The 117639-nt window shown below is 45.9% G+C and overlaps 1 protein-coding gene across 1 annotated transcript; it reads left to right on the forward strand.

Moving 5' to 3' along the window:
* Nucleotides 1–9912: 9912 nt before the first annotated feature.
* Nucleotides 9913–61117, forward strand: LOC8041224 (ATP-binding cassette sub-family G member 1). The gene is made up of 13 exons (XM_040503619.2): nucleotides 9913–10267; nucleotides 24414–24533; nucleotides 25407–25524; nucleotides 26228–26414; nucleotides 32715–32860; nucleotides 38362–38485; nucleotides 45660–45774; nucleotides 46932–47071; nucleotides 49817–49918; nucleotides 50727–50895; nucleotides 55473–55573; nucleotides 58412–58567; nucleotides 60762–61117. Exons 1-13 carry the CDS (start codon nucleotides 10156–10158, stop codon nucleotides 61101–61103), a joined length of 1932 nt encoding a protein of 643 aa, XP_040359553.2. The 5' UTR covers nucleotides 9913–10155; the 3' UTR covers nucleotides 61104–61117.
* Nucleotides 61118–117639: the final 56522 nt, after the last annotated feature.

Genomic DNA, 117639 nt, shown 5'->3' on the forward strand with positions numbered 1-117639 from the left:
GATGAATCGGAAGGTTTATCGATCAATGTCTTGGCCCTAGTACGAACTGAATGTGATCCCACATATAACTATTAGCACCTGCAGCCAAAGAAAAAACGTCCTAGCATAGAATAACCTTCTAAAAAAATAATAACTTACAATACACTATTGTTGATGACAGGTTAAGAGTGAGAGACAACTTTCTATACTTTCAACTCTCGCAGAGAAAACGCTGGGGAGGTGGCAAAGAACTCGCCTTCTCCCCATCATTGGCTCTGCAAAAGTGGAAAGGGTGAAGGGCTTTGAGGGAGAAGCTTCTCTTGTACTTTTATTAGGGATACCGCGAACCTCCCACAGTTCGATTTCGAAAGGTTCCAAAACTTTCGATCCTCGCTGAGGTTCGAATTTGAAAAGTTCGCAACTTTAGAACCATGCTGAGGTTCGAAATCTAATAATTAGAAGATGTCAAGGTTTCCAAAAGTTCGAGTTCGAATATATCAATTTTTCTCAACATCGTCCGATAAGTTGAAACATTTTGAATTTACTTATGATTCAAGTTCGAACAATTCGAATTTTCTTATGATTCAAGTTCGAACAATTCGATTTTTACTTATGATTCAAGTTCGAACAATTCGAAGAGCATGGATTTGTTGGTTGTACATTTTCGAAAAGGTCGAGAGTTTGAATTTCAAGTTTGAAGTCTTTTAATTGCACGAACAGAAATCAAATTCCGTAGTGTCAAACAAAATTTTTATAAATTCATCTAAACAAAAATCGCGAAATGGGCTACAAATTTTACTGCAAACGTTGCCCATTTCTCTTATGCCGTGAATATATACTATTTCCTTCTCAGTGCTGTGGTACTGACGGTACTACCTGTATTACTCGTTATTTTAGGTAACCTTTGAAACAAGCCTTGAACTGGTTGAATGGTTCATTGAAAAGCTCTGAGGCGGTCAGGTTAACGTACTTCCTACCTATTTTCAAACTAGTAGCAATCCGATCGCACCTAAGTGCAATGCTGGCATATGACAACTAAAGAAACAGGACAACACATCTACATTAAGCCATCCAGGCTTCCCGATGGTTTTTTGTTGCTCTATACGTGTTTTTTTTTTTTTTTTTTTTTTTTGCGGGATGACGCGTGGGACAGGGAAAACACAAAACACAGGCACAGCACCCGACAGAAGTCAAGGTTGAGAAGAATGCAACGAGACTAAATTAGGGGACCACCCCGCCTCCTAAAATACAGCTGATCAGGTCACGACCGGTTGTTATCGGGCTAACCACATTGCCGCTGCCTTGAACTTTTCTCCCTCGGTGAGTGGAGATATTGGCCGATCTAAAATGCAGCCGGTTACTAATGATAATGAAGTAAGCGCCAATTCAACATTAGCTGTATCGTATCGGCGTCGCTCTCCGCGCCCGCCTTTCCTTGACTCGAGGAAATCAGGGGACTTGCATTCAAAAACAACTAATGCTATGTATGGCATTCCCAGCGAAGCGCCTCGGTTGAACTTCAAGCCTACAAATAAGGGATGTGTTATCCCACAAAACACCTAAAAAAAAAAAAGCTACGGCGTTGTCCGCAAGAGAGTTTCTGCGCGGAAATCGAAAGAAAAGGCTGTGAGGTACGAGGTCGAGGCCACCCGAAACTGATCATTCAGCGCTTTACAAGCGAGTCGTATGTGGCACGATCACCCCCCCCCCCCCCCCCCCCCCCCCCCCCGAAGCAAAATCCTGGCTACGTGCCTGAATGAGCGTGACGTTTCACGTGCTCGAACTCACGAGGAAAATTGTTTTTTGGGATGGGAAACTTCATTGAGAATCATTAGTTACTCGCCACTATTTTTTGTTCAAAATGATTGGACGCGCAGCTTGTTTGAAAACAATCAGGCGTACATTCCTCGGTTTTCAAATATAAAAGTGGAATTTCAACCCCCCGCTTCCTTGAAAAAAGTAATGCGTTGAAGCGCCATTTTATCCGGGCAGCTAGCCAAGCAAGCTCGATTCTGGAGATTCCGGCCTGTACCAGCGCCACCGCCCCGCAGAAACAGCCTCGAGCCATTTATTTCTTTATCTCAGTCTCGACCACTGATCTCTATGACAATTGCTGGATCGCGCTTCCCCGCTTGTTCGCTGCAGCGCAAGTGAAGCCACCGGACTTCACTCGCTTGGGATACGATTTGCCGTTTTTGCTAGCCTTCGCTGCGGTTTTCCAGCGTGCTGTGGACACGTTTTCTACTCGTTCGTCGTCATTCGCCGAAGAAGTTTTTTGATGACTCTGTGTATTGTTGAGACTTGCCGTTGTGAACACGTGGAAAATTTTACGAAAGTGCAGTGTCGCAGGAAAAAGGTACAACGCGTCGAAAGGAAGGGCTGGCGGCGTGTTCAAAGCTTCCTTGGCACGCCGAAGTGCCGTGTCTCTGTGCCTTCGCACGCTTGGATACCGACCAAGAACCGACGCCGTGTGTGTGTCTAGCGAGTGCAATGTGCGTGAAGCTGTTCGTGCCTCTGAATCAGCGTCTTTTTCCCTCGCGGTTTAGGAACGAGCTCAATCCAGCGTCCACTAGCGACGGAAGATGGGGGGAAGGCACGTCTTTTTTTCGTCCTTAGACGATTTACACAATACCGTGCACAACAGCTCCTCATCACTGATCAGTGCTGGCTTATTATCAACCTACTTAATTGCACTTACGTTTGAGCGCGGCTCGCCTAATTGTAATTGGTCAGCAGATTGCACACGACCATATCGGCCGCGCTTCAAAGATTTTCATTCTCGCCGTCTTGTACTTTTGCTTTCGAAAACTCCCCTGGCTCCACAACGTTGCCCTATTCGTGCTCCCACGGAATCTATTAGAGTAGATTTGGGACATAGCCATGGATAATATATAGTACATAAGAACACGTACAGATCTCTCCCTTTTATTGATATCAACTCACCGGAACAGCTGGACGATCCAGAACTCCGTGGCCGATATATATAAATGATCTAAAGGCTTCTACGCGCGACACACGTTCAGAACTTTGGCGCGGCGTCAATTCTTGACCGGTATCCAAGCGAGCGAAGGTACAAAGATGCATCACTCGGCGTGCCAAGGAAGCTTTGATCACGCCGCGACACCGGCGACACTTGTTTTCGACGAGTTGTACCTTTTGATACGGCTTCACGCACATTGCACTCGCAAAACACATCCACACGGCGTGGATTCTTAGTCGGTATCCAAGCGTGCGAAGGCACAGACACGGCACTTCGGCGTGCCAAGGACGTTTTGAACACGCCGCCAGCCCTTCCTTTCGACGCGTTGTGCCTTTTTTCTGCGACACTGCACTTTCGTAAAATTTTCCACGTGTTCACGACGGTAAGTCTCAACAATACACAGAGTCTTCAAAAAACTTCTTCGGCGAATGACGACGAACGAGTAGAAAACGTGTCCACAGCACGCTGGAAAACCGCAGCAAAGGCTAGCAAAAACGGCAAATCGTATCCCAAGCGAGTGAAGTCCGGTGGCTTCACTTGCGGGAGCGGCAAGCGCGATCCAGCAATTGTCATTGAGATCAGTGGTCTCGACCGACGAATGGAATGGCAGGGGAGGAGAGCTTCGCTTTGCGCGCCAAGAATCTCGGAGGTACATATCGGAGGCTATGACGTGCCGCGAAGCGTTGAGAGCGATTATCAACAGATGGCAGCACGAGTGTGAGAGCTGGCAAATGTTCGCTTTCGGTACAGGGTTTTTCGCGTGAAGACGGACGGCGTTGTAGGCCGCGAGATGGAGATGTGGCTCTGCAGTCGACCTACAGTCGCGGAAGACATGAAAAAGCGCAGGCGAGCGTGTGGCTCCGAGGAGCTCCAGTGTTGTTGTCTCCGGAAGAAAACTGAGCTATCATTGAGGCTATTCTGTGATTGAGCGGCATTTCAGCAGCTGTTCGATTTTTGTCGTTACTCACCACTTGGTCGGCAAATGATCGTTGAGTTAATATCAAGAGTAGTGCTCGGTAAAACAAAATATAAACCGCTTATCGTCATTTATCTCGAGAACTTATCGAACGCGCGAAAACTGATCGCTCCATTTTCCGACGCGGTGGATTTGATCACACCTGATTTTGACCCTTGTTGCGGGACGCCTCTGAATTCGGAGAAGTGAGCATTAACTCAGCAGAAACTTCTCAAGTGGAAAGTAACGACAAAAATTAAACAGCTTCTGAACCTTCAATAATGGTTGATCTTTCTTCTGACAGACATCGCGGCCGGTCTTGTAAGCAATTAAAGAGCTCGCCTGGGCATTTTCATATCGTCCGCGACTTAGGAGACTTGATGGCGTACTCGCTTGGCGAAGCCGAGAGTTAAGACGAAAGGTTGTTCTGTTGCACGAAAGCATTAAGCCGGGGTCTCTCTGCTTACACATTATACAAAAGACAGTCTGCGTACAGATTCGAAAGCGGGTCACCGCGATATAGGTCAAAGAGGGCAATATGAAGTGAAAATACAAACACTCCACGGAAACATCAGCTGTGTACGCGAAGCATCTTGAACCTCATCTGATAATTTGGAACAAAGAATTACGTATCTCTTCGTTCGCACGATTTTGTTTTGTATATTCGGTAGACTCAAAATCTGCGGTTCTTTTGTACAGTCGGGAGCAAAAGTTTGCGGGGCACGGGAGCGCCAGCCGAAAAGACTGGCTGCGCCTTCTCACGGCGCGTTGCCGTTCTCAAGACTCACGCTTTGGGCATGCGCTTCCTTTCTTGTTCCGTGGTCATGCTTTTTTCGCTCTCTTCCGTTCGACACGCACGAGATAACAGGAACTGGCGCAAGGTGCCGCGAACTGTTATCTGTAGCATGCGCGAGCTCCGTCAAACATCACGGTGGCTGAGGCAGACCAACGGCAGACGCGCGGCGTGATGGCTGTCACAGTGGCACCATGCGCCGGTCCCGGCTATTTCGAGCATCTCGAGCACGTCGGGCGGAAGCGAGCAAAAAAGACATGCCTTCGAGCACGAAAGGAAGCACATTCTCGAAGCGTGAATCTTGAGAGCGGCCGCGCGCCGTCGGAAGGCGCAACCAGTCATTTCGGCTGACGCTCACGCGCCGCGCAAACTTTTGCTCCCGACTGTACGTATATAATCGGTGGACAAAAGCTGTAGTTGTTTCGGCGTGCGCATTTTGCCATCGTTAAAGGCCTTTCAAATGTGGGATCTTGCGGAATTTATTGTTCACGCGTCATATCAACGTAAATGTCTGAAGACACCTAAGCACTTCTTATCTGTTGTGAATGCGAAATCATGAATGTCGTTCTTCTGTTACCGTAGTTCGTCTGCGGCGTAGCGGCGTGGACGGCCACATTTCGGCGGCGGACGACGGAGCGCGCGCTTTCGTGAAGTGACCGCGCCGCGCTGAGCTCGGCCGTGCACCCTCTCAGGACCCTGCCCGGGCGGGCTCTGACTCTGCCGCCACCGCTCCCTCCTCTTCATAGAGATCGTACATACTAACTCTAGAGGAAAAGGTCCGCCATTTTGTCATGCATTCTGGCTGCCGCAAGCGGCGGAGCACGCAGGCAAACCCTCGGGGTCCCACACATTGTTAACAACTGCCTTTGATTTCACGAATATAATTATATCATCAGAGCAGTTTCATGAACTTCAACAATCCGCGAACTTACCGGTGGAAAGATATTCGCGTTCCTTTCGAAGCTTTCTTTTTGCATAATGCGCAGATGTACGGCCTCCCATCAACGCTAAACTACACCAGATAACCGTCCTCGCGGGCGGGGCGCCAGTGAGCGCGCCCCAGGAATACGAAACCGAGCAAACACCAGGTTTCCGAGTTTTCAACAGAAGGGGAGTTAATGCAGCGTAATGAGTATACTGCTTTTGGTAAGCGTTAGAATAGCACAGAATTCAGTTTACAACGTTAAATCATCACTGTTTATATTGCTGAGAGTTTTCAGTATTCGCGATTACCATTGCGACTGCCGTCCTTCAACTGGCGACATTGGTTTCTTTCTCTCGTGTTTTGTCGCTCTCTTTCGCGATCTTTCACTCGGGACCCAGGATGTCGGCGCACGAGATTCGCCACTCCTCCTCCCCCACCTTTACACCCCTGCTCCTCTTACCGGCGGCCGCGCCGCTTCGTGCGCTGCGCCGCCATGGAGAGGGCTCCCCTGGCGACTATTTTTGTGTTACGCTGCACGAGATCCAATGGGAACCTCGTTCCTTGATGACGCGCGCCAGCCAATGGGAGCATAATCCACGAGAAAATTGGCTTCCCTTGGGAAAGGGGATTTTAGGTGCGTATGGCCAACGTTTGGCGTGGTTTCAAAGCTGATGGCGTCAGTTCGCTCCATAGGTCAGTTAACGCTTTCGCATTGATATATAGCTCATTATTCGACAGGTCGGCGAAATTTTTGTTTTATATAAAGGCGCGAGAAAAGATCCGGAGTCGCCGCCGAAGCGAGCGAGGAATCGCTCGACGCTGACGTCGATCTTAGGCCGCGCTCACGCTGCCAACAAAATACATCGTGCAAGATACGCGGAGCGAAAGTTCCTATGTTTCTCTTGCAGGGGTTGAGGGTGACGTCAAAATTTCGAGCTCTGATTGGCTCTGATTGAAAAATAGGGAGTAGACATCAAAGCAAGCTGCCTCGAGCTCTACCTACTATCTTTCAGTCAGAGCCATTCAGAGCTCAACGTTCTGACGTCACCCTCCCCCCCCTCATCCCCCCCCTCCCACTCCTCCCCCCCCCCCCCTGCAAAAGAAGCGGACGAATTTGCACGCCGTGTAGTTTGCACACGCCGTTTTTCCGTTCACACTAATAATACAAAAACTGTCTGCCGACACGTGTTAAACATGCCTACGTATGAAGCCAACATGCTTCGAACATGGTTGAGGCGTGACATGGTTCTGTCGTCATGTCTTGAGTGGACACCGTCTCTTTTGCATCCTGCACGAGCAGTGTGACAATGGCTTCCCCATTGGAAGCTTTCCGTAGGCCTCTGCCAACGCTGTATTTTTTCTTTTTTCTTTTTTTGTGTGCCCGCATTTTTGTGTTTGATACCACGGCATTTACGTGAACACGTGGAACGGTTTCTGCTCCGGGTGTAAGTGGGTATGTGTTCGTTCATCCCTGCCACACACAAACACAGAGAGTTCCCTGCGTTCGTGTTCATATTTCCTTATTGCGTATATTGCGGCAAGTATATATAGCGGCACGTATATTGCGGCACGTACATTGTAGATGCGATTCGAAGGTAAAATAAATAAATTATTTACAGGTTTTCTCGGTCGTTCGGAACGCCAGTAGGGTGTTGCGCTCGATTGCTCGAATCTCGTTATGGAATGGAATATCGTTCTCAGTCGTTGTCCGTACTTAGTTGCGTCGACACTTGCAAACTTACGTGACAGCGTTCAAGGACGAGCTTATGTGAAAATAGTGCGGTAGTGTTTTTTCCACTATTAATTGTTTGAACTATTTAAACATCCGAAGGACGAGGACAGATAACCGTTCTTGCAAAACGACTGGATTGTTGTCTTTATTCTTCGTGTTTTACAAATATTGTTCTTATTACGCAACTTTTATGTTTCTTTTAGGTAAAAATAAGACAAATTTGCTCGAGAAGATGAGTTTTCTAGGCTATAAATGTTTTAAATTTAAGAACCGTTTTTTCTTTATCCCAAATTCTAATTATTTAGACATTTTTCTAAACCGGATGAATGACTTCTAACATGTGTCAATTTCTACTGATGACTGTTAGCCGGCGTTAATTTTTATTGAGAATATTTTACTGCCGTTCTTCCTTTTCCAATATAGCCCTTATTAGGTTAGTGTATTGCGATATAAATAATTAAATAAATAAATAGGCGTCTTTATTTTAAGGAAGCTCGAGCTCAAATGGAGCAATTAGAGCTTTAGTTGATTGTATTAGCATGTCGCTTGATGCAATAATTCAGTGACTAGATGCATGAACATGGCCTACGTGATTTCTTGTGCGACCAGTTTCGTCGTAATCTAGCTACGTACGTCCACCTGATTGTCACCGTGACGGCTTGATTCGTTTTGCCTTATCTTATCAATGCGTACCTCGCCATTTTGTGGAAATAATTGTGCTTAAAACAAGAATTCTCACCAGAAATATTTATACCATTCAAATGTTTTCTAGTTAAAACTGATCCCGTATTTCTCTAGTTGTTCTTATACGGATAACAATTATTGTCGCATTTTTTACCGGTAATTTTACGGTCTAATATTTTGCCCGCTTAAGAGAAGTCCAATTTAAATGTGTACAGCTTTCAGCGTAGATATTATTTCACACTTGTGCGAGTAAATGCTTGCTGTCGTCTGCTCACCAAAGGTCGTCTGCTGCGAAGCCAACTTCGAATGAACGTCCACCGTCGCAACAATGCCGTCCGCTAGAGTTGCGAGCTCTTATGGAACAGTTAATGAGACAACCATTTGATCAATTTATTCCCGAATGTGTGATGTGTGCTAATAACAGCGCCCAGTGCAATGTTCTGAGCGCAAGATTTCGATTACATGACTGCGATCGCCACCAGGCCACGGTACTACAAGGAGAAGGAAATCCGGAGCGGGCACCATAATGACGTCACTATTTTTTTTTATTTTTTATTTTTTTTTTTTGCTGAAAGAATTGCGGGAGTCTGATTGCCCGAAAAAAGAAGCCTGGACTAATTTTTGTCGCAGACTGTGCTGTTGCTGCCGTGGAGCCTCCGTGGCCTCGACCACCGAGTGTTATCACGTGCTTTGCTCCGACGCTCTTATGGGGTGGGGTGTCGCACCCTTCAAAGTTAACAAGTTATCGTAACACGAAGTATAGGGGTCGATACACAATGTCACGTGATGTCAGTGTCCCTCGACACTATTCAACGTGACGTCACAATTTCTCCGAAAAATTTATTATTTTCTTGCCAATGTTTTAATGGTCCTGAAAAAAGATTGCGTGTAGCCAGCTCAGAGCAGAGGGTGTTCCACGTCTCAGTTTATTTGCATGACACGACGAGTAACTCCCTGTTTTCTTTTTTTACTTCCTTAAAGTTTGAGCTGGTTGTACTTCTTTTCAGCTTAAGCCCAGACGCAGCCGACGGTGTACGAGCTAATAGGATCAATGAACCAGCGTGAAAAGCGCAAGTCACTTTGCTTTTTATGCTTATGATTGTTTCAACGAGCATAGATCTCGTACAAACACATGATGCGCTCTCGATGCTGTCGGATTGGTCCCATTAGCTCGTGACGTCGGCTGCGTCTGTACTTATGGTGAAACGAGGTAATAAGAAAAAAAAATTCAGGCTTAAAAAGAAACTTAGAACGTTACATTTCTGTTTTTATCTCATTTTTTTATAAACGACAAAAAAAAACTAACGCTACCGAAGCAGTTAGAAAGCCCCCGAGCATGAAATTTCTCCAAGTCTGAGAGGGGAGGCCGAAATCTCCCCAAGAGACATTAACTTAACCTATTGCTTTCACCAAGCATTAGCTTATAACTAATGCCGATAGTATACATTACTTATATGCTCATGTCTCCTATAAGTATTAGGAAACGTTGGCTAATATCCATATATAGCCGCGCCTTTGAGGAAGTACGCAATTCTTCGAGCAATCATTAAGTCGATCGTTTCCATACCAACACGGTAAAACTTCCACACATGCACGTAAGCGAGCATGAAAATTGGTCCGAGCTTCAGCTCGGGGATCCGTGCTAGAAACACATTCATCTCACGATTCCGCGCGATTGGAGGCACCGCTTGGAGCTGTTACGCACAACCCGGCGCCCGTTACCGTCGGCCCCCACGCTCCTTCTGTCCACAATCCAAGACAACACAAGAACCGGTTTCCAAGGCGCTTGATGCTGGCGCGGCCGCAATCGCGTGTTTACGTCTCTCTGCCGCCTAGACGTGCGCCGAAGCAAAGCGAGTCCGCACAGTCCTGATTTCCTAACGCATAAGGAATGGAACGGGTTTGAAGCTTCTAGGAAAACTTTTGCTTCCCGCTTTATGTAAGAGTGTTACACATTATGTTATGGGAGAGAAAGAAATAGAGAGATACGTGAAGGCACTCTGAAGGCATGCGCTGTGTTGCTTACACAATGCTGAGGAACTGAACGTCTCGTCGGTGACATTGCGGCGTTAACGGGATCGCTTCATTCGCGCGCCCTGGACGCGCCATGGATACCGGCGTCGTGGTCTGCACCGCGTTCGACTACAAGCAGGACGGGCTCCAAGATGCGGGGAGTAGCAGCGACGCTGTGAATGCCCTAGCTGTGGACAGTGCCAAGCGTGAGTTCGATTCGCCGTACTTCCTCTTTGTACGCCCTCCGCACCTTCAGAAAGCCCCTCGCGTATGTTGAAGCCCAGCGATGGTCTCGGAATAACATTGATCACTGTTACGCTAAAGATGGCTTTAAGTCAATTAGAAATGCGAGCGGTATTGACCCTCGGTGGTTAGTTTCAGTGTCGAAAGATGTCGCCCTTCTCACTGGTTGAGCTGATTTAAGCGAAGAAGAATCATTAGTGCTCCGTGTGCACCGTGGGGTATAATAAAGCTGAAGCGGGTGTCTCATTGCTCAAACGTCATACAAAAGACAGTCTGCAAACACGAGTCACCGTAATATCCGTGGTTCGAATGCCGCGTGCCAAGTTTTCCTCGAGCTCATAGTCATGCGGCCTTCGAAGCACGGATGTCGCGGTGACTCGCCTTCGAATCTGTATGCAGACTGTCTTTTGCATGGTGTATACGCAGTGTGACCCCGGCTTTAAGAGACGCGCGGCGTGGCTCATTGTGCACACGCTTCTCGCTTCGTGATTGGCTCTTCGGCGTTCTTCTCAACTGATGCCGCAATTTGATTGGCTGCGGAGCGAGAATGAGATGCTCGAGTTTCGTCACTCCCTGCGCTTCTCAAACTGTCCGTGACTCTAGTACATGTAGTAACAGGAACTATTCACTGGCGGCCATAGCTGTGTGCGCGACTGCTGAGCCCGTGCTGATGGCGAGCTTCCACAGTTCTTTTGTAACGTGCATTCCGCACCCTCAAGATTGCCAGTCTTAGCAGCCTATTGATGTGGGCTCGTTCTGAGCATGCGCTCTAGAGAGCACCCACAAATATGGCGCCCAGTGAATATTCCTTATAGACGCTTTACACACGCGCCAAATTACAGCCGCCATTGCTGATCTTTCTTGTCTTACTGAGATGCCGAGCAACTGAAACGGTAGTTGACGATCCTCTACAAAGGCCGATGCTTTAGAAAAGGACACAGTTGAATCTAATGTGGCAATAACCTGTACTGCTATGGTAATGATGAGGTGAAATAAACGAAATAAGAGGAAACAAAAACTGAAGGTCAGTTATGGCGGCGTCCATGCAGAGCTGCTGCAAAGCGTCTATAAGGAGGCTGTACACCGACAGTTTTGTTTGTTTCGACAAGCTTGTCTGTTAGATGGTGACTGCCTCGTGGTGGTTTTTAGTAAATTCAGATTTTCTCATTTCGGTCGGCCGTATAGTGAACGCGTATTGACCGAAAGCGTTTCAAGCAATTGAGATGACAGTACCACCACTGCCGCTGTCGGGATTGCTGATGCTGTCCCGTTGCTTCGTATTAGTGACGGAAGAGGTCTTCCCACAAAAACATTGAGCGCCGTGACGATGCACTTTTAGTGCTGCTTGATTGACTCTACCGTATCGTTGCGGTACTGTGGTCGGTCTTCAATCAATTAATCAATCGATGTTTGTTAAAGTGTCCAGGAACAACCAATCGGTCTTAGTGCTGGCACACTAAAAAAAAATGAGCAAAAACACACACATACAAACACGCATACACACGAGTGCAGAAGGAGAACGTAGTTCTCCAGTCTGAGAATAAAAATATTAACAAGTATGAAAGACACTCAAATCAACAAGGGAAATTAAAAGGACAAAACAGACATCACCAGGTGTGAGAGCAAAAAGCAAATACTACATCAACGCTTCAACTGATCAGCCCTTTTCCTGCAAAGAGGAAGATTCGAACAGCATTTCCGAACTTGCTTCCGCATGAGTTAAAAATATCAATTGTGTCAGAGTAGAGATTATAACACTCAGCCGATCTTTGGATCGGGTTTAATTGGCTAAAATGTCGAGCTATATAAAAAGATGATTGTAGCCGTGTAGGCACACGTGGAACTCTGAGGCTCACTTCGGACAGACGGCTGGGAGAGTTAATCGAGCCGTGCAGGGTCTTAAACAAAAACAACAAATCTGCCTTCACCCGACGCTGCTGCAGGCTCAACAAGGAGACAAGTTGCGAGTTACACACACCGTTCAGACAAGGATCACCTTTCTCAAGGTAACGATATTTAAAGATAGAAATAAATTTGTTTTGGACTCGCTCGACCGATAAACTGTTAGTTTTGGAAATGCCGTTCCAAACAACCGAGGCGTACTCTAGCTGGGATCTAACTATGGAGCAATAGAGCGTAAAAAAAACGGACGGGCTTTTCAATTCCCTCGTTATGCGAGACACGGCAGCTAACGTGCGCAAGGCCGATTGAACCACTCTGATAACGTGAGTGTCAAATTTCAGGGTTGAATCAAGGACAACTCCAAGGTCCCTCAGTTGACTTACACGTGACAGCAGTTCGCCATGATAACTATATGGAAAAAATATATCCTGGGTCTTGCAAGAATATGTCATTACTTTTGTTTTAGAATGATTCAAACGGAGGTCATGGTCTAAATACCAACGACTGAAGGAGTATGCGTCATTCTGAAGCGCGATGCAATCCTCTAAGGTCGATATTTTTTGTAAAGTTTTATATCATCAGCGTACTGCAGAAATGAAGAATTTAATATAACTCGAGAGACATCATTTACAAAAATATTAAAAAGGAGGGGGCCCAAGACAGTTCCCTGAGGCACTCCAGAGCTTGCCTTGTACAAGGACGAGGTAGTATTGTTGACGCGGACGTAGGCTTGCCTATCAGACAAATAGATTTTTAACAAATTGTGTACCGAACCACATACTCCGTAAGAGGAAAGCTTGTATAGGAGGATGTTGTGGTTGACTACGTCGAATGCCTTACTCAGGTCGAAATAAAAGACGTCAAGCTGACCTCTATTACAAACTAGTTCAGAGACAGCAGACGTAAAAGATACGAGATTGGTGGATGTCGATCTGCCGGACATGAAATCATGCTGATTAGGAATGACTATACTACCAAACTTGAAGGAGAGGAATAGATAGATATTTATAGAATAATAATAATAATGATAATAATATTTTCATTACTTGACAAGAAAAAAGGTACAGAATCAGGCCTGCCAAAACCACATCGGGCTTGTCTCGGAGTACCTGGCAGTCAGTGCAAAAAATGAAACATAAACAAAACATAACATTCATTAAACAATTTTAAAAACTAATACTTCTCAAGGCTTTTTTAAGCTTGTATTTTGTTTTTATACTATATGCATTTCAGAAGGAAGTTTGTTGAAGATTGCTGGCACGTAATACTTACGAATTTGTTTTCCAAATTTTGTTGAGCACCGAGATATACAGTAAGGGTATTTGGGTCTGAGATAACGCGATGGTATGTACGGGGTTTTAAATTGGCTAGCCCAATAGTGCCAGTGAACAATAGTTTCTATCAGAAGTGAGCTAAAGTTAGGAAAGCCCAATATATTAAATACATCGACATCATTCTCTAGACACAGGTCATGTGAAATATTTTTTAACGAAGAACGTAGAAGGCAGTTAATTCTATCTTGCCAGCGAAGAGCACAACGACCGTAAACAGTCACACCATACCGAAACACACTATATACAAGGGCATGAACAACAACTTTTCGTACCGAAAGAGGCCTAAAATATCGGATATTATGCATCATACAACATACTGCACGAAGTTTCTTACAAACATGCAAAAGATGAGAATTCCACGCTAGGTCGCTGTCAAAAAACACTCCAAGGTATTTCACAGAAGATGTATATTTTACAGGCACACAATCACAATGCAAACAATCTGTCGTATGCAACAATAAAGAATAAGTTAGAGAAACTTCCTTTAGAGGGCTGTGGAAACAAATAAGCTGAGTTTTAGAACCATTAATTAAAACTAAATTAGCTGCAAACCAGTCCATGGCTTTAGTAGCCGCAGATTGTAAAGCAGAGATAGCTTCTAAAGAGTTAGACGCTCTGACTAACAGGACAGTATCATCGGCATACTGAAATATAGAAATTGGCACAACTTTATGTAGGTCAATAACATAAATATTAAAGGGGCAGTGCAACGATTTTCAGACTTTGGCCAGTTAAGTGCGGAAGTTAATCTGCGTCACCTATGGAACGAAAAACCGAAAGCCGCATTTTCTTGCGAGCACTAGTTCTTATTTAAAAAAATGAAACAAATCGAAGGTCGAAGTGCCTCTCAACTCTCCACGCCGACTTTCGAGTGACGTCTCTGGGGGTTCACGTGGTTTCCCCTTGGGCCCTCTCTTCTGAGACCCCAGCCGCTCCCTCCGCGATTGTCGACTTTCAAAGGATTAGCCTCGTCGAAGGTCGCGGCGAGCGATGAACACAAAGGTCGGTTCGCCACGGGGCTGACGGCGAGTGTAGCAGCGGAGGGGGACAGGGTTTGTTGACTTCCGCGTATCCCCCAGAGACGCCGTCATTTTAGTTCCCGTAGCCGCCACCGGCGGCTGCAGATCGGCAAATAATTCGTATTTTGCCTTGCGATTACGCAGCAGAATAGCCGTTTTTTTGGGAAAGGTGACGCGTTTTTGGTCACTTGGGCTTGTATGAACAATATAAAAAATGCAAACTGGCAATTCTTTCAACATTAAAACCGTTGCACTGCCCCTTTAAATAAAAGCGGACTTAAAATTGAACCTTGTTGGACACCAGCTTTGATAAGAGAAAAGTCGCTTTGAAACCGTCCAACAGATACACACTGACGCCTATCTCGCAGAAAGTTCTCCAGCAGGCGTAGGAAAGAACCACGGAAACCTAGCATTGAAAGCTTTGTCAGTAAAATACGGTAACAAACCCCATCAAATGCTTTGCTAACGTACAACAAAAGTGCACAGGCCACCTGATTGTCCTCATTAGAAAACCTCATCAGAAAAACCTTCCAGCAGCATTTGGGTACCTCGGCCTTGTAAAAATCCGTACTGATAGGGTGAGAGAATATCATGTTTATCTAAAAAGCTTGTCATAACTCGCCACAGATGTTTCTCTAATATCTTAGCAAGACAAGGTAGGATCGAAATCGGACGGTAATTTTCTACATTATTTCGCGCTCCACCCTTGAACAACAGAATGACCAGCGCAGTTTTCATTTTTAATGGGATGATGCAATTAGAGATCACATCATTTAAGAGAGAGAGAGCAAAACCGTTTTAATTATTTTCTAATTTCTGCTCAAATCATTAACTGAGATGCCCTCGATCCCAGGGGATTTCTTGGGTTTCAGATTAAAAAGCAGCGATTGCAGGGGCAGAGCTATGGGTCAGGCTTGGGGGCGGCAGGTATTCGGCTGGCGGGGGCGAGTCTGCGGAGATATAATGTTATTTCTCGATATGTCACCCAAAACTTTTTTTTTTTTTTAAGTAAACATTTCGGCGGAACTCCACCTGGTTAGGTAAGTAATAAGAAAGTGTACTTCGGAGACTTTAACCAATTTTTTTAATGTGCCTGACGTTTCGAAGAAAGCGACGGCAGATGGCTACCTGTGAGCCCACATACAATCACACGTGAACAAGGAGCCGAGCCGGCTTCAAAACGGGTAGATTGAAGATATTGGTTAGAGTCTACAAAGTACCCTTTGAGATCTATTCTCTTGACCCGATATTTACTATGTCACCAAAACCTTAAGTTGTAGCTAATGTATATAATTATATTTTTCATTTTAAAAATATTATTTTAATAGGCTTGAAAAGGGGGGAGGGGCGCCCCCCCCCCCCCCCTCCGCTACGTTTGCCCCTGATTTGATGTGAAACGGAGTATATTCCATAATCAGCTTGAAAACTAAACCTGGAGGTATGCGCGTAATGCGTCTAATATTAATATACACGTTTATTTAGTCAGTCGCCTTAGAAATTTCAGCTTCCTGCGTAGTACAAAAAAGTTTGTACACCGCGTTTTTGTACATTACTTCGGGAAGGTAGTGGCGAGGTTAGTGACCCAAGTGATGTCTGTCCACCATGTTGTTAATTTTGATAAAATCCTTTAGGTTTCGAGACAGCTTTTAGATTATTTAAATTTTGATGCCAAACTCTTATTATTGCAAATATATTTGGCTAGAGTACCTAAAATAAGAGTCCCACGAGGCCCCCTGTTGAACGGGGCGTAAGAGTCGGGTTTAGTTTAAACATGTTAGACTTAATCTCAATAGCAACCCAGTTCTCTAAAAAAAAATCAAATGCTTGCGTGAGAATACTTTTAGCTTGAGAAACATTATCTGTAAGGCTTAATTTAAGAAAAAAGAAGTTGCATTTTACTTAAACGATTTATCCTATTAGAACCCGGGTCAATTGGACAAGCAGAGTTCGAAGAAAGTTAGAATTGTAAACAATAAACGTGCTTTCTTTTAACTTTTTAAAACAATGTTTTACAGATTATTGAATGTCCCATTGACTATATCATTTAGCAGCTAACTCAGTATACTTACCGAAAAGAAAATATAAAATGCAGACGCCAGAATCAATTTAATTTCAAAATCGAACGCAGTGGAAAACAAAAACGTAAGTAAAGCCATTCTCGAGCAGCAAAACGCGCTGCCCCACGACATTCCTCGGTCTGGTCAATGAATCACCTTCCCTGAATATATAATACACTCTAAGAAATCTTCGAATGCATACAATACGCCGCCAACTAATGATTCATACCTACATACAACGACGCAACTAATGATTCGTAGGCACCGCCTAACACACCCCCTGGAAGAGTCCAATACCTCTTCCTCCTCCCAGAACGTGCTACACAAAGTACACTCCCCTATGACATTATACCACCCCGGAGCCTCTCCCAGAAAATTATAGTACTTCCCCAGACAGAGAGTTCTACATAAAACCCTTCCCTCAACGCAATCCGAACTCCTACTAATGCTTTTCGCCTAATCAGCTTAGTTAAGGGAATGGGAAAACGGTACTGCGTTCAAAATGTAAGAACCTGTCCAAACAGGACTCTTCAGAAATCGTGACTTCACGATTTCTGAAGAGTCCTGTTTCTTCAACTTCAACTTCCACGACTTTGTTAAAAATCGTGGAAGTTGAAGTGTCGAGCAGTACGGCAGCCCGATATCTGTTTGAACACTACCAAGCAAACATCCATATTTTCCTACTCTGTTCCTTTACTTTTCGGTGGCCTCGGTACTCGTCAGCCTTGACGTCCCACGCCACCTGCCAATGCTGTCCATCTTCTCTGCCGGGCCCCCGTATCCTTGGCCTTGTTCCAAAATTTACTCGCTCTTACTCCAGGGTAATGGTTTTGTACCTTTGCGTTCATAAATCTACCCCCTCCTCCAGCGTCGCTCTATCTGTGTTATAACGTGACACGACCCGCTGGAGTAGCTCGGATCTTTTTGAGTAAGAAAGATTTCGAACACAGCCCTTCCTTTTCCCCTTTTCGGGACTTTAAGGGCAGCGGAAGACTTGAGGGATTGACCGACAGCCAACAGAGTTTGTGAGTGGCTGTCCGGACTCACGCGAGGAGCATGCTCAAGACCCCAGTGAGGGACACGGGTGATATTTGACAAAAAAAAAAAAAAAAGAGAGATTCTTCTTTGGTAAAATAAATAAATAAATAAAATAACGGCCAGAAGCGGTTTGCCGCACAACTTATGTCAAAGTCGAATCGCCTCATAATTTCTGAAGTCTCCTCTTTGGACGGCCCTTAATGCGGCCTGAGTGGCAAACACACGCCCACTCTTTGCGCCAAAAGAAAAAAAAAAAACATTACCATTGGAGGACGATGTGAATCGTCCTCCTCATTTGTTTAACTGATTAATAAGTAAAGGCTGGTTCCCACACTTGGGACCGCTTACGACTGAGTGCGTTAAAACATCTTGTGATCTCTTATGACGAAAAAACACCCTGGCACCACCTATCGGGTAGCCATGGAACATTTCTGATTGCCGTATATTTCATACTTTTTTTAGTCCCTCGTTATTTCCTTACTGGCTCGAAAACCGTTTGAAATAATATAAACGACCATTTCTCATATACAGTACATACATTTGATCTCGCAGATGCTGTTAAACTTCGGCTTTTGCAAAAAAACAAAAAAAAAATCAGTTCCTTGGCCACTTTATTGATTGGACCAGCGTGTTAGCGCTTTCTCTCGTCGTAAGAGGTCACAAGAACTCGGTCGTCACGTTAAAGCAGCGATTGGTGTTTCGAGTGTATCGTGGTGCAGCAGACATATCTGGGGACGGCTGAAGGTGTGTGTACAGCTTGAACGTTCTGCCAGCTAAACAGACAACAGTGTTTTAAAGTCGAAAGTTTCAATACATCCTTCCGATAACTTCGATAACGAATCCCGATACTCCGCCGACGCCTTTGCGCATTTATCGTATCGTTATCGAGCATATTTATCGGAGGTATCGGAACGATCTACTAAATAGAGAGTTTTAGGGAACCGTATTTTCACATCCCATAGGGGGATACGAACCGCGCATATCCGATTTTTGTGCGGTGGCGCATGCGCAGTGCGTACCGGAGGGCCGATCGTACGATATGGGGTGTGCAAAAAGGGTGCCCTAAAACTCTCTAATGACTTCCTAATGCTTATAGATTCGTGCTCGCGTATACGTGTCTGTCTTTCACTTCCCCGTATACACGAGGAAAGTTCTTATCATAGCATCTTTTTGCAATCCCCGTCTTTTTGGCGCGTCCACTACGGGCGTGATTACATTTCCTTTACATCGGCTTCGGGCGCTTCTTTTTAAACAATTACGTTGCTCAAGAAGGTACGCAAGCCTCACGCGACGTGCCCGGCAGAGCAACCGACCTTGTACGAGTTGTCCTTGGCTCAAGCTTGGCAGGCAAACGCGATATCATCAATACCTGCGTGCCAATTTTATTCGGCGCATTTCAGTGCCTTTGAGCTGGCTAAGATGTTGTGGTCTGTACTTCGTCACACCCTACGATGGACTAAAGGCAAAAGCTACGGACCGCCAGATCCAATCACGAGCCACTTAGAAATTGTGCGGTATTTCGTTTCGGTGCACGTATCGGTGTCCGCGTCTCGGATCACTGTTAAGAGGACGGGTGGACAGTGGTTCGAATTGTAGAGCACTGAGTGACTCAACAATTTTACATCGCAAAGAAAGCCACAATATACAGGCTCTTTGCAGCGTCGAAGCTATAGAACTGATGCGGCGCTTTTGGGTTCGAGCATTTTTCGTTCACCCCTAATCAATGTTAAGCGCGTCATAGTATAGAATGGAACGTGATTGGGACTTGGCAGCCCGTGACTTTGGCCTTTAGTCCATCGTAGGATGATACAAGGTATAGTGCCTCAGCAGCAAGAAAAAAAATCAGCAAAGACAGGGGCACCAGAACAACCGGGATTCATAACATTTCAAAGTAGTCGTGTTCTTTTTTATTTTTATCGATTGTTTTGTTGTTTAGGGCCAGCACTTATCCCGGTGGCTCCGTCGTTGCTGCCGTTTCAGCCGCCCTGAATGCAACCAAACCACTGTTTGGTCAGAAATTTTAATTACTTATTCACTGATAGACGGTTTGCCTCGCCGCGGGCATGGTACAAACACAAAAATTGCTATCACAGAAATACAAAACTCTGGGCAGCGCAGTGCTGTACCTCAACGAAAGTAAAATATTTTCAGTGAAGGCAGAATTTAGAGTCATCAACACCGCCGAAAAAAAAAAAAAAAAACAGTCCAGGAAACACCCGACATAAAGTCATGGGAGAAAAAAAAGTTGTACCAACGCTGGAATTCACGCCTGCATGTTTATACAACATGTGTCACGAAACAGATTTCAAAGTGTCTTGCTAAAAATTGCACATCGCAAAGAAAAAATAACCTTCAAGTGCATTGGTCATCACCAAAGTGCACTTATGGAAGTAGGTGCCCAGAGAGCGAGATAGAGCAAGCAGTGTGGTGGTTTAACAACGGACGGGATACCACAAATGTGCAATATTATATCTTAGTGGGTTCGCACGCGTTTCTAGAACTTATAAGTGATGTGCCAAAAAACGCCCCCCCCCCCCCAAACCTCCCCCAAAGGTTTCATTTTTTCATACATAAATGAAAACCTAATATTTTATTTGTTTCGGTTTTTATGTCCTGTAGGTATTGCCATGATTTACGAGTTAATTCTCTTATATAATCTAATCTCTAGCGTTTTTGTACTCTCATAAGTTCAGTTCCCTCAGATATGTGATTGCAAGCACATCCTAACATAGGTGCCCTGCTGGTCCGTACTATGTCCACGGTATGGTGAGTTAACAAATGCAAGCGCTGAAAGAGCAAAGAAGCATTCGAGTATTAAATCAAACATTGAAACACAATAACTTACTGGCCTTTTAGAGCGCAGCTCTTAGGGGCCCGTTTCCGGCTTGAGCGGCGTCGCCGTCGGCGTCGGCGTAACCGCGCTGTGCATCATGGGAAATGTCCCATAATGCACCGCGCGAGCCCCCCACCGGGGTCACGTGACCTCGTGGGGGGGCACGTGACCCCCCGAGGTCACGTGACCCCGGTGCATTATGGGAAATGTCCCATAATGCACCGCGCGAGCCCCCCACCGGGGTCACGTGACCTCGTGGGGGGCACGTGACCCCCCGAAGTCACGTGACTCCCCTGAGGTCACGTGACCCCCGCCGATGTCGCGTGACCCCCAATGACGTCATCGTCACTGATGACGTCACCGGCATCCACATCGTCATCGTCATCATCACTGATGACGTCACCGGCATCCACATCGTCATCGTCATCATCACTGATGACGTCACCGGCATCCACATCGTCATCGTCATCGTCACTGATGACGTCACCGGCATCCGCATCGTCATCGTCATCATCACTGATGACGTCACCGGCATCCGCATCGTCATCGTCATCATCACTGATGACGTTACCGACATCCGCATCGTCATCGTCATCATCACTGATGACGTCATCAGCGACGTCACTGATGACGTCACCGACATTCGTCATCGTCATCATCACTGGTGAAGTCATCAGTGACGTCACTAATGACGTCATCGGTACCCGCATCGTCATCGTCAATGATGACGTCATCAGTGACCTCAGTGATGACATCATCGGCATTGGGGGTCACGTGACCCCCAAGGTCACGTGACCCCCCAAGGTCACGTGACCCCCCCTGGTTAGTTTAACCCCGCCCCAGTGCCCTTCCCCCTCCTCCTCAAGAGCTGCGCTCTAATTCGGCGTTACAGGGAGTTGTAAGCAGCTTTGACTTTTTTTTCTAAAAAAACTTATATTATTGGCATTCAAGACTTCAGCTTTGAGCTTTAGTAGTGTCCATGAAAATATGAATATTCCTAGCGCTATTCTCTAATAAATCATTCAAACTCACTGAAATATCTTGCTGTAAATAAAGAAAAAAAATCAAAGACTAATTTTTTTAAGAAACTTTGTTACTTAATTTACAGAGTGTTTCAAAACATTCGTTTTTTTTTTATTCTCACACGCATGCGGCACTAGCTTTGGTTTAGTAAAATTATTAAATTTATGACCCCAAAAAATAACTGAGCTTTCTGGAGATAGCTTCTTATTAGGAAACCTTTAGAACCTCAACCGTATAGTTCGCCAACCTGCGTCAAATGTCGAGAAAGAGACTTTGACGATATCTGGCAAGGTTGGAAAAACTGACGATAAAACTTAGGTTAGAAATGTTACGAAAATTAATAAACCCTTTCATTCATTGAAAATGATGATTCCAATTACAAGAGTGTCACACAAACGCTCTAGTGCAGTACTTGTAAGAAAAAAAAAAGGAAAAATAGGTCAAACATTTGATCTCCGACAGACAGAGAATAAACCAGGTTTCCGCATTGGCAGCTTCAGTAGTTCATAACTTGAAAATAAAAATTCCGCCGGGCTTGCCGTTCGAGTTTTTTTTTTTTATTCATAACATTTTCTTTTTAAAATTTAAAAATTACACACTTTTACCCTCGCCATTTTCAGACGAAATCACTCCGCGGTATTTTTATATTCTGTTTGCTTTATTGTTGGTAGACACAACTCTTTTGAGACCATCAGTATTCATGCTTTGATAAGTAAATGCGTGGAATGTTCGAATTTGTTTCATATATGTTTTTGGTAATTTATGATTGCAATTAACGCAATTGTCCCGTTGCAGTACTTGGTCTTTCTAATCTAGCTCCAACTGATTACCATAGTAACTCTTAAAGTAACTTGAAATGTTTTATTTAGAAAAATTAGAACCCGGCGCTGCTCGAGACATTCATACACTAATACCCGTGCCACACGGGCAACTTGAATGCCATTTACAACGAATGACATTTGAACAATCGGCCAATCAGCGCGCGGCACTCCGAGCGTGGGGCGTTCCACGCGCAACAGATCGGGAGCCGATTCGTTGATCACACACACTGATCTCAATGACAATTGCTGGATTGCGTTTGCCCGCTCTGCAAATGCGGTCACTGGCGGCCATCTTTAGGTAGAGTTATATCACCTCTAGCCAAGGTATAGCTCCTGCAGCCACTGTAATCCATCCATGGCAGACAGCGTTTTGGCAGGTGTGGTGGCAGGCTGCCGTCAAAATATGGTGGATGATATTTCGTGCTTGATTGAAATTGTTTGACGAAACATGTTTTTGAAAACCAGCGTGAACGGTAGCGCGATCTTTGAGGACCCGGTGAAAGTTTCACGAAATCGCAGCACCAGGGGAAAAGCAGCACAGCTCGCATCGAAAGTCGCATCAAATTTAGCATTAAAAGCAGACTCCGGCATAGGACTCCGGTACGGAGTCTGCTTTCGATGCGAGCTGCGCTGCTTTGCCCCGGTGCTGCGCTTTCGTAGAACTTTCCCCGGGTCCTCAAAGATGAGGCTACCGTTCACGCCGGGTTTCAAGAATCTGCGTCGTCGAACAACTTGAATCAAGCACGAAATATCTCCCACGGTACAGTGTACTAGATACACGGCTATTTTATGGCACCCGGCCGCCATTGCGCTCTCCGCCATTTTACTATGGTGGCTAGAGATGATATAACTCTACCTAAAGATGGCCGCCAGTGACCGCATTTCGGTCCATAGGCGGAGCTGGTCAAACGCGATCCACGAAATAGACAGAGATCAGTGGATCACACAATTGTCATTCGTTCTAAATGGCATTCGAGTTGCCCGTGTGGCACGGGTATAACAAGTTACCTGGAAAAACAACGCATTTTGACTTAATTTAACTTTAATCTTGACCGTTTTCACTTAGCAAAATCTCCCGTGTCGACTGATGCACCCTTGAACAAAACCACTGCAATCTATACAAAGAAAAACTTAAACAAATAACGCGGTTTAAAAAAAATTCTAACAAAAAGTTGATGTTTTAATCCACGCAGTGAAGGTGGTTGGCCAGCGAAGCGGTGGTGCCACCTGCAACGATTGCCCACCGCACTATACCAAATGATTCACGAAAGCAAAGCCTTTTTTACAAACCTTTTTTATATATGGAAGACTTCGTACGGCTACCGTTACCGCGGCAGCTTGTGCAACCGCCAACTTTTCCGAGAAACGCATGCGGGGAGCGCTACGTTCTTTGTATTGTTCGCGCGCACCTTATCATCTATTATGTGGTTTTGGCATTTGTGTTGTGGTCTTCTTATTGAAACAAGCGTCAAAATCGCATGATAGACGATAATATGCGCACGTACGATGATAAGGCGCGCGCGAACGATGATAAGGCGCGGGCGATGGTATTCTGTCGACGGACACGAATAAATCCGACCAACGAGTCATATAGAGTTTGGCAATAAAAGTAACGTCCGCGATAAGACACCGCCGCAAATAACGTATGTAAGAATTTGATTATATTTTTTACCGAGCTTTTTTGTAGGTGTAGGAAGTGAGGAAGTGTAGGAAGTTCTGAGGGAATGTACACAAAGGAATTTTTGTTTATACCAAGTGGCAAGCGCCAGCTGTGAAAGATGTTAACATTCAATGGTTCCTTAAGCCGCGGTCAGACTGCTACTCTATAATACAAAAGACGGTCTGCGGACACTGTCTGAAATCTTCGTACAACGCTCCTGTCACGTTGGCCATACAAAAACTGTCTCAGTCTTGTTTTAAGCACACATATGTATGAAGCAACCATGCCTCGAATTGGCCTGCGGCGCGTCCACAAATATAATTCTGTCATCGCGCCTGCAGTGAACACCGTGCCCCTTGTTTGATGTACGTGAGCAGTGTGTCTGCGACTTGAGCGACTGCGCGTCGTGTTTCCTTTTCTAGCGCAAGATGGCGGCCAGCCGGTAAATGGGCGGCACATGACGGAACAAAGCGGAAGCAGAAACTACGAAAACATCATCCTCGAATGGAGGAACCTCAGCTTCCAAGTCAAGTGCGGCAAAGGTGGGTTCGCCGCCGAGGCGATAGCGCGCAACACTTCCCGAAGGTAGCCACCTTTTTTGGGTGTGTAGTTCAATGCAAGTAGGTGTGTATACACGCCCAGAAAAGGTCACTCTGAGCTTGCTGCACCGCAATGCACTCCAAACACCAATCACTGGCCTGCCTTTCGTCAGCTAAGCCAATGAGGAACGTGATCGGTAACGTGTTTCAACGGTAACGCAGTATCAGTTGCGAAGAAGGTGGACACCTTTTTTGCCACTGATCCTGCATGATAATGAAGGATGGGGAGGGGAGGGGGGGAGGGGATACCGCTTGATCTTTTGATTGGCCAAGCTGATTCAATCAATATCAATGATTGGGTTTACGAGTGCATCGTAGGACAGCATTCATGCAAAAGGTTCTGAGGAAGTAGGCCTTGCAAAGACTGACTAGCGTGAATATCAGGAGTGATGGTTAACTTCGTTGATTAAACTATTCGCGACGACAGCGACCTATAGGGGGTGCCACCTCCGACCAAACATGGCGGCTGGGAACGGATCGCGTCGGGGCTGCCGGGCCGGCTGAAAGGGAAGCGCATAAAATTTCGCTTTTTTTTTTTGTTTAATGCCATATCTTTTCAATGTTTAAACTGCCCCGGTTAAGTATAGCCGGAGCACTTGAACAGCAGAGCATAGTTTTCGAAAGCCGACAGAGGCGCGGACAGGCGCAAAGCAGCTTGTTCCAGCTAGTTTCCAGTTTTCCCGCTAGGTGACGTTTGTTTTGGTGGAGTCGCGAATAGCATCGAGCATCTTAGCAACAAATGCTTCAAAACATGTGTAAATGAAAGATTGTCTGCCTACCTTCACAACTTGATTGGTTTTACCGGCTTACTCCCAGCAAAGAACGCCATCGTCAGCAATCTGAGCGGAGCGGCTCGACCAGGCACTCTGATGGCCATCATGGGTCCCTCCGGTGCAGGAAAGACGACGCTACTCAACCTTCTCTCCGGATTCTAGTGAGTAACGGCACACTCTAATTCAACGGAACGAGATGCATACACCGGGAACAACTCATGAACGATTACTCTTTATTCAGTTTAACCACTGCTGCGGCGAGCGCTATCTGTCGAGCGGCAATGGCAACGAAGTAAAATGGCTGACTGGGCTAGTTGTGGTTAATTTTTCAAAAACAAAATTAAAACGAAGCACACGATAAAAACAGGGCACGGCCAGAGGCGTAGCCAGACGCGCAGCCAGAGGGTGGGGAGGAGTTTACAGGGCTTCAGTCCTCCCCCCCCCCCCCCCCCCCCCCCCGCCCCGCTGTACAAATCTAAAGGAGGCGGGTGTGGAATGTTGGCGCCATGCGTAGCACTAATTCCGCCCCTCCCCTTTTTTTTAATTTATGGAGGTCATAGCTAATCCAACTAATTACCAAAAGAATTATTTGTTACTACGCCTCTGCACGGACACAGCGTAGTTTTAAAATAAACTCTAAAACTTTCGTTGAAAGTTACGGCGTGTCTTGTATTCGTCTGCCTCGTGCTCGCTCTTTTGATTAGTTGAACTGATTTAAGGAACACAAAGAATTTTAGATCCGAGTGCATCGCGGAGAAATGTACACGCGGGAGCTTCCTAGATATACAGTTCTCGACATTTGCATTCCGATAGACGTTTTCTGCAGATAAGGTTGTCCAGGAGAGCCTCTGGTTTTACCTGCAGTGAAAATGGCTACGAAGGTGAGGTCCAGATCAACGGCTACGTGCGGGACCAAGTGCTGTTCAGCAAACAGAGCTGCTACGTCATGCAGCAGGATCGCCTGCTGCCTTCTCTCACGATCCAAGAGACCCTCACCATGAGCGTCGGGTTGCGCATGACTACAGCATCGGTTCTTGTCAAATCACAAATGGCGAGTATACGTTGCTTGCAGAACATTTTAGTTGGCTGCATTTCTAATTTGCCCTTGTGCCGAAGCCAGAAAAAAGTATTAGATTCAAGATTAGGAGGATGTCATTAAAGGTAACCGCCAGTGCCAAATCAATGAATTGATTCATTTAGGCAGAAATCGCAGTGGACGAAACCATCACGGCCCATTTTAAATGTGCTTAAGCTTGCAGTAAGTAAATGTAACTGCACTAGAGTAAATGTTGCATTAGGTTGCAAGTTTAGTTGGATTTGTACTTTATCTCTCCGTATGCAATGAACTATAGCCGAAGCTATGGCTTGCATGTCCAATCAAAAGCTACTCAGAGGCCGCGCGGTGTATTACTGAGGAGGGTTAATAATCAGAGTGATGCACTGAAGCGCGTCGCAGCAATGTACAGTCGGCACGGAATGAAACGCGAACAAGGAGCGCATGGTTTTCGACCCACGCTGAGTCACCTAGAGACGCAACACCGAAGGTTTGGATGCACTGAGCAAGAGTCTAACACATCGAAGGAGGAGCCATCTTCTTGCAGCTCCCATCTGGTTCAGGTGGTGCAGCATCTAGCGAAAACCATGCACCCACTGTTCGCGTTTCATTCCGTGCCGATTGTACTCTATGGTTTCTAAGTAGACCTTGATCGGACCTTTGTGGCTTCATCATAGACTCCCCAGAAGGGCTACGTGTTGTCACTAAACCGGTCCCTGCCATGTCCACTGCCAAATCAAAGACCTGAGCCTTTCGTTAACAATCGCCGTGCACCTTGACGCAATGCCATATTTTAAAAGTAACCTGAAAGGAACTCGGCATCTCCCTACGAAGAGCTGTAATTGTGACTGTAACTTCAAGACATTTCAGTTCACGGAAGTGAATTCGTGACAGAAATAATTTGTGAGACTAACTAACGCAGCTCTAATTTTTACAGGGGAGAACGAGGGAATTATTAAAAATTACAAGCAACGTTTTCTTTCTTTCTGTGTTGTGGTTATACGCGCACTTAAACGACAAACGCAATTAATCAGGAAATATCAGATGTGTAGCGAGCGAGCTCATTTTTAGTTATTAATTGTTAGAAAAGGCTAAGAAAATTAGTTCTTGCACGCATACTTACTTTTATTTAGCGTGAACACGAAATTTCACAGTGACCGACGGAGATTTCTCCGCAAAATTGGGCCAAATAAAACGTCTTAAATTAACAAAATTTGTTTTCTACGATTCTTGTAACTTTTAGCTCACAAGGGGTTGGTTCTCAATTGAAACAAGTAGTAACCAGAAACTAATTTATGAGTTGCTGCCACTCAGCCGCCCATTACATTGTACTAAAATAAAGGAAGCGTTATACGAATACTAAAAGTTCGCTAAAGTACTTGGTACGAGCGTGTTACAAAGAGGACCACAGTGACGCCATATTCCGCGCGCGTGCTTGCGAACAAGCTTTTCTTCGACAATTGAGCGGAACGCAGCAAACCGCGACGCATGCATAGAGGAAGTTTTGCCGCTGCCAATTCAGCATTTTTCACGCTCAACGAACATGCGGTGCATATTATTATTGAGTAAATCCTTTATTTCCCATATATCTGGTAACCAGGAAGCTTGCCGTCACAACATTAATGCAACGAATCCTACATAAACATAGACGACTTATTTAGATTTGACTTTCCAGAAGCGTAGCTTTCTTTGCACGACTCAAACGATGAACAGGCCTCAAGCTCCATTAGTTGACGTTCAATGACGCGAGATATATCGGAGCTTTCACACTTTAGGCAGGTCTCCCGCAGTCGACGGGCTTTCCCTTGTGGGGTAAGGTGGGGCAAAATACAAAAAAAATGTAACCTCAATAGTAATTTTAATTTTTTCTTTAATATATTAGAAAACACAGCATGGGGATATTTTTAGACGCCTTGACTTTACGCTCAGTAAATATTGCTTAACTGGAGCAAGCGAAACATTAAACAAAGCTACAATATCTGAAAGTCACACGATGTCTCATTTTGACCCTCCCTGTGTTGCAAAATGAGAAAATGTAGTGAAGTGCAATGAGTTTTCGCAATATAAACACTCGAAACGCACTGCGTGAGCTCACACGCTTTATGAGCCCTTTCCTTGCATTCCGTGCACTCGATCCATACTGAGTGTGGCAGTGCTTGGCTCCAAAGTTCATTGCACGCCAGTCACTGCCAGTCTCTCGTGGTGTGCATCGCGCGGTCTGCAGAACGCTCAAACACTGCATGCTTCTTCGAAGATCACTAATGATCGTTTTCTGCGGTTTTCCGTTTTAGAGCGCAGCTCTTAGGCGCCCGCATCCGGCTTGAACGTCGTCACCGCCGGCGTCGCCGTCGGGGTCGGCGTAACTGCGCGTTGCATTATGGGACGTTTCCCATAATGACGTCACACGGACGTCACGTGTGACGTCACGAGGGTCACGAGTGACGTCACGCGTGATGTCACCGCGCGTTGCATTATGGGTAAATTTTCCCGTTATATTTAGCGTAAAAATTTCCCCGCTAAGTTTAGCGGAAAAAATTCTACGGTAAATCTTGAGGAAAAATAGGGAGTTTTCGTAGACCGCGCTGCCCCCACCGCTAAGCGTTCCGCAACGAAGAAGTTGCTACTGCGCCTGCGCGCTGATAGCCTTGACTGTGGAGTTTCCGCTATCCTAGCGGGTTGCGGAGGGCTTTACGGGACGGCAAAAACGATCTACGAAAACTCCCTAATGTTTCAGCCAAATTTAGCGGACATATTCCCTTCTATATCTAGTGGGAAAAATTTCCCGCTAAATTTTGTAGAAAAATATTCCGCGCTAAATTGAGCGAAAAAAATTCCCCGCTAAATTTAGCGAAAACATTTCCCCGCTAAATTTAACGGTAAAGTTTTCCCGCTAAATTTAACGGAAAAAGTTCCCGGCTATATTTAGCTGGCAAAATTCCGCGCTAAATTTAGCAGGAAACATTCCCCGGTAAATTTAGTGAAAAATTACCCTTCTAAATTTAGCAGAGAAAATTTTCCGCTAAATTTAAAAAGACAGCTTCCACGCTAAATTTAGTAGAGAGTTTCTTTCGCAATATTTAGCGGAAATTTAGTGAAAATTTCCCGCTAAATGAGAGGGGAGCAAAAGAGGAGGAGGGGAGGGTACGAATGAGGAGGAGGGGCACACTCTCCTCTCCGTACCTTTCCCTCTTCCTCCTGAAGGGCTGCGCTCTAGTTTGGCGTTACAGGAGATTGTAAACGCCTATCATTTTTTGTTTTGTTTTGTTTCTTTGTTGTTGCTGCTTTTTGTCTGTTTCTTTTCTGGGGGGCGGAGGGGGGGGGGGGGGGGGGGCAGGCAGTGGAACGCCGGTCCTTGGTTGCTTTCGCCAACATCAGCTTTGCCTTGTAGGGAGATGACGTTCGAACAGTGCTGCTCTCCGATCTGCTTTTTCTCTTTTCCTATCCTACGTTAGGTACAGAATAAATATTCTTGATACCCAAAACGTCGGAAAGAACGCGCCTTCTGTAACGCAGCCGTTTTCTTTTTTTTGTTTTTGTTTTTTTTCTTGAACCGTTGCTTTTTACTTTCTCCGAGTAGTTTGGCTCGCCTTTGAAGCGCATCCTTTGGTACGTCGAAAAGCGCGGCAGCGGTGCGAAGGAAGTGACACTGTTGCTTGACACTTTCAAGAGCTTTGTTCATGTCACTTTCACGTTGTGATGCCCTTATTGTTTTACTTTCATGCGTTCGGACCATCCTAGACACCGTGAAAAAAAGAATGTGGTCCACGAGCTACCAGGAGACTCCTGCGATATTGACATGCGCGTCATAGAATGACAGATTGTCGCGTTTTTCCCTGGCGTGTACCCCGTTACGTAAATAAGTATTTCTTTAAAAAACAGAAAGGCTACTACAGATTGCTCAGTTGTGGTCCGAATGGAGCCGATAAACTGTACCAATAAAATTAAAGCTATATTTTTGCAGAATAGTTGTTGCCAGCCGGGGTGCACGTCTCCAAGCCAAACCTCGCACTGAATTTTGCACCTTTTTGGCGAGGTGTAAACGCGTCAACCTCAACTCCGCTTTTTGTTTTCTCCGGAACACTCCTGCCGACAGCTTTAATATTTTAAGCACGGAAATTGTATAGGTCACGGCAGCTCCCGGTGATGTTTGAACATACTCTGATGTACTCTGGTTGTGTGTATGTTTATACAGCCTAGAACTTGCATCAACGGGCGACGAGCCTCCCAGCTGTTTAGCGCAGTCCAGGAAATGGGCGGCGCTAAACACAAACTGTCGCATTTTGCCCCGCATCTCATTTTACTTGCCCCACCTTACTACTCTTCAGGGGGATCGGTGGCCGCGGGTGTGTTAACGCAAAGAAGCTTGGAGCACGTGGAGCGAAAGCTCGCGCTGCAAAACTCAGAGGTCCTGGACCGTCTCGATAGAACAGCGTCTTAGCTGAGACTACTTGGAGGAAAGCACTGCAAAGGCTGGAGCTCATGAGCGTCTTAATTACGTAATTAAGATGTCTAACCAACTAGCCCAACAGTTAATTTTAACTCATGAGCGTCTTGAGACGCGGTTTGAGTCCCACTCAGCTCGTTCGCTAACTTTGGCAGTGCTTTCTTGACCACGGTCTCAGCTGAGACGCTGTTTTTAGCAAGCCGGCCCTGGGCTCAATCTTCACTCCTTCCCGTTTCGATCTGAATGCGCGTCATGCCGGCGTCCGGTCGTTTATCTCTACTGCGTGATGCATACTAAAACCCCGAACTCTTACAAAGAAATCTAGTAAAAAGTTAATTTCTGCAGCAGTTACTATCTTTTCCCGACCGTTACTACGTTTTGACTAGCTATTTACAACCTCAAACGCGTGATGAGTAGTAAACTGTGAATAACTGCAGCAGTTGATATCTTTTTCTGGCCGTTTCTAGCTCTGTACTAGCTATTTACTCCCGCAAACGCGCGACAGGTAGTACGGTTGCAGCTGCTATGCAAGGAAGCGCGAACATGGCTGCGTGGAACCTATATGGCAACACTGTTTGATAGAAAATCGGTTTGTGTGTATGTTTATACACACTAGAACTTGCCTCAACGCGTGACGAGTCTCCCAGCTGTAGAGAAATTTAGTAAGTGCAAGCACAACCGCTAACATGGTGTCTTTAATGTGCATCAAGCAGTAGTGATACACGACCGCATGCCGGTACGATGCTCATCCAGATCGAAACGGGCAGGTGGGGGGATTGAGCCCTGCATCTCTGGATTCTGCAGCGCGAACATTCGCTCCACGTGCTCCGATCTGGTGTGCGCTAGCCCACTCGGCCACCGATTACCCCTCCCACTCCTTTTTATTTTAATGGTCTGTCGCAAGCGATTACTGTGTATTCCGTTACTTCTTTAGGAAGGGCGTTTTTTGGAATATTTTGCAACAAGCTTGGAGAACAATATTATTGCGAAAGCAGCACTGTACTTGTAACATTTTTTCACGGTCGAGGTGGTCACTGACCAACCGACTTCTTTCAAATGATCGGTAAAAGACGACCACTGGAGGCAGTGGTGTGTTAGGGTGTCGTCGTGCGTGTGTCATCTGTGTTTTAATTCATTGTCTGAATTGAATAACTGATATGTGTGCAAATGCATATGTAAGCAGCGTGGAAATAAACTCTATGCCAGCAATAATTTTTTTTTGCCAATTTGGAATTTGACGTTGACTAGCGCTACCTGGGTTCGAGTGTTTGAGAGCGAGTTTTGCTGTCGCACATCGTTAATAACTCCTTCGTTATTACGGTACCCATCAACAAAAAAGGAAACGCATTACCTCCTTCCAAGGAAAAAGGTTCCTCGCTTTCTGAACGTAAAACAGCTACTGCTTAGAGGTAGTAGCAGTTTACTAGGTCTTGTAAGAGTTAGTGCCAGTTACAAGCTGAAGATAGTGAAGGATACTAGGTTCTATCGATGAGGTTCGTAACCGTCACTAGCTTCTTTAGCTAGTAATGTTACTAATTTGGCTGTTCCATACTGGAGTTACTAAAAACTTAGTGAATATTGTAACAAGCACCTACTTACTTTTAGTTAGTAAGTGCTACGAACTTTTTTCTAAACCAGTGGTACCGCACTGGCTAAATTTCCCATCTACAGTGGGAACACCGGACGCCCAGCACTGCGCCTGCGCAAAAACCTAATTCGAAAAGAGGGAAACGTATGCGCATGCCCAGTACCGAGAGCAGCGCCACCAAAATGACTTGGCGTCAGTGAGTTGGATTGGTCTATAAGTTTCCGCTGCCTAAGCAAACACTCTTCTTATCGGTCTCTTGGACTAGGTGGACCAGCTGGTCGACGAGTGGGGCCTGAGTGAGTGTCGGCACACCAGGGCGGAGGCTCTCTCTGGCGGCGAGAGGAAGCGGCTGGCCATCGCCCAGGAGCTCGTCAACAACCCTCCCGTCCTGTTCCTCGACGAACCCACGACGTGAGGACAATGTAGACAGTGACAGCTTATGAAACGGAGAGTCGTGGCTCGGTGCGTTCACGCTCATTGATTTCTAATTACGTCTTGGCCGTTTTTATCGGCAAACGCCTCAATCTCAATGGTTGCGGAGAGATAATATAAGATATTCAAGACTCACCGCGTCCTACGTTTTTTTTTTTTTAAGTGTTTAGTGATTATGGTAGGAGTACTGAGTGCACTGCGGGGTTCGGTATGCTTTCAAGGATTTCCGAGTGTACTATGTATATTCGGGGAAGGTGATTCATTGACCAGGACGAGGAACGTCTTGACGCTCCGGGTTTCACTACTCGTGGACGGTTCCGCTGGCATTCTTTTCCCCTTCAATGATTTTTTTTAATGGAAAAGAATATGGCGTTTGCCTTACATTCTTTTACGTGAGCAAATATTTGCAGTTCTCTATTTTGTGAGCCGATACTCACTAATTTCTCCACGACTGTGTGAAGTGCAGCTTTATGTTACCAACCAAAATGTTAATATTTTTTTTTAACTTTTACCCATTTTGAACTTTCCTTGCCCAATAGACCCTTTCCGGACTTCAGAGCCATCTGGTGACTCAAATGGCAGTTTAACTTTTACCGTTCTAATGGCGGAAATGGACCCGTGGTCTGCAGTATTTTATGGGCACCGTCACCTTCGCAAGTTAACGGTAAACGAGAATGCGCGCTTCACTGTACAGTCCTTTTTCAATCTCTTTCAGTGCCGATGGCAAAAAAGATGCAACCAGTCAGAACGAACCACCAACCCACATAGACGCCTTTATAAAGTTTTATACACCAAGAGGCTTTGAATACGAGTATGTGCTATTAACAGATTGACTGGCCCCGAGTTAGAAATGAACGCTTACGCAGCTCTTGCATCCAATTCCTGCTTCACGTCGCATAAACGTCAAGAATGTATAGGCCTCGAATCATCTGCTTTGGAGCATCTTCAACTTCTTCCTTTATTAGTAAACACGAGGCCGCCATTATACATTGTTTCACCTGATGTTGTACCGCAGAAAAGGCTATAAGCGCGAGCTCCTTGCTCTGGGGCAGATCTCGGCGGTACAAGCTTTCGTGCAGTAAGGGCAGCTGTAAACGCTATGAGCTCGCCCTTCCAGTCTTTGCTGCGGTACAACATAAGGTGAAACGGAGTATAGTATAGCACATATGCCATTTTTCAGATGACGATGGCAGTGATCAAAGTGGCCAGACTGAATTCCGGAAAGGGTCTATTGATTTGGGTTCCAGTATATTACATCGTTTCAGTAAAAATTGAACTCAATCTTTTCTTGGCCAATATATTATTTTCACAGCAGAACTCTGCTGCTCATTCATTGTGAATCAGAATTGGCAAGTTTAATCTAAACTCAAACTCCGATTTCCCATTCACACAGACAGCCTAAAGAACCTTTCCCTTCGCTAAAGATGACTCCATAAAAAGGCGCCTGGTTTGTACATGGTGAAATTGTTCATTGAAAGAAAATAAGTTGGCGGCCTAGTTAGTTGAACAACCTGAAAATATTAGCGCGAAAGACAAATGACAAGGGAGTAGAAGACAGGTCAAGCGCTACGTTCAACTGACGTTTCAATAAAACGATAAAAAACAGAACGAAGAACAGCTGCGGCTTACCGGTCGATTCGTTTCTTGAACTACTGACTTTTTATCCGAGCTCCACGGTGGTAATTTTCTCAGGAAACAGCTGTATACAACAAAAAAAAAAAGGAATATGTATGTGTTCGTGCGTTGGCCCTTGTTGGTGCGTGACGTTTTTCTTCAAAAAGCGACAGGACCATCCAATGAACTGTCGTCCATCATCTCAAGCAACCCACGCTACTCTCATCAACACCATAAAAACCATATTCATAGACAAAATTGAAGGTTTAAATTCCACTCACGTAGGCTCGAATCAACTCCACCCTACGATTTTTAGACCTTCGACTCACCTTCAAAAGTAACCATCACTGGATGTAGTCGCCAAGATCGCCAAAAAGACTAAAAAGACAGTACATTTCGGCGCACACCAACTTGTAAAAAGAGGAATTGTTTCCAGGTGTTTTAGCGCGGTTCTAAACATATCCTGTTCTCATTCAGCAGCGGCGAGCTTTGATGCGCAAGCATTTCGACTCTAAGCTTCCGGCTTCCATCTTATCAGATATGCCTCAATGATTGATGAAATCCAACCGACCAAGAAAGGGAGAGAGAAACGACACCGACCTGCAGTCGTTCCATTTATGACTCCCACCTCAGACAGCTTCAAGAGAGTCGCATCCAAGAATGATGTCCGGATAGTGCTATCTGCCCCCGACACGCTAACCAGGCTCTGACCCAAAATAAACTCGCAGCGCGACAAGGCGGACAAATGCAGCGTGAGACATGGGGCCACAAGCACTTAAACAGTGACTGCGGTGTTGTGTGTGAAATACCGTTCTCATCAGGATCGGGGAGCATGAAACTTCTCTGAAATCCTCGCCGTCAGATCACTTAGCTTTACATCTGAGGGACTGCGGGTGCGCCCCGTTGTTCGGTAGAGCAGAGATTCTGAGGTGGCTTCACCACAAACGACCTTGAGGAATCTAGAAAGGCCAGGCCATAGCAGCAAGAAGCGAATCCTGCATAAGCGCGCCATCAGTGAACTTGTCACCGAAAGAACTACGATACCTGCTTATTTCTTAAACCTTGTTTACTTCTCTACCATTTGTTTTCAATTTTAGAGCGCAGCTCCTAGGCGCCCGTTCCCGGCTTGTGCGGCGTCGCCGTCGCCGTTTCGGCACTGTGCGGAAACATCCCCGCGGGGTCATGTGACACCCCTCGGGAAAAAAGGGGGAGGGGCCTCAGAGGATCGCTTGACCCCCTGAGAGGGGACCGTGACCTCCCTCGGGGGGGGGGGTCACGTTACCCCCTGACCCCCTGACTGGGGTCACGCGACCCCCCTGAGGTCATGTGACCCCCTTACCTTACGTGAGCCCAATGAGATCACGAGACCTCGTGAAGTCACATGACCCCCGTGAGGTCATGTGACCCCGTGAGGTCACGTAACCCCCGTGAAGACACGTGACCCCCGTGAAGTCACGTGACCCCCGTGAGTTCACGAGGGTGACGCGACGTCACGAGGGTCACGTGACCTCAAAGTTACGCCGACTCCGCTCGGAGCGAGGAGCAGCATGATGAGGAGGTGAGGAGGAGGGAGGGGGTATACCCTCCCCTCAGTTCTCTTCCCTCCTCCTCCTCGAGAGCTGCGCTCTAATTCGGCGTTACAGGGAGTTGTAAACGGCTTTCATTTTTTTATAATATTGTTGGCTTTATTTTTTAGTTTTTTTATTATATCTATGTTATATGAGATCTCCTTCTAAATCATTATCTTTTTATCTTTTTATATAGATTTCATCTTCGTACTTTTCTTTCTTTGTGTGTTCATTAAAGCGTCAGTTTAAACCACCCCTTGTTCTGTCCTGACCTCCCTTGCCCCTTGTCTTTAACGCTAATATTTTTGCGATGTAAATGGTAAATTGTAAGTTGGAAATTTAAATACAATTAAGTTTAAACTGTAAATTGTAAAATGGTAAGCTGTAAGTAACAACTCAGAGCTTGGTTATTTACAGCCTCGAAAAGAACTATCTCTTCGGGGGCAACTGAGAGAGTAGAAGCTTGATCTACTTTGGGTGAAGAAATTGTATTCTTGATTTTACAAGGAGCCACTACCTCCAGGTATTCGTAACTGTACCCTTGCAACGCAAATAAAATATATAGACCCTTTTACTGTTGACAAATACGAACCGCTGTTTGAGTCCCGAAGGACTTCCGACAGCTCCGTCTTTGTAAGCCTGTCGAGCTTGCTTATGTCACCAGTGCTAGAAAGAATAAATGCTAAACGAACAACAAAGTTGGAGATTTAGCGAGGGCCTTCGGTTGTACGATTTAAAGTATTGGAGGAGAATATTTGGTTCTCTAGAATATCAGAAACATTTGACAAGATGTCGCGTGCTTGTTTCTTTCGCCGTTCACCTGGAGCAGTGGTCCTCAACCATTGACGATTCGCGGACCTCTTGTTGATCGGCGGAGATGATGGAGGACCGCGTTCATGGTGAGGTGAAGGGAAAGGTATAGGTTAAGTATTATAATTATTTAATAATCGGATATAACTAAAGGCTGGTGTGAAGTAGACTTCTCCCAATGATATGTACACGAGAAAACTCACCCGAAAATTTGGAACGATTCTTCTCAATCGGATAAAAGACAACCTTTATTGCCGGGCTTTACTGATGAGGCAGGGCTTCGCGGACCCTTAGAATGCCTTCCCGAACCCCAAAAGGCCCGCAGAACCCCATTTGGGAACCACTAACCTGGAGAATCGGCAGTTTAAAGTTTCATCGCTCTTTCAAGTAGCGGTATTAAGGTAGGTTTTGTTCATTATTTTTCTGAACCGGAAGTTTCGTGGGGTTGGAAAAGACTAGAGCACCAGCTAAATGCGTTTGCAAGGAAAAAAAGTCTATTCGGTAGTCATTTATTGATAGGTATTTAATTTGACTAGACTGGAGGATCGGCCAAGTTAGGCAACAACGTGCAGATATGTTTTATTTGGGCCGTTTGTGACAATGTCCCTGATGCTAGCAAATTTGACTGAGAAGAAAATTGTCATTATTCGTTGTGTCCAACAATATATACACATACTGGCTGTTTCATCGAACGTAGGTTAAAATAATCGCGTGAAAACTTCACATCGCAGAGTGTTAAGGTTAGAACCGTGTTTGTTACTGTATAGGAAATTAATTATTGTTGCACACTGCTTTCGGTAAAATTAGGATTCACTAGTTAACTGTATTTCAAGTTTTAATAAGTTTAACACGATTAACTTTGTAACTAAATGTAAATATAAATATAGTTCCGAATATAAACGTGCTGGGGCATTATGAAAAACATTAAATCCATCAGTTTTAGAAGGATGTGGGGCGCCTGCTTTCTTTGTCATTTTCTCCAAAATACACCCAACTTCGGCGAGCCCGTGCGTTTTTTTCTTCTCTTTTTTAATTATTATTTCCCATATTTTTGCTCCGCAAGCCTTGAGAGTGTGGAAAAAGCGGCAACTTTAGTGGACATTCGCTCTTCCCACGAGCTTCATGTCTTCCTGAAATTTACTGATATTTCTTTTCTAATGATGGTCAGCAAGTTGGGAACGGTAACTCTATACGCGTAAGCATTGCATAACAAGTTAAATCCCGACAAAGCTAAAAACAATGCACACATTAAAATATGCCCTGGACGCTGATCAATACCATTCCCATGTTCTTATTGCGCGACATGTAAGCTGTTTACAACTGTTTTCGTCAACGTTAGGTGAAACACCCTGTATATCTCTTACCGCATTGTATGCGCTTGACACACTGTATATGAAGCCCTGAAAAGTATACAGAAAGGCTTCTTTTTTTGATATGCGTAGAATATATGACTTTTTTTTAAATTACTGCTTGGTGTTCACTCTGCAGCGGATTGGACAACTGCTCCAGCCTGATGTGCATCCAAATCCTCAAGAGGTTGGCCGAAAGGGGACACACAGTCATATGTTCTTTGCACACGCCGAGTGCCAAAATATTCTCCTATTTCGACGTGGTAAGGCTTACTCAGTTGCGATAATTGCGCCTGTTATCATGCAACCCGTGCCTAACTAAACATGCCAAGCAATATCTCAATTGATGGTTAATTCCAACTCAGTTTAATTTTATTCCTCGAATAAGTGTAAAACGTGTTTTCAGGTCTTACTTTCATCAACATGAATTTCCAGGTCGTGGAAGGCATTATTCCAATTGATGGTTTATTCAACTCAGTTTAATTTGGTTCCTCCAATAAATATAAAACGTTGCTTTTAACTCTCACTTTCACCAACAAGCATTTACAGTTCAACTTAAAAAAAAATACGCTGATAGAAATGAATATCTTTAAAAACCTACAAATTATTTTGAGAATAGCTTCGAAACAAATGAGTTCATACTTTCTTCAACATACTCTTGTTATTTTTGTTCACTCGTCGCTTTTGTTAGTCTCGTTATAATTATATTTCTGTTTGTATTCGGCAGTGCACTGGGAAATATCTTAAAGAAACTGAGCAGGTCCATTGCCTTGTTTTACTTTCGTTTTTTATGCTATAATACAAACGTGAAAAAAAAAAAAAAGACTTTGGTTGTCGCCACTACAGCCCAGCTGCTCGTTGGCACTGTGTGTGTATCATTAGGTCTCCATTCTTTTCACCTTGCTAATGTATTTTGAATAGTTGCATAATATGAATACAATAACGTCGTATTTCATTCAATCTGTGAAATGTGACGCTTCGCGAGTTTCGGAACAAACGGGACGGCACGTGCATGTATAAGACGTGTGTGGGCATATATGTCGTCCAGTTTTCTCCTTGTGTTTACACGTTCGTCCTACCCACACGCTCTTCGGTTCATCGGTAGTGTGGTCCAAGTCACCAGGCTCTATCTAAAAAAGACCGTAAAAATCGGCGCCTGCATGTAGCAATCTAAACTTTTCGTCAAAGGTGTATTTCACAGGTCGCCTTTTTTGCAAAATTACAAAGCGTAGTTCTCTTTCTATAAAAAATAAGGCCAAGAAACTTGCCCGGGTCTACGGCGGGCAGCGACGCAGACGACAAGGGTTCAGTAGCGGGGTGTGTTTGGCGTTCGTATTGATAGCGGGCGCTACCTCCTTATCGCGACTGCTCGCGACCACCGTGGTTTATTAAAATGAACATAATCCTTTTGAGATGTACCTTCGGTTAAAAAATAAATACGGACAACAAAAGCAAAACTTAAAGTAAAGAAGAAAAAAAACGCATCTGCATAACGACGGCGCTTTTTCTGCCAACGGATTTCGTCTGCGTGTCGTCTGCTTTCTTTCGCTGGTCGGACGCTGCTCCCGACGCCATCTATCAATGCGAACGCCAAACACATCCCGCTACTGAACCCCTGTCGCGTGCGTCGCTGCCCGCCGTACACCCTGGCAAGTTTCTTGGCCCTCTCTTTTACAGAAAGAAAACTACGGCTTGGCAATTTTACTAGAAAAAACCGACCTGTAAAATACACCTTAGACGAAAAGTTTAGATTGCTACGTGCAGGTGTCGACTTTTACGGTCCATTTTAGATCGAGCCTGGGGACTTGGACCACCCTATATATACACACGTTAACAACTCAAGAAACAGAAGGCATAGAAGGCTTCTTATGATCATGCTTCTTGCGTCTGAATTTGTTTTTCGGCGTTCTTATTGGCTAATGCCGATAAGAATACCGAAGTCTTATTGGCTCAGGAGCTATAATGAGATGCTTAGGACTGCGTCTGTTTGAGCTGTGAATGACCGTAGTGGTTGAGCGTTTCACAGCTAGGGTTGGTGGCACGCGTTCCCGGTTTTTCGACGGCGTAATCGTTAACGAAAAGTTTCCCCGCTAAATTTTGCGGGAAAATTATTGTCGCGTGAACTGATGTCACGCGATCTACAGACAAATTCGGGTTCTCCTTTAGATTTAGCAGCAAGATTTACGTCACGTCACCTATGCACCAACTCAGTTTACCCGCTAAATTTGGCAAGAAAATTAATGTCGCGCGACCTGACGTCAAGGTACCTACGGATAAATTGGGGTTCCCCGTTATATTTGGGTGATTCCACGTCAATTCATGCAATGATGGTCCGGGTCATATTTTAGATATTTTTGTTAAAAATATATATGAAAGCCATGTTTTTGGGAGGAACATTCAGCTAGATATGAACGCCGTAACAATTTTTTTGGCTGAGATATAAAATAGAGAAGCTTGAGGCGTGGAAATTGAGAAGATTTCACAATGCTACTTTGCACAGTCGTCGTTTCCTTATCGAACCTTTCACGGCACCATAACTTTTTTAATGGGTTTTACAAAGGTTATACAACACATACATAAAAAATAAAAAAATATACATAAAATATTTCAATGCAAACAAAAATATCAAACATGGCACAAAAACGCGTTTTAGAAACATATTCACAATTTTTTTGCAAATAAACCATCTATCATAATACTTCACAAAACATATCAAAATGCGCGTATTTAATTATTCTTTACGAATATATAAAGATATAATGCCCACCCTTAAACATATTTTTGTTATCAACGCGGAAATTCGGCTGATTTCTCAAAATGTGGCAAGATTGGGCGTCGATATTTAAAAAACTCCATCTTTTATTTTCTTTAAACTCTCCTTGGCACTTTGCAGTGACTTGACATAACCTGTGATGGCAAAAGATTGAGTAACATATGACCTCCAAGCGGGAAAAGCTACGACAAACCTTCACTCGGAGCGAGCCGACGTCTTCGTCATAGCGGCTTTGCCGCACAGCACCAAACGTTTTGAGCGTTAGTTATGGCATGTATTTTATATTATTAAAATTCTTTTTTTCATAAGGGCTGAGTATTAGTGACGCGAAAATGGACTTTGAGCTGGAATACCATTAATTAGCTTACAATTCAGTGGAACAAAACGGCCCCACTGTGCGAATTCGCTAACTATGCATAGATAAGCTTAAAACTCTCAGTTATGCGAGTGGCCATGTATACATCCGGCCTCTCGGCATATGATGACTTCCACAGATGAGAAGCCTGGATTCTTCTCACAGGTTTTATGGTGGTCCACTCTGCTTGCTTTGCCGCTCGAAACTTTCGAACCCGTTCCACAGACAGGTGGAACATGCAGACATTTGTTACTTTTTTACGTAGCGCTTCCACAAAGTCTTTAGCGGTGGCAATCGTTGAGTTGAGCGAAGATCTCAACTTGGTGAGCGTTGTTTCTTCCACCTACTTCATCACAAGCGCTTTCTCCGTGTCCAGTGGCTGAAAAGATCCATCTTGCCGAAGACTGCGGCTTCCGAGACAATTCGTGGAATCGGAAGCGATTCTTGAAATGCGCCGCCGCTCCGTCTGATACAAAAATTATTTCAAAAAAGACTGAGAAATGAACATTAACATACTCTTTTATGGCCTATGTGGCTAGAAGAGCGTGAGCTGTGTCATGCGTCGTGTACCATCGGTGACAACGGCAAAGCTTTGCGTGCCCTGCGTGGACGTAACCACACTTGTGGAGAGAGACACTTGAGTTTTTTTTCAATGAAAACTCTGCACTTCGGTTGGAAAGAGTACTGTCCATTTTTCCGCAAAATCGAAGTGAAACATCACTGCCTTGGGTGGTAAGGCGGTTCTTGTGTCATGTATCAGGCTTCGTTCAAGGTCAAGGATGTAAGAATGCCTCATATACTTTTCGCTCTCCTATTGCCGCAGGAAGGCAGAAGTGTTCATAACCTTTTTGACGAGTTCGCCAGCGTCCCATAACGCGAAACAGATCTCTTCGTCTTCGTCGAGATGAAGCGACTGCAGCGAGATGCTCTGCGTTTTTGGGCACTTTTCGCAACGGCGCAGAAAGCAATCGTTCTGTGGAGCGCAGAAGAGGTAGATGCGCTTGAGGTCGTCTTCAGTAAATGTCTTCTTTGGGGCATTTGTTATTGCCGTTAAAAGCAACTGAAAATTGACGCAATATATGCATGCGCACACCTCGTGCTCGGGACTCTTTTTTTTACCCATTTTGGTCGTAGGGAATAAAATTTGGAGATGCCTAGTTCGGGTTGGGGATGGTCCTTCCTAAACAGCTGGTAAGCTTCCTTAATAGAGCGGGTCATAAACCTTTTTACGACTTTGAACATGTCGTTGATCATGGCTTTGACGACGTCCTTTTTGTCGGGGCTTTGAACAGAGCATGCGAGGTCGTCGCGTGTGTAGTACTCAATTGCAACCCCCACGTTTTCGGCATTCGCCTGTTTCCCCATGTAGGGATCAGGGGTTGCCCAAACACCACCTTTGCGCTTCAGTTTTCATGTTTGATCAATCATGTAGGCAGTCGCTTCCGACACCAGACGCAATATTGTTTTCTTCAAGATGATTGGTGGCAGAAGCACGTACAATCGCTTGCGTTCCTGGTGGGAACTACATGCCTTCAGCACTTCGCAAAACGCGTCAAACCACTCTGCGCAGTGCTCACAACTGTCTTCGAGTTCGAGAGTTTCGTGCGGTGAAGCAAGCAAAGTGGACCACCGTAAAACCTGTCAAAGGAATCCAGGAGACTCATCTGTGAAAGTCACAATATGCCGAGAGGCCAGATGTATACATGGCCATTCGCGCAACTGAGAGTTTTAAGCTTATGTATGATGCATAGGTAGCGAATTTGCAGAGTGGGGCCGTTTTATTCCTGTGAATCGTAAGCTAATTAATGGTATTCCAGCTCAAAGTTCCTTTTCACGTCACTAATAATCACCGCGTATAAAAAAATAATTTTAATAATATAAAATACATGCCATAACTAACGCCCAAACGTTTGGTGCTGTGCGGCAAAGCCGCTATGACGAAGACGTCGGCTCGCTCCGAGTGAAGGTTTGTCGTAGCTTTTCCCGCTTGGAGATCATATGTTACTCAATCTTTTGCCATCACAGGTTAGTTCAAGTCACTGCAAAGTGCCAAGGGGAGTTTAAAGAAAATAAAAGATGGAGTTTTTTTTAAATATCGACGCCCAATCTTGCCACATTTTGAGAAATCAGCGGAATTTCCGAGTTGATAACAAAAATATGTTTAAGGGTGGGCATATTATCTTTATATATTCGTAAAGAATATTTAAATACGCGCATTTTGATACGTTTTGTGAAGTATTATGAAAGATGGTTTATTTGAAAAAAAATTGTGAATATGTCTCTAAAACGCGTTTTTGTGCCATGTTTGATATTTTTGTTTGCATTGAAATACTTTATGGATATTTTTAATTTTTTATGTATGTGTTGTATAACCTTTGTAAAACCTATTAAAAAAGTTATGGTGCCGTAAAAGGTTCGATAAGGAAATGACGACTGTGCAAAGTAGCATTGTGAAATCTTCTCAATTTCCACGCCTCAAGCTTCTCTATTTTATATCTCAGCGAAAAAAATTGTTACGGCGTTCATATCTAGCTGAATGTTCCTCCCAAAAACATGGCTTTCATATATATTTTTAACAAAAATATCTAAATGATGACCCGGACCATCATTGCATGAACTGACGTGGAATCACCCATTTATTGGAAAAATTAACATGACGTGACCAGTGTGCCAATCCAGTTTCCCCGCTAGATTTCATAGGAAAACACATCGCGGCGTTAAAATCATTTATTCATCAACAACGTATTGACGCTAAATCAACGCAACGTCATTTTAATATCAGACCACCGTATGACGCACGATCGGCGCAATGTCAATTGATCGTCAACGTCATACCGTCGAATAAGCTGCAAAGCTATCACTTTCTAACCACATCACGTCGTGTGATCGTCGCGCAACTGTGCGTTTCTTTTTTTACATACTAACTAACGTGCAGAAACTACGGAGAAACAAGTAGACTCTCGGATGACTCTTACCGCTTTCAGGGGGGCACGTTAAAGGCCTTCGTAACAACCTCCTTTAAAGAATCGGCGAATTAGCGGGCGATCTTGCGCTCATCGGCGTGCGTTGGTTCACGGACCCTTTAAAAAAGTTCGTTCCTGAAGGCCTTTAACGTTTCCGTCTGACTGCGGTATAAAGCGCGCAACACATGCGCGTCAAAACTGTCCGATCCGAGGTGCGTACTGCCCGAACGACGTTCGGCCGCGAAAGTTTTCGACGCTCTCCGGTGCTACGGAAACCCTCACCCGCGAACGTCATTCCGGCAGTTCCCATGTCGGATCGGAAAGTTCTGACGCGCATATGTTTTGCGCTTAAGAGTGCAATACATTCCGAGCCATAGCCAGAACACAATTTATCATCCGTCTTCCTTTAGTCGGTTTAACCAATCGGTAGGCTGATAACAATCGAAATCTAACGGCCATGCGGACTGAGTGGCGGACAGGGTTTACACCTTGATGCCCCTGAACTGCATTTTGGGGATGCGACATCGCATCCCCAATATCTCAGTGTTTGGACCATCTAAAGGAAGTGTTTTTTTTTTTTTTTCGGGCGCATCATTTGAAAAGCAGGCACACAGGAGCCTCTTAGGAGGTACGGGTAGACGAACTCTAAGGAAACACCTGGCGTCTACTTTCCCGCCCGAGCACGCGTTAATCCAATCACCGTTGCCACTGAAGCGGAAGCAACAAATCAAAAGGCTCCGAAGACGGAATGGCTTAAAAACAAGAGGTGTGCGAATACCCGTTTGAATCGAATAGCGCAGCGTCATCCTTAGCTTTAACACCGTTAATAAAACCAGTTGTTGCGGCTTTCTCTTCCACTGTTGAGGTTATGAATGCCGCAGTGCTATTCGATTCGAAGTGGTATTCGCACTTCCCTATGTAACAAAAGCATAATGGAGAGCATTAGAGCTGCGCACTGGAGCAAATGCAAGCACTGGTGAGTTTGAGTTAGCGTTGCGTGGTCCATGCTGATCATGCGCGTCGGTGCCACGAGCCAATCTAAGACCGTAATTTGGGCTCCGCGCACGCGCAGTGGAGAACACACAATGCTAACGCAAACGCGAACTTCTTGCGTTCGCTCGTATACGCAATAGAAAAACTCTCTAATCTCTGTAGGAACAAAAAAGCATGACGTTCTGGTTGCTCACTGTTCCTGATCAGATTACGTGCTTCGAATCATGCCGTGTTTTGTGCCTCGTCATTCCCTGAATGACCTATGTAACTTACGATAATTGACTCCGTGTGTTCTGCGAGAAGGCGCAGGCATTTTGTGCGATATAATTTGTTTATCCCGCCTTTCTTCGCAGTTGTACATGATGTCACAGGGTCGCTGCATCTACAACGGCGAGACGAATAACCTCCTGAGCTTCCTCTCTGAACACGGCCTTTCCTGTCCCGAGTTCCACAACCCTGCCGATTTCAGTGAGTTATCCTGTTGTGTGTACGTCTGGACAGCCGGAAGTTAGTCATCCCTAGTGCGCGTCACGAGTTTCCTCTGTAAAGGACACATTTAGCCAGTGCAGTACTACTGCTATCCCTGGGTCTTTTATGTGCGCAAAGGAGTGGTGGTGATACATGACCGCACGTCGGTACGATGCCGATACGATGGAAAGAGGCGGGGGTGGGGGATTGAAGCCAGACTGAATGAGTAGGCTGCTCTGTAGGGCGAGTTTTCGCTCAAGGCGCTCCGAGCTACGTGTTTTCTTATAATCACACTCATTGAAGCTCGGAATAACTTAGTTTCAATTAATAGTGTTCTTTCTTTAATGCATGTCCCTCCCACGGCCATATGCTAAATTTTAGACTTACCATTTCGATGTTGCGATGTGTGCTATTCGAATCTATCCCTTCAAAGTTTGATTGTTTTTTGCGTCTTTTTTTATTTGTTTTTCTTCGTATCTTACCCGCCCCAGATATTAAAAGAGCCCAAGAACGTTCACACACCAGCAGAAAAAGCACAGCATTCCATAACACAGAGCGCTCAAAGAACTTTGCATTTCTCTACTTTTATGCAAAGTCCTCGACAAAGTCAATTAGCGCTATCTATAAGAAAAGTTCCGCGGATATTGAGGCAAAAAAAAAGAAATGTTTGCCAAAATTGAAGTCAACTACGTGGCACTGGGCATGAGGCCAGGCATCCTACCCAGCGCCACATCGCATACTTAATTTTTAGTTAAGAATATATTTCCCACTCGTAACTGGCTGCGCTTCCACCACCAGATATACGTATATAATTGAATCTCCAAATCTTTGTATAAAGAAGAAGCATGGAATTTTCTAGAGTACGAAGTGCTTGCTTCCAATAGACACATAATCAATCGTACGAGCAACACTGCATGGCTAAGATACCTATTCAAACGCACTTTTATGTTAATTAAAAAAGAAAACATTAGAAAGTCCAATTTTCTCATGATGGTGACAGCAGACAGGCCCCGGAAAGCTTTCCCAAGTTGAGTCATCAGAAGTGATACTGACCCAAAACGGCAGGCCATTCGTTTGTTCATAAACACACACCAAAAAAGGGGAAAAAAAAAAGGCTGGAGAAGATATTTTATTTATTGCCTTTTTTATATTTGCAGTCACCGAGGTTGCTGCTGGGGAGTACGGTGAACAGGTCGAGAAGCTGGCCGACGAATTCGCCCTTCCATTACCCGTCACATCGGGTGTCCTAGATGTTGGGTTTAAAACGGCGTACGGCGGACAACAAATGACCAAACAGGTTCGACCACGAATTGTCCTACCTTCGCATCTCCATACCTTCTGCACGCGTACTGTTCTGCTGCGCACTCAAAGCGCCACTCACTGGTCTTGCTTTAATCAGATTAGCGATTAAAAACGACGCGGTCGGCACCGTGTGCTATGGTGGTCATGCAATCGGACGACCGCCATATCACTGGAGCAAAATAGAGATAAAAACTAAAATCGGTTCCATTGACTAAAATATAATCAATGATTCGTGCTGCCAGTGCGTTAAGGAAAACTACTAAGGCTGCTTAGCGCTTGTACCGTCAGTTCGTTCTTGACCTTCGCGCTATTTATTTCGAAAATGCATATCCAACTAGCCCACCTTAATATTTTAGTGCTTAGAGTATATGTAAGGTGTTATAAATCGAAGGGCCCGCTCTAAACTGAGCCAGAAAAATCGGAACTTGCACGCAAGGATAACATTCACTATAGGTGTATTTGTGTGGTGCCTGTGCTTGTGAAATTTCAAGGCGTAGTGCCATTATTTTGAAAAACTTACACCAACACTCTCAGCATCTTCAACGACGGTGGCCGATGCAATCGACCGAGTTAACAGGGGATTACGCATGTGGCGCCATCTCCCGGTAGACGCAGAAAGTGGATGAGGGCGTCGCATGCTTGCTACACCTATAGGTAGGTGACGCTGCAAGCACAGCCCATGCAGAGAGCCCATGGTTAGTGGCCCTACCCATATTTAACTTAGTTGTCTACCGCGCTGTGCTTCGTTAAAAATGTCAAGAGTGGTGGTCCTATTTTTCAGAGGAAGGGCGCTACGCCTCTAAATATCTCATGGTAAAATGAACCCCTGCAGTACACGTCTCGTGAAGTGGTGACGTCATTCGGTGCAAGTGCCGACTTTTCCGACTGATCTTAGAGCGAGCGACCCCCTCGACTAACAGAACTGCAGTTTATATCAGTTTCTAATATCCTAGTTACACTAGAGCTCTTAACTGTCATTAAGTCAACGACAACTTTTGAGTTTGGGGCTGCATATAAAAGACTGAAAAATGATTGTCCCCTGCGTCCGCTCCTGCAGACGTACAGCTAATTCAATATAAATTAATTGGATCCTTCGATCAGAAGTATATTTACTATAAAAAGCCAATCCACGATTTGCAAAATAGTGCGCGCCGTTTATCGCGCAATGCCGGAAACTTCGACCTGTTGGGTGCGAGGCTGGGAAGTGGTTGGAATACAACTAGGCTTCGCGATGCATGGCTTGGCATGATACATGTGGGGCGTAAAGCTGGTGCACGCAGTCTATTCCAAGCGTTGCCTCGAGACCCAGATTGAATAGTGTGGAAAATTCTCTCCAGGAGCGTATGAATACGACGTACCTGTGAAAAAATGTGCACTGGAGATTTATCAGTGCTCGTTCGGCTGCCATGGTGAGCCGTCCATGTTCCTTCTCCTCACGGCAGCTGTCCAAGCCTGTCTTAGCAGGATACAGCCTGGCAGACGAAAATCTGAAAAAAAAAAAACTTAGCGTTCTCTTTACCATGAAAGTGATTCGCACAACCATATCCAATACAGTGCGCCGGCATGGCGACAAACAAAGCGACTCGCGAGCTTTCTGCGTCCTTGCTCACACTGTCCTCGCTTCCGCGCCTCTGTCGCTGCCTAGGAATAGCCGGCACGCCTATTTGTTTTCCAACCAAACAGGGGGCGCTAGCAACACGCTCTGCTCGCGCATGCGCAGCAGCTTTTTTGCAAGTTGTGGACTGGGAACTATGGAAAAAAAATAGAACTGGGCTTCCACAATGTTCCGACGGCGACTGTTTAACGTACCCGCGCTTGGTCGAGCCCAGCGTGTATTCGAAGTGCCCGTCGAGACGGGTGGCGCGAGCTTCCCTCGTGATGTGTTCAGTGGGGCGCCGTGAACATGCTGTGCTCACCCCATGCTCGAGTGATGCCACCACGTGCTGCCTCGCCAGACTCTGTCTATTCCTCTGCTGGCGTTATTAAACGAAGGATACCTACTGAAACGTCGCCTTTAAATAAGTATTTATTCGTCCGTAAAATGTGATGTTCATGCGAACTATGGTTGTTTGCGATCAGCCGCGTGGGAAATCAGGCGAGCAATATGATTGCCTCGTCCTACCGTTGTCTCACATTGAGGCTTCATGGGACAAAGTTCCAATTGTGCCCTGCCATCACCCTTTTAGTTTTGACGGCAGAAAGAAACTTTTTCGTCCCCCTTTACAGTTCCGTGCCAAATAGTGAAGGTACGCTTGACGCGTCGCGACGATGTCGTTCCGCTTGATCGGCGCCGAGCTTCGCGCCCGAGACCGATCGACGTTGCCGATGTCGCCACGTGGTGGAGCAGACGACGCGCTATTTTCTTGACAGCGGAGGCGCTTGTAGCGGCCGCATTACACCGGTGGCCGCGAAGTACGTCCGCCAGCCTCTGCCGCACTACGTGTCAGCTTCCTCCGTCTTTCGTATTCGGAATACGACAATGTTTTGCGTGTGGTTCTGCACAGCATAACATACAACCCCTCCCCGTATTTCGTGCGCCGGAACACATATTTTTTCACGATTCCGGCATACCAATCCGGAATACGGGTCGGTTTGGACCGCGCATAACACCGGACAACTTAGTTGAGGTTAGTGACAGTTGCGAGATGCCAACGACCGTCGGTTTAAGGACTGTTGAGAGCGCTCGTATAACTAGGGTATTAGACGCGTGTGGTTCACTGACATGTGGCTTCCTTCGCAGGAAAGACTGGAAGCAGTAAAATGCTATTCCTTTGAAGTGAACCAGTTTCGGCAGTTCCGAATACTGCTGAAGCGCTGCTGGCTTTCGGCAATGAGGAACAGGGTACGTCACAAATCTGGTTCCTGTGTACCTTTGTGAGCGCCAACGGTCGCAGCGGCATGTAGCCTCGATTTCGCCGTGTACGATGAGCCGCAGAGGACGCTACGAGCAATCAAAGCCAGTCCGAGGCCGTGTAAGAGTCACGTGACCTTTAAGAGGGGCGCAGCGTCGCGCGATGTGCGCAGTCACGTGGTACGCTTGTGCAGTACTGAACTGGTTGGGAGTGCTCGTACTGCCCAATGCGGTCCATCGCATAAGGTGACGAACATGAGAGGGTGAAGGGAGGGGACGGGAGAAGTTTTGTGTCTCCTTTGTTGCCTCCTAAATGATTTCATCTACTAACCATAAGACCTCCTCAGAAGAGGGGTGTGAAGGGACAACGTCCGTGTTGTCGGCGGACGATAAGTGGAAGCTCGTTTAATTCTTCCCAGTCAAGAACAAGCTCCTATTTGACGACCAGGGGCACACACTTTAGTGACTGACAGCTAAAAAACATTGGGCGTGGCGAGACTCGAGCAAATTATTTTCCCTCTGCAGCCAATGGGATTGTCACTTCGGCCAATAAGAACGCCAAATACAAAATAACCAGGAAAGAAGCGTGATTTTAATAAGCTACATCATTTGCTTCAAAAAAAAACAAAAAACACTGCAATGGAAAAAAAATTTTAAGGGACAGCTATATACTTTTTTACATACGACAAAAAATGTTTTAGCAATATTTCTGCCGTTACGAGCCCTCCGTTTCCTAAGCTGGGCGGTGACAATACAAGACTCGGAGTTTGATTCTTCCGTACAATATGCTGCGGTGCAGGTGACGTTCTTGGTCCGCTTCATCGCGTACATCGCCTTCGCTCTCATGACTGTCGTCACATTCTACGGCGTCGGGAGGAAGGCTTCCACGGTGGTCAACAATACGGTGCTGTTCTTCACGATAATCCTCGTGTCGGCAATGCAGACAATGCTGCCGGCGGTGATCATCTGTGAGTCATTTGACCTTACGATTCGCTTTGAAGCAAGTAACCTACATTTTATGAACGCCACCTGAAATAATTAAAACCCGCGCATTTTGACGTCATGACGGTGAGATCAAGGACAGGCGCAGATAGGACAAGAAAGCCGGTGGCAGTCAGTTCATCGAACGACGTTCCATCGACAGATCGTTTTATCGACACGCGATGTTTCATCGACAGGTTGTTTCATCGACAAATCATTTCGTCGACAGCTCAGATTAGATTTTTTTCTGTAATAAGCTGAATAAGACTGTCGCCGCGAAGGGGCGTGACCAAAAGCGGGAAAGGGGGGGGGGGGGGTGTTAACGCACACTTTAATGATACACGCGTGACGAAATGTCCCTACAGCGTGCAATTCGCGTAACGAGTGTCGCTGAAGCGATCGTGTCGACGAGACGTGTGTCCATAAAACGTTTCTCCATGAAAATGTGTAAAAGAAAAAAGTGAAAGCCGTTTACAACTCCCTGTAACGCCAAATAGGAGCGCAGCTCTTGAGGAGGAGGAGGGAAGGGTACTGAGGGGAGGGTAGATCCCTCCTCCTCCTCCTTCTGCTGTTCCTCCCCTCATTCTTTAATATGCGCCGGGGGGGTCACCTGACCTCGGGGGGAGGGGGGTCACGTGACCTCCGGGGGGGGGGGGGGGTCACGTGACTTCGGGGGGAGGGGGTCACGTGACCTCGAAGAAGGGGCCACGTGACCTCGGGGGTCACCTTGGGGGTCACGTGACCTTGAGGTGACTTTGGGGGTCACGTGACCTTGGGGTGATTTTGGGAGGGGTCACGTTACCTTGGGGGGTCACGCGACCTTGGGAGGGGTCACGTGACTTTGGGGGTCACATGACCGGGGGGTCACGTGACCTTGGGGTGACCTTGGAGGGTCACGTGACCTTGAGGTGACCTTGGTTACGCCGACGGCGACGCCGACGCCGCTCAAGCCGGAAACGGGCGCCTTAGAGCTGCGCTCTAAAACGTGATTCCACAACACGAGTTTCGACGAAATGATAGAGACCTTTTGATAGAGACCCTTTGAAATCCCCATTAAGTAACATTGGTGGCTGCCATTTCTGAGATCTTCCTGGCGATACCCCACATTGCGAGGGAATAGTCAGGGGTAGAAAATTTGCTTAGAAGGGCGGGAGAAATCATATGTTTGTATTCTTATGCTAGGTGGCCCAAGCTACCGCCTGTTACAAAGGGTATAGCCATTAACATCCGTTCATTGGGCACGAAGTGCGTGATTATGTCGGAATCCTGGTCGAACGCTGACCCAGCACTCGTGTTCGATAAGCTGAGTCGAGCTCAATTTTAACACTGACGTAGCCCTCGCATTCAATGCATGCTTTGATTTCGTTCCCAAGCAAAGGCAGACTCGGATAATGGACCTTTCTGAAAAGTAGTGCGCGCCCTCAAGCGGTGCGCGTTAGGTATTATGGGAACAGTGAGGGTCGCTGCTCCGTCGTCTGCTGCTATACCACCTGCGAGAACCACGTTGCCTACTTTCGCGTTGGGTCTCGTTGGCAGACGGCAATTTTAGCAGCGTCCTGTGCTGCGCTGTGTTACCCACACGAGATGATAAATCGTCAATCACAGCACGTCACCGTCCTTTTTTAATGGGTCATCGTACGTGGGTCACGCGCCAAAAGAGCGAGGTATCACTGATGCACCCAACGTGTTTTTGTTTTAATTTTTTTACACCGACAGCTGTTAGTAGCCTAGAGGACCTAAAGGCGCATAAAACATGACCGAAAAGACATACAACACGGACTGGCGCTAGCTTTCAACTGGTTTAATGAAGGGAAACCACCCAGCACACATACGTGAACATTATTTTTTATCATGTCAACCCCCTGCGATAAAAGTAACCCAGAAACACAAACAACAGATGTCAATGATTTAAACATTTGTATCAGCTCAACGTGTAAAATAAACAGTAGCGCTCAGGCTTCTCAGAGAATTGCAGCTTGAGAGCGTTAGAAAGGCTGCGAAGGAGGCGGAGAAAGGTTTTCTGGAGTTGTTTTTCACTGGAAAGACGGATATACCTCAATGCTCTACTTGTCATTGTTCCTGAGGGTGGCACGTTGCAAGTTCAGGTTAGCCGATTTTTACAGCGTCACATGAGTGGATAGCAAAGGATGATTCTTTTTTGGTTCAGAGCTCAAATGAAATAGTGTAAGTTTTACAGATGGGAATGCTGAACGCGCATTCGGCATTCTCAGTTGATGTAGTGTGTCTGTTTTATTCGGTACCACACGGAGGTCTCTTTAATGCTGTTCGGGACAAGATCAATCAATCAGGAGAAATTGGATTTCAAAATTCTACAACCTGATGTCACGGGACCTAATAAAAAAATTATTTCCCGCTAAATTTAGCGGAAAAATTGATATCACGTCATATATGCATCAATTCAGTTTCCCCGCTAAATTCAGCAGAAATATTGGCGTCACGTATGTACCAATTCAGTTTCCCCACTAAATTTAGCGGGTAAATTGATTTTACATGACCTGACGTCACGGGACCTATAGAAAAATTAAAGTTCCCTGCTAAATTTAGTGGAAAATGGATGTCACGTGACCTAGCTGTGCACCGATTTAGTTTCCCCGCTAACTTTAGCGAAAGCATTGACGTCAGGTAACCTATGCCCCAATTCAGTTTCACCGCTACATTTGGCGGTAAGATTGATATTACGTGACCTGACGCCACGAGATCCTACAGACGAAATCAGGTTCCCCGCTAAATTCAGCGTAAAAATTGGCATTACGTGACCTATTTCGACTTCGCCGCTAATTTTTTTTTTTTTAATTTGGCGGGAAAACACATTTTATTTTATATTCCTTTATTCATTAACAACGTATCCACGCTAAATCAACGCAACGTTATTTCAATATCAGATCACCCTATGACGCACGATCCTCGTAATATCAGTCGACTGTCATCGTCATACCGCCTTGTCTGGTTTTACGTTGAACGCATTGATCGGAAGCACGCCGCAGTTCCCGGATTTGTCGGTTTCCAACAAAATCAATTCCGCACGATCCAACGTTCGTACACCAACCAAAAGCTCGACTTTCCGACTTAAAAGAACTGTCAACCACATAGGTCAGCCTCTTTCACAACTCATCAACAAACGCAAAACGCTCATCTGAAGAAGGAAGCTTATGCGCCACTTTGTGAATACAATATCAACTCGCGACGGTTTGACGTTTTGACGAAATTTGGGGCCCCCCTGTAAGACCCGTACGGCGGAGGACGACAACGGTACGGCACACGGATTGCTAATCCTGTCCTCAGTAGACTCCATGGCACCACTGGGATCCCAGGTCGCAGAACCAGGTAGGCGCCGTCACCGGGCGGAAGCCACTGAGCGCGCGAATGCAGGGGCGAGTTTGAATTTGTAGATGTGCACAGCCTGTATGCCTTGGTTTGTGCTTAAAAATGGAATGGGAACTAACTACTAGCGTTGGACAAAGTAGGCGGCAAAAGAAGACGGATTGTGAAAGAAGGAGACAGGCTGCCGAATCCAGTGAAACAGCGAAAGCAGCGTCAGGCAGAGGATGCCGCTGGCGTTTCCCAAGGGTCGTGCGAACGCATTCCGTAGGATTTACCAATGGATATTCCTTTATTTCTGTGTGCAGCCGACTTTTACTTCTTGCCTGTAAGCAATGTGCACCAATCCTTAAAGACGTCAGCACTATTTGCAGCCTGGTTGTGGAATATTTGCCATTTCGTAGGTACACTGCCTGGCGGCAATGACGGTGTGGAAGGAGCTTCCGATATGCGCTTTGAAACTTTAGATATTTTTCTAATATTTCGGTTTGTTACTGGTTCGGGTATATTATTTAATTGTTTGTGATTTTCCGCGGTCAAGGAAAACACCGGTATGTTTTATAATGTCGGAGTCCCACTAAAGCGACAAACAAAAACAACCAACAAGGACAAGCCTCCAACACATGCAGCATGCTCGCGATGGTACCTTTGGAAGGCGTTTAGTCATTCGGTGCTCGAGAAGTAAGCACGAGTGATTGCAAGCCTGCCGAAGATACCCTCGCGTGCATGATGCTCGTGTTTGAGCATAACCTCCTTTATTCTACAAAAACTGTCGAAATGCGAAAGACTCTGGTTTGAGGATTGTCGCTGTCGTTTGTTTCTGTTCGCCGCTCTGGTGGAACTCGGGCATTAATGGTTTTCGAGAGTCTTTCAACGCTCAGTGGCGACTACTTCAGCAAGAGACGCCTGGCAAAATCGTATGACAAACCACGAACGTCCTGGTTGGAGAGTAGGTTGTATTAGGTTAGGTTAGCATGGTGTCTGCATCAGCCGACAAGAAGGATGAGAAAGAAACGACGAAGCGCGCGAGAAGCGGGAACATTATAGGCCTGCGTTTCTTATTTTGTCAGTAGCTATAAGCCTATCCCCAGCTTTGTCATTCGCTGAGCTTCCTTTCTGGAGTGCAGTGATTGGCTCTTCCGTGTACTTTGCTGGAAAGCAGGCACTCCAGATTTCTTAAACTGTACTTGCTGCTGGTAACGAACTTTCGTCTTCCTTTCTTCAGTTCCCATCGAGCTGGGCGTGCTCCTGCGGGAAAAGCGCAACGACTGGTACACCGTTAACCTCTACTACCTGGCTAGCTACGTCAACGAGATCCCATTTCTCGTGAGTATATCTTCGACAAGATTGATGCCTGGATGACCGAAAAGGAACGCTTCCCCGTTCATCTAGAAGATTCGTGTTTACTCTTATACCGAGTGTAAAAGAAAAGAAGGCCGGAATGACTTTACCTCTTCAGTCTCTTCTCAGCTCATTCCCGGACATTCTAGGACGAATCTTCAAGAAGCCCAGTTCAGTAATTAAGGAGCGATTCCGTCAATCTCGCACTAGCCGGATGTCACACCGACGCGGCGTCATTCGCTGCTGCCGCCGGCGACGCTCGCTGGTGTGTTCTCGATGTTTGCTCTTTCTTATGTTTCTGGCACAAGTTTGCCGAGTAAACCTTGAATCTCATTTTATTATTGATCGTGTCGCCGCCTTCATCCGTAACACTTCTGCTCCTTATCTACTAAACTTGCTTGCGAACCTCAAGGATCCATCAGGACGCCTTGCCCGATAAATCATACGACTACAATAATTCGACGTGTCCGTGGTGTGGAAGTCTGACCTCTAGCACAAAGACGCGGACTGTCTGTCTAGGAACCCCGTCGAGTCAGCTCTCCGCAACGACGGCGATGACGAGGGCAGTTTTTTCGGCGCAGTCAACGTCGACGATATGGCGCTACTCCAACGAGCCGACCCTGAACTGCGCGCATTGATCAATCATCTGGAAGGAGGAGGAAGTAGAGATCTCCTTGTCTTCTTGTGAGCGCTGACAAGCTCAGACGTCCGACAAGGCGTGCTTCATAAAGATAACTTCGTGGACAACGATTCAGCGTGGCTTCTGGCAATCCCCGCCGGTCTCCGACAGGAGATCTTTGACGCCTGGCACGACGACCCGAAGGCAGGGCATCTTGACCACAGCAGGACACTGGCACGAATCTGCGAAAAGTACTTCTGGCCCTAGTTACCGAAAACCATCCACCAGTACACAAGGTCTAGCCACGAACGCCAATGACGCAAGAAACCACCAACAAATCCTGCAGGACTGTTGCGACCAATCGCACCGCCGACCGCCCCATTCCAGCAGATCGGAATGGATCTACTCGCGCAATTTACAACGTCGACGCAAGAAAACTGTGGACTGTCGTCACGACGTACAATCTCACTCGATACGCAACGACGAAAGCCCTTTCATTCGGGACAGCTCTGGAAGTCGCCAAGTTCTTCATTCAGTCTATCGTCCTCCGTCACGACACCCCTCAAGTACTGATTACAGACCAAGGAACAGCATTTACGGCTCAGCTGACTTGGGAGGTTCTTCGGCTCAGCCAAACCAGTCACCGTCGAACCACAGCGTACCACCCGTTAACCGCTCACAGAACGTCTAAACAAGACCCTCATCGACATGATTTACATGCACGTCGACGTGGGGCACAAGTCATGGAACGAAGTGTTGCCGAATAAAACGTTGCCGTACGTCGCGTTTGCTCATAACACGGCAGTTCAAGAAACCATCGGAGTGACGCCATTTCAGCTGGCGCATGGCAGAAAAATGACGAAGATGCTTGACTCGATGCCGCCTAATGAGCCAGTTGACAACGGGACTGTAGACGCCCAAGCGATCAGTCAGCGGAGTAGGTGCGCCACCTAACCCGCCAGCGGATTTAAGAAGGTCAACAACGTGTCGACGCTAGCCGGTACAACCTCCTCCGACGTGACGTTCATTTTCAACCGGTAGACAGAGTGTGGGCGTGGACACCGATACGACGCCGCGGCCTTAGCGAGAAGTTCTAGAAGCGCTACTTCGGACCGTACAAAGTGCTTCGTCGTCTCGAAGACCTGAACTGCGAGGTGTTTCCAGACGGAACACGGTCGTCAGAGCGCCACCAGCCGCGACCCTAAGCTGTGCATGTCGTGCGTCTCAAGCCGTTTTAGGCTCGGTGGCGATAGGACTGAGGACTCTTTACAGATAATACAAACCCACAGTTTACTGTTTGCCGTTATTTATTGTGGTAATTTGTTTAAGTTTGTATCGGGACGATGCACTTTTAAAGAGGGGAGTAATGCCGCGTGCATGACCGAGGAGAAAAGCCTCTCCATTCATCTAGAAGATTCGTGTTTGCTCTTACACCAAGCGTTGAAGATAACGAGGCCGTAATGGCCTTGCCTAGTCAGTCTCGCCTTAGCTCATTCCCGAACATACTAGGCCGAATCTTCGGGAAGCCGAGTTTAGTAGATAAGGAGCCTAGCGCGGTATTACCGATTCATTCTTTCTTGCACAAGTCAGCTGTCACGCCGACGCACCATCGCTCGTTGCTGCCACCGTCGACGCTCGCTGCTGCTTTCTCGATGTCTGTTCTTTCTTCTTTTTTTTGTAACACAAGTTTGCTGATTAAACCTTTATTTTCAATTTATTATTCATCATCTCGCCCTCTTCATCCATGACAATATGATTTACCCAACAGACCTTTCCGAAAAACTTCAAGAGGCCTGTCAATGCCACAATCCACCGCGCGGCGCGGGGAAATATGGGTCCGTTCCGATGTACTCTCGAGCCGGCTCCTACACTCCGCATATACTGAAAGTGGCTTAATTATTTTTCTCCTACCAGTGCGAGGTCAAATTTGAAACAAAACAGAGCGAATACATCACAAGGTCAATATATACACGTACTCTGCATTATTTTGTAATCTAAAATTGTCAAATCCTAAACAAACATATAACGCTCCTTCTACTTAGGGTGGCTTCTTTTCGCACTGTACATCAGATCGCCGTAGTGCATCGAAAGGGAGCTGGGAGGCACTGCGTATTTTTGGAATTATATATTGGCCGCGAAGATGAATGCGCAAGGAGCGGTCGCTTTTCGACTACACCTTGATGTTTCTTTTTGCTTTTTAACAGATAACGCCGTTTACGATCTTCCTGGCGATCATCTACTACCCGACCGGACAGCCCCTCGAGTGGTGGAGGGCCGCGGCGATGCTTCTCTTCGGCATCCAACTCGGAGCCGTCATGCAGTCCGTGGGCCTCATGGTTGGTGCCTTCGCTCAAGCACAGGTGACGGGATCCCATTCACACTTTACATTGACTATATCTTGGGTCGATGATGTTCAACCGAAGCGCACCTTTCGTACGCCATCTTTATTGTTTTAAAATATACTACAGACCATACAACTTGTTTAGAGAATACTACAAACCATACGCAGAAAGTCAAGAGGTGAGCAGCGACTATTGTAACTGGTACGGTATTCCCATTACATTAAGCTCAGGATTCTCGACACCAAAGCGTAGCACGCAACTAATGGAACGGTTTTTGTTTCCGTCGCCTCAATCGTCTGCTGCAACCGGTTCTCTAAGAACATATTTTACGCAACATGGAGGGCGCTGCACGTTTTGCAAAATCTTTTTAAGGTCGCCCCAAAACGCCAAGGTGTGGCCCGCCCTCGCCATTTCAGTTCTACTGCGATTGCGACAGCGCGTGATAAAATCACTCGGGAATTCGTTTCGAAGTGGAGAACGTCGTCTTAACCAAGAACCGTGCACATGAGAGGGACTATAGTGCGCGCAGAACGGTTCCTGACAATGATTCCACTCTCAAGCGTTTGTCGTACGTCTCCTTTACTGCAGGGCACTCGCAGAGCTTATTCATGCAATCTACTAGAGAGGTGAGGGAATTATGAGACACAGACCTTTGTAAAGAACTAAAAATGAAGTATGCCATGGGACACGGAGCAAGCTGAAACGTCATGCTCGGTGGTTTCCCATTCAAGATTTCACCTTTAACACTGATTGGCTGGCCAGTAAACGAGCTGTTATTTCGTAGAGTGTTTTTTTGTTTTTTTTCAGGCAGAATAAACTTTTAGTTTTCAGTTCGCGCCTTTTAGGTATCGTGATATGGTGTATGCAGTCTTAAAAATGACCGGGGGTGGCGCAAACGTTTTTTCGGAGCACTTGGAGTCCTAATATGCGCCATCAACAGAAGAAGCTCGGCGAATAGCAAGGCCGAAAATATCTCCAGATATTAAAACGGAGTTTGCGATGGCTAAGCATGGTATGTTTCACAAACCCGCGTCGTGCTCAGTGTCAGATCGCAAGCTTCACTGTTAGGTCTAAACAAAAACTCGACCTACTTTCACAAAGATAAGATAGTATACTTGGCCATGAGTTTATTAGATGGTGATTTGGTTCTTTACCTCATTGGGTTTCTTTCAATAAATGTTTTGTTCACAGTTCAGCGCTCGTCCTGCAGACTTCTGTATGTTGCGAGTTGTTTCATATATGTATATTGCTTAAGCACTAAACAACTCCCCCACGTCACCACTCTGGTACATATATTCGGCACAATCTTTTTATGGGGTTGTTTCGTAGATTGCACTGCTTGACTCTATAAGTGCTCCGTGCAAAAAGTGTACACTCGGACAGTTTTAAGACTGCACGCTCCAAAAACTCCCTGATCGTTCATTTTCCAATAAAGCCCGTGGCGGCCCAATGACTATACTCAACGGCACAGCCAAAATCGGAGGTTCTCTAGAAAAGACAATTTGGGCATGGGCCATGAACACAGTGTTTCTTCCTTCTTGCTCATAGTCCCTGCATATATGTTGGGTCTCTGAAATGCCAAGGCTCGAACTAAAATGGTCGTGAAAATCGGTGCCTGCACGTAGCAATCTAAACTTTTTGTCGAAAGGGTATCTCACAGCTGGGTTTTACCTCGTGAAGTTACAAGACGCAGCTCCCTTTCTCTAGAACATAGGGCCAAAAACCATGCCATAGCCAACGGTGAACGGCGACGCAGACGCCCGACGGAGTCGAGTGGCGGGGTGCGTTTTGACCTTTCTGCCTCCTCATTTCCCGAGTGCGCGGCGTAGATGCCCACCATGCGCAATGTGGCCGAGCTCGTCGTCCCTATTTGTTGAACTCTTTGATTCACTGAAAAGCGAGCCAACATTGCTCGTCAATTTCACCAGGAGGCACAGCATTACAATAATTCCGGAACAAGAAGAAAGCTAGCGATTGCCTAAGAAACGCAGGCCGTTCCGAGTCTCGGGTTTTTTATTAGCGCTGCTCAGCCAGTGAGGTTGCGGCATTAGCCGATAAGGACGCCGAAGGACGAATTATAAAGCAAGAACCGCGAACTTAAGAGTCCCTGCGTTCCTGAAGCTGTCAGTTATATTTATTTCCTCTGTTGTCCACCACAATATCCCAAGTTTGTTTGTGTGCCCTCCCTCATTCCTTCCTCTCTCGGTTTCAGACGGCGGTATTTGCCGCCACTGCCGTATCGTCGCCGTTCGTCTTTTTTAGCAGCTTCTTCGTTCCCGACTATCTGCTGAGCTCTTGGTTCCGCTGGATAACAAAGCTGTCCCCGGTCCACTACGCCTACCACGGGATGCTTCTGTCGGTGTACGGCTACGGCCGCGCCCAGCTGGACTGCGACAAAGACCTGTGCGTTTTTGAGAACCCCGAAAACTTTCTCGATATCACCGGAACCTCTGGTATGACGCTGACCGGCATATTTCTGCCGCTCCTGGCACTCGAAGTGGTGTTTAGGTTACTCGCGTACATACTTCTCAGGTTGAGAATTTCCAGAAAATAACAGAGTTCAAGTTCTATACCCGCTGCTTCTAATATGTTTTTTTGTTTTGTTTTTTAATGTGAAAGCATTAATTGTCTTCTGGAGCGAGCCGACGTCATCAGCTGCGCCAAACGGCAGATAAATTTCCGAAGCCGCGATCTGAGGCATCCCAGCTTTGAAACCACGCAGAACGCCACGCAAAACGGTAGTGATATGATGCCGCTGCGCGTCAGTTTCAATTAGCGCCACCCAATGGCGCTGCGTTGCCGCGCCGGAGCCGAAACGGCGCGGCCGTTTCTGCTCTGGCGCGGCTTTGAATCGCGGCTTCGGGTCGCAGCCGGACGCCGAGAGGATCAGAAGCGGCCGCGGGCGCCGAGAGGATTAGAAGGGGCCTCGGTGCCGAGACGATCAGAAGTGGCCGCGGCGCGAAACACGACATTCATGCTTTCGCATTCACAACTCATAAGAAGTGCTTAGGTGTACCTAGAAACTTCTGTTACTAGAGCGATTTAGTCAAAAAGGACAAGAGGATTCGACCCCGTAAACGCACGTGCTAGAGCGAAACAAATAAAACGTTGAGCGTCTAGGCAGCTTTTAATTGATGTTCCTATGAAAATAGGGAGACTATACTACTCCGTTTCACGCCAAGTCCCACTGCAGCTGGCGCTATGACCCGATGTAGTAAATGTAAATCAAGCAGCGCTAAAATTGCATCGTCACGGGAAGTCACTGTTCTTTGGCGTCTTCTGTTCCCTGCTAAATCAACCACGCACAGTAAATGTGACATGATCCTGTCTCTTTTTTTTTTGCGTGCTTGGTTTAGTTTCTAATAGTAAACCTGCAAAAGAGAACGAACACCTTGACAATGGACGTTTGCCACTGCTGGATTAGTTTCAGCGGATTGATAGCGTTCGCTGGGATCGAACTTAAAGGAGCAATGCAACGATATTCAATTGGAATGTTTTTCACTTAACACGAGCTTACTGGCACTAGTGGGACTCAAGGATGCTCGCACGCAACGCCACTGGCCAAGAAACGCCTTTGTTGCGGTGTAATTTCAAGGGCAAAAGTGATAATTTTCATCCAATCTCTCATTGGCGAAATTTTATGACGTAACGTGGGGATCGGAGTACACCCCAATGACGATATTTGAATGTGGTTCATAGATTGGACCCGAGCATTGCGGGGACGCTCGATATGGGCTCGTGATAATTACTAGCTCGAGAAGCATTCTGGCAGTGGCCCGTGTCCAATCGCTGCAACGACGACAGTGAGCCGAGCCATAACAATGTCTGGAACTCAGCGCGTGTCCTGTGCTTTGCCAACCCCAGCGCGTGGCTATGATCAACATTGGCGGCATATAATCGGCTCCAGATCACGTGGCCGGTTGTTCTGGCTGCGAGTTGAGGGGGTGAACGCTGCTGGTTTTTCTATAATTTTTTCCGGGACTTCTATTGTGTGGAGTGAAAAACGAACGGGTGGTTCATAGGTCATTAACGTCAGGGATCCGTTCTAAGTGGTACTTGCGCAAAGTACAAAAATTGTCGCATCGCCCCTTTAAAGGCTTCGATGCTTTGGTTGGGCGTGCCTGCGCGTTGGCTCTTGTGTTAACAAGGGCAGAAATCTCGCGCTAAAGGCAGAGCTTCGGCTCTCAGCTTAAGGATGAACGGAGCATAGTGGCGAAAGGATTGGATGTTCTTTTGTCATTTCGACAGCACTACCACTGAGGATGGCAAAACTGCTGGCCCTTCTGACTGGCTACACCGATAAAACAAATGCAAGAACGAATGCCTGATAGTGCATAACAGTAGGATATAATATTTATTTTTCCTCTCGTAGAATTCAATAATAAAATAAGTTTCGATAGTTAGTGACGAAATTAGAACGGCAGGGAGTGTGCTTCGAACGCTCGGCCACCAGCACGCGCTCCGTGCCTTCCGCCGTGCTCTGGTTGCGCGCGCGTCTCGAGGTACACGATACGCTGAAGTGTTTTCCGTTGTCCGAGGCAGGAAGCTCGTGGGAGGCGGGACATCTGAAGCTCCGCTTGCCGTTCCCATCCCTTTAGTGACTTTAAAACAGGTTACAAAGTCTACCAGTGTGCTTTAATTCGAATGCTCTTTGAAACAGTGATGGTGTCTTAACATGATTGTCTGTCTCACAAGTTGTGTGTAGTAATGTTGGTATACGCATATGTGTTGCCTTCCTGCGTATTTGAAAGAAGTTATGTTCTCACAAAGTAAAAAAGAGCAGAGAAACAAGACGAAGGGACTATGAAATTTATTTTCGGCTGGGATAAATGGGGATTTTAATAATCGCATATCGTTTAGTGCGCCAAAAGAAAACTAGTGCACGAGGGTAGAAATCCAAAACCCTGCGTTTCGGTAGGAAACTTTGATAGTATAGCGTGCTATGTCTTACCTCATTTCCTTCGAACGCTCTCCGCCTTTTCACCGTCATGCATCCGTGGAGCCCGGGCACGTCAGCCCAACCCAGCTCACGCATGGGACACGAACACTGTGTTACTCGGACATTTCCGCTCGTCAACAGTCCGTTGACGAATGTCAGAATTTCCATTTGTGACCAATAAGTGCCGTGATGGCACTTATCGTCACTTGCGAATGAAAAGTTATATGGTGGGCTTAAAAAAAATAACGGGTTAAGCTTGGAGTCATCGCATCTGGTGCCCAATCATGTCACGACCACGTGATTTCTCATTTCGATTTTGAGTTGAGGATTAAAGTTAAGGAGGAAGAAGTTGAAAAATCATTTCATGGTTTTGACCGTTGTATGGAATTTTGTCGCTTTTTGTGTAAAAGTTGTGTTACTTTTTTGTAGGGTCGTGCTCATGTATGTTAGTTACTTGCAACCTTGACGCAACGGCTGAGTACTGTCATGTTTTGTAATATGCTAGTTGTATATTGTATTAATGTTTAATTATGTATAGATCACATCGTCTAGACGTATACATTATTTGACTGCGCCACATTTCAGACCGAGGGTTGTTTATTTCACAAATGGATGGATGGATGGGTGTTAATGGCTATACCCTTTGTAACGGGTGATAGCTTGCGCCACCTAGACTAAAAATGCTGCTGCTGCTGCTGCTGCTGCTGCTGCTGATGATGATAATGATGATGTTTTTGATGATGATGATTACTTTCTACATATCACCGTTATATATACCGCATATGAAAAGGGACAGTGCTGTTCAATCAATAAACAAAAGAAGCTATATAAAGATTGAGTTCGTCCATTTCTTGCAGAGTACGCGTAAAGTCAACCTCTACAATCGGCCAGATGGACTCAATAGCTTATCAGGAGGCACCGAGAACCTTTCATTAATAAATATAATGAGTCCTGCTCTACCGGCTACACTGCGGCACCACCGCATTTCTCATGCGTCCTGCTCCACCTACTACACCACATTCTTCCAGAAAGACACGTTATATAATAATACTAATAATGAATGTAATAATAATACTAATGATAATAATAATAATTCTTTATTTGTATCATGCCTCAGACGAACCAATAGTCATATGTATAGTGGCACATAAAATGGTGGTACCAAACATTTAAAATAATACTATTTGCCACTGACGAAAGACATATGCGAATGAAGAATTAAAAATATAGAAATTTAAATCTCTTTTAAACACTAAAATGTTTTCAAAGTATCAACGTGAGAGGACAGTTCATTTACACAAATCTTCATCCTTACCGATGCTGACAATTCTGATGGAATGGAGGAGTAAAATAGATTCAGTCCACAAAAGGTAACGAAAGGAAGCGACAAACCGGACAAGACAGTGCGCTGACTCCCAACTATATATTTTTACTGATAGAAAAAGAGAAAGGCAACGCCACATTGTTCCACACGTTCACACACACACATCTACCAGCCATACATGCGCATTTACTGCACGTGCTGAACCTTCAATGTCACAGAATTCCTGAAACTGACAATGAAGGTCCAGCGCGTGCAGTAATGCGTAGATATCATCGGTAGAAGATGTGCGTGGGAACGTGTGGAAAAATGTGCGTTGTTTATCTCATTTACTATCAGTAAAAATGCATAGTTGCGAGTCAGCTCTCTGTCCTGTCCGGTTTGTCTTTTTTTTTTTTTACCTTTTTTGCGCTGTTTTATTTCAACAAGTTTAACCATAACAAGGGGGCAAAACAATCGCACCCCACACCAATTATTTGTTCCTCGTAATGTGTGATATCCTTCCTATCACTCTAAGGACAGTTGCAACAATTTGGCTGACGTGATGTGAAGAAAAAAAGGTTGGTATCAAACTACACTCCATGGCCACGAACTTGAGTGGCACGCTTAGTTACTCTAGGCTCGCTGGATAGTAAAATTGCCAAGTAGGTATGTATAAAAATAATTTCCCGTTTTCTACAGATGGTAAGTACTTCTGTTTTATCAGGGTTCACAAATAAAAAGTTGTGAGAACACCAGTTTGAAACATCTGACACATAATTCTGCAAAAAAGCACAGTCATCTTTCGATTGAATTCTAATGAAGATTTTGAAATCGTCAGCGAATAAAAGCATCTGTGCTTTCTTAACGCAGAGTCTAATATCGCTAATAAATATAAGAAACAGAAGTGGTCCTAAGTTTGATCGCTGCAGAACACTGGAAATAGGCACAAGAACATCCGACGAACAGCTTGAAACATATATACGATATTTTCATTCAGAAATATTGCTATTAAACCGCTCTAAAACTCCCGAAAATTCACCATATTGTCACGGATGACACACGACGAAACAGGAGTGAAAAAAATAAACTAAACGTTTAATGTGGCAAAATTGTGCCAAACAAAAAATGAAGTAACTTTGCGTCGCGGCGTCGATGTCGGCGTAGCAGCAGAGTCGAGCGCTGGCGAAAGACAGATTTCGGCTCGCCACGCAGAACCCCTTATGTACACGCGTGGGTTTCTGGAACAATCTGCATAGGAAGTTCGGCGCGTAGAACATACGGACCTCGAAGAAGCAACTGGGTTCTCGAATTCGTCAGAACGCGACATTTACAAAAATTACAGAAAGGTGCGTCCGCTTCCAGGTATCGAGCCTTGGCCCTTTGAGTGGGAGACAAGAACGCTAACCGCTGGGGCACAAGAGCGCTTGGTCGGATACGCGCGTGGCAATATAATGAAAGCGCATACAGTAGTAATTCATAATTTACATTTTAAAAAGCTTTGGACAAATAAAAATAAAGAAATAATCAACCTGTCCTCGCTTAACAATTGTCGTTTCTGCGTAATCCAGTAGAGAACAATGATTCGTTTTTTTACAGATCGACCCCTTACAAATCCGTGCTGAACAGTGGCTAGTTTGTGACTAATATAAAAAAAGAAACACGGGCATGCCTAACTATCTGTAAAACTTAGAAAAAGCACTTAACAAAGACACAGGACGATAGTTTCCTACCTTAGACGCGTCACAAGATTTGTGTGCAGATACTACAACTGACGTTTTTCACAGAGGCGGGAAAACCGCATTTCTCAATGAAAGGTTAAAAACATGCTTTAATAGAAGAGCAAATAATTCAGCGCAGCCCTTAAAGGGACATTGACAGTGTATTTGCGCTAACCAAAGTTTTTATTTGTACATGACATATCAGAGCCCAGCTACCCGGTAAACAATTCGCGCTTCGAAATTCGTTTTTGTTTTTTCTACAAGAAAACCACCGATCGAGAACTGTCCGGTTTGAGTCGCACTCACTCTCTTCCCCGTGGTCGCGTGCCGTTTTTTATGGTCTATTCGCGTCTCCAGCTCGACGCTCGCCCTCCCGCGGCGGAAACGTAAAGCGCTCTAGTGAGGGTCCCCCGATTCTCCTGCTCAGCGGGCATGGCGGAACTGCTCGCGATCATGGCTCGCAAAATGTCGTTTCCGAATGCAAACAACACTCTTCACTGCCCCAACGTAGGGCTGCAGCCGGTATGGGATTGTACCTTACTGGAGAGTTTTAGTATTGCGCATAGAAGCAAACGCAAGCGGTGTGCGTTTGCGTTAGAGTTGCGCGCCCCACGTTGTGCGTGCGCTTCATCGCTATGCGCCATCCAAGACCGCAATTTCGGGCTCCGCGCACGCGCAGTGTGGAACGCGCAAAGCTAACGCAAACACACATGGCTTGAGTTCGCTCATATACGCAATATTCAAACTCTCTACTGTTTCACCGGCTTCTAACGCCAACGAAACGTGCTGCAGTGAGCAGACGTGCAAGCAGGTAGGCGTTCCTTCGAACTGGAAAGACTGAGATTGGCAAAACAACGGCGAGCAAATACAAAAGTAAATAAATGTTAAAAAAAAACTAGTAATTAAAAAAAAAAAAAAAAGCTTTTCTGTAAACTTTTGGGCATTTGGTCTGGAAGTATATTGGCGGCGACTTCGGACGTTTCGTCGATTGTTAAAAGTCGCGACTTTGATAGCACAATATTCTTTACCCACAATTAATGTAATTTTACATAAATTTCTCACATTAGCTAGGATGTTTTCATTGATTTTAAACTATTTTTATTTTATTTGTAATTAAAATGCAGCAATTGGAACCAGTGATGATAATTAGCACAGTTTTCATTGTCATATTTCTTCGCGCGTTTAAAATTAGATCATAAGCAACCAATTATATTAGAGCTTGAAGAATTACTTATTCAAATATGTGAATTTTAATATTATTATTAATAATACAAATCGCGGCAATGTATGCCTCTAATTTAATAGTCTTTCCAGAAAGGTATAATTCTGTTTTCTTTTTAGCATATGAAAAACTCTGACATAGTTATAAATATAGAGAAACAGTTAAACGCTGGATGTAATATGAAGTCCTACGCGTCACGCCGGTGCTATAAACAGACACATACACACACACACACACACACACACTTCAGCTGTCTGACTCGGATTCCGTCTTGCGTTGTTGCAGTGAGAGCAGCATCTATTAGTTTATGCGTTTCGTGGACATATTGTGAAAATTGGAATTATTCTCTTATTCTTGTGCTGGGATAATTGTCATTATTTCCCATGACAATTATCTGAGCGAGAAAAAGGCAGCGAGAACGCACAGATATCAGCACTGATTTTTTCAACAACTACGAATATCAGCCTGGATCGAACAGTATGTCACAAAATAAAGTTTCCGCGAACAACTTTTCTAAGTAAATAATTACGATGTGAGACACATCTTGAGTCATGAAAGAATCCGAAATTAAGACCTCTATCGAGAAATTAAATCCAAAATAGAGGTAAGTTTCGGTTTCGCTCCAGATTTAAAACGCACATCCTTCCGTAATTAATACGATAAACACTGTTCTTGTTTTCAGGTTAAAGAGGTGACCTGCGCTCACAAAACTTTAGCTTCCTCGTACCACCAGAAATAATTTATGTCGCTCAGTGAAGCCAGCACACTAGAAAGACTCAACAGCGGCACACATCTCTGACCCTCACACAAGGAGGTTGCCATAGAGATCATAAAACAGCGACGTCGTGTAATCTATGATAGATGCGCAATCCAACTGGGGCAGCACAGAGCAACGCAAAAAAACAAAGTCAAGAAAGAAGACGGTCTTCCATATTCAACAAAAGTTTTGCTGTCGGCGATGAGCAGTTTTTTGTCGAAACGCGTCCAAAAAACGCGGCACAATATTTCCATGAACTCCGACGATGAAAGCGGTCATTACCAAAACGTTGGCATGGACGTATTCCGGCCGCTCAAGACGAAAAACCACGGCCGCGACTGCAACGCACGAAGAACAGAACACTAAAGAGCACTTGTCGGATAGACATGTACTTAGTTCAACTACTCTACTCAAGTTAGTGTAGTTTAACTACCTTCGTGAGTAGTTTAGTAACTTTTAATTACATTTTTCTTTCAGTAATTAGTAGTTTACTTTAATTACTTCCAAATAACTTCTACTCAAATTACAAATTACTTCCGAAGCTTAGTTGTAGGTTTGCTTCTCAACAAACATTCCTGCACAGAAAGAGTTAAGATCTTGGAAGATCAGCTGATATTTGCAGAGGTGGAAACATGTGGCGCAGTCGGTGATATCTCGATTCAGCTGAAGTGTCTATTCGGCCGAAGCCCCAATTCAGCTTAATGCTCGAATTCGGCCGGGGCTCCAATTCAGCTCAAAGTTTGGATTCGGCTTAACGTTTCACTTCAGCCGAAGCCCCGATTTGGCTGAAAGTATCAATTTGACTTAACGCTCCCATTCGGCCTAGGCCCCAGTTTGGCTGATTACCCAGTTCGGCTGGAAGCTTTGATTTACCTCTGGAAGGGTAACCAAGTCACTTGCCTTGGGGAGATTATAGCTTTAATTCAATTGTTTTCTGCATGGTACTCGTATATGTTTCTGACCGGCATTGTGTTTGTGTTGTCATTTTGAGCTTGCCCGCAGTATACTTGAGATGTCCAAAGTCCACGTCTTTCAGTGCTAGCCCCCATGAGCACAGAGAAAAAGGGAGTCCAGGCAGTTCCGCTTGTCCAACAGGCATGAAGGAAAAAGAAGATGCAAACACCAGTCACATGAAAAAGCATCGTAGCAAAGTCTATCTTTGATCAGTTATTTTCAATGGGGCCATAAGGTATATCATTCTACAAATATCACCATACACATAGGGTCCCTTTTTTTCGGGGTTCGATTTTGACTTCTAGTTCGATTTCAAGAACGACGTCTAGGACGACGTGTAGAACGACCTTTGGGACGACCTCTATACTTCGCTCACCCTTTATCTGAGACTAGAAGCTCCGCCTTCAGTGCGAGCTTTCTGCCCTTGCAAGCCAGCGAGCTCGCGCTGAAGTTGGAGCTTCTAGGCTCAGCTTAAGGGTGAACGGAGTATAGGACGATCTCAAGGACGACCTCTTGGACGACCTCTAAGTCGACCTAAAGACCGAGGTCTAGGAGGACGTCGAGGACGGCGTCCTAGAAGATGACTCAAGGACTACGTCTAGAACGACCTCTAGGACGAACTCTAGGGCGATCTTAAGGACGACCTCTTGGACGACCTCTAAGTCGACCTAAAGACCGAGGACGTCGAGGACGTCGAGGACGGCGTCCTAGAAGATGACTCAAAGACTACGTCTAGAACGACCTCTAGGACGAACTCTAGGGCGATCTCAAGGACGACCTCTTGGACGACCTCTAAGTCGACCTAAAGACCGAGGTCTAGGAGGACGTCGAGGACGGCGTCCTAGAAGATGACTCAAAGACTACGTCTAGAATGACCTCTAGGACGAACTCTAGGGCGATCTCAAGGACGACCTCTTGGACGACCTCTAAGTCGACCTAAAGACCGAGGTCTAGGAGGACGTCGAGGACGGCGTCCTAGAAGATGACTCAAAGACTACGTCTAGAACGACCTCTAGGACGAACTCTAGGGCGATCTCAAGGACGACCTCTTGGACGACCTCTAAGTCGACCTAAAGACCGAGGTCTAGGAGGACGTCGAGGACGGCGTCCTAGAAGATGACTCAAAGACTACGTCTAGAACGACCTCTAGGACGAACTCTAGGGCGATCTCAAGGACGACCTCTTGGACGACCTCTAAGTCGACCTAAAGACCGAGGTCTAGGAGGACGTCGAGGACGGCGTCCTAGAAGATGACTCAAAGACTACGTCTAGAACGACCTCTAGGACGAACTCTAGGGCGATCTCAAGGACGACCTCTTGGACGACCTCTAAGTCGACCTAAAGACCGAAGTCTAGGAGGACGTCGAGGACGGCGTCCCAGAAGATGACTCAAAGACTACGTCTAGAACGACCTCTAGGACGAACTCTAGGGCGATCTTAAGGACGACCTCAAGAACGATATCTCAGGCGACCTCTAGGACGACGTCCGCGCGGTGCCTGCGTATGCGGACGTCCTGCGTATGCGGAGCCGGGCGCGGGGCCTCCGCATACGCGCCGCGCATACGCACCGTGCAGTCGACGGCCTATCCCGAAAACCGGGTGAAGTAGCTAAAGAATGCATTAAAATAAATTACGCTTACCGTCTCTTTTTTCTCCCAACTTAGTATCCCTTCCCGCCAACGTAATGCCTCTACAATCGGCGAAATGATTGAGCTTTCTGCGCAGAGACAGCGTTGCTGTTCTTCCGGGACACGCGCTCGCCTGGGCTTCTCCATATCGGCCTCGACGGTACTCGTCCAAGAACGTTTTGAGTTCTCTGTTGATATACTGAAAGATCACCTGGCTGTAGTCCCAAATATATTTTCACTCTGGCTGAACAATGGACCGGTCTTTTAAAGGCAGTTTGAGCAAAGCAGGGACCACTTAGTCCTGGAAAGTATGTTAATTAATGAACTATAGCCGTCGACGGGTTAATAATTCAAACGAAAGCAACTAGCGCGTGCTGGAGGAGAAGCCACTCTGTTCTTTACATTTCACCAACAATCAGTAGAGGGTAGAAAGTTGGGCAAGTTGTTGATTCATAATGATTCAAAAGCGCGACAGGACAACGGACACAAAAGGAGACACAGACACAGCGCTGTGTCTGTGTCCCTTCTGTGTCCGTTGTCCTGTCGCGCTTTTGAATCATTATGAATCAGTAGAGGTCCTCAGTGTAAGATATCAAGTGTATCGGAGCATGCTTCTAAATTTTAAGTGTCGAAATTCTAAGCTGCCAAAAGAAAACTAAAGAAAAAATTTAATATGAAAAAATTATATTATATCCCATGGCTTCGCATGACGAATCGGAATAAGTTGACCGGCATCAGACCAAATTAAGAATGAAAAATGCGAGCCCCTTAATAAGAAAATGGGTGATTATTAGTGACTAAAAGTTCAATACATTCCGAAGGCGAGTGCGAACTGCTGAAAACGTGTTTGGTGGCAGATAACGAGTGTAAAACATTATGTCACGGTGGTTGATGCGTATAGACCAACGACTCGACAAAGCCAATCAAATAGCTCAAAAAGTACGTCATCACGGACGCTCGTTTGTTGTGCGTCTCTACCGATCGCTAAGCCAATCCCGCGCAAAAGAAAGCGCGGGGTCTTGGGTACGTTTGATTGGTTTGCAAGGTGATAGCGAACCCGCGAAGACGACGAGCGCCGTGACGATCCGCTTTTGGCGTCGTTTTATTAGGGTGTTTTAGTAGCGTACACAAAAACTTTGCGTACGCCAATAGCGTCGACGTTACTGCGCATGCGCCGAACGGTAACCGAGTTTTGTGTTTTGTTGACGCTATTTTTAGGAAATAGCGTGCGTACGCAAAATGGTAATTCCGCTTCCGACTACAAAGGATTCGTGATGCGCGAGAAGTATGCCAAAACCAACACGAGCACAGTTAGAAAATGGCGGACCCCGGCCGCGGCCGCCTTGGCGGTCGTGGTGGGCACGGCGTCGGTGGCATCCGATTGCGATTTTAATGTGTCGTGTTTTAATTTTTCGCGTTTACCATCTACACTAGCCAGGTGGCGCCACATACCACTTTGGCGCCCGTGTTTTCAGGGTTGCGTTTCCGTGGCGCTTGACCCTCATGTTGTTTATACCGTTACATAAACGGAGTACGTTACCAGGGACCGTCCGTGTCGGTCGTTTCTTTCTTCCGGGGGCCTTTACCGGCCGGTCACCACCGGTCACCACCTCAGCGGCATGTAAGACCCTTCCGTTCCGTAGGCCTATGCTGTGCTCTCCTTTTATTTTCACGGGCTACTGCTTTTATTACATTTTGTCCACGAGCGAATTACTACACAATGCAGGATCACATTGTACTTATACGGGAGTTGCACGTTACAATCAGTTTGGAAGAGCCCCCAGAGGTGGGCAACGATTGAGGGTAACTTGATGCTTACGACACGCTAGTGATTTTCGGATAGGTCACGTGAGCTTCCTCTTGCCGAGGCGACGCCAGCGGACACGACCGGTCGACCGCCCCCGTCGCATTCTCATATTTGAACAAATCTAAAATGAAACTCAGGAGCAAAACTTTTTTTTTTCGCTCAAGTCACAGCATTTGGCAAGTAAAATGTAAATGGTCACTGCATCTTGGTGGCGCTAGAAGCGCGATATGGTTAAAGCCCCTCTATCCTGGGAAAAGTGTCGTCATTCATTGTTGTGGAAATGCTCGATACACGGGCCGCGCGCCACTTCTGGGAAGAACATGGCGTCTGAAATCTAGATCAGTTAAAGTGTGGTGCCTGGGACGCGTCTCCGACTGGTGTGTTTAGCGTCCTATGTGCCCATACATCAAAAGTGGTCCCCAAGTGGCAACAAATGACGTCACAGAAGCCGGAGTGTCATGCTGTTCACTGTCGCGATTCTGGCGGTTGGCCGTTGAAATGCTGGCGAAAAGGGCGAGCGAACGCCAGTGTCGCTGTCGTCACGGCGTCCCGGGCGTCCCAACGTTCGGCTGCTGCAGCTTCCGTGGACTGTCACAGTGGGGAGCGACCTGCAGCAGAACAGGCGTCTGCCATATCCACCACACCTGCTGAGACACCACCAGGGTCGCGACCGGCGACAGCATGACACTTCTATGACGTCATCAGGCGGAAATCGAGGGACCACTTTTTTGGGCGCGGTAAACACACCAGTTGGAGACGCGTTCCAGGCACCATAGTTATGGCGAATTCGCGTGGTCAATCGTCGGCAACTTATTTTGCCGGAAAACCGGCAATAGTGTTCGCGTGGTCAGTTTCCGGCCGGCTCGCACCGTTCGGGTGGTGGTTCTCCGGCAAGCACCGGCAACTTTCCGGCGCTTTTTCCGCCCGGGCTCCGAACGGCCGGGCGAGTAGGCGCAAGACTGAGAGAGAAGGTCAGTGAGAAAAAAAAAGGAACGAAAGAAGGAAACTGGTCTGAAGTAACTTTAGCAGCCGCTACGAAAGTCAATCCAAGTCGTTGGGACATGAGTGACGGCGGCGACAGGTGCGACAGGCTCTCGCTAGCGGTGTCGCGAGGGCAAGAGTCGAAGTAAACTGCCACCGTATGGCGTTCGGGTGGTGAGGGTCACGTGGTGTGCCGCCGGCGCGTTTCTGGTTGCCGGTTCCGCCGGCTCGTTCTCGCCGGCAACTGACCACCCGAATTCGCCATTAAAGTGCACTCTAGCTCAGTGCTGCGCTGTGCCGCCATTATTTTCCCAAGAGATGCACGTTGCACGTGCCTTTCGTATCGACGCACTTTGCGCTACTTTTCAAACATGAAAGGGCTTTAGATATGCTTGGGTTTTGCGTTGCGGCGGAGATATTCTAAAACTATATCGCGTAGCCTGCGTTAAGATAAGCGCTATACTTAGCTCTAACGTCCGCTACAGTTGCGTACACTATTCTAAAACTTTCGATTCACTCCATCGAATGTTTGCGCTGGCGATGGCAGTGGTCGGACTTCGAGTGAAACGGAGTATAAAAGGATTTACGCAGCCTAGAATGTCATTGTTATTACGACGACAGCGACATCACGTGTGTCGAGAAAAAAAAGGACAATTTATGACGCTTCTTGATAGCACCGTATACGTTTCAAGAAGAAAAAAAGAAAAGATAAACATTTATTAAGTACCGAGACATGCGCGCTGGCGCATTGCCATCTGCAAAGCGAGCCATGCCTCATCTACGCTCTCTTCCTGCACCGTTCGTGTTGTATCATTAATGCTATCACAATTCGGTCAGAAGGAGTCCAAGCTTTGTCATTTTCGGTAAGCCGTGTGTGGTCACGATGATGAACGTTTTCCGTTTTCCGCCTAGTCACCCATTCATTTCCAGGTATACAATTCGTCATTAGCGTCGTGTTCGGTATTGGTAAACGTTAGAGAATGGATACGCCGACGGCAGAACACAGCACGCAGAATCAAAAACGTATTAGGGCTACACAATCTCACGCGTATACCCCGTTTTTTTTTTCCTCTTCGGATTTGGCTTGGCAACATTTTGCTGGGGCCATCTTGGCCGACGTCGAACCGAGTAAACACCGGTATCCTATACATCATTCTAATGTTTATAAAACCCCAACCCGTAGTGGCAAATGAACAAAAGCATACGCATGATCGTCGCTTCAAGAAGTGAGCAGAAAACACGCCTCGTACGCACGGATGCTGAAAATTACTCCAGTCAAAGGACCGTTGCTGGAATAACTCCGTTATACCATAGTTACACTAGCGCTCTCAATTGTCATTAAGCCAAAGGTCATTGGCATCTCCTAACTGTCAGTGAGCTCAATTAAGTTGCCCGGTGTTACACGGTACATATGTCTAACAACCCCCGTTGAGATGAGCGTCGAGGGATACAGTTGAAACAGAAACGAAACCAAAACTGAAGTCACACTGCCTTTATTTTTAAAGTGGTACAAATTAATTATAACCACACTTTTCATTCATTTTAAACGCTAGAAGCAAAATAATAAAACGCGTTTGTTTGTTTTTAGACTAAATAAACGATAATCAGAACGTTTCGACCGAATTCAAGCCAAATAGACATCACGAAAGCCTCATCGTCACCGACATCACAATGGAGTTGACAGGGGGGTAAAGGTGGGTGAGGAGGAGTGGCGAATCCCGCGCGGCGACATCCTGGGTCCCGAGTGAAAGATCGCGAAAGAGAGCGACAAAACACGAGAGAAAGAAACCAATGTTGCCAGCTGAGGGACGACAGTCGCAATGGTAATCGCGAAGACCGAAAACTCTCCGCAATATAAACAGTGATAAATTAACATTGCAAACTAAATTCTGAGTTATTGTAAGGTTTATAAAAAGCAGCATACTTATTACGCTGCATTAACTTCCCTTCTGTCGAAATCTCGAAAATCTGGTAGTTGCCCGGTTTCGTATTTCCGGACGCGGCCATCCGCGCCCGGAACTACGAAACTAAACCAGATAACCGAAGCCGGTTATCTGGTTTAGTTTAGTGTTGACGGGAGGCCGTACATCTGCGTGTTATGCAAAAAGAAAGCTTCGAAAGGAACGCGAATATCTTTCCACCGGTAAGTTCGTGGACTGTTCAAGTTCATGACACTGCTCTGATGGTTACAGTTGAAAACGACCGTGTTGGTTAGTAGATACAAAACTTGAAAGTATAAAACAGAGAGGACGAGGACCGGAACAGGACATCTTTATATGAAAGATGTCCTGTTCTGGTCCTCGTCCTCTCTGTTTTATACTTTCAAGTTTTGTATCTATTGTTGCTCTGATGATATATTTGTGAAATCGAAGGCAGTTGGTAACCATGTGGGACCCCGAGGGTCTGCCTGCATACTCCGCCGCTTGCGGCAGCCAGAATGCATGGGAAAATGGCGGACCTTTTCCTCTAGAGTTAGTATGTATGATCTCTATGGGAGTTGACGACTTTGCTTGGTGGCAGCAGCCAAGGAGGATAGAAGGGTAGAAGAGGGCATGACGCCAGCCGCGTAGCCTCCACAAGCCACGCTCCCTTGACGCCTCGCCACTTTCTCATCTTTCTCCTTACTCTCCTCACTTATCTGGAAACGTGACCACATCACGTGACCGTAGCTAGCCTTCGTCTAGCTATGGGGTACTAGAATACACCACAGTCTAGCCTTCGATCTGATAAAACCTACCGGACGGAGCGCGCGCAAGCCCGCAAGAAATCCTTCTACAATCAACCATCCATCTCACACGTGACATGTCACGCGCACCAATCACCAGGGTGATCCACGGTCACGTTGGCCACAACATCGTTTAAACCTTTTATGACTAGGCTTCACCAATATTGCAACGTGCCCCCCTCCTAGTACTTCTAACCTCCTTGGCAGCAGCGGACGTGTTTTCAAAAGCTCCCGAATTTAAGTACTTTTTTTTTTATTTTCCTATTTAGCTGTGCATGGAATAGGGACGGTACTTTTCGGTAGCAGTAGGTACAGGGGGATAGAATAGTTTATAGTTTAGTTCCTTCTAGGCACGCGAGTCTTATCAACGGTGCCACGTGACGGGGCCACGTGGCTTTGTTTGAATAGTTGGCGGGATGGATAGCGGCGTTGTTTAGAAAAGACACGTGGGGAGATCGGCATATAGGTTTGCCCATTTCATGTATCGAGTGGATATAGTGTCAAAAGAAGGGGATATCGGCTAGATTTGAGTAGCAGAACACGTGGTGTACCACGTTTTCGCGTTTAGTGCCAAATTGGATGGGATCCGGGAGTAGGGAAGAATGGCGAAGAAGGACGTTCAGGTACAGTGCGGGGAGTGTCTGATCTGGGTTAATATGTCGGAAACCAGGTTCGACAGCGCTGAGGAAGCGGAGGCAGGAGACTATCTATGCAGGGTGTGCGTCTTAAGGCCCGTTCACACTTTTGCGACCGAGTTAGACCGAGAGAGACCAGACCGGGTTTTAAGCCTCTTGCGACTTCTTAGGACCAGCTCCGCTGCATCGCATCCGGTCCTAAGAAGTCGGAAAAGGCTCAAAAACCGGTCTGGTCTCTCTCGGTCGAAGTCGGTCGCAAGAGTGTGAACGGGCCTTTACAAGCGCGTCTAGACAGGATGGAAACCGAGAACACGACAATAGTAGCGCGCATTGTGGAACTGGAGAGACAACTGAGAAGGGAAAGAGACGAGCGGCAGACGCTGGGAGAGAGACTGAAGAACGTAGAGGGGAGTCGGACAGAGACGGTCGTCCTGAACGGTAATGGCGGACAGGCTGAGAAGAAAGATGACGAGGCGGGGTCGGTCACCAGCGTGGGCGACGGGGATGGGGACGACGACGGCAGTGTTGGATAAAGGCTCAAAGCTACACTCTTAGAAAAAAAGGGTCAGTATAGTCCTCCCTAAAGGGAGGAACGCTCTTGACACATATGTTCCTTCAGAAAGGGAGAAACTTTCGTCCCTTAAGCAGGGGAGCAAAAGTTCCTCCGTCGACTGCATCTCATTATGGCGGCCATGAATCGAGCAAATCGAGCTCGATAAGGCTTAACGAGAACACTAAGTCTATTGTACGAAGCGAGAGGAGCACCAAATAAAAACGTAACACGAGCTTTCCGCGAACTGTATTTATTTCCGAAGTTTCTTTACCCCTGCAGGTAAAGAAACTTACGTTTCGAATGCATGCAGTCACTCAGTCTTCTCATCGTCAGCACTGCGATGTTCAACGGAGACAACCGGCACCCAGTTCGCGCACTTTATGTCTTACCTTTGCTATTCCTCGAGCCACAATTCCTTCGTTAACCGTTGCGTCAACCGCACATCACGGAGGAGTGAAAACCATTCGCCAGCAAAAACCAAAAGCCGCTCTCAAAAAAAAGCAAATCCGAAGCAACCTCTTGGCTTATTTCAGCACGGTAACACGAAATTATGGCGTAGCCGCGTAGCGTAAAAGGATGTTAAATCGCTTGCCACCAGATGGCAGGGTCAAGCAGAGTAATCGCGAGTAGCTAGGCTAGGTGGCGCTAGGTACCGTCCAATTCATGTTTTACAAAAAATTTTTTTTTATTTTCTTACGCTACAATTGCGTTTCCTTTTCTTCGGAAATCTCTAACACATGAAGACACGTTACGCGAACTACAAGCATCAGGTGAACATATATTGAGCGCATATACAGGCATTGCACACACAAACATCAATAGAACAGCACACTAACCCGATCACTACTCCCGAGCCCTGCGTTTCCGTCTTTTATACTGGTCGTTTTGAACGTACGGAATTTTTCGGTGACTCCCTAAGCAATAAAAAATATTCCGAACATGTTCATTTTTTTTCAGCAATGTCATACATCTGACACTACTTTTAATGGCTCAGGGGATGAATCTCTTATTAAAAAGAAAACGCTCGATCATGCCGTAATTATTTGAAAGCCAATAAATCGAGCCGCCCCAATGTGGTTCGAAGCCATGAGTTTGTTTTCCCGCACGGCCCTTCGTAGCCAGTATTTATATTGTAGTGTTTGTTTTTCTATTTGTGCTGTTCGCGCACGGCTGCAATTGCCGTCTTGAATTAATCTTTGTAGAGCGGATATTCACCCAGCTGGAAGTGATGCTTCACGGGCAGAGTAATCGCTTTTTGATCAACTTGAATGTAGTCAAAGCCGCGACTTGCGGCAACTGCTAAGTGTACCGGGCTACGCTGTTGCGAGCTCGAAAACGTCTAGCGCTCATCCCAGCGCGCCACTTGGAGGGCAGTTTCTACAAGAACCGTAATATATTTAAACAGTAAAATAAAGGATAGCGTTTTTTTTTTCGATTTTACCTTTTTTTGTATGCTAAACTTCCATTGTAAATATACGTACTTTCCGTCATAGGTACTTTCGTACTGTTCAGTCTTTTCTCCAGAGCGCAATCGCTCTCGGGGACCGACAGTCACATTGGCCACTGTACGATAGGAGCTTACCGTTCAGACCAGCGTTCCAACATGACTATCCACACATCGATCGACTGCACCTAATCCCTCAAGTGGTTTTAAACTCTTTGATGTAAAGCAGAATGCCATCCTGCTACACCCCCCCCCCCCCCCCCCCATTCACGGCCGGACCAGCGGCATCAATGCCCGACAGTTTACGTCATCTCGTCTTGTTGTTACACCACTGATACGCGAACACACGGTCACATCGGCGATAATTCCAGTCTTCTGTTCACAACCCACAACACTGCCATCACGATGTCGCTGACACGCAGAAATACAGAACCACGTTGACGATGTTGCTAACACGCAGAAATACAGAATCACGTTGAATGCCGGTGGGCACTCGGCACGGGACAACAGAACCAAACTCAGCACGGAAGGCACCCAGGCGGCCGGCAGGAAAACCTCCCTGCCTTGGACGCAGTTCCCGCGATTTCCATAACGTCGAAAACGTCGACACATTTCCTCGTGGTTTCGCTGCTGTAGTTCCGCGTGTGTCCCGCAAATCGGAGACGGCCGTCTTACCCAGTGTATGTGTCCAGAGTGGGCCTGACAGCAAGTGCCGGATCAGGATGCCTAAGTTTTTTGTCGTTTCGTTGCAGCTGCTGTTAGCGTTCCTGGTGCCGTCCTGCCCATCGCTATCGGAAAACGTCAACACCGTCATCGGAGGCAATGTTTCATCGGCGACATCGGCAGTTACAAGTGTAAACAAGTTTCCGTTATCGCTTGGCCACTCCTGGACTGGTCAGCAGGTGACCCCTACGGTGCAGTTTTCGTTGGAACCCAACGAGTTTCCATCAAGAGCCACATCGACCTCAGCGCCACAGGGTAGAAAAGCGGCAGCATCCTTCAACTTCGCCAGTGGGCCTGACAGCAAGTGCCGGATCAGGATGCCTAAGTTTTTTGTCGTTTCGTTGCAGCTGCTGTTAGCGTTCCTGGTGCCGTCCTGCCCATCGCTATCGGAAAACGTCAACACCGTCATCGGAGGCAATGTTTCATCGGCGACATCGGCAGTTACAAGTGTAAACAAGTTTCCGTTATCGCTTGGCCACTCCTGGACTGGTCAGCAGGTGACCCCTACGGTGCAGTTTTCGTTGGAACCCAACGAGTTTCCATCAAGAGCCACATCGACCTCAGCGCCACAGGGTAGAAAAGCGGCAGCATCCTTCAACTTCGCCAGTGGGCCTGACAGCAAGTGCCGGATCAGGATGCCTAAGTTTTTTGTCGTTTCGTTGCAGGTTAGTAAATTCAAATACTTTGAATTCAAAAGCAACTTTTTGTGTTTGTTTGTGCTGCCAGGCCCCAAGGCATGCTTTACGTTGTATCTTGAATTTCTAGAGCTGTTTAGCGTTGTTGATGCATATGTCCAAAGTAAGGGATTTGGGTTGTTTCTACTACTTGGTGGGGATATTGAAACCAACCCTGGACCCATGACCAAAGCGCAAGAGGAGTTACTCAACAAAGTTTATGAAATAGTTGTGACGCTTCAGACCGGGCAAACCGACATCCTCCAGGAAGTAAAAGACCTAAAGGCTAAGCAACATTCCACCGAGAAATCGCTGAGTAATCTCGCTGCACGCGTCGACCAGTTAGAGAGTGATATTTCTACGGTAAAATCAGTCAGCGTTAACAGCGACGTGGGCCCTTCCCCACAGATAGCCGCGGCTGCTAACGAGATATCGGAGCTCAGGGCACGCTGCGATGACGCGGAGAGCAGAGCGCGCAGATCAAATCTTCTTTTTTTTGGCTTCCCCGATAAGGATAAGGAAACATGGGCGCAGTCGGAAAAGACTGTTGTAGACGAGTGCCTCGACAAGTTAGGAGTTGTTCTTGCACCGTCGTGTATCGAAAGGGTGCATCGTCTCGGTATGTTTTCTCAGCAAAAGTGTCGCCCAATAATTGTAAAAATGTTTTCATACAAAGATAAAGAGGCCGTACTTTCTAAGGCCTACAAATTCAAAGGAACATCATTTTCCGTGAGTGAGGATTTCATACCATCAGTGCGACTTGCGCGGCGAAAGCTATTAGAATTTGCAAGACCACAAGATATACCTTTCAAGCTGCGCTTCGACAAACTGCTGATTGGAAATAAGTGCTATATCTATGTACCTCAAACAGACTGTGTCAGTGAAGTGAACTCCCACGGGCCAGAACAGAATTTACCTAGACGTAACGCCGAAATTACTAACCGTGCTTCCGCTCAGCCAGAACGTGACATCGTAAATCCTAATCAAGCTTCAGCTTCGTCATAACGTTCAAGGAGGGGTGAGGCTGCTACTACCAATACTTTGCCTAATAATAATAATATTTCTGTTCTTTTTACGAACATTAGAAGCATTATGAATAAACGGGACGATCTGTCATCAGTTGTGGACTCTTCTAACGCGGATGTTGTCGTGTTAAGCGAGACATGGTTGTCCAGTAAGATACGCAACTGTGAAATTTTGCACTGTCAGAGACGTTTCAACTTCTATCGTCACGACAGGGAAGAAAGAAAGGGTGGCGGGGTGTTGGTCGCGGTAGCAGAAAATGTACCATCGTTTTCTATCAATATTGTTTCTGAACTCGAGCTGCTATGGGTTGGTCTCCAGTTAAAAAATAAAAAATACATTTTAGGCGTGTGTTATCGCCCTCCTTCTAGCAATACTGCGTTTATAACGAATCTGCACGATGCGATCAACTCAGTCATTGTTCGTTTCCCGAATGCACCGATACTACTGTTGGGTGATTTCAACTACCCATCTATAATATGGTCAGACGAGGGTGCAAACCTTAGTCACTTCTCTTCTGAATGTAGTGAGTTTTTGAATCTTTGTTTAGATTTCAATTTCTCTCAAACTGTTACAAAACCGACGCGTACGACTACAACAACTGCTGCTGTGCTTGATCTCATATTAACAACATCGCCTGAGCTGATCTCCTCGTTAACTTACATGCCTGGTCTCAGTGATCATTCCCTACTACACTTTTTTTTAAGCATTCCTGGACGCAGTAAGTCCAATCAGACGAAAACATTTTTGGACTATGCTAGGGCTGATTTTAATTCAATCAACAACGAACTTTGCCATTTTCTAGAGGACTTCATGGGTTGTTTTGCTGAGCGCTCAGTTGATGATAACTGGTGTTTATTTAAAGAGAAAGTTATGTCACTCATGAACGCCCATGTTCCCCTTCGCGTGGTATCTTCTTCACCAGAATCTCCATGGTACAGCGTGACATTAAAAAAGCTGTCAAATAAAAAGAAACGATTATTTCGCACTGCAAAGCTATCGGACCATGTACAACGCTGGGAGGCCTACCATGTTGCAGCTAACGTATATAAGAAAGCAGTCGAAGAGGCAAAATTACATTACTTTAACAATACGCTGCCGTCAATGTTGCTTAACAATCCGCGTCAATTCTGGAAAGTTATTAACCCTCCTTCTAGTACTGGCATAGTGCTTAGGGACACCCATGGAGAGGAGGTGCCAAGTGAAGTGTGTTCTTTTTTGTTAAATGATGTGTTTGTTGGATCTTTTTCATGCACGGTAACCTCAGATTGTCCTGTATTTAGAACTTATGATTTTTTGCCCATGTTTCCTGTTATTGTAAACTGTGAAGGTGTATCTAATATTATAGAAAACCTTAAAACCAATACAACCGCAGGCATTGATAATATTAATGCTAAGTTTTTGAGAAACACTAATACGTACTCATGCGTTATCTTATCTAAATTATTTTCGCAATCACTCGAACAAGGAGAATTGCCAAAAGATTGGAAGGTGGGGAAGGTGATCCCTCTCCACAAAGGTGGCGATAAGCATAACCCTTTAAACTTTCGTCCCATTTCTTTAACGAGCATTCCTTGTAAAATCCTTGAGCACATCATTTACACTAACATTTTCAATTTTCTAGATTCAAATTCGTTTTTTAACTCAGCGCAACATGGATTTCGAAGGTTTTATTCATGTGAAACTCAACTCCTAACCTTTACTCATGACCTTCACGTAACACTTGACCGGGGTTCCAGGACTGACTGCATATTTCTTGATTTCTCAAAAGCTTTCGACAAGGTTCCTCACGCGCTGCTTCTTCATAAACTCCGTAAACTTAACATAGATCTAAATATAATCGCTTGGATAGAATCGTTTCTATCAGACCGTTACCAATTTGTTCACGCTAACGGAACTAATTCTTCAACTTCACCTGTCAAGTCCGGTGTCCCACAAGGTTCCGTATTAGGTCCACTTCTATTTCTTATATATATTAACGATCTTCCCACGCATGTATCTTCTTCTATTAGCCTATTCGCTGATGACTGTGTAGTTTATAAGGAAATCATTAACGACTCTGATATATCTGCTCTTCAGACCGATATTAACAACGTCACCCGCTGGTGCGATAATTGGCTTATGGAACTTAACACCTTTAAATGTAAATCTATGAGAGTGTCCCGTCAAAATAACACTTGTCCCTCCTACTGTATTAATAACTCCACCTTGCTTTCTGTGTCTACCTATAAATATCTCGGTGTTCATATAACCAACGATCTCTCCTGGAACATCCATGTCGACTATATCACTAACAACGCTAATCGCTTATTAGGCTATCTCAGAAGAAACTTTTCCCTTGCCCCTGTTTCACTTAAACTTCTCCTATATAAAACTTTAGTGCGCACCAAACTTGAGTATGCAGGCTCTATCTGGAACCCTGGCGTATCCCTAGCATCATCCATTGAATCCATTCAAAATCGCTCCGCACGTTTTATACTTTCTAACTATCACCGTACAGCCAGCGTCACCTCCATGAAAGCGTCTCTACATTTGCCCAATCTCTCCTTTCGTAGAAAAATAGCTCGCCTCTGCTTATTTCACAAAATTTATCACTCTAACCCAGCACTTCGAGCCTCATTAATTTCAGAACCATCATACATATCGCCGCGCACCGATCATCAACTAAAAGTAGGAATCCCCTACTGCATCACTTCCACCTTTTATTCCTCCTTCCTACCCCTGACCTCCGTCGACTGGAACCGCCTTCCCGCATCCGTAGTCTCACTTACTGACGCTGCTGATTTTAAAACCGCCATAACTGATGTTCTTAACAATGTTCCATAGCGATTCTGTACCTTGTGTTTTGTTTGTTTTTTGCGTTTTGTTTTTATTGTTCACCTTATATTGATGTATATATTTCCACTCCTCTCTGTAATGCCTTCGGGCCCTGAGAGTATAATAAATGAAATGAAATGAAATGTAGTGCTGCTGGCACTGCTCCGGAACTTCGCTGTTTCTAGCGGCTTCGTTTGCTCATTGATAAAATTAGTGGTAAAAACATCAATGCCACCGAAATGTTCTGCACGTTTGGATTAGAAGACGGAATTACAGGCGGCCTTCGCTGCCGCTGAAGCTCAATCAACTCAACATACATTTATTAAACAACGTGCGCGATGTGCTCGAAAAACGAAACCGAAAGAAGATGAGTCGGGAGGGCGAAAGCTTTCTCCGGTCTGCCTGGAGAAGGAGGAAAACGTCTCAGTGAATAATAAGGACTTTAATTTTCCTTTCATCGGTCTGGGTTTGTTTATGTTTGTTTTGGTAAATAAGAATTTAAAAAAAAACTGACGAAAAAAAAAAAGAAAAAGAAAAAAAAAAAAAAGCCTGCTCCTCTGAGGATCGAACCTCTGACCACTTGGTCAGTAGCGCGATGTTTTACCCCTGCGCCAACTCAACAATTTTTTTTTCTCTTTATAACAGTTTTATTCACCAATGGCATGTTCAGGCTACATATACATTTGCTTAGCACATATCATTAAGGACTTTTGAAGTTTTCACATAGTTTTTCACATTTCTTTACCCACGGAGGCAGGTCATCTTGATCTGTGTAGGTACAGCGTATTTGGGTTACAAATTCCACGAAGTATGCTTCAACTGGCCGTGGATTAAGGTCTGCGTTTCTAACTGCCATCCTCGAGCACCAAATACTGTATAGACCAACTAGCATTATGAGGTCGTACGGCACACGTTCGTGAGGAGTAATTGGAAGAAAACGAATCGATTGTGACGTTATTTCTAAGTCCTTTTTCAATGTCCTCTGTAACACGTCCCAAAACAAAAGGGCGTCCCAACAAAAAATAAATACATGCTCTATAGTCTCAGGTGTTTTACACAGTAGGCAGTTGGTGGTCCATGGAACAAAAATACCTTTCTCGTGGAGCCATGCTTTCACTGGGAGGGTCGAGGTGTGAAGTTTAAACAAGGAGGAACTCGCCCTCCTCTATTCATCCGAACTGATGTTCCTCCCTTCTCTGGGCAACTTGTCCCCAACAAGGAGGAACAGTCGCTGTTGTTGCGACATTTCTCCTCCTTTTTTTCTTAGAGTGTACGCGGGGGTGCTGACGGAGAACAGCCAGAAGAATAGAAGGGAGACAAACGCGGTGAACCAGACAGGGCAGTTGGTGGGGGTCTCGACTGGAGCGGACCCAAGTGAGGAAAATAGGGTCCTTGCAGTTGGAAGTTCAAACGCGAACAGGTTCAGGGCAGGTCTCGCTTGGAAAGTAAAGGAAGATGAAAGGGTCACAGTGCAGGCGTACCCGGGTGCCTGCATCGGAAAGGTTATGGAGTGGGCGAAGAACCACTTATGGGACAGCATGGACGGGCAGAACCTGGTGGTAGTGCACGCTGGGCTGAACGACGTTTTGCAGGGAAGAGAACAGAACCTGGGGAGACAAATCGAAGCCGGGGTGCGGAAGCTGAGGGCGACGGCTGAAGGGGTCCAAATCGTCATGTGCACGATTCCGGAGATTCAGGGACAGAGTGTAAAAACAAAGAGGAAGGTGGTCAAAGCAAATGCGGTCATAAGGGGACTGGGGCGGGAGCTGGGGTACGAGGTAATTGATATTAACAGAGAGGTGTACCAGCCAGCGTCTGCCAGTCCATTTGTTGCAGACGGTATTTACTACCGTGAGCACACCGGAAGGAGAGTGGGTCGAAGGATCGGATGCACAGTGAGGTATTTTTTTAAATACACACAGGTCCCTCAGGGACGAAGCCTAGAGGCCGGGGCTGGGAAGGGGGGGATGAAACAGAAAAAAATGTAGAGTTAGAAAACAGAAAGAATGTAGAGCTAGAAGCACAGAGCATCTTTGGCTCAATGGCAACATAGCGGGAGAAGAAGTACCGGTACCAGAGTCGGAAGAAGTTACTGGATGTGAGTACCGCAGGAGCAGCAGAGAGAGCAGGAGGAAGCCCCGAAAAAATAAGAGAAAAAATCGGCTCAATATAGGGTTCATAAACATGCAGGGAGGTAGAAACAAAATAAAGTGGGAGGATATTGGTGAGCAATTAGAGTCTGAAAATTTCACAGGGTGTGGGGTAGCAGAAACGCACCTTAGAGACGAGGAGGAACAACCATACATACCAGGCTACTCCTGGATGGGATGCAACCGGAGGGAAAGTTTACGCAAAGGCGGAGGTCTGGGCATATTAAATTGAAGGACAGGACTGGGAAAGAGAGAGGGAGGGCTGCAGAGAACACGTATGGTTGAAAGGTAGGTAACAAGCCTCAACACTCTTCTGTGGTTTGCTTACCTGAAAACAGGGAGACTCGAGAGACGAAAATACGGAACACTTTACATGTATATCGACGGACATCAGAGAAAATGGCCTTAATCAGGAAATAATTATCATAGAAAACATGAATGCCCATTTAGAAGTGTTTGATGGATTAACAGATAAAACCGGAAAGTTGCTAGAAGATTTGTGTGGTGCCCTTGACCTAGTGTTAGTGAATGCACAGGTAAAATGCGACGGAAAAATAACGTGGGAACGAAACAACTCACACTCAATAATAGACTACTGCCTCATGTCCCACAAACTGTATGACAGGCTAGAAAGTATGGAAATAGATGAGGAAGAAACAAAAAGTTGAGGGAGTGACCACAAACGAATTAAGATTAAATTTGGCGCATCCAAACCAGAACAGCAAGCCCAGGAACGAGCGGGTAAATTTAATCTAAGTGAAGCTCAAATACAAAAAATAACGAGAAGCATTGAGAACATAGTATCGAAATAACCAGAAAGGGAATGGGCATATGAGGACCTAATAGGAATCTTTAAAAGAGAATTAGAGAAGCATCGAAATAAACAAAGAGGACAGCAAAAAGGAAGACACAAACCAAAAAGCTGGTGGGATAAGGAGGTCAAAGCAGCCATATTGCAGCGCCAAGAGGCATCTAGGGAGCATAGGTGGGCAAAGAAAAGGGGAGCCTTGCCAAGTGAGGTAGAATCAAAATGGGAAAACTTCCAAGAGCGAAAAAGGGAGGCATCAGCTTTAATACAGACCAAAATTGGGAGTGCAGGAGTGCAATGAATGACGGAAGTAAATAAAAAAGATAGGAATGCAGCGAAAAGGTTCTGGGAGTGCATTAAAGCGGAGGGGAGAAAGACAGGGTTTCCAACATTTACTGACCACATAGGGGGGGAAAAAAGTAGAAGGGGAAGAGGCACGGGAACATATTAGGCAGACAATCGAAGGGGCTTTCTCCCAGCTTGAGCAGAGGGGGACGGTGGATAGCAGTGACAACAGCAGAGTAGAGGAGGAGCAGAATTATGTAACAATGGAGACGACCACAAAGGGATGGGATAAGGCAGAAAGTAAGGTTCCGGCAAGTACAGCGACAGGCCCAGACGACATACCATAGAACTCATTAGGACACTAGGCAAAACAAGGAAATTGAAGTTACGACATGGAATAAATCAAATAATTATGGGAGGAGAGGTACCTAAGGATTGAAAACTGAGTAAAATTAGACTAATATATAAAGGCGGAGCAAACAGAGACAACATTAAGTCGTATCGGCCAATAACGGTAACGTCAGTTCTATACAGATTAGCTATGCAGATAGTAAAGCGGAGAATGGAGGAATGGGCAGAAGATACGCAAATGCTGGGTGAGCTCCAAAACGGATTCCGAAGAGATAGATGACTGGAAGATAACTTATTCGTCACCACAAAATGTATAGAAATGGCAACGAAGAACCAGACTCCTTTGTGGTTAGCTTATTTGGACATCAAGGGAGCGTACGATAATGTGAACCAAGAAAAACTTTGGAGCCAGCTGAGGGAATATAACTTAGATGCATATTTGGTTGGGTTTTTTCAGCAGGTATATACAAACAATAAGTTTATTATAGCATGGGAAGCAAAAACTACACAACCCGCAGCGTTAAAAAGAGGGCTCGGCAGGGCTGTCCACTGTCACCTTTGCTTTTCATGATATATCTCAGGGAAATAAAAAAGAAATTAGAGCAGAGGAACTTAGGTTTTGATGTGACTAATATGGAAGTAGGGAGAAAAGTAGTACAGGTAATACCAGGACTGATGTATGCAGACGACATAGCACTTATGGCAGATAACCAGGATACGTTGCAGGAACTAGCTGGAATATATGGAGAGGAAGGGGACAGATTGGGCATGAGTTTTATTAGTGACAAGTCTGGAGTAATCGTGTTTAACGACGAAAAAAGGGAACCTGTGAGGATACAAAACATCGAAATAGACCAAGTAGGAAAATACAAATATTTGTGAGTCTGGCTCAATGAGGAACCGAAATATCTGGAGGAACATGAGGAGAATGTAATTAGAAAAGGGAAAAGAAATTCATCAATTATAAAGCTCAAGGCGCTATGCAACTATAATAGATATGAAGTAGCCAGAGGTATATGGAGAGGGGTGATGGTATCAGGACTGTCTTCTGGCAGTGCAGTACTGTGCATGAAACCTGAGGTTCAATCAGGATTACAAATTCGACAAAAAGCGTAGGCAGATTGGCGCTGGGAGCACATGGCAAAACACCAAATGAGGGAGTACAGGGGGACATGGGATGGTCGTCTTTTGAGAGTGAGTGAAAACATTTATTTGACAGAGTCAAATTAGCATCCCATGTCCAGGACGCCGCTTTTGCGGGCTGTCAGTACAGCCCTGTTGATGAGGCGGACCTGATCGGAGTGCAGAGAGCTGGATAGAGCCCTCAGCCAACCCTCATATGTGTTATTCTCAATGGGGATTATTTCAGCATTCTCAGTAGAATCTAAAATAGGTAGCTCAGGGCACGTCCAGGTGACGTGTGCGAGTTTAGCCGGTAGTTGTTTGCACCAGGGGCAGAGGTGGGAGGGGAATTTTTGTGGATAGAATTTATGAAGCCGAGCTATGTGCGGAAATGTATCTGTCTGGAGTTGTCTCCAGATGACACCCTGCTTTCGCGTGAGCCCATTCGGGCTGGGAAAACTCTGTCTAGCCTGCCTATAGTAGGCGAGGAGTTCGCTATAGCGTCTCTCTACTGGTTCTTGCTCATTTTCCTCCCTTGGGCGCTCACCCGCTCGGAAATGCAGACCTCGAGCCACCTCGTGCGCGCGTTCATTTCCTAATAATCCCGCGTGCCCCGGGGCCCAGATGAGCGTCACCTTTGGAAGGTTGGTTCCTTTCCTGAGTACTGCTGCTGCCGCTTTGTAGATTTGCCCTTTTGCGTAATTCCGGCACGCTTGCTGGGAATCAGTGATTATAGTGACACTGTCCCGTCCGCGGCTTGCCAAGGCTGCAAGTGCTATAGCCGTTTCCTCCGCGGCGTCGACGGTGGATGTTTTTGTTGATGCCGTGCAGCGCGTTAAGAGATGTTGGTCGATTACACTCAAGGAGTAAATATTTGTGCTCGAGCGTCGAGAGGCATCCGTGTAGAGAGTATTGTCCCAGCCTTGTATTTGTTGCTCTAAGAATCGAATTCTGGCCTGTCTTCTGCCGTCATGTCTCCCCGGTTGCATGTGTCTGGGGATTGGACGAACTGTAATTTTACTTCTGATTTGATCATTATGAATCTCGATGTCTTCGCTGCCACGGAGGAAACAGTCATATCCTAGTTTTGCGAGGAGATTTCTGCCGGTCGGGCTCTTTGTGAGTCGTTCTAGCTGGTTGAGCAGCTGGGCCTCTGCAAGCTCGGCGTACGTGTTCTGTAGGCCTAGGCTTGCGAGTTTCGCATTTGACGTGCTTACTGGCAGGCCGAGGACGTGTTTAAATGCTTTCCTAATTGCAGTGTCAATCTTCTTTGTTTGCTCCTGGTTGAGTTTATGGTACGGTAAGGCATAAACTATGCGGCTAATGACGAGCGCATTCACAAGTCGCACCCCGTCGATCTCTTTAAGGCCTCTTCGCTTGTTAATTATGCGGGTGGCCATCCTTTCCACCTGCGCGAGGGAGCGAAGCACTTTTGAGACGTTGTCTCCTGCTCCCCCTCCCTCCTGCAGGTGCATTCCTAGGATCCGTAGCGATTTGGCCTGTGGAATCGTTTGGCCTCGCTGGTGTAGGTATAGAGGGGGATCAGGTCTCTTTTGGCCTCTGCGTTCTTTGATAAGGATGAGCTCAGATTTTTCGGAAGAGCATTGCAGGCCTCTAGGCTGTACATAGTTTTGTACCGTGTCTATAGCGCTCTGCAGTGCATTCTCTTGTTCGCCCAGGCTGCCTGCCGGAGTCCATATGGTAATGTCATCCGCATACAGCGCGTAGCGTATGCCTGCTATTTGAGAGAGAGCTTCTGGAAGCTTTCTCATCGCTATATTAAACAGGGTAGGTGAGAGCACTGACCCCTGAGGTGTGCCACTGTTGGGCATACGGAGCTCCGGAGTGCGAAGGGTGCCTACACCTATTGTGGCGGTACGATCCCTGAGGAAATCCTTGACATAGTTATATATTCGGGCTCCGCAATTCGTGTGTGAGAGGTTCTCCAGTATAGCCTCATGTCGCACATTATCAAATGCGCCGGCTAGATCTAGCGCTAGAATTGCTTTCGCCTGGCTGGATTTGCGGTCTAAAATTTCCTCCTTGATCTGCAGGAGCACGTCCTGTGTAGAGAGATGTCTGCGGAAGCCAAACATGGTGTCCGCTAAGGCATTGACGCTTTCCAGGTGGGGCTGCAGCCGATTGAGGATAATATGCTCGAGGAGCTTACCCATACAAGATGTTAACGAGATAGGTCGCATATTTTCAATGCCCGGTAGTTTTCCCGGCTTTGGGATAAGTATGATTTCTGCGTGCTTCCATTCAGGGGGGAGCGAGCTACTTTCCCATATGCTATTGTAGATCTTGGTCAAGCGTTCGTAGTCTTCATTATTCAGATTTTTGAGAATTTTGAAGTCAATCTTATCTCTTCCAGGAGTTGTATTACGGTGAATAGCTTGGGCTGCGAATTGCACTTCTGCCAACGTGATTTCCCGATCGAGGTGTTCATTCGCTTCTCCTCCGTATTCCGCGTAGATGGCCGCAGGGCATTGCCCAATGTACTTATTCTTGATGCTGTCTAAGATTTGGTCGTCCGTCCTGCTGTCGAGGTGGAGGATCTCCTGTACCACCTGCGAAACCTGATATTTACTTTTGTTAGGATCGATTAGATGCCGAATTAGGCGCCAAGTCTCCTTAGTTCCTAGACCTCCTTGCATGCGGTCGCCTATATCGTCCAAATTACGGGCGCAGAGCTCCTTAGCGTATTGTTCCGCTTCAGCTGTGAGGCGGTCAATGCGTCTTTTAAGCCTTAGGTTTGTTTTCTTTCGGGACCAACGGCGTATGAGCATTCTACGTCTATTCCATAAATGGAGTAGGTGGTTGTCGACCTCCGGAAACTCTTCGCTGCCGTAGACCGTTGTTGTGCACGCCTCTCGGCGCTCTATGATACCTCGGCTCCACTCTTCTACCCCGACGGTACCCGCATCATCGCAATACCGTCTAAAGAGGTCCCAATCGATGTTACGGTTGGGGCGGCCACGTTTTTTTTCATACTCCGTTCCATAAATCTCGGTTGACAGAATGTAATGATCGCTTCCTAATTCAACCCCCGTGTTTTCCCATACAGCATTGGCAACATTCTTGGTTAGGGTGAGGTCCGGGCAAGTGTCTCGGCACGCTCTATTACCAATACGGGTGGGGAAGTCTGGATCTGTAAGAAGGACGAGCGATAGATTTTCTATGGCTTTTGCCACATCCGTTCCCCGTGGGGTGTCATTATTGTATCCCCACATACTGTGTGGGGCATTAAAATCGCCTGCTATAAGCAGTGGATGGTTGTTGGCTTTGTTTGCTGCTAGATGGAGGAGTCGACTAAGGGGTGGATTGCACACCGAAGGCGAGCAGTAGACATTAAGTATGAAGAGACTGTGCCGGCCCCTTTTCCTGGGTACGATTTCCACTAGGCAATGCTGAATCTGATCCTGAGGAAGGCCCACTTCATGCTCTATAGCCGTGTGTCTTTTACCGACTAGGGTTGCCACCTGCGTTTGACCTTCGGGCTTGAAAGTGACATATCGGGGGACTCGCGGTGTTTTGCCGGTCTCTTGCACGGCAATTATGTCTGGCTGCGACGTGGATCCTAATATGTGTTGCGTCAATGATTCCTCCTTCGGCTGGTAACTGCGGCAGTTCCATTGCCAGATTATAATATGCGGTTCGCTCACTGGGCTAGGGGCCATGCCGTGCTACCCATGATATCTGTCGAGCTGGGTTTAGGATGGCCGTCGGCATGCTTTATTCTTTTGCAGTCGTTTATATCTCTCCCTATTTGCCCGTTTTGGGTCTCTTCTAACGCTCGAAAAAGTCTTCGGACATCCCGTTTGAGCTGTCTATTTTTCCGGCGGAGGCTCTCTTCTGTTTCCTCGCCGTCTGCTTCCGAGGCTTCTGTCTCTGTTTGTTCCGCTGGCTGCTGACGCGGGAGGGTGGACATGGCCTCTATCTTCTTGTTGCCTACGGCATCTATTTACGCATGAGTAGACCTATACAGTTTTCGAGGGAGGCGAGTCTATCTTTAATTTCTCGTATTTCTGCTTTGATCGGCTCTATCCCTGTTTGCGCTATTTGTAGTATTTCCTTACTCTCGTTCGGTTTTGAGGGTTGAGAGTTGGCTAAGGGCTTATTCCAGCTCACCTTTTGCGTGGCCGCGGGTTGTTGGCTTTCGGGTCTGGGGTCGCGTGTCTGGGGCTGCGGCCCTCGGAGGTCTCTTGATCGGCTGCGACTCTCTTCCCGACTGGTGCTCCTTCCTCTGCTGCGGGATCGGCGCCTCCTGCTAAGTGAGCGGGGTTGATGTGTCCCTGGCAGAGATGGAAAGTCCTTGCCAGAGAGTGGCGGGGTTTTTTTGCTTTGCCTTGCTTGCCACGCTCGTCGTGGTGGGGTGGCCGGGGGCGGCCTGCGACGGGCCGGGCAAAATTTAGCCGTCGCGACATGTGCGCCCCCACAGTTGCGACACGACACGGTGCATTGATGCTTCTCGCTGTTACTTTGTCCGCACACCTTGCACAGGTTCACGTCCGGTCTCGGGCAGATGTCTGCCCTATGTCCCAGTTCGTGGCACTTGCTGCAGATCTGTCGGAGTGGGGTGTATTTTCGACATTCGTAGATGCCGTGCTGGTAGATAACTTGACGAGGTGCTCGTTGGCCCTGGAAGGTGAGCAGCGCTGTCTCCGAGCTTCCAAGCATCCTCCCATATACGAGCTCGAAGTTCGGCCCTACCCTCGTGTTGGCAAAGAGCTCCTCTGGTGATGTGTTTTTCTTTATGCCATGGATAACGACCTTGACGGTATTCTCCGGTGAGGCGATGTATGCCTTGAGTGGGTAGGTCTTGGCGTCTACCGTGAGCGTAGTGGCCGAGCTTGCTTCCGTAGCCACCGCCAGGCTAGGTGTGCTCAGCGTGACGAGGTTCTGCGCCGGTTGAAGGAGGATCTTCGGTGCCTTGTCCGGCTCGTTTCGACTTGCCGGACCCGCTGCCGCAGTTCTCACTGCGTCGTATACCATCCATCTTGGTAGTTTCGCAAGGTCAATGCCGCCCTGCACCCGATAGACAATTCGAAATTAATTTTTTGTGTTCCTGAGGAAGCGCGGCGTTCCTTTCGGACGTGGTGGGTATTTTTCATGCACCGGCTTCGGTGCGGTTTCTTTTTTCTTCTCTGCTTGTTTCCTTCTTCTTGAGATAAACTGCGTCCAGCCGACGCGATCTTCGTTTTCGTCCTCGTCGCTGGAATCCGGCGCGCTGACGTGTTTTTCTTCTGCTGCCGATAGGCCCTGCGTGCCCGGCTGCTCGCCGAGGCGTCGGGCCGTACCGTCGCCACGGTTGTTCGCCGGATTCATTTGGCGAGTTTCGTCGTTGTCGGTGGTTAATTCCATCTCGGAATCGGTTTTTTCGAGGTCCAAAGCGTCAAGGCTTCGTAGTTGTGCCTCCCGTCGCTGTTCTGTAGTCCTTGCTTTTTGCGCCACTTCCATGTCTAGGCCTAACGCCGCGGGCGGCTCCGGCGGCGTGGCGAATATTAAATTTGCCCAAAATTTATCAGAAATAGGCCCACCTCGGTGATTTTGGTGTCTTCCGATACCGGATGATGTTCCGCATCCGTTGGTGTTGTTGAATTTCCGTTGGCTTGCCGTTTAGTGGGCCAAAAAGTTCTTCTCGACGGAGCGCCGATAAAACACGTCCGCACGGTTCAGAATCGCAACGTCACTCCGTCTTTTGAGAGCAGGAAGGCAATTAGTAAGTTGAAATTTGAACAAAGGTTAACCGAAATAGACGATACGTGGTGGGCACGGAAGGTATTCAATTATTTATACATGAAAAGTTTAAACACAAAATGTAAAAACCGAACCCGAAAGCTTACATTTAAATACATACACACTGGTGGTGGGGTTGAACAGACTACTTCAGTGAAAAAGGGGGTGACGGAGGCAGAGAGGAAAATGTGGGAGGGGAGAATGCAGGAGAAATCAGCTTTAACAGTGTACAGGTCACAAAAGCAGGACATAAGAGAGGAAAAACTGTTTGATAATTCACTAGGAGGTGCTTTGCTGTTCGAGGCAAGAACGGAAGTTTTGAGGACGAGGACGTATAGGGCTAAATTTCAGGAGATAGACACATTATGTGCTGCCTGCCATAATGAGAGTGAGACACCTGAGCACTTTGTGTTAAAGTGCACGGGGCTTCGTCTTGCCCTCCCTGGAGGGGTAACAGATCTGGCCGGGGCCTTCGGGTTTGCTGGCGACGATGGAGGGACAGAAAAGAGGAGGATTACAGTCACAAAGAGGCGATTAGAAGATTGGTGGAAATTATCTAGGGAAAACTGAATTATGCAGAACTAACTAGCACAGCTGGGGACAGGCGGGACAGAAGAAAATGGGGACTCCCTCCCGCGTGGCTCCGGCCAAAAGTTTCAACCCTGTCCCCAGTGGGTCGGGTGCAGGGGTAACACCGACATTATATGGCCAGAGAAAAATTGGCGACTCCCTCGCGGGGGAGAAAAGGCGGAGGGTGATGTTTTCAGTTTTTTTGCCCGATCCCCCAAAGGTCATCCGGCTGATATCCCACACTACCTGGTGATAGTTAGGGGATATAAAATTGGCTTAGAGGGGCGGGAGGAATCAAATGTTTTTCTTTCTTAGACTTAGGATTAGTGTCGTGATGTAGGCGAGTTGGTTCATGGCCCTAGAATTGCGGATAAGCCTAGGGGCAGGAGACAATGTGCCGTAAGGCACAGGAACAAGTATGTTGATTGTGTGGTGGGGGTGGTTTACAAGATACCACTAAGCTGCGGAAGAGTGTACATCGGCCAAACTGGCCGATGCATTAATGACAGGGCACGTGAGCATGACTGGACACTCCGGTCGACCGCTGGGGGTCACTTGCCTCTGCATTGTGCTGCCTGTAAATGCCAGCCCCAATTCAATAACATCACCATCATCGGGAGGGGCACAGATAAAACTACCAGGGAATTATTGGAAGCGTATGCAATAACAAAAGCGGGGCAAGATGCATGCGTCAGCCAAACATCGGTTTTTCTTCACAAAAAAGAAATTACCTATCTTGACACGTGCTGAAGCGATAGTGCGGTTTATTTCGTTGGTGTTTTTTCAATAAATATTTAGTTGTGAGTTCAGCGCTTGTGTCGTTCACACCTTCCTTTCGTCCTGTGTATTTTTTACGCGCTGTTTATTTCCGTTAGACTTAGGCTAGGTGGCGCAAGCTACCGCCCGCTACAACGGGTATAGCCAGTACATCCACCCATCCATCCATCCTCGAAGAGTTTTGGCTACAGTCAACGTTAATAGAACCACTCAGTTGGGAAACTGCCATAGAGACTGTGCAGTCTTAACTTTAAAAGGCGTGCTGGCGCGAACTTCAAAGTTGATACACTCCAGGTTGTCGACGTAACTTATCATCATTGCGTGATTCGGTTTCAGATATTGCGGAAGCCACTAGGGGCCATTTGCTACGGGCAGGCAACCGCGAGCTCCCACACCTGCAGAGTAACTTTTGGACACCCTTAGATCTGTAATAGTACTCAAAAGTTAAAACAGCCTCATTTTCAATATAAAGGTTGTTAGAAGAATGTTTACACGACTACAATACCTTTTTAGAGAGCAGCTTTCAGGCGCCCGTTTCCGAGTTGAGCGGTGTCCGCGTCGGCGTAAACCGCGCGCGTTGCATTATGAGACGTTTCCCCGGCTAAATATAGCGAAAAAATGTTTTCGCTAAATTTAGTAGGTAAATGTTTCCGCAAAATTTAGCTGGGAAACTTAACCTGCTAAAGTTAGCGAGGAAAATCATTTTCTCCGCTAAGTTCAGAAGGGAAAATGACCCCACGACTTTGTGCCACGTCACCCATGAACAAATTCAACGGCAGGAGGAAAGGAGAAGGAAACAGGAGGAGGAGGGGAGGAGGAGGGGAAGAGGGGAGCCAGTGGGAAGGGTGCGGAGGAGAAAAAGGGGCATACCCTCTCCTCCGTACCATACCCTCCTCTGCCTCAAGAGCTGCGCTCTAGTTTCAATTTACAGAGATATTTCATTTCTTACACCTCTAAAATATGAAAGTGTGTGAGAAGGTGTTAGAAGGGTGCAAACAAAGAGGTTGAGTAATGAGAACACACCCCATGATGCTACCAGGGTGTTTGGAGCTTGGTTCTTGAAAACAATAAAAAGCAGTTTCACACCAATGCCAATGGCGGCCAACACATCGATCCGATGCAGACAATAATGAAGTGTACTGTCATGGCGCTCGTCGCCTTTCTGCGTATTACTGGCTAGAGCAATCAGGCACAGTGAATGCGTCGTGGTCGCGCGCTTCTTTCTTGATTGGTCTAGCCCGCCAGAGCAAGCGCACGAAGACGACGAGTGACACGACGATGCACGTCTGGTTCTGCTTGACTGGCTCGATGGGATCGTGACGTTGTATGTGGTCGGACTTCGGATTACCAACGTTACGTATGTGCTACGTTTCACGGGCAAAAGAGCTCGTCAGGATGACACACATCTGAATGCACTATACCCCAACACGATGTTTACAAGCAAAGCCCGCTATGCCCGCACCAGGTGTGGACACTGCGCGTGCGCACAAACCGAATTCGGAAGCAGTGAAGCGTCTGCGCAAGCGCAGTCCCGACAGTAGCGCCACCGCAGTGTTCTCTGACGTCAGTGAGTTGAGTTGGTCCCTAGGCCAAGGCGCATTTTTGCAAACAAGCCGGCGTTCGTTCACACCACGTGTGGGCACTGCGCATGCTCAAAAACCAGATTCGCTCAAGGTAAATTCTCTGCGCATGCGTTCTATGGACAGCAACGCTACCGAAACGGCCTGACGTCAGAGCCGGGTGAGGATGTATATATAACTTTAGTGATAAATAAACAAGCAATGCAATACGATTATGTATAAATTTCTATTGCTGAAATGTCACGCTTCTAGTGTCTGACATAAAAGCAATACATCCTCGCTCCCTTTGACTTGTTGATGAGAGAAAACACAGGCTCGTATTTATGAATTTTAAACTTTAACGCGTCCACTAAAACTAGACATAGGGATACTAACTTGTCAAAAGAAACGTAGTTTCTGAAAACTGATATGTGTATTACAATATTAATTCAACTCGAAATGATTTACCTGGAAAACAGCAGACATTTCAGTGTGATGGGTTAGCGCTCCTGTGCCCCGCAAACTTCTGCTGCCGACTGTACATACGTGGGCTCTTAGAACATTTGGCGCAGAACGTTCGGCGCGTAGAAGATTCGTAACTTGAACAGACCCACGAGGTTTTCGAACTTACGAAAACGCTAAATTGAAAAAAACAACAACAAAAAAATAGAAAAAGCCTCCGTTCCTAGGAATCGAACCTGGGGCCTGGGCGCGAAAGCCAAACACGGTAACCATCCGGCCACGCACGGCTTAGCTCGGCGACGCACGTGGCAATATACAAGAGAAGCTTGTAATAATTGTACTATCAAGAATCTATAAAATGCCCGGATAAATTTCCAGAAGCAGCATCTCTGTATACAGTATACAAAATCCTGTATACAGTAAACGGCATAATTTTCATGAATCGCCAACAATAGACTTATCTCACCAAGCGTTCGGCGCATGCGTGACGCCACCATAACTTTAGTTCACAAGAGGCAAACGGCAGTGCACGAGGGGCTCGTGCAGTCTCGTGCTTCACACGCGCGGAGCTTCAGCGAGGTTGTCGCGCGCGCAGAAAGGATGAAGTTCCCTCGCAGCTTTGCGCCAGCGGTGACGTAGTCAAACTGGCTGGTAAAAAGTCCCTCGATAACATTCACGCTTTCAAGTACTGCCAACCATTGTCGTAAAGCCGCGCAAAACACGTGCCACGAGAGGGTGCTCCGCCGCCATTCGCTTCCAAGGGCTGCTCATTTCAGTGCTGAGCCGCCATTTGCTTCCAAGGGCCACTCGGGACACGTACGGGCGTCGTGCTCTAACGCATTTAACGCTACTTGCAAGATAAAAAAAACAAAAAAAAACATCAAAGGGTTTTAGGCTGGTGAGATTGGTCTGTTGTGAATAATAGTGTAGTGTATCGACACGGTCCCTTGCTTGTTTTTCTCTGCACGAGCTTTCTTTGGAACGCGCACGTCTGCGCCAGTTCTCGTGCAAGGGTGCTACGCTCCGAGCTCACGTCTTCAGCAAGTGTGGGCAGAACAAAACGCGGAAATCGTCCTGAGCCAAATGGCGAGACACATTCACAACCAAAACACCGAAGCGTTGAAATATATAAAATTGCCTGTGCGCCGTTACCGGAGATTTCAGAGGCCAATTACACATATTTCAATATGATCATATTTATGTTGACACGAATGAAGGTGACAAGAGGACGAATAGTGAACTGAAAAATAAAGGCTTAATTGGCGAACTTGTGCCAAACAAAAAAAAAAAAAAAAGTAAGGAAAGAGCGTCGAGGCAGCAGAAAAGCAGGCGGCGATTCGGCAGCGTGACAGAGAGCGAGAGCGAGAGTGACTCGACGAGGTCGCCGGTAGCTGCTTATCTACAGTGTGTCACCATCTCGAAGGTTCGGCAAAGAAGGTTCGAGCGTCGCGCGCTCGGGGCGAGGATGAACTGGCACTTTTGAGAACAAGGTAACAGGGCGAAAGTTACGCCTGGTGAAAGAATGAACGCAAATCTTCTAGAAGTCCGTGACTGAGCGTTGCTTTCTCGGCTCGGCGGGCGGCAATATGACGGGCCGGCGCTTTTCTCGTACATGTGTTTGGCTCTTTGTGGATTTCCAGGAAAACGAGCTGAAGAAATAGACTTGGGTGTCCAAAATACTAGCCGAAGGAATTAACCACCTAAAAAAATAAAAAAAAAATAGACTATTTTTAGGTGGTTAGGTGCCTCATTTAGGTAGCTCCATGGGTGTTCATTTTGACCAAAACCACGAGACTGGAAAACACAAAAAAATGACACTCAGGTTTAGATGTTGAGTTTGGTAAACCCAAAATAGGGCTGGTGCGGGAGTCATAATAAAAAAAATGCCGAGGTTAAAAATTAACTCGCAGCAATAAATGATAATAATTAATTATCATTAATTCGTTATTATAATAATTAACGAATTCAGTGATAAATGCAATGACTGGCCAGGCAAAGATTCTTGGTCTGTGAATAGCTTTTCCACAGTTTAAGCATAGTACAGGATGTTACAAAAAAAAATTACAGGGTCTGTTTTATTACCGCAAGAATAAACTAGGCATCGCCGAACGCTCATTTTCCACCCGAAGGCAGCGCTAGAGGTCACAACCAGATGTCAAAGTTCAGCCCGATCCGAGACTTTATTCAAAATTTTAGTTATTTTCTGAAACGTTCATTGGGAAAATGGCGGCCGACGGAGCTTTCGAATACATGCGGCTCTATGGCACCAGAAACCGAAAACGCGCAAAAATGGGCTTCATTTTCCCATTGAAATATTTAGAAAATCCCTTATAACTTTTGAATAAGGTGTCCGTTCGGGATGAAACTTTGGCATCTGGTTGTAACCTAGCGCTACCTTTTGGCGGAAAATGAGCGTTAAACGATGCGTAGTTTATTTTTGAGGTAAAAAAAAACTGTTTTTTTTTTTTTGGCATCCTGTACCAGTCTTAATTTGGTGATTTGGTGATTTGGTGATTTATGCGCCAAATAGTGGTGTGCAAAAATGAAAAAAAAGATGCAAACGGGTACAGTTTGACATTGTATAAATATAGTGTAAGCACTCACATGGTATTTAAGAATGAAACAGCCCTACATTTTGCGTTGAGTGTATCGAAAGTTAAGGGCGCATCAAAGGCTAAAGCTTGTACACATATACTGCCCAGGCCATTATGTTTGAAAGCTCATAGTACTTTATTACCCTCAGATTTGGTGTAAGTCCTCTCCTCATTGCTTACAATAAAAAAAGGAAACATCTAAGCTTGGGTTGATAGAAAAACTCCACCAATCCAATCATCTCGGCGCCGATTATGAGTATTCACTGCATGCCGACGGTCGCGTGTTTAGAACGAGTTTTTTACCATGTGATTTCATATAATCACAATTGTTCTTGACAAACAACAATGTTCACTCAGGCAAGCGGGCATATGTAAAGCTTATAATATTTTTTATTGATTGTGGCACACGTGGCAAGTTGCATAGGCTTTTTTACAATCCGCGAAAGAGAATGCTCCTGGGTTACCTTGGACTATAATGCATGTAGCACACAAAATAACACGAACTGAATTGCAGTGGGAAACGAAAATAAATGATGATAAACAAGCGTGTAGTCACGCGAAAACTGAGAGCATTGCACATATACAGAAGATAAGCTTTGTTTCACTAAATACATTACCAGTAAAGTATTTGGTATTACCCTGCGAGCGAAGCGGAACATACAAGTGCGAGCATACTGCCCTGAACTATACTTCCAGTGAACAAACGCACCATTTAAAGCATCGAGTTCGTTTTTATAGCTCTTGGTAGGCTCAAACCTTTAAAAACACAATTATAATCAATTCTAATATTTTAATTATTTTTATTAAGTGCGCCTATGTGTTGTTGTTTTTTCTGTTACGTTCACGTGCCATTTTCTTAGATATATATTATTTTTCCAGAAGTCCGACACCTATAGTCTGGTTCATCATAAGTAAGGGCCGAATAATCAAAGATGTAGACAAAACAACAAAGAACGCGAACAAGCGAACACATATTAAAAATGCAATGTAACGGCACATTCAAAACTAGTCGTTAGTTTTTTAGAGAGCAGCAGTTTCGTAGGGCGACATTGTTACCCGTTGAAGGCTATAAGACGTGCAGTACAACTGTTAGCTCGGGGTCTTTAACGTGCATTACGCAGTATATGATCGCGCGACGGTAGGATGCAGATGGGCGACTGAACTCAAGGTCCCTGCTAAAGCCCCTTGATAAAGGCGTTTTTTACAAGTACAGCCAACCATTTTTGGGGAAACGCGCAAGACACGTGCCACGAGCGGGTGCTCCGCCGCCATTCGCTTTCAAGAGCCAGTCATTTCAGTGCTGCGCCGCCATTTGCCTCCAAGGGCCACTTGAGACACGGGCTCGTGCACTGGCACCTTTGAGGTTATTTGAAAGACGAAGGCAAACACATCGAGGGGATTTAGTTCCTACACGGTCCGCCAACGTTGGGTTCCGAAGCGTGAGCTCCGTGCTTTGAACGGAGCTCGCGCTCGAGCATTTCTCCACGTGCTCTGATCTGCGGTGCCACACCACACTCGGACAACGGTCCCCCGCCGCACATGGTTTAGCCTGTGAGCTAAACCAAATGAGCTATGCTTAGAGTATCGGCACTTTTTCCCCCAAAATGATTGTGGATGCCGCCATCTTGGTGGTTAGTAACCAATCAAACGCAACTGCCGATCGTCATGATTCAAAAGTTTCGGTGTCAGGCAGCTCGCGTAATATTGCTTTGCTTTGTCACGAACTGTTTAAACATTTGTGGAGGACGGAAAGGTGTTTCCTGTGATTTCAAAAGCTTCAGGTAACTGACAACCATTATTTTAAGCACCAAGATGTCTATGAAGCGTAAGTTACTTAGTTGCTCTAGTTTAGCCCGACCGCATAGGCATAGAAAGAGAACAAACAGCTTGACCTTGCGCTCTTGGCGCTGCTTCAGTGGCTTTATCAGCCCGTAGCGTTGGCTGTGTTTCCGAACTAAGGTAAAGCAAAGAAAATATTCAGATCTTAGGGTTGCACAAGACAAACCAACAAAAGTCACTTAACACACCCCAATAAAAAAAATTGCGGGTTTATTTTGACTAATAGGAGATCTTTTGACGTGCAACCGAAATCTCAGATTGTCCTCCGTCGGATTGCGGGCACCTCGGCCGATATTTGAACCTAACAAATGTAGATTTATGGGCCAGCGCGTTGGCTCAGAGACACTGAGACGATTTAATGTTTTGTGTTTTGTTTCAATATTATTGCCACTTAAGAGCCATTGAGGTGGTTTTTGAAACAAAATATAGTCAAACCATTCCGACAAGCATAGTTTGATTGCGAAAATGGTGTTTCCATGAGATAAAAACATGAAAATATTATTGCATATGTGGCGGAATCTGAAATGGCAGAATGCCTTTCATGGCGCCCATTTCATTTGGATCGCGTCGGGAATGCGTACCGACGCACAGTAGAACGCGCGCAAAAGTAGCCGTGGTGCACCCGCAGCCTCGCGCTTGTGTTTCTGACATCTCTGGCTCGCTCATGCGGGCATCCAGGCATCTGACACCGTGACATCTGGCGAGTTTTCTGACTTTCACGTGGCGTTCCAAGCGGCACACGACGGAAGATGCACATCAAGCTGTTCTTGAACTTGTGTCGCCATCTGTACTTTATATTAAGAAACTACAATTTGCCGTAACTGAATGGGAAAAGATTGAGGTCTTATAACATTTTAACGTGTAATATGTCAATATCAAAGTTCTGGAAAATGTAATATTGAAGGATGCTTCATAATTTAATGTCTCGTTATTTTGATTAGTTAACGTGATTCCGTTTTTATAGCGCCTTAAAATTATGCCATTTTAAACTTTATTTTTTATTTCAAAATATACACTATCTGTACAGCTCGTTGCTTACTTTTTTAATTTACTACTTGCAACCAAACTCTCACGTAAATTATCGTGGACAATGGGACGTTATAACTCGAGAAATAATTTTTTCAACATTAGAAACTGCGGTCTATTAAAAGATAAATTATTAACTAACAACTAAAATTAATCGTAATTTTGAGATATTAAAGGATTGTCGAAAGACAGCTCTTTAATTCGACATTAACTTTATAATTGTAAGTTACATAGAACGAAAGTTATAAGCCGTCAAAAAAGCACCAAAACGTCCTGCACGGTGGGGTTGCACCTTAATAGTAAAAGCCTATGTCGGGACAAAGCTTAAGCCCGCGGTGTGTTCGTAACGCTCGGCACATAACAAATTGGCTCCTCGTACATTTTGCCGTTTTGAATATTCACACATTCATAGCATTTGCAGCCAAGTAAAATTATTTATGCTGAGAGCCGTCATAAATGAAAGAGGCTTTCGTGATCTAAATGTGTTTCTGTTCCACAGTCACAAGACAATCATTTGCGAAGGGTCAGTTGATAAATAATAGCACAAATTATGACAATCCTTTTATTAAATGACACATCGGAAACAATAGATGGTAGTTTGATTAGATAAACATATGTTGTATTCACAAAACAGCATATTTCTACTGGTAAGTATCTTTAAAACCGTATGTGCATATTACCCTAATAGTTTGCATTTAAGCAAGTTTTACGTGACATCACTTTTGGTAGTCATAAATCTTGGAAGCTTGGTGGTGGTTCCACTCCCGACAAAAATTCGAGAAGCACAAAAGGGTATATTTGGTCTGCATAAAAATAACTGGGGTTGTGTGGATATTTATACAGCGAGTAGTAGTTCAGCCATTTCAAAGTTGCGACGAGTCACTCGCTGTAGACAAACAACCTAGCCAGTGCAGTACAACCGCTAGTCTGGGGTCTTTAACGTGCACCACGCAGTATAGTGATACACGACCGCACGCCGGTACGGCGCTCATTCAGATTGAAATGTGTTGGGATTGGGATTGAACCTAGGATCCCTGGGTTCTGCAAGGCGAGCTTTCGCTCCAAGTGCTCCGAGCTGTTGTGCGCTAGCCAACCCGGCCACCGATCCCCCTTTTTTCGCTTTTTTTTTATTGCATAAGATTGATTGATTTACATGGTAAAAAAAATGGGTGAGTGGGCGGCTCGCGACTGTCCCATGAGGTGTAGCAGTTTAGAATACATTCACAGTAACATACACTTGCATGGACAGTACAATTCAACAGTGGGCCGAAGAATAAGAACAGACAATAGTAACACAGCACATGCATTCAGTGACTTGTTATATGGTCATCTCGTTATTTTTAATTTGGACTTAAGAATTTTGCAAAAGTCGCTCTAAGGAAACTTTATCTCCTTAACTAAGGAGGTGATATAGTTAATTCCTTGAATCAAATACCTCCACGCGGGTTGACCACCTTCTATTACCAGCGTGTGATCCGTGCGAGAACTCCAAATTGCGTGTAATCTAATTAAAGTTAATATTTCCACGCTGAGGCTATGCTGTCGCTTCCCAACATCAAGAAACTTTATGTTGTGCCATGTTGGATATAAAGAAATTCTGGTTGCCGCCCGCAGCTGGGCCCAGCATAATTCGGCATTTGTACAATACAAGAAGGTGTGCTGCAGCTTCTCGGCAAAAAGGCAAATGACACAGTTTATTCCCCATGGGAGAAAAAAAAACTTTCTTTTCTTCCCAGGTTTTCACTGGTAACACTTCCATGTGAAACATGACAGGAGCGTCTTTAATTCTCTACCAGACAGGGTACCTCCTCAGCCGCTTGAAAACATCGGATCCGTCCGCTTCTGCAGTAAAGCCAGATCGGTAGAGGGGCGGCGGCATAACTAGGTCAATCGTGTCCCAGTACAAAGGTTTCCTTTTCACTTTACTTAAGAATTCATTTGAAAATAGATTTTCAAAATACTTCACCGCTTCTGCTATCTCTATAATATCGCAGGGCGGGTGCCTTCTTTACTGCATCGTCATCAACGTTGACGTCCAGCCACGAAGAGAGATAACACCCTCCTAGGGAATTCAGTACTGCGGCGGATATCGGGGCTTCCCTGTATCGGAAAAGCAAAAACCGATGCACTTTCAACTTAGAGTCAAAATTAACTTATCCTAGCCCGCCTTTGTGAGGGCTCATGAAAAGATTAGTGCGGCGCCTTCTTTCAAAACAAGAATTCCACACGAAAGTCGCATATACTCTGAATTTTTCGCACTTCACTGTTCTGACAAGGCACAACACGTGCCGAATACCATGCACAAGAGAAGAAAACAGCATTGCAAACATAACTCCAATTTAAGAGAGATATTTCTTCCTTGCCATTCCGTAGCTTTGGCTCTAACGGCCTGTAGCTTCGCGCCACCTTCGCCGCTGCCTAACTTTGTTCGGTCTAGGCTGACCCCTACGTAGTTTGACAACGAGAAAGTCCATGGAACTCCCATGCATAAGTCAGGCGTGGACATCCAAGACCCCGGCCAAGACTCTGACGATTTTTCTGGTGTTCATTTCGGCCCCCGACACACTACAGAACTTTTTTATGAGCCCGAGTGCAAGTCGTAGTTCTGGCCGCGACGTACACACTACGCTCACATCATCTGCGTATGCGCTTAAACCTTGACATGCGACACAGCCAGGCCGGCCCTTGGTATATTAACGTCACTAAGAATTGCCTTGCAGAGAGGCTCCAAATACAAAGCGAAGAGTGTTGGTGACATTGGACACCCCTGTCTGTCCGATGAAAAGACTGGGGTTGACGTGGTTTTACGACCCGTTTACTAAGAGGCGCGTCCTTATATCATTGTAGGATATCTTTACATACCCCAGTAATCGGTTCCCAACACCGCAGTGCTCTAGTAATCAAAACAAAACAACGCATCATATGGAGATGTGAACCAATTGTCCGTCCTTTAAGCCCGTACGTTTGATGCTCCCCCACGACCGTTTGCATGGCGCTCTCGAGGCGCTTGCTTAGTATCTTGGCGAGGATTTTGTAATCAACCGTTAGCAAACTTATTTTCCTATAGTCGTCGGCCGATCGAATATTGCCGGAGCTGATTTTCTTTGGTATTAACACTGTTACCGAGTGTCTCATGGAGGGTGGGAGAAGCTGTCTTTTCAAAATGTCTGCGTAAATCTCGCAAAGGGTCGGCGCTATTTGCTCTGAACATGTTTTGTAGAACGCCGCTCCAAGCACGTCCACGCCTGGCGACTAACGAGGTACTAATTCTTTAATTGCTCCGGTTACTTCTTCAACTGTGATGTCTTGATTTACCAGTTCTGACACTGATTTTTCTACTTGCGGCATCAATTTAGGGAACTTTTTAATAGGTTATCAATGGAATTTCGCTTCACGTTAAATAGCTCCTCGTAAAATGTGACGAGTTCCCGTTCGATATCTTCTTGGCGAGTAACAACAACTTCCCCAACTCTTAGGACCGTGATTTTATTTTTTGTTGCTCGTTCACGTTCTTTCGTTTTAAACACTTTCGTAGGCTCTTCGTCTCGCTCTAGTGTTTGCATTCTGCACCGAATCATTGCACCTCTGTATTCTTCATCTAGCTTAGATAGTAGCTTACACTTGCATTCTTTTATGTCGCCTGCAGAACATCCCGGACTCTGATTTTCAGCGTGAATGAGCGTTCTTAAAGTTTCCGTTAGCAGTTTCGTTTCCGCTCTTTTTTGTTTTCTCTCGCCTTTTCCTGCCCGGCTGACATCAGCTTCATTTTAATATCCTCTTTTAGCAGTTCACAATACACGGCATTCATTGCGTGTTTCTCGGTTTCATTTTTGATAAGCCCTTTCAGTTTCTTGACCACCTCGTCATCGTCAAGCAGTCTTTCGTTGAGTTTCCACGATTGCCAGCAAGGCTCCTGTCTTGTTAGCGCTCTCTTTCCGAACCGCACGGCGACCAATGTGGGGTCGGAAAAGGCCAGTTGTTCAACGTGATAAGCGGTAGCCACTTTTGCTATGTCACTCGACGCGTACACCCGATCTAAACGCGAATGATAGTTTCCTTGCCAGTCCGTATAGCCGGGATCGGGGGCGTTTACCGCTCCAGTAACGTCTTGCAAGTCATGCACTGCATGGAGTTTCCGAAGCACCGCGAAACTCGAGTCTTGCCTTAGGCCCTGCTAGCAATCTTTTGCGTTTAAAATGCAATTAAAGTCGCCGCCCACAATCACCTGGGCAGGTGTGTCGATGTACTGCGCTAAGTTGTCGAAATAAGCCCTTCTCACTGCCGGATCATTCGGAGCGTGCACTGACACGACCAGCAGCACATCGCCGTGGCAGAGCAAATCCACTGCGCATACTCTGCCGCTGTGATCAGTTTCCGATTCTGGAAACACCGAAATGTTCTTATTTTTGAAAACTAGAACTGTTGTGTCAGCGCTATGTGAGATAGCGTTAGAGTACCGGAAGTCGAAAATTCGCTCAAAGAATTTAAATGCGTGCTTACATGTACGGGCGTGACCTTCGTTTCCTGCAGAAGCGCAACATCCGCTCGTTTTAGAGCGCAGCTCTTAGGGGCCCGTTTCCGGCTTGAGCGGCGTCGGCGTCGGCGTCGCCGTCGGCGTAACCAAGGTCATCTCAAGGTCACGGGACACCCAAGGTCACCCCAAGGTCACGTGACCCCCGAGGTCACGTGACCCCTCCCAACGGCACCTCAAGGTCACGTGACCCCATAAAGGTCACGTGACCTTAAGGTCACCCCGAGGTCACGTGACCCCGAGGTCACGTGGCCCCCTCCCCAAGGTCACCCCAAGGTCACGTGACCCCTCCAAGGCACGTGGCCCCTCCAGGCCACGTCTCCCCGAGGTCACGTGACCCCTCCCAAGGTCACCTTAAGGTCACGTGACCCCCAAGGTGACCCCCACGTGACCCCCAAGGCCACCCCAGGTCACGTGACCCCCCGAGGTCAAGTGACCCCCCCCCCCCCGAGAGTACGTGACTTCCTCCCCCGAGATCACGTGACCCCCCAGGGTCACGTGACTACCCGCAGGTGACGTGACCCCCCTCAGTACCCTTCCCTACTCCTCCTCAAGAGCTGCGCTCCAATTCGGCGTTTCAGGGATTTGTAAACGGCTTTCACTTTTTAGAGCGCAGCTCTTAGGGGCCCGTTCCTGGCTTGAGCGGCGTCGCCGTTGGCGTCGCCGACGGCGTAACCAAGGTCATCCCAAGGTCACGTGGCCCCCAAGGTCATCCCAAGGTCACGTGACCCCCAAGGTCACTTCAAGGTCACGTGACCTCCAAGGTCACGTGACCCCCCTGAAGTCACGTGACCCCCCCCCCCCCGAAGTCACGTGACACCCCCAGGTCACGTGACTTCGGGGGGCATCCGCATCGTCATCGTAATCATCACAGATGACGTCATCAGTGATGTCACTGATGACGTCACCGACATCCGCATCGTCATCGTCATCATCGCTGATGACGTCATCGGAGTCCACACCGTCATCGTCACTGATGACGTCATCAGTGACGTCACTGATGACATCATCGGCATCGTCACGTGACCCCCCAAGGTCACGTGACCCCCCCCCCCAGGTCACTTCACCCCCCAGTACCCTTCCCTCCTCCTCCTCAAGAGCTGCGCTCTAATTCGGTGTTACAGGGAGTTGTAAACGGCTTTCACTTTTTTTATCTTATTTATAAGACTTTCTACTTCTTGTGGGGTGGTTGACAATAAAATTATCGAATAGGCTAAGGCAGGGGTCTCGAACACGCGGCCTGCGACGTTTTGAAGAGCGGTCCGCAAGAATACCTGGGTTGTGAGCGGCCGTTCCTATGCCTAGAGTTTAACATGCGCCATGCATAATAGTTTTTATCGTCAATTTACTTACGCAATAAAATATAAAAAAATTGCTTTTGTAAAGTTTTCACGTATTTTGCACTCTTCTGCTTATGTTTTGGTCGGAATATTGCATCGTCTAAATGTTGGCTTCTCATTTTTTTTTCTTGTCTAAATCAACCAGAATGGCAATACCACCACCCTTAGCGAAAACTAATACGTTTGAAATATACCACATTCTAATTTGAGTGTATTTGAAATACAGTTCATAATTGTAAGTACACGAAAAATAGACCGAAAATATAAACTTATTTTTTTTACTTGGTAGTGAAATATACTTCTAAAAATCAATTTAAAATACCTTTACTTAAACTACATTTGAAGTTCCCTTCATGCGTTTTGAAATATGTAAATACTAAATTAATAGGCACAAAATACCTTTCACATATATTTCTTGAAATATTTATTTAATTCATGCAAAATATACTCCAACCCTAAAAAAATGGAGCAATCAAAAATACGTGCAGAATACTTTTAAAATACCTGAAAATCGTAAATACTGTTGTGATATACTCTAAGTACCTTTTGACTGCAGTACTTTGGTAGTTTGACTTAAACTACCAAAATATTGAAAAGCTCCCCTTCTAGAAGTTCACTTCAAGCAGATATGAAGTACACTGAAGCGCCTAAATACAGCATTTGATTAGTTTGTCAACTGAATTGCGCAGCACCGCACTGATAAATCAGCCCAGTTTATGTTATTGTTTCCTTTTTTTCTATCAAGAACACACCTGATCAGTTCCTTGCACACCAATCACAAACGGGGTTGAAGAACTACAACCACAACATTTGCTGATGCTGGAAAGCTTCAGCAGGTGCTGTGAACAGATACGTTTGGCCTGGTTTTGTTAGCAAAATGTTAGTTCACTGAACGTGTATACCCACCATTGTACGTGATGTGAATAGTGGCTTTAATATAGTGACATTAACGTATACCATATTAAATAGTCTACTACTAAAAAGAAAAGGCAAAACAACTACTGTAAAATATTTATTTTTCGCGGGCTCAATATTTCGCCATTTAGGTCAAAGTTGGAGTTCTGGAATAATTCGAAAATTCTAATTTTCGCGACGCGCTGGGATCGCAATATAGATTTTAATGTTTTTACATTTTGCCGGAGTTATTCACGGGACCTATTTTTCGGAATTGTAGGCGATTCGCGAACTTTGCGAGAATTAGGTCCTCACGAAAATAAAGTCGTTTACAGTATTTTAAACTGAAGAAACTGCCTTGATTCGCGTTCGTCCTGAGTGGTGCTACGCAGAGAAGCAATAACATGCATTTTATGAGCCGTTTGTGTGGATATTGTTTTAGGGACTGCGCCGAATTGTTATTAGTTGTACCAATGCCTTTTAGTAAGAGATATCGTCCACGAACTTCAAAACACTGTTTCCCCTTCGACAGACTTCCGAGGAGAAGATCGAATACTTGGAACCTTAATAAGCGCAGAGGTGGTCACCGAAAAAATGATTACCTTCAATATGTAGGCTATATAAGGCTCTAGAGCAGTCAATGGGACTGTAAATGAGCTGTTCAGTGCGTCATGGTGTTTGTGTTCGTTTCTAACGTAGCTTTGTAAGATGTATTAGTAGTGCCTTCAAATACCACAGGGACACCATTCGCTGACAAAATCGAAAATAAAAAAAATTGTGTAACCGGTTTTTAATGCACAAATGGCATCTTGAGTGTGAAGGAATAATATTTTTGGTATATCTAAAATATTTTTTGATTCATATTTATAATGTATTTTGAATATATTACGGGCGTATTTCGAATGCGGCCAAAATAATACAGAATAAATACAAAATGAATATTCGTACTAAATATACTTCAACTTCGTTTGAAGTACGGCGTCTTTTTGCTAAGGGCACTATAGCTACAATCACGAGCTCTTTGTCCAAGGAGGCACCCCGGCTGCACAATTTTTTGAGGAGGGTATTCAGTAGCCATTGCTTATACCTCTGGACAATCAAGCTGATGCAATTTAGCGTTACAACATTAAGCATATACATCGTTGAGAAATAATGTGAGTGTTAAAAGGACTGAGGTGATCAAGAATACAACCTACAGTGAGTTGGGTTAACATCGGAAAATCAGTGATAATGCGACTTCTTAACGAAAAAATAGTCAGAGTGCAGGCGAGCTGGTGTAAGTTGAACATGATTGTAAACCTGAGACTGGGGCAGGATTTCGTCACCCCTGCCGAAGCTGTTTCCATTGAAGGCACGGTGAGTGGCGGATACATGTCGCCTGATTCCGCGCTGCTTGAGGATGGCCGCTGCACCGGTGCAGCGTCCGTAGACTTTCTTTCTCGCACAGTCGCCTCGGCCTCAACCTCGTCCATTAAAAGTTTAGAATTGGGATCCTCGGGCTCCACGTTGGTGACTGCTGCGAAGGTTTGCACACAGTCCTCTTTGAGGTGGCCAAATCGCCGACACGAATCACAGCGCGGCGCCCGATAGTCTCGACGAACATGCCAATTCCTCCGGCAGCGCAAGCACATAGGTGCCCTACCTGGGACGATAACAAGCGTGTTGGCGTTGACAACCCGCAGCTGGGGGGGCAGTCGTTCCGTCGCCAAGCCGTCCTTGAGTTTGAGGCGCACTCTCCTTGTGGTCGTCTCAACGCCACTAAAGCCTCCCTCTCTACACCTTCCACCTTTCGGAAAGTGTCGAGTGCCATCCGAACGAGGTCGTCTGGGACTTCAGTGAGCAGCCAATGAAGCTTCAGTCGCACTTCGGTCCTGTTGGCATCAAGAGCAAGGCAACGCCTACCGTTAACTTGGAGCTCCTTTGCCTCCAGCAGTTTGTGCTTCGAGGCCAAGGAGTGGAATGTGACTGCCCAGAAGTGGTTCATCTGATACGGTTTACATTCCTTCAGGTCTTGCAGCACACCTGCGGTCTTGAGTCCTGTCTTGAAGTTTGCAATCCTATACGGTCGTCCGGCGATGTCACAGTGAAGGAACAGGGTGTTTGAAAAAAGCAACGCCCCTTGGTAGGGCAGGCATCTCAATCTGATAGTCCTGGGACACGTCGTCAGCAACAAAACCGCGGCCCAAGAGGGCCGTTATCTCCGCTGTATCGGAGCGAGCCGTCCTTGCGTCTGTACTCGCCGAGTGCCGGACACAGAATGTTCGGCCACCGATCCCCCTCGGTTTGCGTACTCGTTTACCTCCTTATGCTTTTTGCCTAAAAAAGTCCTCCCGGCGGATGACTGCCGACAACTCAAGCTCACGCATTGGCTCATCTTAACCAGGAATGCACGGTTTTCACTGACGTCACGTCACCCGCCATTGCTCTGCACCATGCTGCTGTACCCGTACCTTCTGTAGCATACATTTGGCGTCATCGAATCTGTTCTTCTCGGCAAGGCTTGGCAAGAACAAATTCTATGGTGCCAAATGTATGCTGCAGAAAGGACGGGCGCAGGAGAAGGGTACGGTACCAAATGGCGTCGCATGCGAGGCATATATAAGAGCCGATATTTAAAATTTTAATTATATCCGTAGCTTTTAATGTTGCCGACTGCGCCAGCTGGCGTCATCGGCTACAACAGAAAAGCAGTTAATCGGAACACATTGCCTTTACGCGAAGTAAGACATGGGGGGTGGCGGGGGGGGGGGGGGGAATTCACCGCCATAAACCCCTGCCTGATTTTTAAAAAAAAAGTGACATGTGGCATTTCGGTATATCTGCAATATTGTTTTTTATTAGCTTTTCTTTCCTAGGGGACAGAAAAAAAAACCTTACTTCTTGCGGCATGTACGCGGGCCCCAGTTTCAAAAAAACTGACACGCTCTTGTGCGTTGGGGGGTGATAGACAGGGGGGAAGAAACCTCAACCAACACGGCAGCCAATCAATTGACTTTCTAACTCCAGGTACACCAGAATGTGATTTAATGTTTGCAGCATTTCTGGACTATCCTTTTTTAGGTGTTACTATATCGAGACCCAAGACCCAAGTTAATCGCAGAACGTTTTATTCCAACATACAAAAAAAGACTCTCCGCTTTCGAAATCACACAGAAGGTTGTCCCCTAAAATAGAAATGTCGTCGCTCGTCACCGACTTTATACAACACAGTCACGCGCTCCATCATAAAGAAGCACTGGACCCGCGAAGCCATCGTGTTGTCTGCTTGCCAAAAGCGTGTTTTAAAACTTTATTACGGGTGTTTGTCGTCGATATACGACCCTAACACGATTAAAAGAAGTCCGCATGATAAGAAAGCGAGAAAGCGCAATGCTTACAAAAAATAATCATGTAATTTATTTATTTCGAACTTACTACAAGTCAATGGTTGGCCCAAGCAGGAGTGGAGAAGAAAACAGTACACACAAATGAAGTCACTTTAACACCAAATTAATTAACAGAACAAAAGGCCGAATCATATTCGCACGCAGAAATACAGATACAGATACAAAAGGTTTTTTTTTTCTTTTAGAATCAGTATACAAAGTAAAAATATAGAGCGCAAGTACTTAACCCTATTCGATTTTGAAATTAGCTTATTTGTAAATATATAACAATACTCAAGAATAACAATCAGCAACAGCCTCGCAGAAAACATCTCTCAAAAATGCTCTAGAATAAACCGCTCCAGTCAGTCACGGTCCTGAGAAAAAAAAAATATTTAAACGATGGGTTGTTAGCAAAGATTGGTGTTAATGAGTTTTGATTATGGTGCCTTGTGGTTTGTCCTATCAAAGGCTGTAAAAAATTATTCACACAAATCCTAAATTCGGTTTGTAGCAATAAAAACGAAATTTCAAGCAGGAGCTTTGGTTATGCACATTAGTCGTAATTCCATTCGTTTGCATGAGGAGCGATGGTGAGTCTAGCCTTCTAAATTTTCAATAGATAAACTGAAAATTAAAAAAAAAACTAGAAAATGTTTGTTTACTTTTTTTACTAGACAAGTTCTAACCTTGCGTCGAGCCCCCATGCATCTGTCCCAAACGGCCCAAGCAACGGTTTGTTTGGAACACGATGCCATGTTGTGACGTCATTACTTACGAGGTCAATGCTCCATACACAAAGAGTAACAACTGATGCTCCTTTCCGTTACCACCTGCTGAGACTGGCGCAGTCGATCAAGATGAAAAAGAACTCGAGCGAGCTAGGAAATTCCGCGCCCGTGCAAAGAAACTCTTAGGGGCGAAGGTCGATTTCGACGAAGCCTTGAGCCGGAAACACGTCACGTGGAACCACCACATGCGTATAGGTCAACGCTAGTATAGACTCATTTATTTATGTGACTCAGAAGAAGGAAGAAGAAAAACCCGCCGCTTTATTTTTACCCGAGCTTGACAGGGCAAGATAAATGAAACCTTCGCGTGATTCGTTGCTCTTTCAAGTATCCCGTGTTCGTTTTTTTTTTTTTTTTCTTTTTTTTCTATCGACTTCGAGTGACACGGTGTCGATACTTCGTTCACCCCGAAGCCAATAATGCGGCGGAAGCTAGGTGCCAATTGAATCTGTCTGTCGTTTGCCAAGGGGACACGCTCCGGCCCACCCCCCATAGAGATCATATCATCACCCTTCCGCTGAGAGCGGGGTCAGGTGACGAAATGAAGGCGGCTGATTGGTCCGGGGAACGCGTAGTTTCCACCACACTGTCAGCTTAGGTTTGAAAGAAAGGATAGTACGAATATTGGAGAGAGTTAGAAAGGGCAATTGTGGTGGCTCGTGCCCAGTTTCCTATGGAAAGGCCATGACGCTACACGCGTGGAAACAAAGTGGCGTCCTTGATGCTGATTTGTACATTGGTTCTGTTAGACGATTGTTTTTTTGGCGGGTCTCTGTGCATTAAGCTTTTCAACAAATGCGTGTGTGTACCATTGAAAGCTAAACGCAACATTTATTTATTGATTATTTGATTTTCGACCGACATACAGTCCTTTCCGGACTGGCATACTCAGTGCGGCGAGAAATTTACGACTCGCGTAAATAAAAAAAAGATTAAAAATTACAAAAACACAAAATACAGGGTTATTTCTAAGAGGGTAAACTTGTAGACATTTTCTAAGTGCAAGACCTTGATCGATATCTATATCATAACTTCATTCATTTCGGCTCATGAAAGCCGCCATACATCACAAGTGCGAAAAGTCCGTATGCAATAAAAAGGACACCGTTAACACAAATATAAGCAACATTCCTGATAATGAACTGGTTAGATACACACATTTTTATCTCGTCATTAATTCACACTCACATTATGGGCGCTTTTCTCCGGGGGTACGGCGGTGTCGATATAAACGAAACATCGCTGCACCACAAAGGTCGGAGTGCCGCGTGTAAAAAATTATGCAGAGCGAAGACGCCACGAATATTTGCAGCCCCGGTCCTACTTCCCAAAACTCAACTAATGTTCTTCCTAGACCCAAAGAAACAAATACAAACTGAAATACCAATAAGAATGCACGAGAATAACTGTAACAACTGTTTTTGCCCGGAACTAGAATACATCGACAATGCGAAATACCTTGGAATGTACATCGATCATCATCTTAAATGGGAAATTCATGTAGAATAGGTATGCAAGAAATTGAGAATACTGACGGCACATATTTTTCATATTCAAGATATAGTTCCCCGTTCTGTACTTAGAATGATGTATAATTCCTTAGGAAAATCGGTATTGAAATATGGAATAACTGTTACGGGCACTGTACCCAATATCTGCACGTGGGGAACCACGTAGGTCATGCTGACGGCGGTTCTGTTAGAGGTGTCTATCTGCGTACTATCGGCACTCGACGAAGCACCAGCAGTTTGTGGGTTCATATTTCTTTCTCGTCGCCACTGCTACAAAGTGGACACGACCGAACCGTGCGGCAGCACGATTACAACTGAGAGAGAGAGAGAGAGAGAGAAAACCTTTATTTTCGCTCCAAGTCCGGAGCTCCATGATTACAACTGAGGTTTATTGTCAGAGAAGGAGGGCTTGAATAAAGAAAAAAAAAAAGCAGTGAGAGAGTGCAGGCGAGCTGGTAATCAATCGACATCTTGTAAACCTTGAGATGGGGAACGATAAAAAAACGGACGAACACAACAATGTTCTTCGGAGCTGCGTTGAGATTTTGTTGTGTTCGTCCGTTTTTTTATCGTTCCCCATCTCAGGGTTTACAAGATGTCGAAAAAAAAAGGCTTGAATAAAGAAGAAGAAAACAGACATGGAAAGAAACACTGACACGTGCGAGCGGTGCTGGCCTTGCTCGTGCCATCACGTCGCTGTCAGTAATTACTCTGTTGCTGCATCATCACTTCCCAACATTCTGTATCGTGCATGAACAGTGGGCCAGCGGCTTATAAACATAATACGTCATACAAAATGCACGATTTTCACTGCAATCGTGGTGATATAATTATCTGCGAACGGACATCAATCATCATCGAAGGGTGTTTTTTTTTTTCACATATATATACCTTTTCAACATGTCTTCAGGCATTTTTTTATGACTAATGTGACAGGACCGTCAAACAACAACAGAAAGAAGAAAACCTAACTCATCTGCCTTTCTTGTTGTGTGTTTCTAGGTGACCGTGGCTGTGTGTGATGTCATAATAAAATTTGTATGATAAGGTTCGGCGGCACTCTGCGCTCCCGCGTGGTGAACCTTTTGGCCGGCATTAAATCGCTTCACCTTCGAATAAAAAAACGCTCTTTTACGCGCGCTCGAAACGTTATCACGATCGCGCTCTCCACCGAAATTCGATGGAAATACCGGTCAGTTTAAAACAGCTGTGCGAGGTGCATGGAATTCTTGCTTTAGTTTTTCGCCTTACGAAGATGGCAAGTGAAAGGGAGCTTCCTGTGAGCGACAGTTTGCCAAAAAAGCAGCTAGTCATAAAAGACGAAACAAAAAATGAAGTTTATCCCCGTGTGTTTTACCCGGAAGAACACATATAGTTCGATCAACAAGTTTGGGGCTGTCCGCAACGCGTTCTTAATTATCACCCCCACACGCACGTTGAAGGTCACCGCTTCCACATTCACCGACCGAAAAA

The sequence above is a fragment of the Ixodes scapularis genome, unplaced genomic scaffold, assembly GCF_016920785.2.
Source record: "Ixodes scapularis isolate PalLabHiFi unplaced genomic scaffold, ASM1692078v2 PGA_scaffold0__279_contigs__length_252992795, whole genome shotgun sequence".
In the NCBI taxonomy this organism is placed as follows: Eukaryota; Metazoa; Arthropoda; class Arachnida; order Ixodida; family Ixodidae; genus Ixodes; species Ixodes scapularis.

What these genes read in the sequence shown, in the direction of transcription:
- LOC8041224 (XM_040503619.2), top strand. Translation starts at nt 10,156, where the DNA reads ATGGATACCGGCGTCGTGGTCTGCACCGCGTTCGACTACAAGCAGGAC. An exon ending in GACAACAAATGACCAAACAG is followed by an intron (nt 47,072 to 49,816) that starts GTTCGACCACGA and finishes CTTCCTTCGCAG; the next exon opens with GAAAGACTGGAAGCAGTAAA. An exon ending in TCAACGAGATCCCATTTCTC is followed by an intron (nt 55,574 to 58,411) that starts GTGAGTATATCT and finishes GCTTTTTAACAG; the next exon opens with ATAACGCCGTTTACGATCTT.